Source organism: Gigantopelta aegis, chromosome 12 (assembly GCF_016097555.1).
Source record: "Gigantopelta aegis isolate Gae_Host chromosome 12, Gae_host_genome, whole genome shotgun sequence".
NCBI lineage: Eukaryota > Metazoa > Mollusca > Gastropoda > Neomphalida > Peltospiridae > Gigantopelta > Gigantopelta aegis.
In genome coordinates, this window is record NC_054710.1 from 37,308,946 (window position 1) to 37,448,489 (window position 139,544).

Here is a 139,544-nt window from a genome sequence, read left to right on the forward strand (position 1 = left end):
GGAGGGGGGACGAGCGCCCCTCCCCCCCCCCCCCTCCCACCCCAATTTTTTCAAGTGCCCTCAAAATGTTCAAGTGACCTTTTTGTTTGTATAAAAAAAAAATTGCACGTAAGTATTTTTAGCTGCATGAAGTTAAGTTGTGCTTGTATGCGCAAGCTTGCAGATGTTTGTTTGTGTTATTGATTCTCAGTGGAGTTCAGTGTTCACCACATTGTTTAACGCGAGTAACGAGTGCCTTAATTGTTCGTGATTAAAGTTGCATAATGATAGCCTAATAGTTTTTGCTTTGAAATTGTATAGATCTTCAAAATTACTAATGGACAATAGGCTCTGTAATTTTTATGTATATCTGCCCAACCTAGACCGAGCCGTCCCTATAATAGTGCCCTTTAAAGCTATAATTTACAAGTGCTCCTTTGTATTGTTTTATGTATATCTGCCCAACCTAGACCGAGCCGTCCCTATAATAGTGCCCTTTAAAGCTATAATTTACAAGTGCTCATTTGTATTGTTTTATGTATAACTGCTCTACCTAGACCGAGCCGTCCCTATAATAGTGCCCTTTAAAGCTATAATTTACAAGTGCTCATTTGTATTGTTTTATGTATATCTGCCCAACCTAGACCGAGCCGTCCCTATAATAGTGCCCTTTAAAGCTATAATTTACAAGTGCTCCTTTGTATTGTTTTATGTATAACTGTCCTACCTAGACAGAGCTGTCCCTAGAATAGTACTGTGTAACGTTTTAATTTACAAGTGCCCATTTGTATCGTTTTAATGTATATATGCCCTACCTAGACACAGCCGTCCCTAGAATAGTGTCCTTTAAAAAAAAAAAGTGATCAAAGTCAAATTACAATGAACTATATGATAGTCATACTTATATGCGAAGCAAAGTTGATTATATGGCTTTTTCTCGGTTCCCCCTCACCAGTTCTCCCGCCCCTGGTCATTTCGATGGCGGTCAACGCTAAAATTCACGATTTAGTGATTGAGATCTATGAGTAATGGGTTTGATCTCTTCTAAATAATAATTTTTGGGTTATAAAACTACAAAAGAGGAACTGATCACTGTCTGAAAATGGGTAATTTTGCTATCAAGATGCCAAGAAAACCGAAAACATTCTTGGGTTATAAAACTATGCAAACTACATTTTTAATATGAAGCTTTATAACTTCACCCATGTAATACCAGTAGTAATTAAAGTTGTTTTATTCTCTCCATGGTTTTATGTATACCCAAATGTGCAGCAACTTTAGCGTTATGACTGTTTATCAATATTTCTTGACACAGTATTTTTGGTACTAAAAGCTGTAGCTTCTTGGATGATCCATCAGAAGATCAGTACACAATTTTTATTGGTAATGTTAGACCAGTTTAATCAGAATGTTTTTTTCGCTGGACTCAACTTAGCTATTTCATCCCGATTAGGAAGAATACTATTCTCCATCCATTTAGGTAGCGGACAAATATCTTGATCTTCTTTCTGAAAGGTTTCGATTTCTTCCATAGTACACTGCATTAACCAATTACAGTCAGTGTTTGTCTTTTGTTTTATATTACTTCTGCTAACAACTCTAATCTCTGTGACTGAAGTACTAAGCTTACTTGCATCAGAAATTGATAGATAAATTCCTACTTCATCAATGTCTGTTTTGAATTTATACTTTCTCTCGTTACATTTTACAGATACCACAAATTTCATCCACAATGTCTTTTTTTTCTGATGTATGCATAGTTCATCACAGTCAAGTCGAGAAAGCGCATCAGCATTTTAATGTTTCTTTCCTTGTCGTTGCTGTATGTCAAAATTATATTGAGAAAGGATTTCCAGGCATCTAGCTACTTGCCCCTGTGGCTAAATGACCATCTGAGAGATCCATGGTCTGTTGTGACAAGAAAAAGTCAACCTAGCAAGTCATGTTCAAACTGATTTATGAATGTGATTACAGCATAAAGTCCTCTCCTTGTGACACTCTCTCTCTCTCTTTGTTGCATAGGATATCACCTTCTCTGTTCCATCTTGTACTTGAGAAAGCACTGCTGCAGACGTCTGTATCTAAGATATATGTACATGGATCTTCACATCTAGGATAAGCCAACACTGGTGCTTTACACAAAGTTTCTCACATTCATCTGTCCATTTGAATTTTAACATGTTTCTTGGTTCTGTGAGTGAGACATGCTGCAATATTGCTGAAATTATGAATAAACCTCTTATAGTAGTTGCTGAGTCCAAGAAATTGCTGAACTTCTTAAATTTGTTTTAGAATTTTCCAGTTTTGCACAGAGAAGCAGCGAAAAACCATTGTACTGAATCATCTTTCTTTCTGACTAGCACCACTGGCGATGCCCAGACAGATTTAGAAGGCCTAATAACTCCATAATCAATTTGATCTTGCAATTATTTTTCTTCTCCCCTTCAAAACCTTGTGGTGTTCTTCTTAATGGCTAATTGGCGGTTTGTCAGCTGTATTTATTTTATGTTTGATTAACGAACAAGTTCCTAAATCTTGAAACTCGAATTAATTTGGAAGAATCACAAAGAATTTACCTCTCAGTGTTGTCCAGGATTCCAACAAAATATTCTGTAAAACGTTATAATTATAAACTTAGGCCCAATCAGCTGATTACTGTAAAAATTTGGATCCAACTGTTGACAATTTGCGTAACAGTTTAATATACTAAACAGCAAGAGAAAATATGTTTTGGATTGACAGCTAGTGACAGTGTTTCTGACAGAAAGAAATTTTTGGGTATGCATGGTGCTATGGAATTGAATGCAACCATGCAACCATGCAACCACAGTCAACGGGGGGTATGTGGGGCCTCCCTCAGAAAGAAAATGAATTAAATTTAGGGTTAAAGTTAAGAAAATCATACAGTAATCATAATTTAAGAGTAATTAATTTTGTCAAAAATCTGCAAACAAAATAGGGTATGGCACCATACGTGTTTTACCATCTGACAGAAACCCTACTGAAGTACATTTTAGGCGATTCTTATCCAAATTGTCAACTGCTCAAGATGGATTTTCTCTGGTTAATACAGACAAACAATGGCAACGTGAATGGCAGTCCAGCCTAACAATTGGATGTTGCAATGGAAATCAGTGAGTCAGAGATTTTGTGTAATCTTGTGAGTATGTCAACAAATATGGAAGAACTGTGTGTGAAAAGACTTAATGTCTGTTAAAAGACTTAATGTGCATATGTCAGTACCTGGATTTGTTGAATGAGTTTACATTGCACACATACTAGACTGACAAGTGTACTTCAGTGGATGTGTGTCGGGTCATGTTAACTAACTCATTTAACATTAAGTTTTCTCTTTTTAACAGTGACTTCCTTCATTATGATGACGTCCGAACATGGCTCATGGACAGGCCATTTTAAATGGGGGGGGGGGGGGGGGGGGGGGGGGTTCTCATAAAAAAACCCAGACATATACTGTTGTCATTATGACTGACATGTAAAAATCGGTTGAAAAAGCTATCAATGCAAACAAATATACGGAATTATATATTGGTTTTTTTTATTTAAGTGAACTTTTAAACTCTCCTTTGCTGTCTGAATAGTGAACAATTTCCACATATTCCTATGCCGTGTTTATGGTGGAAGTTACAAAATGCAGAATCCATTACCAGGTGACTCTGCCAGATGACAAACAATATCTGAGTCAATTGCCAAACCTAATTACCAGTGCAGGAACAGCTTGCAAACATTGGCAAAAAACGGCTGGCTGAACTGCTTACTCAGGGTTTCTGCCAGAGGGTAAATATTTGTTTGAAGATTTTTCTTCTTCTTTTTTTTTAAGTTAACATTTTGACAAAATTAATTACTCTTTTATCATTACTATATGATTTTCTTAACCCTAACCCTAAACCCATTTTCTTTCTGTTGACTGTGGTTGCATTCAATTTGATAGTGCAGTCCTTGGCTTTTGAAAAACAAAGGCGAGTGAAAAATCGCACACCTCAAAACGCTTAGGCGAGTGAAAAATCGCACTCATCAAAATACTAAGGCGAGTGAAAAACCAAGCATTATTAATTTATGAAGTAATTGGTACATATAAATGCAGAGACAATAAACCAATATTTTGTTCTTCTAATTTTATGTTGTTTGGTTTATTAGTGTAGTCTGACTTCTATTCCCTTTCAGGAATGGAGTTATAATTTAATAAAACGTTTCAGGAGTTGTACCAGGGGCAGATTATGCTTTAGGTTTCCGAAACAATGTGTAAATATTTACATCTACGTGGTGGGGTTGCTTTTTTTAGCGGAGGATGAGGAGGGTGTTCCATGTAACTGGGAAACCTCCAATAATCCGCCCCTGAGTACCATAGAAATATAATTATGACGTGTATAGACTGATGCAGACAATTTGATTTTTTAATTACAGTATGTACTATTCAGATAATTTAATGCACACAATTATGTGTGTGTGTGTGTGTGTGTGTGTGTGTATATTTATATATATATATATATGTGTGTGTGGCTGCATGACATAAGGTGCCACATGGTCAAAAAAAAAAAAGAGGTGTTTTTGAAGGAATAAGATAAAGCACATTCTACAGAGCAAAATTCTGTTTTAATTATGAAAATCGGATGCAAACTTTCCGAAATATTGAACTTTTTGTACAGACAATTATGATTTTTTCCAAAGGACCATCTTTGCGAAAATGAAGTCCGAAGTTTTACACAAAAAACCTGATTCATTATTGCTTGAAATCTTCATTAATAATAATAATAATATATGCCAACCAAGTTATTCTGTACTCTGTAACCATGTAATATTTGTTTTAACAGTATATGCCATTGACAAGAATTTCATATTGAACCTCCATTATACATCCCCCCCCCCCCTTTTAAAAAAAAATAATAAAAAAAATAAAAAAAAAAAAAAAAAAAAAAAAAAAAAGCACTATCCACCATCAATAAAATGAGAAACTATCAGTACTCACACCAAATAAAAAAAAAAAGCACTATCCACCATCAATAAAATGAGAAACTATCAGTACTCACACCAAATATGAATGCTATGACTAGACAGGAATATTTAGTCAAACATAAGTCAATAGTTCTCCAGCTTTGAACATGTATACAGTATGAGCCCGATGACCACCTCGATTTCAGTAAATAGAAATGAGCACAATAATATCCACCATCACTATGAATACTATGACAAGACAGGGATATTTAGTCAAATATACATTTAAATTGATAGTTCTCCAGCTTTGAACATAAATAAGTTCTCATATTATGAGGTTGTACCACGGCCAGTGCCTCGAGCCTGACGACCACCTCGATTAAGAGCTCTGCTCCTGCCACGTCCACGTTTCGGGGGAGGGGGAACATCATCCTCACTGGAGTTACTTCCAATACCTTCAGCAGCTGTACCACGACCAGGTTTGGGAACTTGGGGAAGCGGGGCTATAGTATCCCGACTTTCCTCAGATGCAAACTGACGAATTTCATCATACAGATACCAGCGACGCTTGGCATCCAACCCTTTTGGCTTAATCTTGTTTGGCATGCTACCAGGAGGAATTTCACCTTTGAATAAGTCAATTTCCTTTGCCTCACTGTCTGCAAATTCCATAACTGTCACTTTATTATCATGGAATGTTAAGTGATGGTACTTCTTTATGCCAACAAGTTTCCTGAAGTAAGTACCAAGATAATGTGTCCAGTCAAATGTATCGACAATCACTTCACCACTTTCATGTCCACACAACTGTGCTATGTTAACATTTGATGAAGCATTAACGACTTCGGAAATTTCGGCCAGGCAGTTCACCTCTGTCTTCCTGAAGAGCCTTTTCACTAAACCAAAACACCAGTCACAGCTGAACTTTGTGTGGCCAGTCAGCAGGAAAGAGATTTTCACCGATCTGTGCCTACCAGTCAAGACTCGCCAAAGCAAATACCACATCATCACCGAATTTTTATTTTGTCCTGCACAGTTATCTGCATGCAGATGCACATCTGTTTCTCCAAGGCCATAGTGTTCGAAGAAGTGATGGAGTAGCGAGATCACGCAATTAGCACCTTTGCCGGTTTGTACACTTTCGTCAATAAGATAGTTAATTTGTTTTGGAAAAGCTTCACAGCAGACACCAAAGAGTGGCACATTTTCTTGGGGTCTTAAAGAAAAATAGGTCCAGGTTGCAACGGGTTACTGGGGTAGTGAACCTGCTGTGCAAAGTCAAAACTGTAGTGCATCAAGCCATTGTACGAACAAATGGGATGAGGGCCAAGTACACTGCCAGGTAGGAGATTGACTAATACTTGCTTGGTGATTCCAACATATAGGTTACGCTCCATGCTGGCTCTCTCAAGATGGTCTTCTGCCTCTCTTATTGCACTACTTTTCTCTTCATCAGGCAAGTTCACTGATCGCGTGATTTTATATAAGTTCTTTTGGCAGAACCAACATAGGTCAGTGGCAGGACGCATTGTTGAAACAAATGGAACAAGCTTTGCCCACAGATGTTGAAATGTACGTAATGCAACTTTTCGCATACCAGTCAGTTCGACTGCAGCACAGTACTTATCGTACACTGTACGCTTGCTGCAGTTGGAGGGCAGAAGCTTCAAATCGGTTCTCCAGTGCCTAGGGGCACGGCCAGGCAGTATTATACAGTTTATCTCTGCATAGTTCAAAATAAAATCCACCACAGCTCTTGATTCGTCCAACTTCAGTGCATGACGAGGTACTGACTTTGAATTTTTATGGGCTCGTGGCTGGATACCGTTTTCCTTGTAGTGCTTCATCAGGTTGTTTAGCTTTTTCTGCCCGATGTTGTGAAGGTATTTAAATGTATCTCTGCAAATACGGTGGCCATGAAAATAAAAATCTGTTCGGTGAGCCTTACGTTCAGTTTGCACCTTTTTCCGCGATCTTGAGGTTGATGCACTAAGATGCATTCCACATGAAAGTTTAGCTAGAATCGCAACATCTAGTTCCTCACGTGTCAACTCCATGAAGCTAAGCCGAACATTCTGCAGTTCATCAACTGTAAACTGAATGCTACATGGTTGGCCGTCGTAATACTTGCAACTGCATTGGAATTCTTTTTCCTCTTGTAGTTCCGGATTGAGCTGCAGACCCATCCCATCAACAAGATTTTCAATTGTACATTGCTGAAAAGCATCTTCACTTTCAGCTCCACCTGGAAAAAACAATAATACGCTAATAAATAAATAAATAAAAATTAAAACAAGCTTAACTCGCACGTTACTGGATTTACAAATATCGAACCAATGCATTTTGTTATGGAAGACAAGTGTTTAAAAAACAAAACAATAAAAAATGTGCATAGCTCCCGCGTAAAATGAATTTCTAAACAAATATTGCACCTACCTAATAACATCAATTAAAACAAGTGTAGTTACATCTTGCTCAATACTATCCTCCATAAATAATCCCAGGTGTTTAAAAATGGAAACAAAATGAGCATAGCTCCCACCTGGTGTTTAAAAATGATTTTAAAAAATGAGCATAGCTCCTGCGTAGTGTTTAAGAAGGGGAAAAAAAAGAGCATAGCTGCTCCATAGTGTTTAAACTTCTTTTTTTTAACGAGCAGTTCCTGCATAGTGTTTAAAAAAGAAAACAAATATTAGGATAGCTCCCGCGTAGTGTTTAAAAAGAAAAAAAAAAAGAATAGCTGCCTCGTAATGTTTAAATTTTTTTTTAAATGAGCAGTCTCCACATGGTGTTTAAAAAGGAAAAACAATTTGCATAGCTCCCGCGTAGTTTTAAAATCAGAAAAAAAATCAGCATAGCCCCCGCATAGTGTTTAAAAAAAAAAAAACGAGCATAACTCCCGCGAAGTGTTTAAAAATGAACAAAAATGAGCATAGCTCCCGCGTAGTGTTTAAAAAAGAAGAAAAATGAGCATAGCTCCCGCAGTGTTTAAACATGAACTTTTTTTTTAGCATAGCTCCCGCGTAGTGTTTAAAAATCAAAAACAAATTGGGCATAGTTCCAGCCAAAATTGGATTTCTAAACAAATATCACACCTACCTAATAACATTTTAAATATTGTTTTCTAGTTACATCTCTAGCCTGAATCATGCACATGCCATAAATAAAGCATATTAAAAATTGGGCAAAGCTTCTGCATAAATTTGATTTCAAAATGAATATTTCACATTATAAGTATTGCCCCTAAATGGAAAGTAAAACCTGCCATCTGGCCACCCCAACCCCAAAACAGGCACAGGAAATAGCCACTATATCAAACATTAAAAAAAATATTATAATAATTTATACATTGGGGGTATGGGTGGTGGGGGGTGTGGGGGTAGGGGTAAAAAAAAACTACCCAATCCTGCATCTACCTCTGTGACTGCATTTCTGAAATCAAATGACGAAATCTAATAGCATAATAATGAAAACAGATGTAATCAGATATCGAAATATTAAAAATACTCACTTTCATCTTGTGTAGTCTCCAATGATGGTGCCTCCATTTCGCCTTCACTGTCGTTTGATTCGAAATCCGGTTCTGACTCACTCAGATTTCTACTTACAAAGTAGTCCATAATAATGTCTTGTAACACATCGTCAGAAGCAATGTTTTCTCATACTGGCATTGATGTTTAACAGCGAATTCAACTGGCGAGCCACCTCAGATTCCTTTGTCATTACACATGCTGGTCTCACGGGGCGCCGCCATTTTTTTCAATTGATATCGTGAATCGAGCAGGCACTTGTTTTTTTTACATGTTCGTCTCAATTTAGCTCGATTTAAATACGTTTCACGTCTCGCATTACAACATACACAGTCTTAGTACTACTTCAAATGCATTTTTACTTCATAAATTGAACAGTCGATCGCACGTTTTTCTTGTTTTGTAGTTTGGGAAAAAGTAATTGTTGAATTTTGCCACGGAAATTGTCTCAATGCGCATTACTCCTACGTGACAAATATATCTGCGCACTTGCTATATTTAGAAAGTAGAGTTCACGACCTTTCCAGTGGTATGCAATACTTGGCGTTGAAAAGTCCAAGATTTATAATAAACTCAGCCAAATAAGTGATTAATTCTTGCGTAATTAAAGACAATTAGAATTTGACAGGTTGTACACAATCACCAAATAACATAAGTTGTAGAAGCATCACGAGGGGTATATGGCTTTTTATGTACCCTCTGTGTGTTCTTTTACCCCGAGCCGAAGGCGAGGGGGTAAAAGAACACACAGAGGGTACATAAAACGCCATATACCCCGAGAGATGCTTCTACAACGAATTTATCTTGCCGACATGTTAAACCATATAGCTAAATAATCAAAATAACGCCAGACAATAATTGTTAACAATTTATTAACGAAGCCGTACCACGCGGACGCGAACGAAACCACTTGCCAGTGACGAAATATAGTTCCATCGATAAACGAGTTTTTAACTTCAAATGTTTGTAATACGAAATTGTCTGAAACAGATATTAATAAAAAAAAAAATTTAAAAAACTTTTTTTTATCAGAAATGTATGTAGTAAAAAAATAAAAATATTAAAAAAAAAAAAAAAACTGTTGTTAATCGCGCATTAATACAATAACACCACGACCGTAATTAGGTGGCCGAGTTCAACATTGCAGCTTTTAAAAATATTGAAATAGTGTATTTTATAGTAAAAATAAAATTAATTATGTATACTTGATTGATTATCAATGTTATTTATAATCTAATTATTGCTTTAGAATTAACTGGGGCGGCTGGAAACTGTTGGAAATTACAGACGGGGTATAAGAGAATTTGGCTCCGCCCACAGGGGGATAAGGGATTTGTCCAACGGCAAACAACCAATGAGATTAAAGAATTTTACATGAAGGCGAGATAAGTTTTATTGTTTTATTTTTGGAAAAACTATGTATTAGTATGAAAGTTAAGTTGTTTTAAAAACTGTTTGTGCTAAAAACGAAAAAAATATTTGTTTCATGTATTTTATAATTGGCTGTTACGCGATATTACAATGCGCGACATCCGGCACCTTTTGTCGTGCAGCCACACATATATATATACCTTTTCAGTGTTAGATGGTTTGATGAACGTATATAGGAATCAACTTGTCTTGAATTTCATTATTATGTACATCGAACATGATTAGGATAGTTGGGATGAGAAAAACCTACTGGTTCCGAGGAGGGGGTTCGTGAACGACCGAGGCATCTCAGGTGTGCACTACTGACTCATATTATTAACAAATTCTTTTTAAAAATCACTCGTAAACGTAGGCCTACAATTACTTCAATTGATAGTGTTGGTTGGGACATTGACATTCACGTGGCATTTTTTTTTTTAAAGTATAAAATTACATGATTGCCATTTTCGGGAGCTCACGTAAGCTTTGTAGGCTAACAGATATGAACTAATTGAGACAATTTGACTGATTTCTCCGTAACGAGTTCATTTGTGTCGGTCACTTTTCTCTTTTTGTTATAACTATATGAACAGTATATAAATGAGTTATCCTTATCAGACATTGTGATCTATTACCTTACAAAAGTGTATTGTTTCTAATTAATAATAAATTAAATACGCAAAGAAGTTTTGATCGGATTTATACGTCGTTAAAGATGTCTATTAAACCTGTGTTTTTTATAGCAAAGATAAGTACCAGTAATATAGTAAATTCTTACATGGACGCTACCGTTCTCGTAACATTTTTTTATGGTATTATTAAACGGATCTTTCTATCAGCTACATAAGGTAAATAGTGGCAATCAGTATACAAAATTATTTTACGTGCACTGTTAAGTGTAACATGCGTTATTTTTCACACTCACCAGATTGAAATTACGTGCGCTGTACGAGCGCGATCGCACCCGCACACCTTAAAAGGCAAGGTCTGATAGTGCCATACTCAAATTTCTTTCTGGCAGAAACACTGTTACTGTCAATCCAAAACATATTTTCTCTTCCTGTTTAGTATATTAAATTCTGGTTGGTCTATAAATTTCAAAACAATTAAAAAAATAATAATAATTTATACACTTTAAAAATACGATTAACCATGAACGAACGTAATAAAGAGAACTCATATAAATCAGCTCGATACGAACCGCGGTACAGTTTTGCTTATCGCGATTTTTATACGCTATTGTTTTTTCCCTTGTATCTTAGTTGACTTGAAATAGACAAACAAACAAACAAAAACCACATCATTTTATTAATTGGTGATGAAATGTAACAATCACGTCAAGTGTAGTCAGCTTACTTGTTGGCATACGAAGTGATAGGTCCGGTCGGTTATACTTCTAAACAAAATGTTAAAAAGTCCAATGAAAATAACCAGTTAATAATAATTACAAATAAATGTTTTGTTACTTATACATTATCATTCATTGTTCATTTACGTTGGAATAAACCGTTGACACATAAGTTTGCAGATGATTTTTGGGGTTCCTACCCAGATGAACATAAAAGAAATAACACACAATCCTTATAATTAAGTTAAAACATACTTACTAATAATAAGAACATAAAAGAAATAAACACACAATCCTTATAATTAAGTTAAAACATACTTACTAATAATAAGTCTAAAAGTTCACATTTGAATTGTTTTTTTGGTTCTGAGACAATAATGCTGAATAAGACAGAATACGAAAATAAAGTGACATCACCAGATGCCTAATGACATAATTTTTACGTTCGAGATATGAACAAACTTGCATGGCTATGGCTGAACAAATTACTGTCGGTGTTCATGTTGCACGTGCAGACAACGCACGTGCAGTGGTGACATGGTTTGCACGTGGCTGCGTTTTTGCGAATATTCACATTTTGGAACTTTATTGTACAGTAGCTGCGTTTTATCGAATGTAACCGTGGGAATGTGTTTGGGACATGCAATGACCTTATATTCACAAAGCATGAACCGGTAGGAAACATAAAATCGGAGTTATAACCCATTTGTACCCTTTTGCGTTTCTTTTTTTGAAGAGTATATATACTTTTTTTTTCTTTTCTTTTTTCTTTTTTTTTTTTCGTTGAATAGTCGTAGTAGATAAAATAATCATGGGAAACAAAATTTCAGATCTGTGGCTTTTGATCATGGAATCCATCATAAACTGTTCTATTATACAGTAAAGTACTCTTATAACGAACCAGAAGGGACCATGATAGTTAATTCGTTATAGCAGTAGTTTGTTGTACACATTTACATAAGTTGGTTATTAATGTATAGGGAGATAAAACGGGACTTTACCATCAGTTCGTTCTGTGCAGTAATTCATTCAAAGCATGTTCGCTATAAGTGTACTTCACTGTATATATATTATTTTTGTTGAAAAGTCATACTCAATATAATAATCATGGGAAACAAAATTTCGGTTCCTGATTTTACCGACACACTACTGACAATGATCGTTACTGTAAAATCTGAAGGTCTGGGATTACATGTACCATAGCATACTGTAAAACGGGTATTATTCACAGCAGTAAATTTTAGCGATATCAAAAATGCAGGCAGTTCGCGGTTTTTAATTTCCGCGGTGTCATGGTTTTTCTTTTTTCTTTTATGTTTGTTTGTTTTTTAAATTGCTAACATGTACAAAACTATACTTTGGTACATAACCTTAAATCGACACTAGAGTGGTCAACAGAGGTATACGTAATATTATCCCTTTCTGAGCGACTCCGCAAAGTGCTGCAGCCACATGTCCAGCGGCGACCACACTGTGTATACAATTAATGAAATTAATCCAGGATGTGGTTCAATCAACTCTCCAGAAAGTGTGAAATAAAGACAAACACTTGTACTAGTAATCTTGTTTTAATGTTTAAACACCGGTTGTTAAAAACTTTCTCACCTCTTTTATTTTTGTCACTTGTCAATGACGTTTTTCCGGAAGTTTACAAAACCATTTGTGTCCCTTATTTTGATTGGCCAATTAAAAATGGCTCATTATACTAATTTCTAAATGTTTATTCACAGCTTAACAATACCAGTAAGAATGTCTGTTCCAAAAATCAATTACATTTATCATTCTTCACAAAAACAGTGTTATGGCAGGCTCAATTTTGCAGTGGTTAAAAAAAACGCGGACAAACCTGAAACTGTTGGTTTACCTGATCCTTCAACGTGTTTAACGATCGAAGAAGTTCAATTGACACAGGCCGCTAATGATGTCGTTGATAAATTAAACACTTCTACAAATCGTAAACAAAAACACGGTGATGCAGAACAGCATGCCTAAATTGTTTTGTTTTTGTTTTTTTGTTCTAATGGATTTTATTATTTGTGTAAGTGTAATTTTCGCGCCTAAATTAAAAACCCAGGTGTTTGCACAAAAATTTAAAAATGCAAATCATCCACCCATTCTTCTTTTTATTGAAGTGAAAAGCAATAGGTTTGAAAAAAACAACTATTATTTGCTTGACGGAACTAGAAACGTATTAGTTTTACTGAGGTGCCTGTCCATTGTACTGAAGGTGTTACCATAGTAGTACTATTGTTATCCCTGCTACATACAAATTATATTGCTATAGGTATTTATTGGATTCCATCTCATAATCTTATACGTCCGACCCAAAATCTTGCATTCGCTGAAGTACGGAATTGTGTTAAATTTGAATCCAGGTTGTACGTGTGTAAAATGCTCGGCCAAATACATTTATAGCAAAAAAAAAAAAATTTAATAGTTTGTTTGGTGGGTTTTTTTTAATTGTGGCAAATATTTGTTTGAAAATGTGAAACCAAATCATATTTTAAAGGTTTGTTGGACGTGTTAATTCACTTGGCAATTTGTAACTTCTTATAGTGAGTTGGTTGTTCTTTTGCCCATTGTCACGTTAAATGGTGTTTGAAAATAAAATCCCTCTGTTACATGAACTTTGAAACTATATTGAATGAAACTGTATTTCAAGGATCTGCTAAAACATTTGTTCATTGAACAATTTTAATATTTTTTATGTATTACATGTATTAATCTCATACATTTTTATAAAAAAAAAAAAGGCTTGTAAATTGTTTTATGCACGAAATGTATTGTATACATACATTTTAGTACATGTTTATCTGTCTCCAAGGCTCTATATTAACTTATACAATTAAGGCCACAGTCAGATTTATAAGGGATTTTTTTTCATCCGTACCTGCTTCAGCATAAGTTATTCGTCAGCCATCAAATTCATTGCATTGTGCAGTGTTTGAAATATTCACGTGTCTGTCTGTCTGTCCTGACAGGTGAAAATCTGTTTGGACAAACATAATGTACGTCAGTGGTTGTCCAGTGGACAAGTCGAAAATTATCAGTGCAGTTGAGCAATCAAAAATATCTTCCTCACACTTGAATTAAACAAACCACTTATTTGGACAAGTGAAAATATTAGCAGACAAGTAGATTTCTAAATGTACTTGTCCGATGGACTAGTGAAACTTTCTGCTCATTTCTATCACTGTTGTGGCTGGATGTGTGGAAGTTGTGGCAGACAAGTCTGTTCACACCAACTGATTTCAATGCAATTAAATTTGATGGACAAGAATAATATGTGCGGAAGCCAACAAACCCTGATAAATCTGACTGCGGTCTAACTTGTCCTACAGGACAAATGTCTCTCCATTTTCACATGTTTTGTCTGAAATGTGCTGATTGCACCCAAATGTTTCTGTTTTAAACAGATGCAATATCTGAGTGGTCTCTTGTTGGGCAATGCATTGTAATTTTTATTTGACTTGTATGCAATTGTTCAGTAGGACATGTTGAAACAATTTTCTTGTCCATCACACAAAATCTGGGGCCTAATTCATAAAGTTTTCTTAAGCTCTTTTAAACAAGATCATATACAGTAAAACCTCTCAAAATCAGACCCTTTGTAAACTGGAATTCCCTCAAAACTGGACATTTTTCATGCCCCCTTTTTAAATATCTATACAGAAGAGAACCTCTGTAAACCAGATATCTCTGTAAACCAGACTTTTTACTTGGTACCAAGGGTGTCCGGTTTAGAGGGGTTTCACTGTATTGCCACTCCAAGTCAGTTTGCACTGCACTGCTAAATCATAAAGTTACCAGAGTTAAGAGAATCGATTCCTAATTCACTAAACTTTCTCAACTTTGTGATCTCACTTGCAAGGATGAAGTGATGCTGCTTAAGAGAACTTTGTGAATTAGGTCCGTTGTTTAATTAAAAAGATCTGATGTTTATATATTTTGTGTGTATATATGCAATATGTGTCTTGTTATCCTGGATTATTGTAGTTGTTGATTTTTTTTTTTTTTTCTTGTTTACACAATCATGACAACTGCACCCTTTTGTGCAGGTTTATTTTGTTTACTGTTTGTTAATCATCACCTTGATAGACTTGTTTCGTGTTGTTTGTCTTAAGCCTAAACTCCAGCTGTACCATCAGCAAATCCTAAGTAATTTTTTTTTTTTTCATTATTTTTTTAATTATTAGTTTATTATTATTATTTTTTATTTATTTATTTTTTAATTTTTAATTTTTAATTTTTTTATTATTAATATTATTTACTTTAAAAATAAAAAGTTTATTTTTATTTTTATTATTATTATTTTTTTTTATTTATTATATAAATACTAATTATCTTTAGCACAGTGGTGTAACAGTGAAGAGAATTTTCTTGGCAACTTTACCCTATTCATTACAACAAGTTACACTCTTTTTTTTTCTTCCCACACATGTTCTTTGAAGGACTCATTTTGATTTGTTTTTGAGGCCTTACAGCATAAACAGATAATTTATTTCATTTGTCCAGTGGATATACAAATCATAACAAATGTGCAATAAAGTTTTTTAACACTTGAGAGATGTGATAAAATGTGTTGATATGAGTTAGATTTTAACAATTAATTATTATTTTTATTATTATTTGCATGTGTCTGTGCGTGTGTGTGTGTGTGTGTGTGTGTGTGTGTGTGTGTGTGTGTGTGAGTGTGAGTGTGTATATTGACTATTTATATAATACAACACTTAAGAACTATAAATTTTTTATGAGTTTATTTTTAACAAATATTGTTTTGTTTATCACATGATGATGGCATTCAACATGATTCATATTCTGTTCAGATACATGTTTGTTTTAAATAAAAAATATTTATTTAAATTTGTCTTTCTGTCTTTTATTCTTGGGCTTACCGAGAGAAACTTTCACTGGTTGTTTGTGGTATTCCAGGTTTTTGTGCTGAAACCTGTTGTGTTATTTTCTTTAATGAAAACTTCACGACCCCCTACTATTGAAAGGTTAAAGTTAGTTTTTGTTTAACGATACCATTATAGCACATTGAGTATTAATCATCAGCTATTTACCGCACACAGCCTTTGATATATCAGTTGTGGAGCACTGGTTTGGTAAAGAGAGAATGGATTCACTGATTCCCCTGACTGAGCTAGATCCCACCCATACTGCTGAAAGTTAGTTTTTGTTTAATGACATGGGAGCGGGATTTAGCTCAGTCGGTTGAGGGCTCGCCTGAGGTGCCTATGTTGCTGGATCTAACCACCTCATTGGATCCATTCAACTGATTGTTTTTTGTTCTCGTTCCAACCAGTGCAACACAACTGGTCAAAGGCTGTAGTATGTGCTTTGCTGCCTGTGGGCAAGTGCATATAAAAGATCCCTTGCTGCATTAGGAAAAATGTCGTGGGTTTCCTCTTTGACATCCAATAGCCGGACCAGCCTCGGTGGCATAGTGGTTAGGTCATCGGTCTACAGTCTGGTAGGTACTGGGTTCGGATCCCAGTCGAGGCATGGGATTTTTAATCCAGATACCGACACCAAACCCTGAGTGAGTGCTCCGCAAGGCTCAATGGGTAGGTGTACACTGCTTGCACTGACCAGTGATCCATAACTGGTTCAACAAAGGCCATGGTTTGTGCTATCCTGCCTGTGGGAAGCGCAAATAAAAGATCCCTTGCTGCTAATCGGAAAGAGTAGCCCATGTAGTGGTGACAGCGGGTTTCCTCTCAAAATCTGTGTGGTCCTTGACCATATGTCTGACACCATATAACCGTAAATAAAATGTGTTGAGTGAGTCGTTAAATAAAACATTTCTTTCTTTCTTTCCAATAGCCGATTAATTATTTAATCAGTGTGCTCCAGTGGTGTTCTTAAACAAAGCAAAACTTGTTGTTTAATGACATTGGCAGAGCACAATCATTTATTAATCAGGTGAGCAGTGTACCACTGGGCTGTTCTGCCCCTCCATCCCCCGAGATAGGGTGACAAGTGGACACTTAACCACTTGGCTATCCCATAGACAGAACAGTACATACCACAGTGTTTGTCATGGGGGCATTGGTTGGGAAAGAAAAAATGACAATAATCGTGTGACCCATCACACTTCTGTGGGCACTACAGGCCTGTATGAACGATCTCTGGATTTGGGGGGGGGGGGGGGTGCGCAATCTCTACACAGGAAGTCAGTGTAGTGGGGGAGGGTGCACAAGCATAGGACCACCCACCCATCCCCACCTCCTGTTTTCTATGAGCCTGCTCTACTATTGACAGAAGGGATGTACTTCAGTGGTATAGCACTTGCCTGAAGTGTGATGGTTCGCTGGATTCATTCCTCTATGGACTGGTACGTCAAAGACTTTCCTAGCTAGGGTCTCCACGAGTACTCTGGCACAGGCAGAGCTTAGCTGCAATACTCTAGTTCATTCACAGGACACGAATACCCATACAAGATGTAATACAATGGACAATGTAGGACAATAATTTCAGCTGTAAATAATCAACGATGTAAGTTACACAATAATTATATGATCTCATGCGCTAGTTTCTCTTTTAAAAACTGGCCGTTCATCTGTCACATCACTGAACATAACCGGTTTGTAAATGCAATACAGTGGCATGATTTGGCATCCATGTTCAGCGCTGGAATTAAGATGCATAATGCTATTTTACTTTATTCCTTAATCTCATCATCTAGTGTAAGTGTCGGGTACTCGGGTCTGGGTCGAGTACTCTAGTCCCAATATTTTGGACCCATGGAGGCCCTAATCCTAGTAAAGTAGATAAAAAAAATCTCTTGCTGCTTAACCATTAGGAGCAGCAACAGGTTTCCTCTTCTTCTTTTTCTCTCTCCATCATCCATGTTAAAATAAGAATGCTAGACACCAAATAGACAGTTTAAAATGTGCTGAGGTGTCGTTAAACAATGTGGCTCTTTGTGGTAGCAGGGGCAGGACGTAGCCCAGTGGTAAAGTGCTCGCTCGATGCACGGCTGGTGTGGGATCGATCCCTGTCGGTGGGCCCACTGGGCTATTTCTCACTCCAGCCAGTGCACCACAACTTGTACATTAAAGGCTGTGGTATGTGCTATCCTGTTTATTGGATGGTGCATATAAAAGATCCCTTGTTGCCAATCGAAAAGAGTAGCCCATGAAGTGGCGACAGCGGGTTTCCTCCCTCAATATATGTGTGGTCTTTAACCATATGTCAAACGCCATATAACTGTAAACACAATGTGTTGGTTGAGTGTGTTGTTAAATAAAACATTTCCTACCTTCCTTTATGGTAGCACTAAAGTCCGAACCAAAATGTTAACAACTACAAAAAATTGCTCTCCTACCTTTATTTTTCATTAGATTTTACCCACATTTTGTCCAGACAGAAATCTTGAAAAAACCATTACAGTGACACAGATTCCACATACTAGATGATAACCATGTCACCTATATTGACTTCGCTGAGATTGCATAGGGCAAAAAGCATTTAATTTTGTGCCGGCTGCCATTTTTACTTTTTATGGAATGTTCTCCAAGAGGGATGAAAGGATATGACTTAATCTAACAATGTTATAATATGTTAAAATATAAAAGCAAACGTGATGACGTCATATTAATTTTATTATTATTATTATTATTTATATTTTTTAATGATACCGCTAGAGATCATTGATTTTATATTAATTACGTCACATACTTTGGAGGCTTTCACCCCTCTTGAAGAGTATTCCATAAAAAAACAAAATGGCAGACAGCAGAAAACTACATGTATTTTGCCCTATGCTATCTCAGCGAAGTCAATACTGGCGACATTGTTATCATCTAGTATGAGGAATCTGTGTCATTGTAATGGTTTTTTCAAGATTTCTGTCTGGACAAAATGTGGGTAAAATCTAAAGAAAAATAAAGGTAGGAGAGAATTTTTTTGTAGTTGTTAACATTTTGGTTCGGACTTTAAACCAAATAACATCTGGCCGGGTCAAAGTTCTGGGTGCACTGAACTTTTGATAGAGCAGTTAATACCACAAGTTTGCCATTGGTAATAACTGTGACAATGTTTGTTGTCAATTTTTTTTTTTATCTGGGCAATAAATGTATGCAATTTTATTTCATCTGCTACCACCATGTACTACAAATTTGTACAAAACTAGGGTTGTTGTAATAAACATCTGGTTGTATTGGAAATAAGCCATGAAAGGTTCCAGTTTCTTCAGTTAATACTTTTGGGGAGGGGTTGGAGTATTTGTATGTATTGGTCCTTTATAGTGCATATAATATTTTTAACCACATGTTAACATGGTTTGCCTCTGGGGTTTTATTTGGTATAGTGCAACGTTATACAGAAAGAAAGAAGTGTTTTATTTAACGACGCAGTCAACACATTTTATTTACGGTTATATGGCGTCAGACATATAGTTAAGGACCACACAGATTTTGAGAGGAAACCCACTGTCGCCACTACATGGGCTACTAGCAGCAAGGGATCTTTTATTTGCGCTTCCCACAGGCAGGATAGCACAAACCATGGCCTTTGTTGAACCAGTTATGGATCACTGGTCGGTGCAAGTGGTTTACACCTACCCATTGAGCCTTGCGGAGCACTCACTCAGGGTTTGGAGTTGGTATCTGGATTAAAAATCCCATGCCTCGACTGGGATCCGAACCCAGTACCTACCAGCCTGTAGACCGATGGCCTGCCACGACGCCACCGAGGCCGGTCGTTATACAGGTGCCTGTTTATTAGAGGTGAATAATTATTCAGAATGGACTGTACACTTTACATTCTACTCATTCATTTCAATTTATTTCCGTGCTTATATCCAATTAAGGTTCAAGCACGCTGTCCTGGCCACACATCTCAGCTATCTGGGCTGTCTGTCCAGGACAGTGGATTAGTCAGGACAGTGGGTTAGTTGTTAGTTGGTTAGTGATTAGTGAGAGAGAAGAGAGTGTAGTGGCATTACCACCTACCCATTGAGCCATTAAGAACTCACCCTGGGTGGGAGCCGGTACCGGGATACAAACCCAGTACCTACCAGCCTGTAGTCCGATGGCTATACCACGACAGCACCCAGGCCAGTACACCATTATACACATTGTTTTGTTTTCATGAGAGCTGTGAACTGTGTCAGTTTATCATCACTGGTGTGGTACTATCAGATGATCACTACCACATGTGTAAATTAACTCACTGACCACCCCTCAGACTGGATGGTAAAACTAGCCTGGCTAAAATGCTTTGTAACCAAGGTGAATGCTTTTTAGTAATATTGCAACTGATGTTAGAATATCAGGCTAATAAATTGGAGAATCATAGATCTTTATTTTTAAAAAGGAGGATTTTTACGTCTTCTTGATTTGAAATTGAAGTAAATTGAAGTAAATGGTTACTTAAAATGTTCATATAAAACTTCAAGATAGTCCTTGTTCTGTTTGATTTGAAAACTATGTCATATGTGTTTGTATTCTGTTTTATTTTCCTTGGAAGTACATTCTCAAAACAGTCCAAGACAAACAGGTAAGGTTGCATCCCACCATTTATTTTTGCATGTATTTCAATGCATCTAAGTGACTTCTGTTTATAGGAAGTGTTTTACTTCACAACTACATGCAAACCAAATATAAAAAATTGAGTTATCCACCCTTATGCTGGGGCGGGATGTGGCCGAGTGGTAATGTGTTCGCTTGATGCGCAGTCGGTCTGGGATCGATCCCCCGCCGGTTGACCCATTGGCCTATTTCTCGTTCCAGCCAGTGCACCACAACTGGTATACCAAAGGCTGTGGTATGTGTTATCCTATCTGTGGAATGGTGCATATAAAAGATCCCTTGCTGCTAATCGAAAAGAGTAGCCCATGAAGTGACGATAGCAGGTTTCCTCTCTCAATATCTGTGTGGTCCTTAACCATATGTCCGACACCATATAACCGTACATAAAATGTGTTGAGTGCGTCGTTAAATAAAACATTTCCTTCCTTCCACCCTTATGCCAAAGAATCACCTCATTTTGTTGTTAAGTGGCATCATACTACTTTAACAGCTGTACACACTAGAATAATCTCATGCAGGGTACAGTGTATCATGCGAACCATTCTGTTCATAGTTAAAATCACACAAACTGCCAATTCATTACATGGTGAACCATTACATTGACATGTTTTGAAATTAAAAGCTGCAAACTTCAGAAAATAACTATTTTCAAAAAGTTTCTTTTGTTTAGTGACACCACTAGAGCACATTGACTTATTAATCGTTGGCCATAAATGTCAAACAATTGATAAATTTAACTTCAGAGGAAACCTGCTACATTTTTTAATAGCATCAAGGGATTTTTTATATGCACATACCACAGCCTTTGATATACCAGTTGTGGGGCACTAGTTGAGACAGAAAGAAAAAAAGCCTAATCAGAGAATGGGTCCACCACCAAGGAGATTCGATCACACGACCAAAGCACCTCAAACGAGCTCCCCTAACTAAGCTAGATCCTGCCCCATAACTATTTTCAATGCATCAAGGAAGGAAATATTTTATTTAATGATGCACTCAACACATTTTATTAATGGATATATGGCGTCGGACATATGGTTAAGGACCACACAGATTTTGAGGGAGGAAACCCACTATCGCCACTTTATGGGCTACTCTTTTCGATTAGCAGAAAGGGATCTTTTATATGCACCATCCCACAGACAGAATAACACATGCCATGGTCTTTGATATACCAGTCGTGGTGCACTAGCTGGAGCGAGAAATAGCCCAATGGGCCCGCCGACAGAGATCGATCCTAGGCGGACCGTGCATCAAGTGAACGCTTTACCCCTTATTTTCAATGCATCATTGAAATCATTGATTTGGTTATGCAAATAAAATGAACGTAACAGAACAGTTGATTACCTACATAAAAATCACATGAAGTAACTTTCGCTTACCTAAGATTTAAAAATAATGTCTCCTGTCATATTACATTTTATACATGGGTGAATCCAAGGGAGGAGACCAGGGGAACCTGACCTCTTTTTAACAGTTTATATTTTTCACAGAAGTGCCCTTTTCAAGGAGTTGGCCATGTGCCCTTTTATCCTTGGTCCCCTCCCTGAAATATTTTCTGTGTCCACCCTTGTATTTTGTATGTAACACAGGGCTTCTAGATTATGGTAGCCCCACTCCCATGGCTAATGATATTCAATGTTGGGCTAGTAAATAACTACTATTGCCATGCCCGATGGCTAGTGAAAGAAAAGTTGTCAAATACTGCATTTAAGTCTATTTTGTAAATAAATATCCTGAACCCACCCTGATCCCTCAATCTTAGTTTTTTAAAGCTCTATCTCCCTCTTTAGGTAGCATATCCGATTATTACTATTAGTAAACTTGTATTAATTAAAGAAGGGCTAATTAATTTTTAAGTGTGGCTAGTAAATTTTTAAAATCACAGATTCTTTGACTACTGGATTTTGTAAAAATTCTAGAAGCTCTATGTAATAATAACAACTGATTTTTAAACAGGGGTCTACATATATGTAGTGATAAAAATGACTGCTGCCCAGGCTGGAGGACGTTAGGTACCAGTGGAAAGTGTTTGTCTCGTAAGTATATGTATTTTGTTTCTTCTTTTCTTCTTTCCCTTTATCTTTGTGGAACTGTCCATTTTGTTCTCATTTAAGATTGTAAATATATAATTTTCTTACACACCCATTGGTGAGAACATTATTTGTTATTTTGTTAACACATACTAATATCACACATACATGTAATAACAATTTAAAGACATACTATTGGCTGCTCCTAGGTGATGACTAGGATGTCAATGCCATAAAAAGCATGATCAAATTGATTGATTAGTCATTCTAACGATCACAGGATAAAGCCGATATCTTAAGACAGTAACCAGTTATGTTCTATTTATCTTACAACTCTAATGGCCACTCATGTAATATTCTCTATTTGTTATTGCTGCCAATGTACTCTTCAAAAAAAAGTAGTGGAACCTGAAATATTAATGTTAATATCAATTATTAGACCGAACATACATTTTGACCACAGACATCCTAGTAAAGAACATTCATGTCTGTTTATCAACACACCGAAACACATTCCATAGTTTGCACATGCATCAGGCAGTTGTCCCAGTCTGTTGTCATTCTCGATTTTGAGGAAGGTCCATTAATCACTGTGGAACATTATTTCTGTCAATCTTTTTCATTTTGTTGATTCATACAGTTGTTATTGTTTTGTTTTGAGTTATTTTTATTGTCGTTACGATTTGTGACACCCAATAGACAATGTGTATTTTTGTGCTGGGATGTTGTTAAACTTCATTCATTCATTCAGTCATTCAGTCAGTTAGTCGGTCAGTCATTCATTTAGTCATTTATTCCATTATTCAATTTTATACCAAAATATCAATACAGAAGGATTTGACAGCTGGTTAAATACAGAACTTTTTTGGATAAATGAAATTTGTAGACTTTCAGCCTATATTTTACTGGGCCATTTATCGTAGATGAACAAACTGTCAAGCAACCCTGCCTTTATTTATTTCTTCCATCCATCCATCCATCCATCCATCCATCCATCCATCCATCCATCCATCCATCCATCCATCCATCCATCCATCCATCCATCCATCCATCCATTCATTCATTTTGCAGTTTATAGTGAATATTATTTTACTCAAGTAAAAACATTGCGATTTCTTCGTTGTGTTACAGCTATATGCAGTTTGGGTTGTGGATCTGGAAAATGTGTCGGACCCAACTCCTGCCTGTGTCCAGATGGACAGTTATCTCCCCTTTGTGAAAAGACCCAAACACACAACATTCCAGATCAATTTCTTCCACATAAAAAAGAAACTGATACCAAGTCATCTTCATCTTTTATTCAACAGAAGAATGAAGAAAAACCCCAACCGTTTTCATCTAGCTTCAAGAAGAATATTTTACAACTAAAAAACCTAAAAGATTTAAAAAGCTACCAAAACATGGATGATTTAAAAAGCTACCAGAACATGGATGATTTAAAAAGCTACCAAAACATGGATGATTTAAAAAGCTACCAGAACATGGATGATTTAAAAAGCTACCAAAACATGGATGATTTAAAAAGCTACCAGAACATGGATGATTTAAAAAGCTACCAAAACATGGATGATTTAAAAAGCTACCAGAACATGGATGATTTAAAAAGCTACCAAAACATGGATGATTTAAAAAGCTACCAGAACATGGATGATTTAAAAAGCTACCAGAACATGGATGATTTAAAAAGCTACCAGAACATTGAAGGCTTGAGGAAAACGTTTGATATTTCAGAGGAAAAGTCTTTGCAATATGAATACACTAATAAAGAGAAATTAGCTAAATCGTCTGGTGAGGTATTGGATGTGCAGAAAGATGGTGAATGGATATGTCGCGGTGACCTGTGCAACCAGCAGCTGGGTCAAGACTCTCCCACGACTCCATCATCGAAACCCATTGATGCTTCACAAGTGAAGTGTCCTTTTGGCTATCAGCGAGGTTTTATCGACGGGAAGATAATCTGCCAACAACTTCGGAAGAGCGTCCTGAAAAAGCTTCTTCGTAAAAAGAAATGTCCAAAGGGACAAAAAGCAGCCTTGACCTCTTATGGCATTGACTGTGTTGGCCCTGATGGAAAGAAAGTGTGTCCTAAAGGTCAAAGGTTAATTGAGAAGGTGGATGGTCAGTATTGTGAGTTGGTGACAACGGTGGCACCAGCTTGTGGTACAGGGTATGAACCAGTGAAGACATCAGATGGTATCAAATGTAAAAAATTGATTACCACAACTCCAATGATGATGACCTGTCTGGATGGACAGATTCTAATTGAAACAAAAGATGGACAAGCATGTGTTGATGTAACCATAGCAACAACACCCACAACACCAGCACCTACTACAGTCTTACCCACAACTACAACCACTGTTGCAACAACCACTACCACAGCAGCACCGACTACAACATCTACTACTACAGAACCCACTACAACAACCACCACCACTGCTGCAACAACCACAACCGAGGTCATTTGCCCTGCTGGTCTACGTCGTATACTAACTCCGGTAGGATTTGTTTGTCGCTACGTCGGACGTCCACCTACTACCACCACAGCACTCCCCACCTGTCCCCCAGGTAAGACTCTGACAAAGACCCGTGATGGACATGTTTGTGTGTCTGAACCACCAACAAGAGAACCCGACACCAGATGTCCATCAGGACAGATGCTGGTGAAAGAATCCCGAGGACTGCGCTGTAAGAGAATGCATGGTGATATTCCCAAGGAGTATCTCTGTCCTCCTGGATTGATACCCGTCAAGACAGACTCTGGAACTAAATGCAGGTACCACAAGAAGACAACTAGTGTGAAGAACATAGTTCATAGAGGATGTCCTTCAGGTCAGGTTCTGACTGTGTCTCAAGTGGGATTCCTCTGTAAGAAGGTTGTAGATGACTCTCACCCTGTTTGTCCTCGAGGACAGGTGGTTGTGCAGATCCATGGAGTCTTGCAGTGCATTAGAGAGTCTCAGTCGAAGCTGAAATGTGGGTCAGGACAAGTTCTGACTCGCACACAGAATGGCTTCTTCTGTCGACACAAGAAGTTCAATTTCAGAAGACACTGTTCAGATGGTGAAGTCTTAGTTGTGGAGAAGTCCGTCAGAGAATGTGTTAAGCTGGATAAAGGTACAAATCTCTGTGGACCACGTTACAAAGCTGTGATGACTGGAGATGGATTAGTGTGTAAATTGTTTCACTTAGAATTTGGCTGCCCCGTCGGGTATTATTTATCCCAAACAGGAGATTCTCCCGAGTGTTTGCCACTGAATCCACACCGAGAAAACTGTGATCCTGATCTAAGTGTGCCTTGTCCTACCAGTGATCCCATAATGCCTTGTGATAAAGGATACACATTAGTTAGTGTTGGGAGCACCCATGTTTGTGAGTTAAAGGAATATGTGAGTGTCGTCTGCCATGACAGTCCTAGTTCATCTGCAGCCAGGTGCTTCATCAAGTCTGTGAGACAGTGTAAGTCCACGGCGATTCAAGATGGCTGCCACCCTCAGTGTGCCAACGGTGGAACATGTATGGATGGTGTTTGTAGTTGTCCTCCAGGGGTCACTGGCAAAGCTTGTCAAAGTGGTAGGTAAATAAAAGTTTTTTTTTGTTTTGTTAATGATTAAAATGGAGATAAGACACACTATTAATCTTTAAGAACAGATTATTATTATCATTTGATATTGACTAAATCTTTATGCCATTCTTTTATACATATTAGGAGGGCAGGATTTATCTCAGTCGGTTGAGTGGTCACCTGAGATGCTTGCGTTTTTTCATGTTCTAACCAGTGCACCACAACTGGTCAAAGGCCGTGGTATGTGCTTTCCTTTCTGTGAGAAAGTGCATATAAAAGATGTCTTGCTGCTCATCACTGGCATAGCCAGAATTTTATGGGGGGAGCAGAGGGGCAACACACACTGTGTATGTATGATTTTATAAAATGTAATACAGTAAAACAAAAACAAAGAAGAAAAAAGGTCTGATTGGGGGAGGGGGCATTGCCCCTGTGGCTCCCTTGCCATGCCACTGCCGCTCACGATGTTGTGAAACAACATAAACTTTTAACTTTTGTACATATTAGGTGGGCCCATTGATTTTGTGTTTCTTACATTAACATACTGAAGTGTGTTAGTTAACAAATATTGAGTTATTAATGAATCTTCTCTTGCAGATATAAAGGAATGTGCTTGGTTGGCATCTATCAGTTTGTAATAAATTCTTTGTACATAATATAGTACCAGTGTGTGTACTCATGTTTTTCTGTTTCCTACACACACGTATAACATACGGAGGTGTGTTGGTTAACAAATATTGAATTATTAATGAATCTTCTGTTTCAGATATACACGACTGGTACATCAAAGGCTGTGGTATGTGCTATCCTGGGATGGTGCATATAAAAAAGCCCTTGCTGCTAATCGAAAAGCGTAGCCCATGAAGTGGCGACAGTGGGTTTCCTCCCTCAATATCTATGTGGTCCTTAACCATATTTCTGACACCATATAACCGTAAATAAAATGTGTTGAGTGTGTCATCAAAGGCTGTTGTATGTGCTATCCTGGGATGGTGCATATAAAAGATCCCTTGCTGCTAATCGAAAAGCTTAGCCCATGAAGTGGCGACAGTGGGTTTCCTCCTTCAATATCTATGTGGTCCTTAACTATATGTCTGACACCATATAACTGTAATAAAATGTGTTGAGTGCATCGTTAAATAAAACATTTCCTTCCTTGCAGATATAAATGAATGTGAGTGGTTGGTGTCTACATACTGTCAGTTTGATTGTCGGAACACGTTTGGTAGTTTTGAGTGCACTTGTCCTCACAGATCAACACTCAACTCAGATGGGCGAACTTGTAAAGGTGAAATATTACAGGATACGATATTTGACACAAACTGTCTGTCTGTCTGTCTGTCTGTCTCTTTCTCTCTCTCTCTCTCTCTCTCTCTCTCTCTCTCTCTCTCTCTCTCTCTCTCTCTCTCTCTCTCTCTCTCTCTCTTTTTCTCTCTCTCTTTCTCTCTTTGTCTCTCTCTCTGGGGGTGGGTCGTAGCCCAGTGGTACTGCGTTTGCTCGATGCACGGTCGGTGTGGAATCGATCCCCGTCAGTGGACCCATTGGGCTATTTCTCATTCCAGCCAGTGCACCACGACTGGTATATCAAAGGCCGTGGTATGTACTATCCTGTCTGTGGGATGGTGCATATAAAAGATCCCTTGCTGTTAATTGGAAAGAGTAGCTCATGAAGTGGCGACAGCGGGGTTTCCTCTGCATGGTCCTTAACCATATGTCTGACGCCATATAACCATAAATAAAATGTGTTGAGTGCATCATTAAATAAAACATTGCTTTCTTTTTTTTCCCATATACCAGCCCTATTTCTATCTGGACATATAAAGATATTCAATATTTGGCAATTTAACCTGCTTTGTTGGGTTATTTTGGAATTGTTAACAAAAAGAAAAAAAATTTCAAAATTTTCTTCAGATATCGAGTGTGTTGAGTGCATTGTTAAATAAAACATGTCTTTCTTCTCTCTCTCTCTCTCTCTCTCTCTCTCTCTCTCTCTCTCTCTCTCTCTCTCTCTCTCTCTCTCTCTCTCTCTCTCTATCTCTCTCTCTCTCTCTAACAATCTATACATTACTGTTAATTTAAAGAAATATTGTAGCTAATTACGGTACACATTAAATATGAATCAATCATCACAATTAAGACAAACAGAAATGCAAAGTCCTTGAATTAATTTCAACTTGACTGCCTCTATTTCAGTAATCCAGTGTATCCCAGAATGCATGAATGGTGGAGAATGTCACGATGGAACCTGCCTATGTCCGCCAGGATTCACAGGCTCAGTCTGTCAGGACGGTAAGCTATGATAAACATAAAGTAAGAAAGGAAAGGAATGTTAAAATTAAGTTTAAAATTACTCAAATAGCTCCTTAAGTTAACTTTCGATGAACCTTTCCAAATCGTGTGCCAAATTACCTGACAAAAACTGCACAATTTTTAATATTTTGGACTTAATCCTACAGGACATTCAAAATTCAATAGCATCACAAATGCCTCAGTCGGGCTGCTGGTGATCTCTTGCACTTGCCAGTGTGGGCAGTCCCTTCTCCCACCCACCCCAACCTCTTTCCTGTCCTAGGAGGACCACCACTCCCCTAGGAGATACAATGTATGTAGCAGGATGTTTCATCCCTCCTGCACCATCTGTAGGAGGACCACCACTCCCCTAGGAGATACAAAGTATGTAGCAGGATGTTTCATCCCTCCTGCACCATCTGTAGGAGGACAGCCACTCCCCTAGGAGATACAATGTATGTAGCAGGATGTTTCATCCCTCCTGCACCATCTGTAGGAGGACAATGTATGTAGCCACTCCCCTAGGAGATACAATGTATGTAGCAGGATGTTTCATCCCTCCTGCACCATCTGTAGGAGGACCACCACTCCCCTAGGAGATACATTGTATGTAGCAGGATGTTTCATCCCTCCTGCACCATCTGTAGGAGGACCACCACTCCCCTAGGAGATACAATGTATGTAGCAGGATGTTTCATCCCTCCTGCACCATCTGTAGGAGGACAGCCACTCCCTAGGAGATACAAAGTATGTAGCAGGATGTTGCATCCCTCCTGCACCATCTGTAGGAGGACAGCCACTCCCCTAGGAGATACAAAGTATGTAGCAGGATGTTGCATCCCTCCTGCACCATCTGTAGGAGGACAGCCACTCCCCTAGGAGATACAAAGTATGTAGCAGGATGCTTCATCCCTCCTGCACCATCTGTAGGACCACCACTCCCTTAGGAGATACAATGTATGTAGCAGGATGTTTCATCCCTCCTACACCATCTGTAGGAGGACAGCCACTCCCTAGGAGATACAAAGTATGTAGCAGGATGTTGCATCCCTCCTGCACCATCTGTAGGAGGACAGCCACTCCCCTAGGAGATACAAAGTATGTAGCAGGATGTTTCATCCCTCCTGCACCATCTGTAGGACCACCACTCCCTTAGGAGATACAAAGTATGTAGCAGGATGTTTCATCCCTCCTGCACCATCTGTAGGAGGACAGCCACTCCCCTAGGAGATACAAAGTATGTAGCAGGATGTTTCATCCCTCCTGCACCATCTGTAGGAGGACAGCCACTCCCCTAGGAGATACAAAGTATGTAGCAGGATGTTGCATCCCTCCTGCACCATCTGTAGGACCACCACTCCCTTAGGAGATACAATGTATGTAGCAGGATGTTTCATCCCTCCTGCACCATCTGTAGGAGGACAGCCACTCCCCTAGGAAATACAAAGTATGTAGCAGGATGTTTCATCCCTCCTGCACCATCTGTAGGAGGACAGCCACTCCCTTAGGAGATACAAAGTATGTAGCAGGATGTTTCATCCCTCCTGCACCATCTGTAGGACCACCACTCCCTTAGGAGATACAATGTATGTAGCAGGATGTTTCATCCCTCCTGCACCATCTGTAGGAGGACAGCCACTCCCCTAGGAGATACAAAGTATGTAGCAGGATGTTTCATCCCTCCTGCACCATCTGTAGGAGGACAGCCACTCCCTTAGGAGATACAAAGTATGTAGCAGGATGTTTCATCCCTCCTGCACCATCTGTAGGACCACCACTCCCTTAGGAGATACAATGTATGTAGCAGGATGTTGTCCCACCACATCCCTCCTGCACCATCTGTAGGAGGACCGCCACTCCCCTAGGAGATACAATGTATGTAGCAGGATGTTGCATCCCTCCTGCACCATCTGTAGGAGGACTGCCACTCCCTAGGAGATACAATGTATGTAGCAGGATGTTTCATCCCTCCTGCACCATCTGTAGGAGGACTGCCACTCCCCTAGGAGATACAATGTATGTAGCAGGATGTTGCATCCCTCCTGCACCATCTGTAGGAGGACCGCCACTCCCCTAGGAGATACAATGTATGTAGCAGGATGTTTCATCCCTCCTGCACCATCTGTAGGAGGACCATCCACTCCCCCCTAGGAGATAGTGTATGTAGCAGGATGTTTCATCCCTCCTGCACCATCTGTAGGAGGACCGCCACTCCCCTAGGAGATACAATGTATGTAGCAGGATGCTTCATCCCTCCTGCACCATCTGTAGGAGGACCACCACTCCCCTAGGAGATACAATGTATGTAGCAGGATGCTTCATCCCTCCTGCACCATCTGTAGGAGGACCACCACTCCCCTAGGAGATACAAAGTATGTAGCAGGATGTTGCATCCCTCCTGCACCATCTGTAGGAGAACCGCCACTCCCCTAGGAGATACAATGTATGTAGCAGGATGTTGCATCCCTCCTGCACCATCTGTAGGAGAACCGCTACTCCCCTAGGAGATGCAATGTATGTAGCAGGATGTTGCATCCCTCCTGCACCATCTGTAGGAGGATTGCCACTCCCAAGATACATACTGAAGTGTGTTAGTTAACAAATATTGAGTAATTAATTAATCTTCTCTTGCAGATATAAATCCATCCCTAAAAGAGTTGTATTGCTTGTAATTATAAAAAAAAAAAAATCATTATTGTTTATGATGACAACAAAAATTAGTATAACACTGCTTTTCTATGTTATGCAATTTTATAGACTTTGTGACTGTTGTACACAAATAAATTCATAATAAATGCCAAACATTGTTTGTAAACCCAAGACAGATTTAAAGAGTACACCTGAAACAGATTTAAAGATGAGTATAGCAACATTCCTTCCTTTCTTCCCATTACATTTTATAATACGTGTCTTATAATAAATAAATGTTCACAGATCCATGTAGATGAGTATAGCAACATTCCTTCCTTTCTTCCCATTACAGTTTATAATACGTGTCTTATAATAAATAAATGTTTACAGATGTGAATGAGTACAGCATCATTCCTTCCTTCGTTCCCATTACATTTTATAATACGTGTCTTATAATAAATAAATGTTCACAGATCCATGTAGATGAGTATAGCAACATTCCTTCCTTTCTTCCCATTACAGTTTATAATACGTGTCTTATAATAAATATACTACTCAAAAGAATTTAATGGTCAAAAATTTATAACCAAATAAGTTTCAGAGTGTATTAGATTGATGATGTAAACTACACCAAATTTTTTATTTATTGTTCCATATTTACAAAAAAACACAAATAAACGTCACTGTATACAAGAAAGTCACATGACATGCTGTCAAAGTTGAAGGTTGTCAAACATGGATTTTACACATTAGAACATTCGTTTAATAGTGTGTGAATCCACCCCTGGCGCAAATACACTCGACACATCGTTGGCTCATGCTGTTGATCAGACGTCTGAAGAACTCTTGGGGAATGGCCTGCCACTCTGCCATAAGAATTTGACCCAGATCATGAAGGTTGGCTGGAGGGGCATGGTTATCCCGAACTATCCTGCCTAATTCGTCCCAGGCGTTCTCTATTGGGGCCAAGTCAGGCGAATATGCTGGCCAATCCATCCTGGCGATACCTTGTTGTCTGAGAAAGTCCGTTACCACCCTGGTGCGGTGGGGTCTGGCATTGTCATCCTGCAGAACTGCCCCGCCGCCAATCTGCTGAAGGCCTGGGAGAACCAACGGCCGGATAATCTCATTCAGATAGCGGATTCCATTCAGATTGCCATCCACCACATAGAGGGGGGTCCTGTGGTGGATAGAGATGCCGCCCCACACCATGACGCTGCCACCACCGAACCGGTGACGTTGTCTAATGTTAACGTCAGCGAAGCGCTCCCCAGGACGTCTGTAGACACGAACCCGACCGTCGTTGAACTGGAGACTAAACCTGGACTCATCAGTGAACATCACTCGACCCCACTGAACACGTTGCCACCGCAGATGAAGCGTGCACCAGTGACGTCTGGCCGTTCAGTGACGTGGTAGGAGTGGTAGTCGAACAGCCTGGCGACGGCAGCGTAGATTATTGGCTCTCAGACGATTGCGTATGGTTTGATCAGACACTCGAGTTCCAGTCGCAGTCCGCAGATTGTCACGTAATCGGCATGCAGTGGTTGTGCGTTGACGTAGAGCCATATTGGTGATGTAGCGGTCCTCTCTATTTGTAGTGCTTCGGGGTCTTCCCGAACGTGGACGATTTCTAACAGAATTCGTTGCTTGGTACCGTTGCCACAGTTGGCCAATGACACTCTGACTGACACCAAGTCTCAGAGCAACATTTCTTTGCGTATTGCCATCCTGAAGCCAAGCAATAGCCCTTCCTCGATCTTCGATAGTCAGTTGACGTCGTACCATTGTCGAATTTGGAGTGTGCACCGTACACGAACTCAAGCTCCAATTATATGGAAATTCAGCATTGGGAACATGGAATACATGTGCAAAGCGTGCAAATGAAGCGCTTTGTGAAAAAGCAAGTTATGGGCACTTAGCAGACCTTTCTCTTTCGCCCTAATTTACGTGCAAATGTAAGCATGTTTTCGCCATTAGAACTAGTCGACAGTGTCAATGACAGTGGATTTTAATTCATTTATGGGTTGCTTAGACCCACTTTCGTCAACATGGAACAATACCATGTGTGACATTATGGTCTAGCTAATATAATTGACATTCAGAAAATAATGTCGAAAATATCGTCTGACCCTTAAATTCTTTTGCATGTTCACAGATCCATGTAGATGAGTATAGCAACATTCCTTCCTTTCTTCCCATTACATTTTATAATACGTGTCTTATAATAAATAAATGTTCACAGATCCATGTAGATGAGTATAGCAACATTCCTTCCTTTCTTCCCATTACAGTTTATAATACGTGTCTTATAATAAATAAATGTTCACAGATCCATGTAGATGAGTATAGCAACATTCCTTCCTTTCTTCCCATTACATTTTATAATACATGTCTTATAATAAATAAATGTTCACAGATCCATGTAGATGAGTATAGCAACATTCCTTCCTTCGTTCCCATTACATTTTATAATACATGTCTTATAATAAATAAATGTTCACAGATCCATGGAGATGAGTATAGCAACATTCCTTCCTTTCTTCCCATTACATTTTATAATACATGTCTTATAATAAATAAATGTTCACAGATCCATGTAGATGAGTATAGCAACATTCCTTCCTTTCTTCCCATTACAGTTTATAATACATGTCTTATAATAAATAAATGTTCACAGATCCATGGAGATGAGTATAGCAACATTCCTTTCTTTCTTCCCATTACATTTTATAATACGTGTCTTATAATAAATAAATGTTCACAGATCCATGTAGATGAGTATAGCAACATTCCTTTCTTTCTTCCCATTACATTTTATAATACGTGTCTTATAATAAATAAATGTTTACAGATCCATGGAGATGAGTATAGCAACATTCCTTTCTTTCTTCCCATTACATTTTATAATACATGCCGTATAATAAATAAATGTTTACAGATCCATGGAGATGAGTATAGCAACATTCCTTTCTTTCTTCCCATTACATTTTATAATACGTGTCTTATAATAAATAAATGTTCACAGATCCATGTAGATGAGTATAGCAACATTCCTTTCTTTCTTCCCATTACATTTTATAATACGTGTCTTATAATAAATAAATGTTTACAGATCCATGGAGATGAGTATAGCAACATTCCTTTCTTTCTTCCCATTACATTTTATAATACGTGTCTTATAATAAATACATGTTTACAGATCCATGGAGATGAGTATAGCAACATTCCTTCCTTTCTTCCCATTACATTTTATAATACGTGTCTTATAATAAATAAATGTTCACAGATCCATGGAGATGAGTATAGCAACATTCCTTTCTTTCTTCCCATTACATTTTATAATACGTGTCTTATAATAAATAAATGTTCACAGATCCATGTAGATGAGTATAGCAACATTCCTTCCTTTCTTCCCATTACATTTTATAATACGTGTCTTATAATAAATAAATGTTCACAGATCCATGTAGATGAGTATAGCAACATTCCTTCCTTTCTTCCCATTACATTTTATAATACGTGTCTTATAATAAATAAATGTTCACAGATCCATGTAGATGAGTATAGCAACATTCCTTCCTTTCTTCCCATTACAGTTTATAATACATGTCTTATAATAAATAAATGTTCACAGATCCATGTAGATGAGTATAGCAACATTCCTTCCTTTCTTCCCATTACATTTTATAATACGTGTCTTATAATAAATAAATGTTCACAGATCCATGTAGATGAGTATAGCAACATTCCTTCCTTTCTTCCCATTACATTTTATAATACGTGTCTTATAATAAATAAATGTTTACAGATGTGAATGAGTACAGCATCATTCCTTCCTTCGTTCCCATTACATTTTATAATACATGTCTTTGAGAATTTTTTTTTTTTACAGATGTGGATGAGTGCAGTGTGTCGAACATGTGTGAACATTACTGTCGGAACACGTACGGAAGTTTCGCGTGTCTCTGTCCTCCAGGGTCCAGATTAGCTGCTGACCACCGTTCCTGTCAAAGTAAGTCTTAAAGGGACAGATCCTAGTTTTTAAATACTAAGCCATATTTTTCACCTAGACCCTAGTTTCAACCCGTAAAAATGCATAATAAGTTTAGTTAATGTACAAACCTGTAACAAATTTGGATACAACAGAGTGAAACAAGAATCTGTGACGTTGAAATACCCTTAAAAGTAGACTAAAATGCAACTCCATAATCATGACTTCTCAGACGCATGTGTGTTTTTAAAAATATGAAAAATACATTTTGTGGTATTAGAAACACCAGGATGACCAGATGCACATCGGTTGTACGAAAATGGATAATCTAAACAATAAAATAGAAGTAATGTATGATTTCAGTGATCATAAATGGCTCTAATAGTGAAAAATATGCTGTAGTGTTTAAAAACTAGAGTCTGTCCCTTTGTCCCTGTCTTGGACGGAGGAGCTGGCTTAGGCAGACACCTGCACCCATGACAGGCATGCGCTACAACAGCTTGTTCTGAATGTGCACATAAAACCCTACGACCTATGACCTATGTAAATATATGTAATGCTTATCTATACACAACCTCATCACATCCCCAGTCATTACAATGTTATTTGTCTTCATAGTTTGGCAATAAATATAAGACAAAAAATTATCTGTTAAAGCACAAAATAACAAAATAATAATTAAAAATATTAAATAAATATTGAAAAAAAAAACCCAACCAAAAACCAATTAAATACAAAATAAATAAATACATACAAAATGTTTGCCACCAAATAACAGGCAAGTAGTATTGCCTAAGCCAGAGGTGGATCCAATGTGGTGGTGGTGGTGGGGGGTGGGTTCCAGGAGATCCATCAAGTGCCCCATTTTTCTCCATTTTGGTGGAGATGGAGGGTGGGGTGAGGCATGCCCTTTTAACAAGTTTGTTCATGTGCCCTTTTGCTGTTAGTTACCCCCTCTATAATATATTTCCTGGATTCACCCCTGGCTTTAATGCTAAGCGTTTATTAACTAACAAGGATGTTTATTTTTCAGATACGACATGCCAGCCTTCGTGTAGATATGGTGGTCGATGTCTCAACAGGAGATGTATTTGTCCAAGACAGTTCACCGGCATCATCTGTCAACTTGGTAATTATACAGACAAACTGTATCTATCTGTTATGATGTCATTGTTTAATGACATCATTAACCCCTGAGTCACCTCATATTGTTTAACATCAGGTCCAAAGGTAGACACATGACAGTATGAAAATATACTGACGTGCAAAAGAAATTTTACAAGGCTTGAAATTGTATTATAGAAAAACAGCAAACGGTATGGTAGGATATGAAAGTATCATGAAGTTCAACATCTAAACGTCACAATGCACTTTGTGATATATGCAAAGTGTTTGTAAAGTGGGAAGTGCTCGCCTGATATAAAATCTATCTAGGATCAATTCCTGTTGGTGTGCCCATTGGGCTATTTCTCGATCCAACCAGTGCTCCACAACTGGTGTACCAAAGGCCATGGAATGTACTATCCTATCTGTGGGATGGTGCATATAAAAGATCTCTTGCTGCTAATCAAAAAAGAGTAGCCTATGAAGTGGCACCAGTGGGATTCCTCTCTCAATATCTGTGTGGTCCTTAACCATATATCCTACGCCATATAACTGGAAATAAAATGTGTTGAGTCCGTCATTAAATGAAAATGTCCTTTCTTCCTTCCTTCTAAATTGGTTATTCTTGGTAGCAACAATATTGATCAAATTATTCAAATTCTATGCATGTAAAGTTTGTTTTGGATGTCAGTATACCTCTAAAGGCACCACACCACTATTTGTCATGTCATTACACGCTGTAACAGTGCAATATACTGAAGTCTGGTTAATGAAATACTAGTAGTTCTTCATTAAACAAAATTATATAAAATACTGAAATGCCTTTTCCAATCTTTCTTTGCCGATTACCTACAAGAAGGGTAACCTGTAGTATTTAAATAACCCACTGGTTTGAAACTACATGTTTATTACTAAATGATAACCTTGCAAGTTGTATACTGCCACTTATATAACAGCAAACTGAGGCAATACTTTGGAATAAGGATGAATAATTCAAAATTTCGTCGTCAACCTTTGTTGATTTTTTGTGGAAGTTACAAAGCAAATACACTTCCTAAAAATAGCAGTAACATAGCCCTTATAACAGTCCTCTTGTTCAAGGAATATATACACAACAAAAGTTTAGCAAATATCTTTTATGACGTCAAAATTTACGATGGTTGAATAAACTTAAAAGAAAACCAGGTCCTCCTATTGGCTAAGACAGAGAGAAACAGAGAAAGGTAGAGAGCGGGAGGGTGAGAGAGAGAGAGAGAGATGAAGAGAGACAGACAGACGGTTTGTGTCAAATACTGTATCCTGTAATATTTCACCTTTACAAGTTTGCCTATCTGAGTTGGCTAAGGTTGATGAGTTTATCTTGTTTGTAAATGGTAAACATTTCAGATATGAATACCAATTAATAAAAATAGGTTATTTTATAAATGTTATGCCATTTCTTTTAACATTAGCTCAACTTTCGTTGTTGAGTATATATTCTGACAGAAATTTGATTGCTATGCATGCTGAAGTAAATGGTGGTGTGTAACCTTAACTACAACCATGAACAAGTATCTGACATTGTCTCAGTAAGAAGTGAAGAGAAAAGCATCATCACCGATAGTGTTACTTTCATTTCAGATGTGAATGAATGTTACCAAGGCAACCATGAATGCAGCCATTCGTGTCAAAATGTGATTGGCTCATACCGATGTTCCTGTCCAAGTAGGATGGTTCTTGGAACAGACAAAAAGACTTGTCATGCATTCAGAAGAAACTTATAAAATATTCCCTTTAACAATAAATTTAATACTAAAGTTTCTGTTGTTTAATATTACCACCGATTAATTAGTGATCAATTACTGAATGTTAACATTTGGTAATTCCATCATATTGTTTTTAAGAAAACCGTCTACATTTTCCCCCATTAGCAGCTGGGATCTTTTATATGCACTTCCCCACAGGCAGGAGCTTCTACTCATGTTTTAAATACTTTCTTACTGACAGGACAGTACAGTGAAAGCGGTCTAAATCAGACCCAGAACAAACCGAAATCTTGTTAAAACCGGCCATTTTTTTCTCATGATCCCAAATGTTATAAATTGTAAAACGCAACCCCTCTAAACACCAGATCCTGTCTAAATCAGATAAATATTAGGTCCCTGACATGATGCAGTTCAGAATGGTTTCACTGTACATCAAGTTATACTAGTATCACACTCTATCTATAGTCCATCCCACAGGGAACACTTTTTTTTCATGCTATGGAATTTGTAAATTGCAAAAACAATTAGTACTTTTTTTGTTATTTCCAAAACACTTTTACTTTTCTCCTGAGATCAAACCAAACTGAAATTATTTACGAAAAAGATTTTTATAGAATGATGGGACGGACTATAGTAACTTCATTACCTTTAAAGACCGAGTCTTGACATGCCTTGTTCCCTCTCCAAACCCAGACTAACACCGACACATATTCTCTAAAAGAAAACTAAAGTCATGGTTCTTTATGAATTCTTTATTAGATATTTAGTTGTACCAATGATTGCACCTTACAAAAGTGTAAATATACAAAAGTCTGGATTTACATACAAAAATGAAATACACTTCATTACTCCAATTCTTATATTAAAAGATAGCATGAATCATCAAGGTTTGATCATATCAGACTGGTGCTCTTGTCTATAGAAAATAATCATATCAGACTGGTGCTCTTGTCTATAGAAATGATCATAACAGGATCATATCAGACTGGTGCTCTTGTCTATAGAAATAATCATAACAGGATCATATCAGACTGGTGCTCTTGTCTATAGAAATAATCATATCGGGATCATATCAGACTGGTGCTCTTGGCTATAGAAATTATCACATCAGGCTGTGGTTGTTGTTTGTACAATTATCACTTCAGACTGGGGCTTCTCCTGTTTGTAGAAATGATCATTTCAGATAGGAGCTCTTGTTTGTAGACATCACTTCAGACTGGGGCTCTTGTTTGTAGACAATATCACTTCAGACTGGGGCTCTTGTTTGTAGACATTATCACTTCAGATTGGGGCTCTTGTTTGTGGAAACAAATCACTTCAGACTGGGGCTCTTGTTTGTAAACATTATCACTTCAGACTGGGGCTCTTGTTTGTAGACAATATCACTTCAGACTGGGGCTCTTGTTTGTAGACATTATCACTTCAGACTGGGGCTCTTGTTTGTGGAAACAAATCACTTCAGATTGGGGCTCTTGTTTGTAGAAAAAGGACCACTGGTCAGTAATGACCGTAAACTTGTAGAAGGTTCCAAATGAGTTGACAACGATTTCACTGCTGAAACAAAAACAGATTTTAAATGTAACTATCATCTAAAATGGATTGGTGAAAATCCTTAATTATGTAAGAAAAATTAAATTAACATTAGAAATGATTTTCCTTTACAGGCCAACCTGGAATTGAAAATTTGAATAACTTTTTAAAAACCACTACTACCACACACACACACACACACACACACACAGACACTCACACACACACAGAGACAGACAGAGAGAGAGACACACACACACACACCTGCAGTACTCGCTAAACTTTTCAAAGCGGTGAAGCTGACAGTTGGGTCACCGTGGCCGTGATTGATGGACTCAATGTTGAGATTCTTGTTGACCTCGAACTTCATCCACTTGTACCCAGAACACTTGCGCGCCCCCGGGCAGCTCTGTATAAGATTCTGGATTACCGGGTTCGTCAGGCCAAAGAAGTCACACCCACGTCCAGTTGTCGGAAGAATGTCCATGCCCCTAAAACAAATAATTTACAAAGTTTGTTTTGTTTAACGACACCACTAGAGCACATTGATTTATTAATCATCGGATACTGGATGTCAAACATATGGTAATTTTGACATATAGTGTTAAGAGAGGAAACCTGCTACATTTTTCCATTAGTAGCAAGGGATCTTTTATATACACCATCCTACAGACAAGGTAGCACATATCACAGTCTTTGATATGCTAGTTGTGGTGTACTGGCTGGAATGAAAAATAGCCCAATGGGCCCATCGACGGGGATCAATCCCAGACTGACTGTGCATCGAGCGTGCACTTTACCACTGGGTTACGTCCCACCCCAAATAATTTACGAAGACATGTATAAAAGTTTCCAGGGCATGTCAGACCTCTCCATTTAAGAAGAGGTATCACTATCACTCCCCCGAGACTAGTGCAAGGAGTCATAGTTAGCTCCCCTTAGTATGTAAATATATATATATGTAAATATATATCGTATCAATATAGTTTTCCTTAAATGGCTCATCAGAATTTAAGTTAACAACACAAACTCAATCTCTAATAAAACTGACAATTAAAAATTGGCAACTGTGAAAAACATAGGTAATCATTAGATTAAAACTATCGACATTAAAAAAACAAAAACAATGTTTTTAAATATGATGAGTTCAGATGTAAAAACTGATAAATCAATTTTAGTCATTTTCTGCAAAAGAGGGTTTTTTTATGCTTTCTTTGTAAAACATATCAAGTCTACAATGGGCAATTTTAAGTTGAAATAAGTATGAGTATGAAATAAAAATGAGTATGAAAATCAGAACATAATCCATAACTGAGTAATGATAGTAGGCGTGCGCTACAACAGCTTGTTCTGAATGTGCATGTAAAACCCTATGACATGACATAATGATAGTAGAAGTCAGTTTTTGGATAAAATGGTGTTTATCGGTATTTGCTCTTGAACTCTTCATATGTAAACGGTTCCGCTCCAGTACTCACTTTGCCTTGTTAATTGCTTTGAGTAGAAGACTGTGACATTCAGATGGACTTTGACCTCGAAGACGTTTCTCTGGCCAGTCTTCGGGGGCAATCTCAAACTAGGAATAAATAACACATATAGCTACAGAGACACAATAACGTAATACGATTACAAACTTTTGGCTTTTATACGATTTACTTGATTCTGATGTCACTAAAAATTGAATGTTATCCTTTAATAAAATGTAAAAATTGATGTGATTACAAAACATGGGACATCATTATGTAAAATGGTTCATGGAAAGACGTTAAATATATTATTTGTGTACGGCTGTCCTTGTTGGCATAAAAAGTTTGTATTGTTTAATGACCCACTAGAGCACATTGATTAATTAATCATCGGCTATTGGATGTTAAACATATGGTAATTCTGACTCATAGTCATCAGAGGAAACCCGCTACATTTTTCCTAATGCAGAAAGGGATCTTTTATATGCATTTTCCCACAGACAGGAAAGCACATACCACAGCCTTTGACCAGTTGTGGTGCACTGGTTGGAATGATTAAAAAAAACCCAATCAGTTGAATGGATCCACCGAAGTGGCTTGATCCTGCGACGCATGCACCAAAAGCGAGAACTCAACCGACTGAGCTAAATTACACCTCCTTGTTGGCATGCCCATTTGGCAATTCTAGATAACAGAATAATCAGAATCCCACATGAGTGATGCAAAATTGTTTTGTTTTTTAAATAAAGTTTATAAACCCCAGAAAACAAATATAGTTGTGCCAGGGTTGATGCAAAATTTAGTTCCGACTGGATTCTGACAATAAATGACCTGCAAATAGGGTGATAAGAATCAAAGGTGGAAGATATTAGTATATGCACGTGTAACCAGTGCTGTGTATATACATTTTATGCAGTGCTCTAAAAACAATGTTGGAGATATTTTCACCAACATAGGGCTTCTGTTCCAATTTTAAGAATAGTTCTCATTGAATTCCGACCACCCACGCAAACACTCCTACTGTTGTCACTTACAATGGGCCCTGATCCATCGTCTGAAATCTTGCAGGTGTACAGACATGTCTGGTCGAGTTTCATGCTGGCGTACAGGCGAGTACTGCAGTAACCCTCGGGATAGATACTCTCCGTAGAGTGGAAACCCAGACGATCCGAAACAATCTACAAACACAAGAGTAAAAAATAAATAATAATAATAGTACAGTAAAATCTCGTTGGGTCGAACTCGAAAGGGTCGAATACACTGCAACGCTCGAACCAGGAATGAAGTCCCGAGTTACGCTTACACGATTTTGAGCAAACAGTTGGGTCAAACTACTTGATGAGTTGAACACTTTCTCAAGCACTGAGCCAGCAGGATTCAACTGTAATTTAAATGTTTTAAACAAACTTGACATTTAACTGGGATTCGAAACGTATAACTTGAGTACATAGCTGCTCCTATTTTATAACACACTAGCAAATATATGTACTCTATCAGCACCCCCCCCCCACCCCATTTTTTGGTTGTGGTAAAGTCTAACGCATACCATTATTCACCTGTGTTTTCTGACAAAAAAGTGTGCATGAGGGAGATACAATACACTGACTTACCTCCCAATTACTGTAGATAGTGAGATCAACAAACTGACTTTCCTCCCAATTACTGTAGATAGTGAGATCAACAAACTGACTTACCTCCCCATTACTGTAGATAGTGAGATCAACAAACTGACTTACCTCCCCTATACTGTAGATAGTGAGATCAACAAACTGACTTACCTCTCCCTATACTGTAGATAGTGAGATCAACAAACTGACTTACCTCTCCCTATACTGTAGATAGTGAGATCAACAAACTGACTTACCTCCCCATTACTGTAGATAGTGAGATCAACAAACTGACTTACCTCCCATTACTGTAGATAGTGAGATCAACAAACTGACTTACCTCCCCATTACTGTAGATAATGAGATCAACAAACTGACTTACCTCCCAATTACTGTAGATAGTGAGATCAACAAACTGACTTACCTCTCCCTATACTGTAGATAGTGAGATCAACAAACTGACTTACCTCCTCATTACTGTAGATAGTGAGATCAGCAAACTGACTTACCTCCCCATTACTGTAGATAGTGAGATCAACAAATTGACTTACCTCCCCATTACTGTAGATAGTGAGATCAACAAACTGACTTACCCCCCCCCCATTACTGTAGATAGTGAGATCAACAAACTGACTTACCTCCCAATTACTGTAGATAGTGATATCAACAAACTTACTTACCTCCCCATTACTGTAGATAGTGAGATCAACAAACTGACTTACCTCCCCTTTACTGTAGATAGTGAGATCAACTGACTTACCTCCCCTATACTGTAGATAGTGAGATCATTGAGAACAATTGGAAAGAGTGGTCTGCCCATGAGGTCAAGCGTCAGAGGTGGGATTGTTACTCGTTTGTTTGCACTGTGCTTCAGGCGTTTAGGCTTCGGCTGAGCTGGATCTAAATATAAACCAACCTAACATTAAAAGACAACTCATAAAATATAACATATCAGGCTATTTTTAAAATAAAAAACCCAACAACAGCATTTCTATGCCAAATTACATTATCTTACATGTCCACAGCATTTAATATTAAAAATGTCAATCAGCAATGTATTTCAGTGATGTGTTAGGTAGTACAAATTTAATTTCAGTATTTTATGAAAATAATCGCCAAAGTTTACAGTCACTATATTCCAAAGGTTTGTTACTCTGAAGATCAGCTTCTCCAAATGCCCTAACCATTACTTTGTATGTAAGCCACACACAAAAGAAATAACAATTAATCAATTGCCATGAAATGACATAACATTTTTAACATACATTACTGATGACGTTTTGGAGTGACAGAGCTACAAATAGTAGGACATCCCCTTATTTACTCCACTCCACCATCAAGTTTCTTTCCTTACCTGTGCTATCCTTAGACACTACACTTTTCTTCTTGTCGCCACTAGTAACAGGAGTGGTGGGTGTGACTTTCTTCTTGGGTTTTGGCTTGACGACACTCTCGGGCGTACTGTCAGGCAGAATGGGAAGACTAACCGGCAGTTTGGACGTTGTTGGTGTCGATATCACTTCCTGTTTTATGGGAGTTGATGCTGTTTCATTTACTGAATGGTACTGCAGAAGTTTCCGTAAGAGAAACCTATAAGGGAAGGAAAAAGACAGGAACTATTTTACATTATCAGTTAAGCAAAACAATAAACTGAATGATTTTGGAGAATAAAAAGTGGCCTCTAAACATAGGTAGCTGCTTAAAGGGACAGAACCTAGTTTCAGCCCATGAAAATACACACTAAGTTTAGTTAATCTACAAACCTGTAACACATTTGGATAAAGTTACAACTGAGTGAAACATGAGTCTTAGACTTTAAAATTGTGAAACACCCTCTAAAAATAGACTAAAACTTGACTCCATAACTGTTATTTCACAGATGCACATAACATTTTTAAAAATATGAGAAATACATTTTGTGATATTAAAAACACCAGGATGACCAAAAACACTTCGAATGTATGGAAATGAATAATCTAAACAATAAAATGTAAGTAAAGTATGATTTCAGTTTTCAAAAAACGGCTATAATAGTAAAAAAATATGCCTTAGTGTTTAAAAACTAGGGTATGTCCCTTTAATACTAGTCAGTTTATTATACTGTATTAGATGATTTGGGAGAATAAAAATGTGGCCTCTTAACACAGATGGAGAAGGTTTTAGAAAAAAACTGCAGCAAACGTCACCAGGCATACATAATTACAGAACCTTGCACCTTCCCCTCCCCCTACTCCATGTGAATAAATCTGGAATAGCCCTAAGAAAAAAGTACAAAATAAAACATTAGTACTGTAACAAGCTAAGACAAACTCGCCTTCTTTCTTCCTTGGCTTTTGCAAGTTTTTCCTCCACTCGTATCACCTCATCACACATCGAGGCATTCACCTGTAACACAAATCTGTCAATCAGGGGCCTAATTCACTAAACTCTCGCAACTTTGCAATCTCGCAGTGCAATGCTAAAAGACTTGCAAAGAGGATGCTTTGTTGTCTAGCAGAGCCTAAGAGACCTTTGTGAATTAGGCCCCAGGTCTTCTTAACACACACAACTATTATTACATTACTACAATATTATTGTAACATTACATTACATTATTATTACATTGATATAGTAGTATTATAACATCACAATACATTGTAACATTACATTACATAATTATAACATTACATTACATAATTATAACATTACGTTACATTATTATTACATTAATATAACATCATTATAACATCACAATACATTGTAATATTACATTACATTATTATGGCATTACATTATTATAACATCATATTGCATTTTTATAACATCAGATTACACTGTAACATTACATTACATTATTATTACATTATTATAACATTACATTGTTATAACATTACATTGTTATATAACATTACATTACATTATTACAACATAATCAGCAAGACAGCTACAGGGCTTGAAATAGAGGCCTGCAAAAAGCAGTCCATTTTGTACACTTAACAGGTTAAACAAAAATTATTAACTGTAACAGGATTAGTGAACATGTTTGGGAATTCCATACAGTACATTTCATAAAAGGTTTCACAATGTACTCACAAAAACAATATCTTTAACAACTTTCTTGAGGCGCCTCCACTTCCTGTAGTATTCCTCCTGAGTGTGGGTTTTTCCGGCAGAAAGTCGCACTATGTTACCATGATGACCAGTATGTGCAACTGAACCACTGGAAATTGATTGTACATGTTCAGTGTTTGGCTAGTAAACAACTACTATAACTAGTCCGACGGCTATTGGAAAAAAAACATTGTCAAATGCTGTACTTACATATTTTGTAAATATGAATATCCTGGCCCCCTTTCCGTCCCCAATCTAAGAATTTTTAAGCTTTATCTCCCTCTTTAGGTGACATATCGGATTATTACTATTAGTAAAATTGTATTTATTTTAAGTAGGGCTAGTGAATTTTTATTCATGGCTAGTACATCTTTAAATCACTGATCCCATGGCTAGTGGATTTTTATAAAATTCTAGAAGCCCTAAGTCTAGTCTTCTAGAATATAGCCCTGCGGTAGTAAAAACTGAAACCAGCTGTAATACCCTGATGTTTGCAGTGACTGGTGTAACTGACGTGCTGCAATCTGACTTGCTGAAATGCCAGTTGGCTGAGGTCCTTTAATTGATGTCAGCTGGGATAACAGTGGTAGCGTGTTGGGCACAACCTACAAATAAACAATGGCATAACGTAAATGTAGATAAAGCCTCTACAGAGATGAAAATGAAATTGCACAAACAAGAAGGAAACCTATGAATGGTTTCGAAAAGTAGAAAGTTTTTGAGAGCTTTTCAATAATTCATCAGACTTGTAATAATGACAGAAATAATTTTCCGATTTGGGTGGCACTAAAATGTGGAATTCTGAAACAATCAGGAGTGTCATGTTTTTGTAAATAATTTCAGTTTTGTTTGATGTTAGAAGAAAAGTAAAAGTCTTTTTGAAATAACAAAAAACCCACCTATTTTTTGTCTGCAAGTTAGAAAACAATCTACTCAGAAATAGAAGAAAGTTGATCCCTTTGGCAAGGACTATAAGTGCAAGTAAAATAATTAAGTTTTACTTAGAAAAGCATTTTAAATTCGTTTTAAATCTAGTTTTTGAGGACATGTAACAAATAGAATACTGCATTTGTGTCTGTTAGATAAATTCACATGGGTATCTAAAGGCCACTTATGTAATATTGTTTATTTACATACTGGAATAGGTTTCTTTATTGTGATGGCTGTGGGAGTCTCGTCAGACGTCTTGGGAGAAGAGGTCAACATTTCTTTGTGGACTGGCACTGACGAATTGGGGACCGGTACAGACTGCATTTTAACAACAGCTCAGACAATCTTCTGTGAAAAAAAATCCATGTGAATCTGTCATTATAGAATATGTCCAAACCTAAGTACAATAATTAAATTACTGTGCACTAAATCATGGCGAATCTGTAAATTTCTATAATTATAATTAACCTGCTGATTACTAAGGTCAACGACAGTCACTTTTCGCACCCTTGATTTGGCTTCGTACCTAATAAATGTAGCACATCTTACCGTAATTTCACTTGAAATCATATTTCGTAAAAGACAATTTTTAAATCACAATAGCAATTTTACATTGGAATTTTTACAGCATTTTTAAAAAGAAAACATCATGGTTATTATAAGAAGATGCAAAGTGACGTCATTGGAATTCTGATGTCATTCAAATTCAAAATTAGCTTCATTATTAAAATGCTTTGCCACATTGAAATAAAAACTGATTTACTAACCTTGACCTGTCAAATTTCTATAGCAAGCAGACAACACTGTTTACAGGTTGATATATTTTTTTTCTCATTATTCTGGACAAAATATTAAGTTTAAGTTTTGAAAGATGAAAGAAATAAAAAGTACCTTTTTTGGTTAAATATATCATATCAAAAAATTAGTTGGATATGTTTTACACTGGTGGTACTTAAGTCTGTGTACCTAAGCATTTGTATTATATCTCAAAGATAAAATCTTTCTTTAAAAATATTTGTTTCACCACCACAGTACAATGGAACAATAAACGTGTTACTACCGAAAGTTATTTTAATAATATTTTTTAAACTCAAGTAATGAGTGCATTTCAAGTAGGACCCCCCCAGTATTTACTGGCCTGCATGATGGCACATAAATCTGCGCAGCAAACATTTAATACAACCACTTCTGTCCCTAATCTTTACAGAAACAACAACAAATAATGGATCTGACTTTTTGTAAGTTCTAAACAACAAACACTTCCTGTTTCAGGAAATGTTTATTATGCAAATGAGATAAATATAAATAGTGTTCCATGCTCCTTAATTTGAATAACACAAAATGATAATATAAAAAAGTAAATGTCAAAATTTATGATCATTATTCAACAAAAGTTGTCTGTTATTAACTGTGCAAATGAGCACAAATAGTGTTCGTTAGATATATAGGACAATCTGTGATAATTTTGAAACAGACTATAGTTAAAAATGGGCCATGCTGTAACTTGTAAGCTTTATATATCGTCTGGGCAGCCATATTTGTTATGTTTTGTCACTCGGAGGGAAATTCAAAGTATGCTTAGATGTTTATGTTAAGAGATAAAAGAAAAGATTGATTTCATTTATGGATTCATAAATTACAATAAGGTATGTATTGAAGCTTCTATGTAAACTTGTGTAAGTTGATATATAAGGATAATCATTAAAGAGGTGACAGACACGTATTGACAGGTAATACAAAAACACGTTGATCGAGGCTGGCAAAAGTATACTTTTAGTGCATTAATTCAGAGGGGTTTTTTTCAATCAAATTGTTATCTATCACTCAGTTTTATATATATATATATATTCACAATCAAGATTTTAACCATTGTTTTATGAATTAAATTAACGTTGTTTGATTGATTACAAACATACCCCAATACTTGTTTCAATACATAATGTAATGTAATTAACATGCACAGACGTTTGTGCCATGCAGACTAAGGTGGCATGGGTGTATTTATTGTGTACGAATCGAAGCCAAAACAAGCCTGAAGGGTCCAAAAAGTGACGGTCGTTGACCTTAGAATAACACTTTTACAGAAGAATAAATGGTAGACATATTATATAACCACTCCAAACATGTAAAACATATTAGCATAACTGATCAACATTATATTAAAAAAAATTATAAGATAAATCATTATCATATTAAATGCATCAACGGCATGAGTTCCTTATTTTCCCCATAACGATTTTAAAGAAATATTTGTTAGAATTAGTTTAAGGTTAGGGTTAGGGTTAGCGATAGTTATATCTTTTAAAACAATTTGTTCTATAAGGTACTCTTTCCCAAAATCAATAAACGTTACAAAGTACCAAAATTAGGAAGTCCTTGAAAGCCAAAGAGTAACCTCCCCTTTATAAATATATAAATTGTAAAATGGATACCGGTATGCAAAAATAAATATATAATTAATGGAAACCTTTTTTTACAAAATAAATAAATATTCGAGAGATACTATAGTAAAATAAGGCATCGATGGTATCTGTGATTTTTACCAGTTTCTTTATATTGAGATAAAATATACTACATTTCGCAGACGTTCCACATTTTTTATAAACTTTGTTTAAATATGGCGGCTTGCACGAAAAGAACAGGGTGGAACCCTGTGAAAACTGTTCTGAAGCCCGTAATAAGTTCTGACATCATGGGAAACAGGAACGTAGAAGTGAGGCCAGTGGGTGCTTGGGTTCAGCCCGACTTTGAAGTGGAATCGAGCGACGTTCCAGATGCGATAGTAGGTTTTTGAATACAGAATCACTGTGAAATGTCATGTCTGGGCTTGTTTTGACTTTTTTAATGTTATGAAAGTAACCATGTACCTTGATCAGATAGATGATTTTGACATTATTGATGACAGTTTGGTGCTTGATTAGTATGGTGCTGAATCAAATAACATAAAATAATAATAATGAAATACCGTATATCTTCGCCTATAAGTCAAATTTTTTTCACCCAAAAATTATTTTATAACTTGGGGAGTCGACTTATAAGAGGGTAAAAAAAGTTCACCAAAAAATATTACTGTTTTGGGGATTATTTTACAAGTTTTATTGTTGAAGTATGCCATGTATTTATACTCAAATATGTTAATTTGACACATTTATTTTTTATAACCTATTTTTTTTGGCATTAGAATGGTTTTGGTTATGCGAAAAGGCGTACGATCTCACTCACATGCCAAGACAACAGTCCACTTAGTTAAATTAAGTCATAACTAATAGTAAAAATGTAAACAATACTAACTACCTGTTGCCTGAGTTTATTTTGAAATCTGGTCACTGGCATTAACGGTTCTTCAAACAATGTTTTGGCGGTGATTAACTTCATGAATATTACTAAGCTTTCCCTTAAAATAGACTGATCTCTGCAGTTCACTTATCTAGAGCAATAGGGACACACATCATTTGGTACAAAAACCAGTGTACTTTCCAGAGTTATCCTCCTTACATGTATTAATATGGCGGCAAAACGTGATACTTTCAGTTTTATCGTAGTGATCTGTTGGCAGTGTTTATAAATAAAGTTGTTGTCTGTGCACAAAACCATCTGTACAGTACCATACAGTAACAGTCAAACAGCTTTCACTCTCTACTAAGGGAATATTTCGTTTTGATGCTATGTAATAATGATAGTTTGATTGGAATAGTCTGATCATATTGCGATGTACAAAACGTGAAAACCGAAGTTTGTAAAATAATTTTCTTTTGTTCAAATATTATTGTTCTCATGTGCTGAAAATAAGAAATATTTCAATATTTATAAGTAGTTTTTCATGGGTCGACTTATAAACGGGTCAATAAAAAAATATGTTTTCAGGGCTTGAAATTAGGGACTCGACTTATAGCCGAGATCGACTTACAGGCGAAGATATACGGTAGTCTTTTTTTTAACTTGGTAGTCATAGTAACATTGTGTTCTCAAGCCAACATTGCGCTTTTAAAATACCAGTTGTTCGTTCTAATTATATAAATGAACCTGGTAAAACAAAATAAAAATTGCAGCTGCATGTTCAATTAAATTTTCTTATCAACAACTTAAGTACCGATATATATCATTTACATCTAAAGTCTGAACCAAATTGTTAATAACCATGATAAATCACTCTCGTACAGTTAGATTTTCTCCACTTTTTGTTCAAACATAAATCATGAACAAAATCATTACAGTGACACAGATTCCACATACGAGACTATAACGATGTCACCTATATCAGGGTGCAAAGCAGTGCATTATATTTACTAGCCAACTGGCTAGTGAATGAAAAAAACACTAGCCAACTCAAGATTGTTACTCACCAGGCAATATATCAAGTACATGTATTAGTATGGATAATGTATATATATATATATATATATATATATATATATATATATATATATACTCTTCAAAAAAAGAAACGCAAAAGGGTACAAATGGGTTATAACTCCGATTTTATGTTTCCTACCGGTTCATGCTTTGTGAATATAAGGTCATTGCATGTCCCAAACACATTCCCACGGTTACATTCGATAAAACGCAGCTACTGTACAATAAAGTTCCAAAATGTGAATATTCGCAAAAACGCAGCCACGTGCAAACCATGTCACCACTGCACGTGCGTTGTCTGCACGTGCAACATGAACACCGACAGTGTAAAAGTGCAGGGTGTTCGCTTGCCTGGCCTCTGTATCTGGCCGACAGTTGACAATCCAGGACATGCCACGTCTCAGTGAACCGCAGAGAAACAATGCCATCGGCCGACTAGACGCAGGCGAATCCAGAACGGCCGTTGCCAGGGCATTCCATGTGTCCCCAAGCACCATCTCCAGACTGTGGGACCGTTACCAGCAACATGGATCAACACGTGACCTCCCTAGATCCGGTCGACCACGGGTCACTACCCCCGGGCAGGACCGCTACATCCGGGTACGCCACCTTCGGGAACGATTGACTACTGCCACCTCCACAGCCGCAGCAATACCAGGTTTGCGCAGGATATCCGACCAGACCGTACGGAACCGCCTACGTGAGGTAGGAATTCGTGCCAGACGTCCAGTTCGAGGTGTCATCTTAACACCACAACACCGTCGACTCCGACTGCAGTGGTGCCAGATTCATCGACAATGGCCTCAACTGCGATGGAGACAGGTGTGGTTCAGTGACGAGTCCCGATTTCTGCTCCGACGTCATGATGGTAGATGTCGCGTGTATAGGCGTCGTGGTGAACGTTATGCGGCAAACTGCGTGCAGGAAGTGGACAGATTCGGCGGGGGTAGTGTCATGGTGTGGGCAGCCATCTCACACACTGGCAGAACTGACCTGGTCCACGTGCAGGGCAACCTGAATGCACAGGGCTACATTGACCAGATCCTCCGGCCACACATCGTTCCAGTTATGGCCAACGCCAACGCAGTGTTCCAACATGACAACGCCAGGCCTCACACAGCACGTCTCACAACGGCTTTCCTACAGAACAACAACATTAATGTCCTTCCTTGGCCATCGATATCACCGGATTTGAACCCAATTGAGCATCTATGGGACGAGTTGGACCGACGCCTCCGACAGCGACAACCACAGCCCCAGACCCTGCCCGAGCTGGCAGCAGCCTTGCAGGCCGAGTGGGCCACCATCCCCCGGGACGTCATCCGTACTCTGGTTGCTTCAATGGGCAGGCGGTGCCAGGCAGTTGTCAACACACGCGGAGGCCACACCCGGTATTGACTCCAGATGACCGTGACCTTGGTGGTGTGTCCTATCACTTACTCACAATGGACTAGAGTGAATTGTGAACAATCCTGCAACATTTGGTAATTATCGGACTCACCATTCAATAATTAAATCAATTCTCCAAATGTTACGACAATGTGGTTTTGCGTTTCTTCTTTTGAAGAGTATATATATATATGTAATTCTTATTACCAGTATCCCGGCCTCGGTGACGTGGTTAGGCCATCGGTCTACAGGCTAGTAGCTACTGGGTTCGGATCCCAGTCGAGGCATGGGATTTTTAATCCAGATACCGACTCCAAACCCTGAGTGAGTGCTCTGCAAGGCTCAGTGGGTAGGTGTTAACCACTTGCACCGACCAGTGATCCATAACTGGTTCAACAAAGGCCATGGTTTGTGCTATCCTGCTTGTGGGAAGAGCAAATAAAAGATCCCTTGCTGCCTGTCGTAAAAGAGTAGCCTATGTGGCGGTGGGTACCAGACGTTTCGCCCCCCCAGTCAGTTCGCCCCCAGTTTGACCTGTTCGCCCCATGTACCAGTTCGCCCCCAAGACGATTCGCCCCCAACTGTTTGCCTGTTCGCCCCCAAATATTTGTCAGTTCGCCCCCAATGATTTGTTACTTTTAAACAATTATTGTACCATTTCTTTAGAGGGATGTTAAAGTGTGTGTGTGTGTTTATTTTAGGTTTATGCCAGCAGGAAATTGTTATAAACTAAAAAAGAATAAACTGCCTTCCAAAAGCAAAACATAATTACTTGATTTGTATTATCATCCCATGGTAGTGATTTCTAACTATTCAACACAGGGTGGAAGTGAGAAAAAAGAAAGAAAAACACTTTTTGTCACACGAAAAAATTAAATACCGGTACTCCATTTCACATAGTCACATCAGCGCATACGCGACATAAAGTAACAGTCCCACACTCACGTTACAGCGTAATAAACTAGTTGATTAATATTTTATGAAGGCGTGTTTTGTAGTAATCCTTTTATTGTTTTGAATCTATACATGAACGGATTTAGACAGAAACATTAATTGCCACTAAAACAACACATGTTGTCTGTTGATAGAAAACATGGCTCGGGCCGAAACGAAGTACTTGGGAGTAAAATTTGTTACATAATTTTCACGTTGAATCCAACCATCTTTAAACTTTCCTGGCATTGTAACAAAATATGTTTTATTACCATCACTTTGAAAACTTTCGCTAGTACTGATTAAATATTTTAACAGTAAACTCTTGATATTTCCACAGCGGGTATAACTGCCTGTTACAGAGAGATCTAATAGATATACAGTTAGGAGAGATATTTGGACAATCGTGTTTCATTCAGTTACAGGTATTGTAGAATCCCCATGACAGTTAGTATCGCGATATGTATCATATCGTGACCCAAGTATCGGGATATGTATTGTATCGCGACCTCCCGTATCGTTACAGCTCTAATATATATACCCGATGAAAATTTGTATTACCACCATCATTTCAGTTCCTTGTTCTTGGTCTTGTTCTTTCTTGTTTCTCATTTAACAACAAATTTAATTATGATATTTTGTCAGGCTGCCGCATTTGAAGAAGAATTGAGGATTCAGGCAATCCTACAACAAAAGAAAGAAAAAATCCTCAAATTTCAGGAAGATGTGAAGAAGCGGGTTAGAAGATTGAACAAAATGAAGCGGAAGAATGAAATGCAACAGAACATGATGGCGGTATGTAGTGTGGGGAATCTCAGGGCTCACCCTGGATCAAAAATACCTGTAGCCAAAATATTAGCCAAATGGAATTTTTATTAGCCATATTGAAAATGATTTAGCCAAATTTGTTTTACGCAGTACTGTATAGAGTATTTATATATGAATATGAAAATGTATCTTTTTCAGCTAATTGTGTACAGACTGGAATAAATAGGAATAACAAACCCTCAATTGGGGTAAGGGCAGTTAATATATTACTTCGATTTTTCAGCGGGAGTGGGGTGCGGTGGGGATGGGGTTATGCATTATCTTCAGAGTTTGAAGCCAGTACCCCATACACCCACCCCCACTTCTAAGGCCTATGACATTAAATTAACAAACATACAGAAATATGGGGGTGGGTGGATGTTTATTGAGGGTATTTTTTTTTTTCTTTCTTCCTTTTTTCCAAAATAAAAATTTGAGAACTTTTTTTTATATAGAGCTCATTATTTCTTTAAACAGCAATCTTTATGTTAATTTGAATAGTTTTGTTTTTGTTTTTCTTTTTTTTAAGTGACCCATCAATTCCCCACCCCAAACAATTTCATAATTTGTGCCATGTTGTTGCTGTTGATTTCAGCGTCGTGTTAAATGCTTGTTGTGATTTCTGCTTGCAAAATACCTTGGCTAAGAATACTGACTTCACAGTATACTCCATTTATTTAATTAAAAACCCCCACAACAACAAAAAACCCACAAAAAAAAACGTTAATAAAATTAAAATGTACGGTCTTTTTTAAATCCAGCTAACTTATTAAATGTCACCTCACAGTCTTACAAATTTATAGCTAAAATTATTTAACAAATATGATTATTGTAAACTACTTTTATTCAGTGTACATTTAACTGCAATTTGTATAAATACTGCATGTTCATTTTCCCGCGATAGCGATCTGCATGCCTGCTCTTGACCATGGGTATGAAATTAACAAAGACAAAGGAATAAACAAAAACTGCTGTTAGGTATTCATTGATGCGAACAACTATTGTTTTTCTACAAATTTACATCAAGATTTACTTTTGTGTAATTGTATTGTTTAATGTCCGCAACGATATCTCTTGACACGCGGGTGTCGATTGACTCTGAAGTGTGACGTATATTCGTGCCGAGAACTGTCCTCGGTTCAGCCAACGAACGTTCTTCCTAACGTTCGCGAACTATTTGATTGGTGTTCGTCATGTCCATTTGGTTTAACGTGAAGCGCACACATATTTAATCGATCATTATAACATCACCATGGTTTGAACCTAACGATGGCACCGATGGCATTTGCCATTGAGATATAAATTGCTCTATGTCGGGAGCATCACTGATGGCACTTTTCTGCCACTGGTTAAAATTTCGACCATTGGTAAAGCTCCTAAACAGTAGCAAACTGTATATACATGTACCTGATGTATTTTATTTGCTTGTATTTAACTTTTGTGTAAGGGGCCACTACGCCTTAGGTGTGTAAGTAAGCGCTTTGGCATCATGTAAGGGCCTTAAATCAATTGCCACTACACTTTACTTGGCTGTATGTGACAACTTTTAACAACTTTTAAAACTGGTTGTAACAACTTTTAAAACTTTACAGTACACAGGTATTCACACTTCTAATAGGTGAAACATATCTTTCATACCTCTGCACCCTTGTGTTTTTAAAAATATGATAAATGCATTTTGTGATATTACAAACAACAGGATGACCAGAAACACTTCAGTTTTATGGAAATGGATAATCTAAACAATAAAATATAAGTAATATTTCATTTCAGTGGTCATAAATGGCTCTAATAGAGAAAAATATGCTGTAGTGTTTAAAAACTAGGGTCTGTCCCTTTAAGTTAGTAAAATATCTTATTTTATTAGGTTGAACAGGAACGTGATATTGTGCGACAGAGTTCAAAATCTGCTGAAGTATCGACACCCAGGAAAAATAACTGTCTGCTGCGAAAAGATCAAGAACATTCTATCAAACCAAAGTCTACACCCATCCTACAAGGTAAATGGAACAACACAAAATCACCCCGATCTCGACTAAGTTAGGTGCAGTACCATAGCTCCTGACTTCAAAGATGTTTTGAATTGAAATGGAGGAATGTATAACTAACCAACCAAAACATGAATACGTAATAGACTTAATATGATTATTATTCTAACTGCTGTTTTTGTTTTTGTTTGATGTGTATTCAAAATGTTTATGTTACAAAATAGTCATATGAGTGTACACCTATCCCAACACAGTAATATATTTCAGCTGGAGAAATATTGAATTGGTTCAGGTTTGAATAATCTTTAAAGTTACAGCAATCATTGAAAAAAAATTGATCAAATAATAAATAATTCAAAATATACATGGTTTTTAGTTACTGTTACTGACTACTTGTGTAAATATCAAGTATTGTTGAATTCCAAGATAATTTCTCTTAATAACATTTTAATTTATTCTATATATATAACTTAATAATGTTTTATCATTTCAGGAGGACGTGTTCAAAATGAAGAGACACACTTAGTTTTTCGTGATAAAAGCAGTCATGTTAGTAAATATGATATATTTTAAATCCCTGTTAACCTTGAAATGGGTGTGGGTTAATAGGAGATTATCAGAAGTAGATTCCATAACATAAAATATATTGCCAAAAAGATGGAATACACATATGGTACATGGTCATAAAGCAAAAACTTCACAATAAATTAATATGTAAGACAGAAGAATATTAACTAACAGTTATGGCTATTGCTCTGTCAAATACATGCAGTTATTATTGAGATGGGATTTTCTGACTTCAAGAGCTAAATAGGCCAGAGCTATTGGAATTTCATCTTCACCTGTCTTTTCATATGACTACATGTAGATGTGAATTTAGTATTTCAAGCAATAAACTAAAAAAAATGTTTGTTTTTGTTTAACAACATTTAGAGCACATTGATTAACATTCGGTAATTCTGACTCATAGTCAACAGAGGAAACCCACTACATTTTGCTAATGGTATGGTATAGGGATTAATGTGCACATTCAGAGCAAGCTGTTTTAGCGTAAGCCTGTCATGGGCACAGGTGTTGGCCTCAGCCGTCTCCTCCTTCCAGGACAGGAAAGGGTTGGGTGGGTAGGAGAAGGAACTGACTGCACTGGCAGGTGCAAGAGAGCACCAGCAACCTGTCCAGAGTCTGTAGCAGGATGGAGAGTTGGTTTGGGTACTATGAAATTTGGAATGTCCCGTAGGATTAATGCCAAAGAGAAAAAATGCGCAATTTGGACGAAGGAAATTTGGTGCATTTTTTATCAGTCCGCTAAATGGAAAAAGGGGAATTTTCCTAATGTAGCAAGAGATCTTTTATATGCACTTTCCCACAGACAGGAAAGCACATACACGAGAAAAACCCAATCAGCTGAATGGATCCACTGAGGTGGTGCGATCCTGCGATGCAAGCACCTCAGACGAGGTCTCAACCGACTGAGCTAGATCTGGCTCCAAGCAATAAATTAAGTCTGAGAAATACCAGACACTGTGTGGTGGCAGTGTGTTTCCTCTCAATATATGTGTGGTCCTTAACCGTATGTCTGACGCCATATAACCGTAAATAAAATGTGTTGAGTGCGTCATAAATAAAACATTTCCTTCCTTTCTGTTGCAAGAGGACTAAGTGTTCGCAACAAAATTAATTAAGAGCCAGTTATATGTTTGGTGTTTCTTTGCTAGTTTCATATTATTTAGCAAGTTTTAACAGATGACTTCTAAACATCGTTTCAGTAAAACCTGACCCATGATAAACATCTTGCACACTGTTTTTTTTATAGTATTTATGAAAACTGCCCAAATGCACATTCATCTAGACTTCGTTAAACCTTGATTCATAACGATCCTTGTAATTTTATATGCTCTAATTTGTTGCTTAAAGATCATTAAGTTTAAGAACATGCCACAACGTCAACACCTTGCAAAGGAAGATTTTTTTCTTCTTTTTTACCATATTTAAAGGAAAATGCCGGAAGTATTTCCTTGCCCGTAATGAATTTTATTGAGTATAGCTTTAATAATGAAAATGCTGATGATGAGATGATGATGATAATGGTATTATGAATATGATTATGATCTATATGGTGGTGGTGATGGTTGTAGGTTCACCAGATGACAAGTCAGGCGAGACAGAAGCTGGTGTCTCACAGAATTGTCACACATGACTTCACAACAGATGACCTGCCTGGTGGGATCTGGAGATCTTCAGCCACTCGAGATGTGAGATAGTGTTAAATGTTTACAGTAAATACTCGAAATGTGAGATAGTGTTAAATATTTACAGTGAATACCGTACTTGAGATGTGAGATAGTGTTAAATGTTTACAGTAAATACTCGAGATGTGAGATAGTGTTAAATGTTTACAGTAACTATTCGAGATGTGAGATGGTCTTACATGTTTAAAGTAAATACTCATGATGTAAGATAGTGTTAAATATTTAGGTAAATTTTTGAACTGTGAGATAGTATAGTGTAACTACTTGAAGTGTAAGATACTGTTGTTTACAATAACTACTCAGGACGTGAGATAGTGTTAATAAATGTTTACAGTAAATATCATGATATGAGATAGTGTTAAATGTTTACAGTAAATGATTGTGATGTGAGATAGTGTTAAATGTTTATATAATAAATACTCATGATGTGAGAATGTTAAATGTCTGCAATAAATACTTGAGATGTGAGATGGTGTTAAATGTGAAAAATATTATTTAAGATGTTAAATCCATTGGTATAAACCCATATGAAACGTCAGGTTAATTGTGCACAATTTAGGGTGTGTCTGCAAAATTAAATTGCCAGAACAAAGAATATTTTGTTTTCAAACTCTTGATTAGCGATATTTCTTGTCAATTAAAAACAGATTAGCAACTACTGTTTAAATGTTTTCAAATTGTGTAGTGATTTCTGAAATGTGCATGACGAATTGTGACGCAATGCTGAATAAAATTACACTAATTTTGTAGCTGCTCATAATATATTTTAAAAGTGTTTAAAAAATTATTTTTTAATTACAGAAACCAAGATATTTAACTGAACAGCATGTTGAGCAAAACGTTGAGGAGGAGGAACTCTCCTCAAAAGACACGGATCAGAATGATGGAGGTATCAGTGGCTTCTTTCTTGGTCAATACGAACTGTTGGTTTTAGTTTATTAGTTCTTAAATGTGGGTAGGGCTAGCTCTGGGTGAGCAAAATATTTTGCCAAATTGTCTATTAAACGTAAAAAAATTGCAGAAATCAACAGTTATTTTCAAAAAAATTTCAATTATTAAGAAATTATTTCGCCAAATTAAAATAAAATTCACCAACTGCTTTCAAAATTCGCAATTGCCGAATTTGGTGAGTGCCAGAGCTAGCCCTGGTGTGGAATTGAATTGTTAGCCACTGGCCTCTGGGAATTGAACATTTGTGCAGATTATTATTATTATTATTATTATTATTATTAAGTGGTTTAACGTGTCCTTATACCTCTAGGGTTTCAAACATGCCTATCCAGAGTCCGGCCTCTGATAGGATCGGGGGTCTGACTCGGGACAGGGACATTCTCCAGAGACTAGTTCAAGGAAAGAAATTTTTCGCTCCCCTTAATGTGAATTTAAAAAAAAAAAAAAACCTAAAAAAGCAGAAGGAAAAAAACAACGTGAATTTATATGGTATCAATATACTAACATGTTAAATGGCTCCCAATAATCTAAGTATGGCAAGCAGTTAATCACTCCCCTCAGTTCTGTTTTATGGTGATCTCTAATAAATGTAAAAATAAATGTTAACTGGTAATATTTTAACCATAGATGAAGAGGAAGAAAAGGAAGAAGATGAGAATGAAAATCATGAAAAGATGGTTCACTTTAAACTACCAAGTGAAGAAGTAAAACGTAAATACAGACATCGAGTGAAAAGTGGTAAGTATAGAAAAAAAAACCCTGTCTAGTAAGTCGCATTTAGGGCTTTGAAATCTAGCTTACCTTTATAACAATTAAAAAATATTGAAAGTAACTACAAAACAGTATATCTAAAAAAAGAAGAAAAAGACCAATGCATCTGACATCTTAAACCTAAAGTGCTACTTAAATATTATGTATATGAAAATTGAGGAATATATTTAAAAGTGTAAAGTAAATTGCTAGTTGTTATTCCTAATATTTTTAGTTAAATCTATCAGTGACAATCTAATTATAACTCGACAATGAACCTCCAACTTAAACATTATGTTAACTCAGTATGAAGGAAATGTTTTATTTAATGACGCACTCCACGCATTTTTTATTTTATGGTTATATGGCGTCAGACATACAGTTACGGACCACACAGATATTTATCTTTGAAATACTTTGAAAAAAGATCTGTGACACGTTATTAAATTATAAAAATAAGTCGAAAGTCTTAAGAAAATTCAGATAAGTGTCACCCCCATTGGTGGGGTTGGTGTGTCTTTCCCTTCATCCCTCTTGCAACATACTTTTTTCATGTCCTGTGAACAGTCACACACATTTTAGCAGGGTTCTGTTCTTGATATTCTCATCCCTGTAAATTTAGACCTCAATATTTATACCTTTATATCTCAAGTGAAATCTACAGCTTCACATCATGAGTTGTTCTGACAACTCTTGGGCTCAAGACACACTGAAGTTGGGTCTTGTAAGTCTAGCACTCTCAAAATACAATAGTAGTGCATGTTCTTTGTCATCTGTTGCCAGATCTGTAGTTTGCAGCTGCATAGATGTGGTGTGTTTAGTCACAGTTGATCCAGTGTGTTCATTTTCCCACGACTTGTACCATACATACCAGACCCAGATCCTGACCCAATGTTATGACATAAGTTGATATATGGTCAGGACTTCTAGATTATGATAGCTCCACTCCCATGGCTAGTGATATTCAATGTTGGGCCAGTAAATAACTAATATTGCCATGCCAGACAGGGCTTCTAGATTATGGTAGCTCCACTCCCATGGCTAGTGATATTCAATGTTGGGCCAGTAAATAACTAATATTGCCATGCCTGACGGCTAGTGAAATGTTTTTGGTCAGATGTTGCAGTTACGTCTATTTTGTAAATATGAATATCCTGCCCCCCACCCCTACCCCCCAATGTTAGTGTTTTTAAGCTAAATATCGCTCTCCCTTAGGTGACATATCCGATTTTTACTATGATATAAAGTAAAGTAGGGCTAGTGAATTTTTAATCATGACTAGTAAATTTTTAAAATCACTGATCCCATGGCTAGTGGATTTTATAAAAATCCTAGAAGCCCTGATGGTTGATACAAGTCAGAGGTATATGCATAAAGTTATAACTCATGGATATAATAAGTTTTATTAAAACATTTCAGTTGTGAATTATAATTTGTTTTTTGTTTTTTTTAAATTTCACTTTCCATGCAGCTGGAAATGTCCGACCACATTCATCAGTACCAGACATATATATTGGAGTTGAGCAAGAAGTGGAGCGACGGCGACAGCAGAATCAGCACGCTCTCTACCGGCGTCTGTTCATGGACATCGAGCGAGAACAGGTGAAGGAGAATCTGAGAAGACAGGAACACCGGAGAAGAATACAGAGGTGTGGTAATAAAAAATTAACAGATAACTGAGGTCAACACAGGCCTCATTTTCATTTGTTGATTATAACTATTTGGTTGGGTATTGGTATGTTTAGACCAAATCCATTACATTAATGATGTGCAAAATGCCCCAGTTGTAGTATATTTCTTAAAAAAGAAAACCATATTTATTTTTAATTAGGTTAAAATTCATATTTGATAAAAAAATATTTGTGGTTTTTTTTTTTCATTTATATTGTAGCAAGATAGTATTTGTGATTAACAGTTTTTAAAATTATTTTTAAAACCCCCAGCCGGGAATAACTTCACTTAAAATGTAGAAATTTAGTGTTTTTCCTGGATTCAAATGAATAAGTACTTCTTCAAGAGATTTTTGAAGCGATCTTATCGCTAAGAAATCGTAAAACCATTGTAGGCTATAAGATCACTATGACACACACCATAGTGATGTCATAGCCTATGATGGTTTTAGGATATTGTAGTGCTAAGATTGCTCTGAAAACAGGGGCCCTGGTTTTGTAAACATTTGTTAATCACATTTAACTGAAGTTCCTAATATAATATTAGCTATTTTTTTATTTATATCTGTTGTATAAATCAACAAAGTTGTGAAATAATTTGTTTTTTTGAAGGCTGAAGAAGGAAAAGGAAGAAGAACGAAAGCAGGAGGAAGAGAATTCACTGAGACTGGTGCGACCAAGACATCCGGCCACAGGGGAGACAACTGAGGAGGTGTTACTGCGAGAACAGCTGGCAGAGATTCGTCTGGAGGAAACGCTCGACAAATTCAACGAGGAGAGAAGAAAGGCCACAGAGATGACTCGGTAATGACGGTCTTTGATTATTTCTTTTAAAGGAAAGGAATGTTACCATTATGATTTATGTGATTAAAAACATATTTTATTGTACAAAGAACAAAAGAATGGGACACAAGTTTACTAACTGTAATTTGTTTTGTTGCTGGGGAGTGTTTTTTTAATTTTCATTCCTTTTTGAAATACGATGTGGCTCCGTGGCAAACAAGTGTTTTTCTGAGGTGTAGATGGACAGACCCATTTGTTTTTCTTCATCCAGTGCCATGGCTATGACGTCATTTGAGAGTCTAGACTCTAAAAGTAGTATTCATCCTTTCACTCCATATGCCAGCCATTTCTCGCTCCAGCCAGTGCACCACGACTGGTGTATCAAAGGCCATGGTATGTACTATCCCGTCTGTGGGATGGTGCATATAAAAGATCCCTTGCTGCTAACTGAAAAGAGTAACCCATGAAGTGGCAACAGCGGGTTTCTCTCTCAATATCTGTGTGGTTCTTAACCATATGTCCGATGCCATATAACCATAAATAAATGTGTTGAGTGCATTTCTTTCTCTTTTTTTCCATATGCCAGCCCTATTTCTGTCTGTACATATAAAGATGTTCAATATTTGGCAATTTAACCTGCTTGATCACATTATTTTGGAATTACTAACAAAAAGAAAAAATAAATTCAAAATTTTCTTCAGATAATTTCAGGAATAGGAGCAGCTTGGTTGAAATTTGTGACCATTAAAAAAGTGTCACCGTTATTAAAATGATAAATTTAGCTTTCTGGAAATATTAAAATTGAGTTTTAATTTTGTTCAGGTATGTAGAAGCCTTACGACACAGTCTACAAGAGAAGGTTAAGAAACGTGGAATTCAGATCCCACCGTTATGTTGTTGTGGAAACTCCGTGTGGGACACTAGTCCAGATACTTGTGCTAACAACTGCTACTTTTACAGAAATCCTAGAGGTAAGACTGATTAATTAGAAAATAGTTGACTGTCATGTTTATTTTTTTGTAAACAATCTGACGCACTTTACTTTGGCAGCCTATCTAAATTGCTCAAATCATCTTAAAATCTTTTTGGACGATCACTCTAATTTTATTTTTGGACTTAAATTTTTGTCCAGACTTTTGAGTTGAATTATCAGCTCTTTTGGCCTTAGGTCTTTGACCTAATACTAAATTCTTATTGCAAATTCCGCCCACCCCAAACTTACCCCCCCCTCCCCCCCCCCGATCCGGACTTAGTCACTGGCGATGTCAGAGGTTAAGCCCGTGACAGGCGTGTGTGAAACCTTCGTGGTATATGCACATGTTAAAACTGTTACCTGACCTGACTGTCGGGGCTCACCCTGTCCATTGCCAATTGCTAATTTTTATACAAAGTGGCTACAACTTTAATGTTTGGCTAATAAAATATTCCTTAAATTAACCACATTTTAATAATTTTCAAGGAACTCCTCTATATATCTGAAAGTTGACTAAACCAAAATTTGTTCCTGTTTGAACCCTGACTGTCAAGTACATTGTTCTATTTTTTATAATTAAATCCACGATATCAATATTTTTATTATTAAAAAATTCATTGCAAGGTGCATTTTACTTTATCCATTATCCTAATATGTATTTTTTCATGTTTGAAATTATTGGAAGGTAAAACCAGTGTGAGTTATGTCAAGCATTGGGACAACTAGAACAACGTTGGGTATACAGTGATAATCTAGACAAGATAATGTCATTAATATGTTTTATACTACAACCACTATTTCTATTGACAGAATATGATGAGGATAAAGCAAACGTATCTTGCTACTAGCAGGATATGACGTTTGACGTCACTCTAGTGACGTCACACACCTAGCTACATTACAAAATTGCTCATTTGACCTCTAGGTCATCATACAATGTGGCTAAAATAACAGAAATAATAGCTTTTAACCTTAATTTTTATGGTCTGCAGGATAAAGATAATAACTAGTTAATGATGTCAGATATCTGCTTTATTCTGTTCAGGTTGAATGAGCCTCGCAGAATTTCCCATTCTTACTTTCACAAGATAAAGCAGATATCCAACGTCATTAACTAGTTGTTCTTTATCTGTTAGCAACGAACATGTCACAGTGGCAGAAAAGTCGAGATGGTCTCTTTAACATTTTACTGATGCATAAATGATGTTTGATTGAACCTTTCATAAGTACACAAATTGTTGTTTTTGTGGGCTATTTCTTGTTCCAGCCAATAGTGAATTTTGAAAGCAGTTAGCAAATTTTAATTTAGTTTGGCGAAATAATTTCATGTAATTAATTTTTTTTAGAAAATAACTGGCAATTTTTGAAGTTTAATAGGCAATTTGGCGAATTGTTTTCTTCACCTAGCCCTGGTATATCAAAGGTTGTGGTATATGCTATCCTGACTGTGGGATGGTGCACATAAAAAATCTCTTGCTATTACTGGAAAAATGTAGCGGGTTTCCTCTCAAAGACTATATATCAAAATTACCAAATGTTTGACATCCAATAAATCAATGTGCTGTAGTGGTGTCGTTAAACAAAACAAACTTTAACTTTTGTTGGGGGTTGTGGTACTCCCCACTAAAGTGTACATCAAAAATGTTGATTTAGTAAGGGAGTACATTTATAAACATCTATTGTCATTAATCCCCCTCCCCTAATGTCATCATTGTGATCAGCTAAATTTGAGTCAGGTTTTATACAATTTTACTGTAATACTGTAATAATCTTGTTTTTGTTTTTTTATTTCAGCATATGCCAAGGCTCTGCAATCATTGTTGGTGTCTTGTGAAGTTGTCTGATAAATACTTCACGGTCACACAATACTACAGATGAAATGAATTGTCATGACTGCGATCTCACCACGAATGTTGGAATCGGCTGATAAACAACTTAGTACATATGTTTTTATTTAAGTTTTTATCTTCTTGACACCCAAAAACATACGATACAGCTTAACACTCAAAGACTTGAGAAACAAAGAACAATGCAAGCAAAATCAGACATTGGGGCAAATATTTTAGTGAAAACTGGGCAAAAGTGGTAACAAAGCTTTGATCTGCCAACATGTTTCAGATCTCTCCATATGGAAATAGCAGGAGAACAATCCATTTATTACTTATTACAATAATTCCAGGCAAGAAATGTCAAGTAAGGACAGCAGTTCTGCATATTTTAAAAAGAAACTGTTTTAACATCATAAACACAATAAATTAAAATGCTGAAAAGCAGACATCAGGATTTCAGATTTTCTGGCATTAAACACTTTTTTTTCGATTCCGTGCTCAGTGATCATCAGAACCCACCGAAAACTGTTTTTCATTCATCGTGTTTGATTATGTTATATGATAATAGGTAACTGACTTTCAGTTCTGTGATTGTGCTGATACAATGCTTGAAATGATAGTGTCCATGAGATCTGGAGGCCTAGAAAAATTGGTGCAAAAACATTCACCATTTTCTGCCTTTCAAAGAGAACGAGGGCATGTATTCGCACAAAATCTTGTTGTTTTTGTCTACGTCATAAAATTACATCTGTACACTTATAACATAATTCTACTATCTGAATTGTCAGGACTCGAACATAAAAATTTGTAGTCTATGTCAATATTTTAAAAAACATTGCCATGAGTGAAACTCTCACCGACTGCAATTTTGAGGCTGCCTGCTGCATTTTGTTTTCAGTGACTTTTGCTACAAATTAACATGACTGAAAAGTTATTTTGCTGTATGTAGTAGACCTCTTTCAAAAGCACAAATGTTAAATACTAGTTAATAAAATACATCAGGTATATACAATTTACCATCATCGAGGAGCATTACCGATGACAGAAATGTTTAACAAGCGGCAGAAAAGTGCCATTGGTGATGCTCCCTACCTACTGCACAGGGGCGTAGGCCGGTGCGAAACACACACACACACACACACACACCCCGCTGAAGCAAATGGTCTGCTTTTAGAACTAAAACATACAAGTTTATACATATGGAGTTTCTGCTGGTGCAAAACAAAATAGAAAAAGGGTCCAATTGGTTCATATTCGAACACACACACACACACACCCCCCCCCCCCCCCCCCCCAGTTCCAGATCACGCTACGCCCCTGCTGCAGTTTATAATTTAACAACAGCAATTGCCATCGGTGCCATTGTTAAGTTTGAGCCCTGAATTGTGGTATGCTCAGGATCTCTGTCGAATGTTTGAACGTGACATTTGAAAAGGATACATCGCATACTTAGTAGGTATGCATTAAAAAACCACAAGTACTTGTGTTCAGGCCAGAAACAAAGTGTGCTAAATTGAAATTGTATTTGCCATGGTTATAGCTATGTACATACATGTATACAGAAGTATGATATAACTGAACAAGTTACTCTATATTGTATATATCTATAAACAACTCAAACCCTCCAATAATAATACTAGATGCCTTACATGTATAATTTTAATAAAGTAGTATTTTTTTATTTCAGTGAGTTGTTGAAAGTGTTATAAATAGTCATACGCTAGTTTTCCTTAAAAAGAAGAAAATGTAAAATTTTCTAAATGCTAGAAATGGATACCTTAGTGAAAGAATGAGTTATTTAAAGACAATAACATACCTTACCATGTTGTAACATTGTTTGATACAAAACTACTTATAGTAATCTTGTTGTCATTTTTAAAAATACCAGAGTTAAAAGGTCAATGTTTATGAATGTGTTACAGTTAAGTCTGCTCAGATGAAAGACATTTAAAACTGATCACGCCTGGTGCATCAAGGGATAATAAATGTATTTATCCTATAACTTACGTATGATATCCATGTCATAAACAATTGTGATAATTTAGTGTATTATTAATACTATTAACCCGGTTAATAATGGTATGCAAATTTGCAAAGTTTCTAGGTAATGTGTTGCTGTGGATGGGTCATTTGTTTACAAGCCAACAAGACATGTAAGCGTAACATTTTCAAAGATTTAGTTAAAATGTGTGATGTCAAATTAATTTGTGCTAGTTGTGATGATGTCATATTACCGATGGTGGCAACTTTAGTACTGTTATTTACTAAAAATTAAATTGAAATGTTATTTTAGAAGTATTATAGGATAAATAGAATTCACTACTCGTGTTTTTTAATATGTAAAATATCAATATCGTCTAGTTAATTGGTATTTGTATAGGCAGTCTTGACAAATACCGATTAGCATACTCTATTGATGTTTTACATATTAAAAAATACTCGTGACTAATCTTCTATTTGTACCATTTTTGGACATATATAAAATTTCAGGTTTCCACATATTTTACCAGACCGCGCTGTGAAAAACAAGGAGATGAGCGATTAATTTCATCCCTAACTTAAGATTATGGGAAACCATTTAAAATATTACCATATTGATTCCATATAAATTCACATGCTAAGACAACCCCTGTAATTAATTAATATGCCCAAGGCAAAAAAACATACCATTGATAAACACCCTAAATATATTTACGGCAAAAAACGGTGAGGACTGCTGTACCACAATTACTAGTAAAGTAAAACATTTGAAAACCCAGAATGGAAACATGAGAAATCTACCGGAAGGAACGTTTTATTTAAGGAGTGTCTGTTATTCTCACATAAGTTTGCAGATTTAAAAAAAAAAATTGGTTCATACCCAGATGAACGTAAAATAAATAACAGACAATACTTATAATTAAATTTAAATCATAATTACTAATAACACTAAACCTTCATACTTTATTTTGAATAACGCTCAATAAGACAAATTGCCCATATAAAATGACGTCCTCAGATACGACGTTCCCCCGACGACATAATTTTTACATTCATCGAGAAATGAACAAACTCCCCGTTGCTACATCTGGACCAATGGGATGAAGTTATGTTGTAATGAGTGTAATGGAAATTTAATTATTTAATGATGCAGTCAGTACATTTTAATCATGGTTATATTGCAGTGGACACATGGAGGACCACACAGATGAAAGAGGAAACCCGCTGCTGTCACGCAATGGGCTATGTTTTCTGATTAGCAGTAAAGGATCTTTTATATTCAGTATCCAACAGAAAAAATAGTACATACCATGGCCTTTGTTACACCAGTTGTGGTACACTGGCTGGACCACGATTGACAGGGATTAGGCGAACATGAAATCTGACTGGATACATTGCTGTTCTTTTGTACATGGGTAGTACAAAAATTACAGAAAAACACAAACAAAACAACACAATGTAACCGTCAACTTTATTAAAATAGGTCTTTATGTTTTTTCTTTTTTTAAAATGCAAATTTAGGTGACACATTTCAGATGGTAGTTGAGGTACACAACAAATCATTTGGGTTACAGCAAAATAGATATCGTTAAAATCTGACCTAAATATACCTTCAGACCTCAGATTTTCAAAAGGTCATCACATTTTTTCTTAACATGGCAAAATAATTTTATCTGAAATAAACATGTATGTAATAGCTTTAAACAACTATTTATTTTTAAAAGAGAAATATGTGTAATGTGTGATTCAACTGAAAATATACTAAACAACAAAAGAAACCTTAACAACATTTTAATACATATATAGAAAGAAATGTTTTATTTAACGACGCACTCAACACATTTTATTTAGAAATACATATATATACAGCATAGTACACTTACAACGAACATGCTTAGAACAAACTGATCGTAAAGTCCCGTTTTATCTCCCTATACATTAATAACCAACTTAGTTTGTTTCATTTAACAAAACCACTAGAACACATTGATTTATTAATCATCGGCTACTGGATCTCAAACATTTTGTCGTTTTGACATATAGTCTTAGAGAGGAAACCCGCTACATTTTTCCGTTAGAAGCAAGGGATCTTTTTTATGCACCATTCCACAAACAGGATAGCATATACCACGGCCTTTGATATACCAGTTGTGGTGCTCAGGCTGGGATGAGAAATAGCCCAATGGGACCACCAACGGGGATCAATTCCAAACTGACCGCTCATAAAGTGAGCGCTTTACCACTGGGCTACGTCTTGCAACCCCCCCCCCAATAACCAACTTATGCAAATGTGTACAATGAACTACTGCTATAACGAACTAACTATCATGGTCCCTTCCAGTTTGTTATAAGAGTACTTTACTGTATATATTTTTTTTTATTTTTTATTATGCAATTAATTCGGTTTACAAACACCATCAAAATTGGTGTAAAATGTTTATAAAACAATAAAAAACATTAGAGGCACAAACACTACTGGGATTCAATCTAGATAATTTTAAACAAAATTAAGGAAAACTGAATTAATATTTAAGTTTCTTTTCTTGTTCAGTATATATTCACGGTGTGCAGCTTTGAAGACCGAGGTCCATAAATAATAACTAAACAGCAATGAGGCATTTAATTTTTAAGATAATGGTGCCAGTATCATCAATAAACTTGTGCTTATTAGGTGTGAATGTCATTGTGAACAATTGAACCATTTGCATATTAGTTTTTTGTTTAATTTTTCATTGGAGATGAACAAAGTTAAGTGGGTTTTTGTTTTTAATTTAATGACCTCACTAAAGCGCATTGATTTATTAATCAACTGCTATTGAATGTCAAACATTTGATAATTCTGACATAGTCTCGGAGAGGAAACCACCCATTTCTCCATTAGCAAGGGATCTTTTATATGCACTGTCAAGTAGATGGGACAGCACATACCATGGCTTTGGACATACCTGTCGTGGGGCAATGTTTGGGATAGGAAAAACATAAAAGAATGGGTCTCTGTAACTCATATAATGAGAGACAACCATACAAAATCAGCTTCTTAGCATAACTGAGAAGAATGGAAAACAAATAAAATTATATAACAGAAATGTTTAAATGAATTCTTTAAAGATTATTTGAACAAGATCAAAATTTATTCTTCTTCTTCTTGTTAAAATAATTTTTTAAAATTCATTTGCTTGTAAAAATAATTTTCCATTGTTAATAATTTATAAAAAGCTGTACAAATTAGTAAGATAATTATGCTAGTAAATGGTTGATGTCGTACATGTACCTGTAGTCTTAAACATGATCAAGTGAAGAAAATGTTTGTGAAACGATTTTTTACTGATAAAAATAGTTTTGAACCACAGTTTACATGGTACAACTTTCACTGCTTATCATCAAGTTTCTTTTCCATCCAAGAACTCAATAAAACAAATCTTTTAAATCCTTGTTCTTAATGATCCCAGTGACTGAAATGATCAAAGAATGAATGAATGACACTTTTAACAACACCCCATCGAAGTGATCAAATCTGCTATCTCACCAATTTGAACCAGAGTCCTTTCCACAGATGAAAAAGACATTAACTTGGTCCAGGTTTAAGCAATCGCTTGTCAAATGTAAATTTAAAGTTGAATTTGGCGAATATATTTCATTACTAATTCACCAAAAAGCTAATTTAAAAATTGTCTGTTGTTCATGGATGTACTGTCGTTTTTGTTGTTTGGCTAAATGAAACTTGAATATGCCAAAGTGCTAATATTTTATGGGCTCTATATAAAAAAATCTGCAAAGCTTTTCCTCAGAGATCAAAAACAGGAACCATTCTTGAGGAAGAAGTTTGTTTTGTTTAACGACACCACTGGACCACACTGATCAATTAATAATCGGCTATTGGATGTCAAACATATGATTATTGTGACTCATAGACATGAGGGGAAACTCGCTACATAGCACTGGTTGGAACAAGAAAAAACAATCAGTTGAATGGGTCCACCGAGGTGGTTCGATCCTGTAATGCAAGCACCTCAAGAGAGCACTCAACCGACAGCTAAATCCCGCCCCCCATTCTTGAGGAGTGCTAAAATGAAATGTTGGAAAATCTGCATGATGTTCACCTCTGCATGTGTCCACACAAAACTTAATGCTATCTAATACCTCCTCCTCTGGCCGTGGGTTGGATTCCGCGGCTGCATGCCTCTATCATGTCTGTCATAGTTGTGCTGTTTGTGTGCACTAAGTGAATGTCCCTGTCGACTTAAAATCCTCTGTCTGCGTACTTCAATCGAGACCGGGTCCATTCTTTCAGCCTGGAACTGGGGGCCACCGGAATAACCTGCACTCAACATTATCTGACCACAATCCTGGCCCATAGGCGACAGATTGGGAGAATGTTCCTGCGATCCTGACCTTCCTGACCTATCGGCAACTGACAGGTCGTTGCCGTGCCACGTCTGTGATTTCTGGAGAGGTGTGTAGTTGTCCTTTCCTCTGGAAGTATCGTGCTGGTCAAAACGATCGAATCTGGATGGTCGGCCGGATGATCGGGTGTGATCTGTCTCGGAGTGGTCTCTTGAATCGGACCTGTCCCTGTCCCGTGACCGATCCCGGTAGTCCGACTGGCCCTGTCTGTATGCTGTTTGGTTCTGGGGACTTCTGAATGGAGCACCACCGTCAACATGTCTGGGTTGTGGTTCTTGCCAGGAGTATGACCTGTAGAAGGATTTAAATATTTATTTTTCATACATGATGTTGTATGTGTGTGCCAATCCAAGACACTGTTCTGATTTTATCAGATGTTACTAACAGAGGGCTTTTTAACCACTAAAATTAAATGTAATTTATTATCAAATGTTTTTCTTAAATAAAACTGTACATTCAGGCTCTAATAGTCTAAAATGTTATAAATAATGACATCAAATTCAGGACTTGAGTGTACACAATAAAAACAAAACAGATTACAAGTGCTGCTACTATACTAAAAAAAAACCCAATAGAGGTATTTCGCATTCCTATTGCGCATGCGCGCGAAGAGTAACGTCCCTTGACAAAATAGACTGAAACTAGTCTATTTACAAATTGGGGGGCGTGACAGACAGGTTGTTATGGGTGACTTGAGTAGCTTCGTAGGAGACTTTTAAACTTTGGCAACTAACATGTACATATTTTGAATTAGATGGTATAATGGCCGTAGAAAACGGTCCGCTGAAATTTACAGCGGAATGGTTCAAATTAAAGGGACATTCCTGAGTTTGCTGCATTGTAAGATGTTTCCGACTAATAAAATATTTCTACGATTAAATTTACATATTAAATATATTTTCTTGTTTAGAATACCAGTGTGTATATTCAATGTGTTTCTGATCGTCTTAATATTTGTAAGAAGCCCAGACTGGATTTTGTCTTCAAATAACTTCGTACATAAGAAAAAACAATATTTTAGGAAATAAGATGAAATTTAACATAGTACAAATATTAGAACGATCAGAAACACGTTTAATATACAGCCACTGATATTTTATGCAGAAAAATATATTTGATATGTAATTACAATCGTTAAAAAGTCTCTGTTAGTCGATAACATCTTAAAAATTGCAGCAAACTCGGGAATGTCCCTTTAAAAAGCAGTGCAACAACTTGGACAAAGTCTCTGCGACTCGTACCCGAGGGTTTTGATAACGCCAGATTAAAAGACTATCTCGTAAAAAGTATAAACAAAACAGTTGACAGATTCCATAGGTTATGGCATCGACAGGTTATGGCATTCGATATATATATTCGATCGATATATATATTTGAGAGAGAGAGAGAGAGAGAGAGAGAGAGAGAGAGAGAGAGTATATACACACACACACATATATATATATATATATATATATATATATATATATATACACAGTCAAACCTGTCTTAAGCGGCCACACAAGGGAGTAGATAAACGTGGCCGATTAAGACAGGTGGCCGCTGAGTACAGGTTGCCACATATATAGTCTTTAAAACATTTTTTGTTGTTTCTTGTTTTACCATCTGTACTGCTAATTAACGGATTTGTGCTTCATAGTTGACTATAAATCAACTTTTGACATGTTGTCTCCTTCAGAAATAATGTAAATAGAATATATTAAATTAACCGTTCTCCACAATTTTGTTTTCTTTTTCCATTTAATTATTTAATTCCGACTTCATGCGATGTATTGTTATAGTAAGTGAATCTACAAATGTCAAGCGTAGCCTGCCCAGAGGCAATTAGATGCATGTCAGATTCATACTTCCTTAATTGATACACAGTGGAGATGTCGGGACTGAATGGGTACTAGTATTCCTGAAGGTGTGAAGATCAGTTATTTGCTGCACCTTATCGCTGTTGTTAAAATATCCCTTTTATATAAGAGTAAAACTTTACTGTGGCCGCTTAATGCAGGTATTTTAGCGATTTGGGATCCGATTTAGGTGGCCACTGGCCGCTTAAGGCAGGTGACCGCTGAGTACAGGTGGCCGCTAGGACAGGTTTGACTGTATATATATATATATATATATATATATATATATATATATTTCCTTTTACACATGTATATATATATATATATATATACATGTATATATATATATATATATATATATATATATATATATATGTCTGTATATCAGGTGTTTTGTTGCATTTTTTTATATATACCATATCTAAGTAGAGAAGTGTTTATCTAATTGGGAAAAGTTAAAAAAAGGAATTGATTTTATTCTGTTACTCTGCAACGGGCACATGTGCAGTGGATTGAGAAAGAGGTCTATTGTAAATAATTTCAGTTTTGTTTGACTAGGAAGAAAAGTAAAAGTGTTTTGGAAATAACAAAACAATACTATTCTTGTGCCCAATTTAAAAAACAATCGGCTGGTTATGGGTTTGAAATGTTTTCAAATGGACACTGCATTTCATGAACTTTGAAATTTTAAATAAAAAAATATATATATATATACTGAACAAAAAAAGAAACTTCCAATTTGTACATATAGTATTTGTTGTGTTAAAGAATTCATTGTGTAATGAAATTATATAGGTAGTATTAGCCGTGAGCTGTATTATCAGGATTCGTGAATTTTATCGATTATTTTTGCACTGTTAATCGTCGACAACATGAAATTCAGTTTGCACGTGCGTGCATGGTTTGACATGTCCCGTGTAGTATTCGGTCAATTTGTTTTACTTGTCTTACTGACACTGTTGTCAAGTGAACGAAAACACTTCAAAATAATAAAAAAAATTAAAGTTTTTTACATTGTAGCATTTTTAGTATGCCAAGAATACCCAATAATTTACGCTAACGGGCTATTGCCATGCTTGATGCTGGCATGTCGACAGAAGACGTTGCAAGGCATGTTGGGAGTTCTAGTCGAGAGATATGAAATCTTCGCGTAAGATTTCGAACGACAGGACGCACCGACGACTCTCCACGTCGTTGATGTTCACGTGTTACAACGCGCAGTCAAGACCGCTATATCATGAACACGCATTTGTGCAATCGATTCTAAACTGCCACTGCTACTGTTGCTAACACACCTGGGCTTCATAATAACCGAATCAGTGGGCAAACTGTTTGTAATCGTCTGCGGGAGAATGGGTTACATGCACGACGTCCTTACGTCGGATACGTTTTAACGCAACGTCATCGTCTAAATCGGGCACATGTACACACTCGTTGGATACGGCGACGCTGGAATACCGTTCTTTTTTCGGATGAATCCAGATTTTCTTTACAACGTGGTGATGGCAGGGTGCGCGTCTACCGTAGGAGAAATGAACGCTATGCTGACTGTTGTGTTCTTGAACGAGATTGTTTCGGGGGTGGGGGTTGTGTCATGGTCTGGGCAGCCATTGCCCATGGTTATCGTTCACCACTAGTCGTCATTGATGGCAATTTAAATGCTCAACGTTACCGCGATGACATTCTCGCTCATCACGTCATTCCTCTGTTCCATAACAACGCCAACATCTCGATTTTTTAGCATGATAATGCCACCTCTCATACAGCTAGAGACGGTGTAAATTTTCTGAGGACAAATAACATTGATTTCATTGATGACTGGCCCGCTAAAAGTCCTGATCTCAACCCTATCAAGCATGTCTGGGATAGTCTGGACAGATGATTGAGGCCGTCCCACCCACCCGTTAACGTCAACGAACTTCGTCAAGCGCTCATTCAGGAATGGAACAATATTCCACAGGCAGAAATTAACACTTTAGTCAATTCTATGCGCCTGTGATGCACTGCAGTGGTCAATTCAAGAGGTGGTCATACCCGTTATTAAGTGGGTTTTTTTTTTTTTAACCCCTACCACACTTGGTCAAAATTTCTCCCAGTTTCTGTTAACCTATGGCCAAGATTTTTGCACCAAACGATGCATCATGGAACACTCTTTAAACGCATATATAACAATTATTCCCTCGGTTTGTTTTCATCAAGTTATGTTCAAGCAAAGTTAGCGGAAGTTTCTTATTTTGTTCAGTATATATATATATATACATATATCCACTAATTTCCAAAATTTTAGGGTACATAGTTGTACCCTTCATACCCTCTGGCAGAAACCGTGCTAATTGTCAAGAGTTACCGGTGGTATGGAGGCGTGGGATTGCTGACATGCGGCACATCCTGGGCTTCGTTGTACATGGGGCTGGAATAGGGCGAGCTGTGGGAGGAGCCGGTCCGGGGCTGAATGCGGAGGTTCTGTCCATGCAGCTGAATCCCCTCCATCGCCTTGACGCTGTATGGAACGGAGTCCTCGTGGCGGAATGTAATGAACGCAAATTTCTTCTTCCGGCCATCTTTCTCCTTTGGTATTGTAACTTTTTCCAGTGGACCAGCCTGCACAATAACAGATTGAATTTTTAATTAATTCCGGGACCCATGCTTACATACATGTATAAAACTTTAATGTCTAAAATAAAACATTTTCTAGTTCAGACTACTGTAAAAAACACCCACATTAAGCTTGCAGCAGCAATCAGCAAATTCATCGCAATTTAAGCTACTGTAAAATTGATTTGCGATGCATAACAATGAGAAAAACAAAATCTCCACTACTATCTCTTCGTCAGATTCGAAATATCGTAGAAACAATAACTGGCTGAATTTTTCAAATGTTGCCATTCAGAAAAATTTGGCTTGTGAACCCTATTATTGGTCAACTTATCCCAAACTGTTTAGTCAACTACTTTACTGTCCGTAACATGTTAACATGCAGCGTAACTGTTATGATTCATTGTACTGTACACAAAAAAATACTATCATTTGTTAAAAAAGTGCACCCAAAACAAATGTTGACACGACAATGATCTACAATGCGCTGTTTTGTTTTTAAATAACCTATTCTAAAATAGGACGGTTTTCGAGAACTAGCAATTATCATAATCTTAATGGATACCAGATGTTTCGCCCCCTGTTTGACCTCAACGAATTGTCAGTTCACCCCAACTCTTTCTTGGTTTACTCCTTCCCCAATATTATGTTAGATAATAAAGATGATTTTGGCATAGGTTTTTTTCTTTTTGTCACTGAAGTCGACGTCACGCATGTGCTGGAGTACTGAAGATGGCAATCCAATAGACCTCACTATTTCCTGTGTTTTCATTATGGGAGGAAATGACGTAGGCCTAAAGTATTATTTTTAGCTGTCAAAATCACAACAGCATCTGTATAATGGAGAGGGCGTGTCGAAAATAAACTTTATTTTAAGTTTCAAAATGTGTTTCTTTGCACAGATTTGTTTAATAATATATTTAAATCAATATATATATGTGTATGTATCTGCCAGTATTTAACATGGATGTTTGGGTCCTGGTTGGAGTTAATGGGCATTTAGTTCTAATCACGTGATGGAACTATATTTAGTCATGTGTGTACCATATGTTGTTGTATAATATATGTTCTAACTGCATTATGCCTCCTTGCTTTCATGTTATGCTGCCCGTTTTGATGTTTGGCAGCCCCATTTGTTGTTTCTGCGCACCTCTTTATTTTTTGGTATCCTGTTATAATTTACAGCACCTGGCTCCGATGCACTTTTTTTTTCACACTGAAAAACATCAATCAGTCTGCACACTGGACATCAAAGGAAACAAGCTGTGTTGTGTACATAAGCGCAACTGATGAAAAACTTCAGTAGCTTACGGAAGTTACCGTAACATAATTTAATACTATTTCTTAACAGCCTCTGTTGTGTCCCATTCCAGTATCCATTTGTATGTTTGATACACAAATAAAACTTATATTTTATTTTAACAATGAAAACATTTTATTTTTATTTGTTTCGGCAATCTCAGACTGAAACACCACCCCCCCCCCCCCTTTTTGGCACCAACTTTGTCACGTGATCAGAACAGTAATTCTGTCTTTTGTGTCCACTAACTCGTGTCTGATATTTTAACCTCAGTTGCAGATTTTATGGGTCGTAACTGATGATTTTTACTTACTGTCATTTGTTTATTCAGCAATTCCTTATAAAATATTAGAAACGTTTATTATTATTATTTTTCTCTTTTTTTTTGGGGGGGGAGGGGGGGGGGGATATCACCGCTTATAAAAACTAAAGTGGTAGTTTTCATTATTAAAATAATTTATCTTGGGTGCCAAATAATATATACACTGCCTTTACAAAAATGAAAAGTTTTACCAGCTGGCAATGCGATCGATTCACTCGATGAAGATGGAAATAAAAAAATAAAAAAAATGTTATCCCAAGGTAGGGTATCGCTTAAAAATAAATCTTTATTATTTTTCAGATATCTTAAAATCTTTATTAAAATAATATTAAAACTTTGATCAGTTTAGCAAAACGAATACCCGTGAATGTCAGACCAACACTCCCGTTTTAACTGAATTACGTTTTAACTAACAGTGCACAAAAGATAAGGCAGCTTGTACATCATACTAACTTTTCAGTACCAGATAACAAGGGGCAAAATAAGGGATAGGTATTTCCTCAAAGTCAACCAACACACAACGAAATGTTCCTTTTTTTTCTTTTTAGGTTTGGTTTGTTTTTGTTTTTTAATGGTGGGGTGGGGTGGGGGCTGCGTGCCCATCCTCCTTTAATTTTCACCCAGCAAGAACACTATATACATGTAAGTACAATTTAATATCATCCATAGAACAATTTTCATGTCATATACACCGAAAACTTAAGCAACTTCATCTCAGAAACACAAGCCTGTGCAAATTAAAAATTTGCATAACTTGAAAAGGGGTTATGCCAAAAGATTTTACATAACTTATTTTGGTTTGCATAACCTGGTTTTTTTCTTTATAATTTAAAAAACAACAACTTAATTTTGAGAAACGAGAGTGGCAATGGTAAGTGAAAAGAATATATACACAAATGTTTAAGAGATTTAAAAATAATAATAATGATTAGGACTATTGTAATAAATTACCAAAATATAGTGAATGTCAGGCTTGGCCTATAAAACACATCATCATGTGTGCATAACTACGTGTGAATAAATAAGAATTCACTGCAAGGCGATCTCTTCAATCAATGTGTATATAATATGTCATGACATTCAGTCCTGAGTGGGAGACTCAGTGCCATCTTCCTTATCTGAGGAACAGTGGATACTGATACTGTCACTGTCATTATCATTGACACTGTGGTCGTCGTCACTGTCACTATCCGATTTGGAATTACAGTTAATAATAGGGTCACTGTGATTCTGGTTTACCCTGGTTGCTAATCCAGTTCGAGATTGTAATGACCATCACAATATCGCCATTTTTGATTGGTTAAATTCGGCTATAACACCTTCTAATAACCAATGGGAATGCACCTATTTCGCAAGATATTTATACAAACTTGACTGATTATGTTACGCGAAACGAAAAAACACTGTGTTGGGAACAAGTCTAATGTTTGTACTCACGATAAAAATATGTTAGTACGTTGCCGGGACTAATCATTTAGTAAATTTTACACAAACGGTAAATCGGTTATGCCAAATAAAATGGCATAACCAATGCACGAAAGAAACGGCTGTTCATGCAATTTGTGCAGGCCTGAAACACCAGGTTCCATTAAATGTTAGCTTATACTAGTAGTCCATGATTCCATTTATAATAAATTCTTGTTTATTGCAGTTTATTGCTATTTGACTACATGCACATACATAAAAATAACTTTTCTGATAAGTTTGTTTGCTACAAAAGTCAGTTTAAAAAAACTGCCGTCGGCAATTAATTTTTTTAATTGCTGTGGGTGATAAAGTCTTAATTTCAAGCCCTGCGAACTGACTGGAGGCAAACTGCCTTGGGGGAGAAACGTCATGGTTTCATCATCGCAATGGGGCATGAGTTCGATCCGTACGCTTTTAAATTTTTAGAGTTAGTCTTTAGAGGGGTACGAGTCGAACTCTTTCAAAATACGGAACTCTTTCCTACATTTTTTCTTATTAATATTTAAAAATGGACACACCAAACCCAAAGTGAAAGTAGGGGCGAACTGACATGGGTACCGAACGTGAAGCATTCATCCTGATCCTAACCCTAATACTAGTATATAAACCTATTGTATAGAACTGGGGGAAATTCTAAACTTTTGATGATACAATCGGGTTTTGCAAACCTGAAGAAACAATTCGTATAAAAGTTCTTCAGTTGTTTTATCAGTAAGACCACCAACAAATAACGTTCGCTCCGCGTCCGACATTTTAGATCTTAATACTTATTTATTTCCGCCTCTTTCAGTTTGGGTCCCCCCACCTTTCAACCTGAGACCAAATTCATCAAATAACTCGAGGCATGTAACTCAATCTTATTCATAAAACCAGTGATAGCAAGCTTGTACATTTCATTTTAACTTTAGAGTATTTCTAAGTCATTGGCAAGATAGTTATATCATTTTATGATTTTTTCCTGACGGTAAGAGAGCTAGACGGACATTCCAAAGACAGTTGTACTCTTGTACTAGGGCTACTCCGCATAATACTGAGTCGAGTATTAATTTGGCAAAATAGTGGTTGATTTAATGAATATCTATCTAATGCCTTGTCTAAAGAAGGACAGCCACTCCCGAAGAGATCCTTTAAGGAACACATAAGCGACCGATACTGGGGGGGGGGGGGGGCGCAATAATGATACAGATATTCGGGCAAAATGTGCTAACCTGAGACCTTTTTATACGTCTGTCAATGATGAGTCGTATTCATGGTATGGGGGATCGAAACGACCTGTGGATAGCGGTGTGTTGCGTACTATTACTAGGTCAATGTGACCTACTTTTCACGGTCTACTGCACCTAACAGTAAATCCTTGTCCGGACCATATCTTGCATATCACGTGAGAAGCACAGCGCCTGCGCAAATCACGTAAAGTCCCAGTTCTACTGGCGTCCCGCTAAATGAAGAAAAACAAAACTGGCCATTGCGTATGTAGTTGACCTAGATAATGTAGATAAGCGAGCATTGCCAAACTATAGCGATGTGGTGGACCTTATATGTACCAAACAGAACTGGATCATACATTCTAAATGCTTAAATAATAAAAATATTCCAGGGACTGCAGCTTTAAAAAAACCCAAAAACATTCAAATCACATTTAAACTACATTTTCACTTTAAAAATAATGTTTTATTATAATATTTCAACTTTTAAATACATCAAATGCTGAAAAATGTTAAAGTGAATAAAACAAGAACAAGAGCAGTTATGAACTGGTTATGAATGAATCCTTCTTGGATGGAATATCTAAAATGGTAATCTTTGTTTTAGATAAGACAACAATGTTTTGCAGATATTCTGACTAACCTTCAAAAACATAATTCTTAAGGGTATCTTGTTTTAGCAAAGAAACGTTTGTTTTGTTTAATGACACCACTAGAGCATATTAATTTATTAACATTTGATAATTTTAACAGGTACACGCAGTCTTAGAAGAACAACGCTACATGTTTCCATTAGCAGCAAGGGACCAGGACAACACATACCATGGCCTTGGATATGACAGTTGTGCGATACTGGTTAGAACGATATCTAGAGTTGGGGTAGGGGCACAATCTCGGGGGGGGGGGACCACAAGCCACATTTTAACCGTATTTATATAGAGTAGTTAACCCCCCCCCCAACATTTTCGTCAAGTGTGTGTGTGTGTTTGGGGGGGGGGGGGTGTGTTACATTCCCCCAGTCTCTCGGTTGCTATCTGCCTGAAAATGTGAACGGACTCGACTCTTGCTAGACTCAACCCGTACCCGAGTACTCGAATACTCGTAGAGACCCTAACTGGAAGTCCTTCCCACACGTCTCGTGGAGCCAGGGGACAAGGAAGTAAAACTACTGGCCAGACAAAAACTACAAAAATCACCCCAATCATCATAATGCATTGGAATGCAGAAGGAGTTGCAGACAAAAATACAGAGCTTCAACACTTTATGCATAAAACCAGATCAGCATCTGTTGTATCCAAGAATCTCATCTGAAAGAATCCATGAGCTTCACGGTCAGATGGTACCATACCTTCACAAGTGATCGCAGTGGAAGAACCTAAGGTGGGGTAGTCACTCTGGTTAGGAACAATATCAGTGCCATTGAAACCAATAGATATATGGAGAAAGCTGAATTCATTGGGGTCATGATCAAAACAAAAGCATCTGAGCTTCACATTGTAAACGTGTATTGCCCAAACGACAAAGAACTCTTCCTTGATAATATCCAGACCTCAGATAATGACTGTCTTCTAGTTGGGACTTCAACAGCCAGTCCCAGAGCTGGAGATACAAAAATATCGACGAAAGAGGAAAGGAGATAGAAAGTTGGCAGGATGAAAAGAACCTCAATCTCTATCTAAGCTGTTGGGAATTTTCAACCTGTTCTGGTTTGATGGTAAGGTGCCATGAATCTGGAAAGAGGCAGTCATGATACCTATTCTGAAGAAAGGGAAGAACAAGCAAAAGGCAAGTAGCTACAGACCCATCAACCTCACTAACTGCGTTTGCAAGGCCCTGGAGCGCATCATCAACCATCGGTTTCAACAGTCCCTTGAGACTGAGAACATCATTCTTCAAGAACAGGCTGGGTTTAGATGATTCCACAGCACCGAAGACCAACAAGCTACCTGTCACAAGTAATTGAAGACGCTTTCCAAGCAAAGAAGCTTGTTCTTGCCACTTTTATTGATCTGCAAAAGGCCTTTGTTATGGTTTATAAAGATGGCCTGCTAGCTAAGCTGCAGACAAATGGCATCTCTAGTAACATGTACAAGTGAACCAAGTTCTATCTACACAACCGAAGGGCGAGATAGTAGATGGCCAACACTGCAAGAAAGTACTTATGCGTCATGGAGTACCTCAAGGAGGAGTACTGTCACCTACACTCATCATCTTCATCACTGACCTAGTCATGGAACTACCTAAAGGAATACATGCAATACATGTTTTGTGGTGCTCATAGGAGTATGCAACGACAGCAACATATCACATGCAGATTGCCTTTGACAGTGTCACTACTTGGATACGAATCTGGTGCATGACAATCAACAAAGACAAGTCCACACTGTCACTCTTTTGACTCTCTCCGGGAAGCAGGAAGAAAGCAAGCTCTAACTTGATGACGCTCCTCTCCAGTATGAAGACCAACAGACATACTTGGGGGTCAGCTTTGACAAGAGACAGACCTGGAAACCACACGTGGAGAAAGCCAAGACAAAAACTCTATAAAAACTTGGCATAATGAGGAATCTAGCTGACACCAGGTGGGGTACAGATCATAACATTCTGAAAAGTTTCTACCAAGGAGAATCTTGAGTATGGATGCAGTAGGCCTACATGGTCAACAGCAGCAAAGCCACACCGACAAAAATTTACTAAACATGGTTCAGAACAAAGCACTCAGTTTAATAATTGGAGCAATGAGATCAACCAACGTTGAGAAAACGGAACAACTCGCTGGTATCTTACCCCTTTGCTTGGGGCTATTTTGGCACGGTGCCGTTTTCGCTATAACCACTTCCCACAGGGAACGCCTTTTTTCATACTATGGAATTTACTACAAGTTGTTTATTTCTGAGCCGATTGTTTTGTAAATTGCACACAAAATATATATATATATATTTTTTTTAATTTCCAAAACACTCTTACTTTTCTTCTTATGTCAAATCAAAGTGAAATTATTTCTACCCCCCCCCCCCCCCCAAAACATTTTTGTAGGACTACAGATCATTGGACCACACTGTCCACAGTGCACGACGCTTGAAAAATAGATCCCAATTATGTTTTCTTTTTATTAAATTTTGATCAGTATTGGTGCATTTTGTACGAATTACTTGAAGGAAAGATGAGTGATAAACGTTTTAACTATCATTTAAACTACATCCGTTTTTATTATTTCTTTAAAGAAAGCGGTATATAATCCAAGCGTAAGAATACAAATGTTGTTGGCAGACGATGTATTTCGTAGCAGCGTTAACTCAGAAGTTTTATTTGCTGAAAATAGGTGTGACGGTGAAACAGACATAGGTAATACTAAAAACAAAGATTATTATTTATGCTATCAGTTAGTATTATGTTAAAACAGAAAACATTTGAGCAAAAGCGAAGGCTGGTTTAGTTTTTACGTAAAACATTCCGAGTCAACCGTCAACCGCCCCTATCAGAGTCTATGAAATGAGGACCATGGGCACCTTTAAAATATAAAATTTTTTATATCGATAGAATACCACTAAAAATAACTATTTACAAAAATAAAAATAAATACAAGTAAAATAAGAATAAACTGAAACTCCCTAACGTGAGTTTTCTATTAAAGGGAAATAACTCCCGTTTCTTACCCGTTGATGAGAACACCATTTGTTATTTTTGGTAACACATAGCAGGTTGCATAGTACCAAAGAAGAGAGTACCGTGTCAAAGTTCGACGTGCACCGTCAAATATTTACGGAGTAAAAGCAGCTGTGGGTGTGATTGGTAGTAATATGTGACATTGACTATTTGTGCAAATACTATTATCTCGCCTTCATGTAAAATTCTTTAATCTCATTGGTTGTTTGCCGTTGGACAAATCCCTTATCCCCCTGTGGGCGGAGCCAAATTCTCTTATACCCCGTCTGTAATTTCCAACAGTTTCCAGCCGCCCCAGTTAATGCTAAAGCAATAATTAGATTATAAATAACATTGATAATCAATCAAGTATACATAATTAATTTAATTTTTACTATAAAATACACTATTTCAATACTTTTAAAAGCTGCAATGTTGAACTCGGCCACCTAATTACGGTCGTGGTGTTATTGTATTAATGCGCGATTAGCAACAGTTGTTTTTTATTTTTAATATTTTAAATTTTTTTACTACATACGTTTCTGATAAAAAAAAGTTTTTTTTTTTTTTTTTAATTATTAATATCTGTTTCAGACAATTTCGTATTACAAACATTTGAAGTTAAAAACTCGTTTATCGATGGAACTATTTTTCGTCACTGGCAAGTGATTTCGTTCGCGTCCGCGTGGTACGGCTCCGTTAATAAATTGTTAACAATTATTGTCTGGCGTTAATTTGATTATTTGGCTATATGGTTTAACATGTCGGCAAGATAAATTCGTTGTAGAAGCATCTCTCGGGGTATATGGCTTTTTATGTACCCTCTGTGTGCTCTTTTACCCCCTCGCCTTCGGCTCGGGGTAAAAGAACACACAGAGGGTACATAAAAAGCCATATACCCCTCGTGATGCTTCTACAACTTATATTATCCATTGACAATAAATAAATTTGTTATACAGTTGTTATGCAGTATATACCAGAGGTTGAAACTAATGCGGGGTACCCCCAAAAATGGAACTGCAATTTTCAGCAAAAATGACGGTTGCTATTAAAAACCTAAATCAGATCTCTTAAATGATACGTGACCCCCCATTTTCTTGCAGCTAGATTAGATGTGAGGTGCCACACTTTCTATTGCTGTACTTCCTGGGTGTGTTGAAACGCTGCTTATATCAGTTTTATTAGTAAACGTTAACATTATCGGCAATACGAATTGATTTGGTCTAATGGAACCTAGCAGTAGCGGATCCAGGCATCCGGACCCCCCCCCCCGCCCCCTCCTTTTGAAAACCGACCATAACCTTTAAGGGGAAACGTGATTATATTAACTGTTCTGTGTAAAAGGAGAGATCAGTCATCATATTTGGCCCCCACCATTCAGAAATCCTACATCAGCGCCTGCACAGTTGTTTACACCAGACCTGTCAACCCTCCCATATTCCGCGTGAGTCTCCCTGTATTTGATCAAATCTCCAGAAACCTGTGCGGGAGACAAATATTTCTGTTAAATGACATTTTTGTAAGCATAATTTTTTTTTTATCCAGTTTTGCCAAAATAACATAAAGGGAAGTAACTCCACCTTTTTTTTCATTTGGAAAACTTCGGCTAATTTTGGTTTCCGACAATGTAACAGGCTGAATTGTCCTGACTGTTTAACTTTTTCGGAAGTGAGACTTGTGGGCTATATTGTTGTAAAAGCACATGAAGTTTATAAAATTGCGTTTTATTATAATGTTAAGTTTGTTGTAATCATAATGGCTACGAAGCGTATTGCCGCTGATTCAACAAACGGAAACCCATCTAAAAAGAAGAAATAGGGATGTAAATATTTGGATTCCTGGAAAAAAAGACTACCCTTTCTTAACATGTGGGAAACAGAATAATGTTGCATTCTGCATGCTGTGCAATATTTCGATAAATGTAAATTCAGGTGGCATCAGTGATGGAAACCGACATATCAAGATGGACAGACATGCCAAGTTATCTGGTTTTACACTTAACATTAGAATATTTAGAGTTGGGAATTTGGTTATGCAGTTAAAAATAATATCTTGACTTGGCTCCCAAGCATGCCAGCAGGAACTGGAGGTTAACTTTTGCAAAGAGCATACATGGTCAGGAATTAATGGTACAGGTATCTACTGGTACTGGCCACTTACATTTACCCTTTTGTAATTGACACATCAACTAACATGAGAGCAAACACCTGTTCATTGCCAAATTAGCCAGTTGCTAATTTTCAGCAAAGTAGCTACAACATTTAGTCTTTGTGTGATGGTACATGCTCTTAATCTCTTTTCGCCTGTGGCGATATTAATTGTTTTAGAAGGCCGTGTGCAGTTCCAAATGCACTTAACCAGGTGGGCAACTGTTACGTGATACCTTTGCGTGACGGTTGTCTAATACACACCCAGCCCAGATGGAGGCCATGTGGCCAGTAGTTACGTAATACCTCCACGCGACCATGGAATCTCTAGCGAACTGGCGACATTAAGTCTGACGATCTTAGAAAAAAAATACTGCTTGGTCGCGGTGGAAATAGCACTTGTAGGGATTCGGTGCCGCGATGTACCCCCAGGCGATATTCGCTGTCTCTGAGAGTTTTGAATAAATAGCTAGGATTTTAGAGATATCGAGGAGAAATGATTGGAAGTATCCAGGGGAAACGGACGTCGTCCACTGAACGATCCATATAAATTCAGTCCGGACGTGGTAAATATATTTTTCTGCTTTGTTGTATAACCTTGATGTGATTGATGTGACCTTACATATTTTAATACTGTATGATACCAATATTATTTAGACGGTGCTGCCGGTCATCTGACGCAGTAATCTGTAGGCTCACTGTCCTAAATAATTATAAAAAGCTTAACCAGTCATCCTAGAGGACCTAGGTAAACTGTAGGTTATTGTCTTTATTGTGATAGGTACCAGTATTAATTCTGTGTTACAAGGTTACTGAATGAGTAGTTAAGGGTTAATTAAAAATTAACCAGTTAGGAATAGAGTGGTAATTCCTTTATTAATTAAGTTCCCCTGGAAGCGTTTCTCCATTATCACACGTGTGTGTGTTAGCGTTTCTCAATTATCACACGTGTGGGTGTTGTGTCACGGTGAAGTGATTAGCATATTGTGTAAACTAGACACCTAGATATTAACTAATTAAGTGATCAGTTCTGGGTTGTTATTATTTATTTGTTGTTGTTAATTACCGTATTTGACCGGAAATAAGCCCAGGGGGCCAAGACAACTCATTGTGAGCTTAGCATGGGGTGGGCTTATTCCCAGACAAGGGGCCAGTTTTGTTGAAATTTTTTTTAATAATAATAATTAAAATAAATAACAATACTTAAATGAACTAGGAAGAAAACAAAAAACTTTCAGTAGCACATCTATTAATTAGTGTTCCATTTGTTATTAATAAATAATAATTGTTTATTAAATTGTGTTTTTTTTACTAGTATCTAAACACACCTTCTATGTCACAATTACTTACCAGTGCTGTTTATTTACATCCAAAATTAATGCTGAGAAGACTTAAAACAACAGCAATTAACAACAAACTCAATAGCGTATACACACGTTTCTGACACAGGCAGCCAGCTTACACTACAAAGAATTGTCAATCTACGGTCATTGTTCTTAGCCAATCAGAATAAGGTATTTGCTTAATTAGCATTAACTGCGGACCCAGTGTGGTGGTAAAAATAGACATTGGTTTTAATTTTAGTTCATACTTGGGCACTTCAGAGAAATACTGCAGGCATGAAATTGAAAACAATGTTACACACTTATTGTTAGACTGCTAAATCTCACTGGTGGTAAAATATTGTGTTACATTTGTGTTTAATTATCTGTAGGAGGTATGAACTTTTAAATTAACTTTGAGCAAACTTGCAATTTCATGTTATTTATAAGGTGACGAAGTTGGGGATGGGCTTATTTACGAATGAGGGCCTAATTTCTTAAATGCTATCAAAACGGAGGGGGGCTTATTCAAAGACATGGGCTTATTTCCGGTCAAATACGGTAACTACTGCGGCAGTACATTTGTCAGTGTAGGTTAATACAGATTCCAAAGTGTATTGTGTTTTTGTTGTGTTTTCTAGTGAACTAAACGTGCTATAATAATATATACTTTATATAAGATCTTATCTCTGATCATACCTAGACGAGCCACATTAGGGTATAACTGCCTGTTACAGAGAGATCTAATAGATATACAGTTAGGAGAGATATTTGGACAATCGTGTTTCATTCAGTTACAGGTATTATAGGATCCCCGTGACACTTTGCCAAATAAAATGTTCTTTAAATTAGTCACTTCAAAATAATTTTCGAGGAAACTACATATATATCTATCTAAAAATTGGCTAAAACTAAATTTCTTCTGCAATATCTGTATGTAATTACCAATCACTACAGTGAAATTGTGTTTTATCATAAAGGACACAGATCAAGATATTCTATAATGTGGCAGTTCAACATCCATATGATATATTGATCTCTTCCTTTAAATTCTTACAAGTGGCTTTGCCGAATCCCCCCCCGATACCCTTCAGGGTTTCTGCCAGAGGGTAAAACGGGTATGGCACCATAACCAAATGTTTTTGCAGATTTTATTATTTTAAGTTAACTTTTTGACAAAATTAATTACTCTTATCATTACTGTATGCTTTTCTTAGCCCTAACCCTAAACCTAACCCATTTTGTTTCTGGGGGATGCCCCCCCATACCCCCTGTTGACTGGTTGTATTCAACTCCATAGCACCATACCCAAAAACTAAATTTCTGGCAGAAACACTGCCCCTATCCTACCAGCAACTAATTTTTCAATATAGGTAGCAGCTCTATAAATGTATCTTCTTTAGTGTCTTTGTAAACAATGTAATTCATCTTTAATATAATGATCAAATTACTATTAAAAATGTAAAACATAACATTTTGTGCAAAGGCTGCAGTAGCCAATGAAATTTACCAATTAATTGCCTTCTTATTTTGACAAGTCTGATGTAAGATTTTGTAAAAGGAGGTTCAGGATGCACTGACTGGAATATTAGTACTACAAGTATGAGTGAGCGTAAACAGGCAATATTATTTGAGTGATATTTGCCACTGAAAAAAGGTGGGTGGTGCTAACCCCCTCTAGATCCACCCCTGGAACAGAATACTTAACCTTTCTGCTAAAAACATCAACAGTACATGTACTTTGATTTAACAACAAATAGTGACACATTGTTACAGTATCGCTTTCTATGATGTTGGTTGGTTGTTCAAGTCATTACAATTAAAATATGTACCAGAACAATCATGAGTAAATAACATATTCTCCTTTAATTTGTCACAACTTGTTAATTGCATATTGTATTCTGAAATGGAAATAAAATGGAATTTACAAAAACATGAAATGGAAAATAACTTTTGTTGAAAAGGAAAACAACTGAGTCTACATAATTCAATGGGCCATATACTGTACTATGCCTTTTAGTTGCCTTTTCTTTCCTGTTTTGATACCAAATGTTTTTGTTTTTAAACTTTTTTTTTTTTCAGTTCCTGATGTATTTGCTTTCTTGAAGGATTAGCATTGTTAAGCCAGTAAAATGTCAAAGTGGGCTCCAGTGAAAAAACTAGTGAAAAATACAAATGTTAGTCTCAGTGAAAGGAGAGAGAGTGCTGTAGCAGTATTGCGTAACCGCAGAAGAGTCACTAGTGGACAAGTTACAATATTGGAAAGTGAAGTAAGTTTACAAACACTAGTACTACATTTACTAAAATCTGTGTAACCAGGTGTTTATCTAGCAGTTTAACTAATTGTATATTTTCAGTTTAATTATTCAGGATAAAAGTTATTATTGAACTAAACATATAAATTGTGTTCAGTATATCATATTATTAACTTAACAATTGTTTACATAAACCCCTTAATTTATTAACTTAATTAGTCTTATTGATAATCCAAAGTAGTCATATTATTATAGTTTGGTTAACTCTAAGTTGACATAGAAGTATGACATGACATGACCTGACAGTAACCACCTGACTGACCGGGGTCATGCATGCTTTTCCTGCTCCTTGCACTTCCCAAGATCTTAAAGAGAGGAAGACATCTTTTGTATATAGTCAACTTAGCTACAGGCTGTGTTTTCGAGGTTGGTGAAAACCACTTTGAGATGTTGCTGGTTTGATGGAACGGAACGAATAAACAACTTGTAACAATGTGAATCCACCAGGCATTGTTTTATTTTTGGACAACCATCCCGAGGTTACATCTGTATATATTATTATTTTATACTTGTGTACATCTAGCATTTAAGTATGCTATCCTGGAAACAGACAGTTTGATACTTTGAATTTAAAAGTTAAAATTGATAGCAGGAGCTTGAGTCACTATATAGTAGATAAGTTACAATATGTAACAAAAGTAAAGTAGGTGTATACAAAGACTACTACATGTACATTTAGTACAATCTGTGTATAATATTATTTTCATGTTAATATACATCTAATGTTGAAGTATGCCCAAACAACAATGTATGCTTGCGGCTAGGTTGTCGCAAGGTAGTTACAAGTTAATACAAGCAATACAAGCTGTTTGCAAGCTAACATTTAGCTCACCTAAGGTAGTCAGTAATTCTACAATCTTGCCACATGCATGTTTTCATTTGTGCCATGCTATCCTGGGAACAGATGGTTTAAATTAAGTCATGTGATAGCCAACACCCAGGGTTGAAAATTATATGTATAGTTCAAAATTTGATAAGAAAACGCCTAGTTTTGAAATATTTTAAAGTCAAGTAAATTCCTATTATAATTTAGAAAAAGCAGCATATTGCAGTAAGAATAAATATGAGAAATTTATTAAGAAATGGAAACTTTGGAATCATATTTTTCAGCAGACCAAAACCAAATGGGCTTTCAAAATAGATCAGGCCCCGTGCTTATAAACCTTAAAGCTGCCATCTCTGGTTTCAGTCTTATAAAATCAAGTTCTAAGTTCAAATACAAGCATAACTGCACTTTTAATTTACTTGCGAGTTGTCGCCATTAACGCATATCATCAAATACTTACTACGCACTTCGAACAATTCTTGCCATTTTGTAATGCAACAGTAGCTAAACCGTGCTATTTTTAGCCGTATTTGACGTCGGTAGGAGCCCGTCAAAAGTGTCCCACTTTCAAAATACTGGGTTTATTTTTAACTTGAAAAAGCCAGCTTAGCGAATCCAATGCGGAGTGCGGCGTCTTATATGCACCAAATGTGATTGGATTAACTGTTCTAAATGCTTAAATAATAAAAATATTCCAGGGACTGCCGCTTTAAAGTCTAGACTTTAATAAGTCCAGACTTTAACGTCATGACAAAGCCATTCAAATAGCTTTAGGTTAACCGTAATCCTACCAACTGAGGTCTGATCGGACCCCGGGTGGTATATTTTGTATGTCAAATTTTTATTATCTGCACTTTGGTGTCTAGATTTTAGGAGTTTGTTGGTCTACCCTGGCAGGGTATTAGGTTGTAAGATTGATTTTTATTCTGGGGTCCAAACCGACCACAGCAAAAATTGGCAATTCCATATTGTGTTGTAGATGTGTAATTGTTGGCGTAGTAGCTCAAGGTCAGCCACAGCAGGCTCAACAGGCAGTGGGTGTTGCCAAGAGGAGAAGATGTTGCCTGTGTCCTCGTCAAGTTGACAAGAAAGTTAGGCTGGAATATGGGGCATGCAGGAAGCCTGTATGTTCCGATCACAGCACCCAACAAGTTGTGTGCGAACACTGCCTATAAATCCAAAAATGGCAGACTATTCAAGTTGAAAGAGTCAAAACCTATGTTCCTGCAGGACATGATGATAGATAATCAATTTATTTTGTTGACGATATTTCACGTTATAGTTTGGTACAGGATTATGCCATTGTTTAGTTCAGAACACGTCAAATGCCAATATTAGCTGGAAAAGAGCAAAATTTGAGTGACTCATCAAGGAATGCATTGACTACTATTCTGTTATTTTTGTGCTATTGTCATGTGTATGTAGCCAGTAGAGCATTTAAACAAGCAAAGGTCTTTTGTGATACATTTGTTTTTGTTCTAAAAATGAAAAATATCAGTGGGGTCCGAACGGACCCCAGTTGGTAGGATTTGTATGTAAAATGTGTTGGTAGGATGAAGGTTAAAGTCTGGACTTTATTAAAGTCTAGACTTTAAGTTTTATAAGCATGGGCCCTAGACTAGGTAAAAACAGAAAAGGAAAAATGATAACATTAAAAACTGAAAAGAAAATATTTTATATATAGTAACCTCAGTGAATGTTCATGTTTCACTGTCATTTATAATTATACTAACCATCCTTACTTTTCATTTTAGTCCTATTAACAAGTTTACCACTAATAATCATCAAACAAATATTAATTTAATAACTGTCATTTTGAAGTTTTAACTTCTCATTAATAATTAATTACTAACCATTTTCACTGATTAACTTTATGACTATCACTATATAACCAACACTGTCAAATACAATGTAGTTAATTATTAACCTTTAGACTACTGGATTAATTTTTAACAAAAAACATGTTGAGTAGGTACAAGTTTATATTTTTTTCTGACATATACTACTCAAAAGAATTTAAGGGTCAAACATTTATAACCAAATAAGTTTCAGAGTGTATTAGATTGATGATGTAAACTACACCAAAAATTTAATTTATTGTTCCATATTTACAAAAAAACACAAATAAACGTCACTGTATACAAGAAAGTCACAAGACATGCTGTCAAAGTTGAAGGTTGTCAAACATGGATTTTACACATTAGAACATTCGTTTAATAGTGTGTGAATCCACCCCTGGCGCGAATACACTCGACACATCGTTGCCTCATGCTGTTGATCAGACGTCTGAAGAACTCTTGGGGAATGGCCTGCCACTCTGCCATAAGAAGTTGACCCAGATCATGAAGGTTGGCCGGAGGGGCATGGTTATCCCGAACTCTCCTGCCTAATTCGTCCCAGGCGTTCTCTATTGGGGGCCAAGTCAGGCGAATATGCTGGCCAATCCATCCTGGCGATACCTTGTTGTCTGAGAAAGTCCGTTACCACCCTGGCGCGGTGGGGTCTGGCATTGTCATCCTGCAGAACTGCCCCCGCCGCCAATCTGCTGAAGGCCTGGGAGAACCAACGGCCGGATAATCTCATTCAGATAGTGGATTCCATTCAGATTGCCATCCACCACATAGAGGGGGGTCCTGTGGTCGATAGAGATGCCGCCCCACACCATGACGCTGCCACCACCGAACCGGTGACGTTGTCTAACGTTAACGTCAGCGAAGCGCTCCCCAGGATGTCTGTAGACACGAACCCGACCGTCGTTGAACTGGAGACTAAACCTAGACTCATCATTGAACATCAGTCGACCCCACTGAACACGTTGCCACCGCAGATGAAGCGTGCACCAGTGACGTCTGGCCGTTCTGTGACGTGGTAGGAGTGGTGGTCGAACAGCCTGGCGACGGCAGCGTAGATTATTGGCTCTCAGACGATTGCGTATGGTTTGATCAGACACTCGAGTTCCAGTCGCAGTCCGCAGATTGTCACGTAATCGGCGTGCAGTGGTTGTGCGTTGACGTAGAGCCATATTGGTGATGTAGCGGTCCTCTCTATTTGTAGTGCTTCGGGGTCTTCCCAAACGTGGACGATTGCGAACAGAATTCGTTGCTTGATACCGTTGCCACAGTCGGCCAACGACACTCTGACTGACACCAAGTCTCAGAGCAACATTTCTTTGCGTATTGCCATCCTGAAGCCAAGCAATAGCCCTTCCTCGATCTTCGATAGTCAGTTGACGTCGTACCATTGTCGAATTTGGAGTGTGCACCGTACACGAACGCAAGCTCCAATTATACGGAAATTCAGCATTGGGAACATGGAATACACACGCAAAGCGTGCAAATGAAGCGCTTTGTGAAAAAGCAAGTTATGGGCACTTAGCAGACCTTTCTCTTTCGCCCTAATTTACGTGCAAATGTAAGCATGTTTTCACCATTAGAACTAGTCGACAATGTCAATGACAGGGGATTTTAATTCATTTATGGGTTGCTTAGACCCACTTTCGTCAAAATGGAACAATACCATGCATGACATGGTCTAGCTAATATAATTGACATTCAGAAAATAATGTCGAAAATATCGTCTGACCCTTAAATTCTTTTGAGTAGTATATATTCACTTAAATGTTTTATAAATACATGAAATAAAGTTAATATATGAATTGGTAAGTATTATTTTCATGGCTTTTTGTAATTTTTATGATTTTGAGGTCAGTTTATGGTGATTCAAATTAGGCCAAAAAAATAAAAAGTCGTGTTTACTTGCGGGCATTTGTGGCCAGCTGTCCAGTATTTATGTCCATTATTCCCTATAACAGTGGTTTTGTGACCAGAATTTAAAAAAACCCCAGAACTATGATTCATATTTGGTGATTTTCGTTGTTGGTAAAACAATCAAATTTATTATTAAATTAGCTGTCACAATCAGCTATCGATCCCAGAAAATGACCGTGACGTGCCGCCATTGTTGTCAAGCGAAAATACTTGCCAAAAACCACTTTTTGAACTAAAAATTTCTAGGTATTTTCAATTGAAAAAATCAAAATAAAAGTCACCATTTTGAAAAGAAATCCTTATTTCTTTTAATAAAATTGTCATATTTCCATTTCCAGTGAGTGCTGTGTGCAAAATGGCAGGAAATATGAATTGGGGAATGCACTGTATTCAGTATACAGTATGTCGACTGACTGAGATATCTCACCTTCAGTAGTCAGAAGGTTAATCACTGTTCTTTTGATGTTTTCACTGTCCTTAAATTTAATTACTAACTTTTCTAACTTCATGTCTACGGTCAGGTGTAAGTGTACGCGACAAATTCGACAAACCCTAATTTCCGCCCCCTAACAACACGCGGACATTTTGAAAGTAAAACCAATAATTAAATATAACAGGGAGTTACTAGTAAGTAAACAAGTAAATAAACATAGCAATATCATTTTATTTTGACATTGGTTACAAATAATTTGCCAGATTGCTTACAAAAACAACGCACCTCGATCACCTGTCCGTTCTGCAAATTTGTGATAATTCGGAATGCCTCGGCTGATTAGGAATAGAAATAGGCTAAAGTGTTCCGAATGATCAAAATATTCTGATAGACAGTACGACTTCCGCTTACATACATCCAATGAAAACAGTTGATATGTTATAGTTTTCTTTTTTTGAACAAAAATTTTTGGTTTCAGTTTCAATTTCTCAAACATTTTATAAGTTAACAGTATACAAAATCCACCTTGCAAATTTGTTAAGTGGAGCATTTTTTCGCGCCATAAGATGTTTTATTGGCGCTAAATGGGTGTGGGCACGATCCCGCCCGTCAAACGGCAGCCACTGGTAACCTTTTGTATAACAATTTTAGTTTATTGTGAAAAATTGTCAAGTGTTTGTAGGTAGTGGTTTTTATTGGCTTATATACTTCCTTTTGTGCAATATGTAAATATATAAGTATGTACACTGTAATACATGTTAGTATATTGTGAAAATGGTGGGGGAAAAAAAGAAGAAGAAAAAAAGTATTTGGTGTTCATGATTATTTTTATAATTGTAGAATAAAGCCAAACTTCAGCGTGAAACAAGAAAAAATCGACTTGATAATGGACATAGATTGCTTATTCATAATACAGCTAACCATCTTGAATTGGATGAAGCAGCTGTGGAAGAATTCATTCTTGATTCAGAAGAGGTCTGATTTTCAAACAATTCAATTTAGATAATGTTAAACTATTACTATAAGTTGACCTGTTTTATTAGTCACCTTCCGTTCCAATGTGAAAGGACTATAGGTTTCATCTCCTTCCTTCTGTTTGTCTGTCCATCTGTCGTCCATGATCGCTTCATGAATATTAATCGTTTTGCCCTGAAATAGTTTAGCCCCTATCTTCCTTACTAATTCATGTAGTACATTCAAAGATTACATACAAGTTCAACTTGCAAGGGCAGATCCGGAATTCTGTAAAGAGGGAGGGGTCACAAAATTCTAAAAGGGCAATTGAGTTTGTCGAAAGCAAATGAGCCGAGCTCCCAAAGTGAGCGAAATCTGTAGGATGTCCAGAAAATTTTAAAATAAAGTTGATCAAAGATGCATTAACAGGGCAATTTAGTTTTGTTTATTGTTGATGATGAATTTACTGAAAATTGTGAGAAAGAACACCAGATGGGATGGGGTGTCACAAGACCCCATGATCCCACACCTCTGGATCTTCCAATGACTTGAGATGATGGTGTGTTTAATACCAAATGTTCCTAGAAGAAAATCTTTTCTGCACCATATTTTCCATACTAATTAATTCATGCATGACCATTAAACCAAGTGCATGCAACAGCTTGGCAGTTGAACATCATAGAAAAGTCTTGTTCAGCCTTTGAAGAAGCTAAGATGGTTGACTTTCCCTGAAGTTAACCATACATACATAAGGTCTCACTACACAATTCACTTCCGGGTGAGAGTTCATTCATCACGGTCCACTATAGTTCCTCTTTGTGACACAAGTTATGGTTCACATATGGGCAATTCCACGCTAAAGTGGACATGGAGTGAAAAAATCAAATGATGTTATTCCTTATATGTTAAGATTGTTTTTAATGTAAAAATGTCTGGAGAATCCAAATCTGATAAGTAAAATATTGTAAAATAAATGGATGTGTTTGACTTCAGCTATTTTATGAGGATACCGTCACACTAAAAATATGACACTTCCGTAATACACACTATGAATTTATGTACAGCAGCCATGTAATTGAAGGTAATATTCTTTTTATTAGTGTTTTTGTTTTACCACTAACAAAGTACTATACTTCATAGTCCACTTTAATGAAAACTAAATTTTTTTTAGATTTAGGGGAAATTAGAAAACATAGAATCAGTTTGTAATTCCGTTACCGAAAACAAACAAAAAGTTAGATTGTATTATTCATATATATGTAATCAAGGAATCAACTTATATTCTCTGAGTATATGTTAATGAATATAATCAGACACATTTACTTTCAAATTCATACATTATTAGTACAATTATATAGCTGTAAACATATGTAATTCCGTTACCATAGGTTTGTAATTCCGTTACCGTCTTTGGTATATAGTGTCAAGAAACACTTTAATATAAACCTACATAGTACTAAAATGCTACACTCTTATCCATATACACCAATACATCAAGTGATGTAACAATAAGAAGATATACAAAATCTTTAAAAAAAAATCATATGGTAATAGTACTAGTAGTGGCTCCAAATGCATTTGCGGAACACCCATAGCAAATATAAATGTCATCCATTAACAATATAGAAATTACGGAAATCTGATACACTTTAACCAAACAGTACTACTTAAAAGTTTCATTATGATGACTAAACTTCTGCAAATCCATGACAAAATTCAAGTTATAATCGAAACCTACTAGAATTATATCGGGGCTCAAAATATGAAGCAAAATATGGCCTGCCATTATTTATTTTTTAAATAGCAGACCAAAAGAAATATGGCCTGCTGTGAAACAAAAATGGCCTGCTGGAAATAAGACGGCACAACGTGAATGTAGGGTTTGGGACAATGTGTGGAAAATTAGGACCTCTGATATGTAGTTTAGAGCATTATAAAATTAAAATGTAACAGAATTATGAGCTCGGCCTAAGCTAAATAGAAGATGAGATGATCTTACGTACATCTGGGTTTTTTTTTACAAATGATGCGATTTTAAGTTAATTTTAGCAGGTGAATGTTTATTTCACTTGCAAGATTTAAAAATAGACTTCTTTTCACTTTTTACAGGCCACTATTTCAAGCTCTGTATAGATCTTTAAACATATATAGCGTCCAGAAAGTGGAAATGTAACATAACATATTTACTTGAAGGAAACTTTAATTTTACTTTATTGACTGTACATGTATTTAATAATTTATATTTAAATGACAGGATATCCAGAAAATGGAAAGTATCATTCTAATTACCAACATTATGCTTTTAAATGTATATAATGGACAAAAAAAAGCAACCGTTTTATAGTGTTAATGCTGTCTTTACAAGGAAATCTAATCGGAGTAAAATTCTTAAAATGGAAACATGGCATGTTTGGTTGGCCAAAGAGAAAATACTGGTGTTTTGAATGTTGTCATGTATGTTATCATAACCTCAGATAGATGAGGAATTTTATTATATTAGGCATAATATCTTTCACTTACCGTAATACAATCTAGATGTTTGACAGTCAGTTTATATAATTTTAATTGGCCTGTGTTCCTCTGACCTGGTGTAATTCTCTTTGTTATTAACAATGTCACTGTTCAAGAATTTGTTTTCAATTGCTATCAAACATTTTAAACATTTACTATGTAATATGTACACAGTTTAGTGCTAGTTTAAAAATCCACTCATATACATGTACGTGTACATTTTACCGATATTGAAACTAGTTATCATTTGAAATATTAGTATGAATGCTTAAAACAAGTATACTGAATTATTATTTAACTTATAAAATTATGCAACATATTTGCAAATCAAATTTAAAGTAAATAAATATTGTTTTTCAAAAGTAAATTCAGAGCGGTAATTCTGTTAACGAACTGTGTAATTCCGTTACCGGCATTCAATGTTGTACAACAAAATTATGAAAAGATAATTTGTAATATAATTTCTATTTTGTCAATCACAAGTCATTAGGAGATCATTCCGTCATGAAGATAAATAATTATTTCATCATACTTCACAGAGTTTGTAGATGTTTTGCGGTGCCCGTAAAAATGGTGTCCGTTTTTACGTAATTCCGTTACCAAACTTTAATTAAGTACTCATGCACTACACCTTGCAGTAGGGAGTCTCACTTTTGCCCATGATAAGCACTAGTGCAGTACTAGTGTATTACATAGTTACATCATTATGATAATTTTTCTTATGTGGACTAGCTGAGTTTAATGCCTGAAATATCTCTCCAACTCGTAATTCCGTTACCGTGGAATTGCCCATATTCACTTCTAGGAAATGGTGAAGAATTAAAATAATATGTATATTTAATGGTAAGCCTTCTGGCTGTATTTTGCCTATGTTAATTTGTAATATTGTGCATTGACCTGTTGGGACATGGTTGTATAGCACAAGAGACAGACGGAGTGAATCGGTTAATGAACCACCTGTTTGGACAGGGTTGAAAATAAGCAGGCGCCCGGTCGCCACGTTGGCAAAGGGCAACTAAGAATTTTACAAAGGTAGTCCGTTGGGCGACCATCGATTTTAAGGTCTGGTGAATACGGTGCCAATTAAAAAAAGAAGCACAAAACTGAATCGAATGTGACAAAACACGGCGTCTGTGTTGGCGCGAACAATAGATCTGGCAGCTGAAGACATATATTTTGTAGAACATGAAATAACAGATCAGATCTAACATCCAAATATTACTATAATAAACAATAAGTAGGCTTTTATGGTTATATAGAAAAGTACATCGTATATTTGGTTAAAATGGTTTTGATTTTTTCACATTTATTTTGCTTTCGATATTTATTTTATTAGTAGCCTACTACTTTAGCATTTAAAATATCCATTTTTACATGATGCAATAGCCGTCCAAATATTACTATAATAAATAATAAGTATGCTTTTATGCTTTGTAATATGTTAGAAAAGTATATCATATATTTGGTTAAAATGGTTGTTTTTATTTTTTTCATATACTTACTTTGCTTTTGATATTTATTTTATTGGTAGCCTACTAAGGGGCAAGATATAACCCAGTGGTAAAGTGCTTGCTTGATGCGCGGTCGGTTTGGGATCGATCCCCGTTGGTCGGCCCATTGGGCTTATTCTTGCTCCAGCCAGTGCACTACAACTGGTACACCAAAGGCCGTGTTATTCGCTCTATAGGATGGTGCATATAAAAGATCCTTGCTGCTAATTGACAAAAGTAGCCCATGAAGTGGCGACAGCGGGTTTCCTCCCTCAATATCTGTGTGGTCCATAACCATATGTCCGACGCCATATAACTGTAAATAAAAATGTGTTGAGTGCGTCGTTAAATAAAACATTTCCTTAGTAGCCTACTACTGTAGCGTTTAAACTATCCAAATTAACACGCACACACACACACATACACACACTATTACATTTGACTAAGGTAGCAAATATTACTTTTGAGACTATTGTCTGTTTGCATCAAAAGGAAACCGATGAATTGGCATGTAACTTCATAATGAAAAAAGATCAAATTCATATAAAAACATTAATTTATTAAGTTTCAAACCCATACCATCTCAAACTATACATTTTGAGGAAAAAATATCAGTCCAAATTAAAAAGAAAATTCCTTACAAATTACCATCAAACTGCATAGGTTAAATCTTCTTTTCTGATGTGATTTAAGGCAACTGATGGAAGATCGAAAGTAAGCTGAACGACAAATCTGTAATACATGGCCATTGCCTATATCTGTACAATTCAGAGATGAAAATAGTGTATGATTCCATGGATCTCTATCTAATGCCTCGTCTATAGTAGGACAGCCACTCCGAAGGAAATCCTTTACTGGACATTTCATCCCTCATGCATCACCATAAAGTTTATACCTTCCCTGTTGCATTGCCACAAAGAGGACTGCCACTCCCAGACTAGTTTACTGAAGCACGCACAGTTCAACCTTTAGTTCTTTCTGCATTATATTTTACTTCATAGACAATGCAAGTCAAGCTGCATGCCTTGGCTGTTGTAGCATTTTGTTTTCACCTCTGTATTAAAAATGATGTTTAATTTGTATATGATTTTAAAAGTTGAAGTTTGTTTTGGTTAATGACACCACTGGAGTACATTGATTTATTTATCATTGGCTATTGGATATCAAACATATGGTCATTTTTGACAGTCATAGAGAAGAAACCCGCTACATGTTTTCATTAGTAAAACTTAATGACATGTTTTATATGAATTTTAACTCTATTCATTTATTTATTATCGGTTTCCTTTTGACGCAAACGGACTATATATACGGTACATGGTTATTATTTAACAAAGAACATTCTGATGTTCAATTTCAGTGTGATAATTGGAGGGCTAGTTGAATTTGAGAAGGGTCAGTAACATTTTTCTGCAACTTGCCCTGCTGGCGACCATGGTTTTCATGTTAATTTTCAACCCTGTTCAGACCGGTACTACAGCCAGATGCGGTCATATAGCAAAAAACTGAGACAGAAATGTTCTCAATTTTGGAGTGAAAATAAATGCTTACATAATGTATGTTCGGAATGCTGTATGTTGTTAGTCACCGTAAGTTAGTGCCAACGAGAACCCATTCTGTTGGCAATCTTCATTTGAAGTTGGGCAATTTAACATGGGCTTCAGTGGCAGATGACATCTGTGTAGTGAGACCTAAACTGTTTATTTGCCAATATTAACCCTTATCCTGCCACATTCTTTTTGCCAAATTTAAAGAATTTTCACCTGTTCTACATTTCTAGTAATATTAAAATATGTGGACATTTTAACATAAAATTACATCCATATATACCACAATGATCCACCTACGCAATGGCATAATTTTGTAGTCAGTTATATTATTTATGTTACCATGGCAACAGCTGCAAATGTCAATATACACTTTTTTCATCAATAATTATGAAAACTTTTAATTCAGAACTAATATTTTTATTTTTATTTAAGTCTATGCTGTGATTTATTAACTCTTATCCACCCAGCTTTATAACCAGAAAACGCCATGACTGACCCAAGTTTCCAAAGTGAAAGATGTAATTTCAACCTCAAATTGTAAAAGAAAACGCTATTTGTAATATAATGTAACACTATTTTGATGTGTGTCAGTTTAAAGAACATATTAGTGAGTCTAATTACCAAAATAAAATGTACAGAAGAACTTATTAATATTTTTACAAATATTTTTTTTAAATCCTACAATCACAATCCATGAAGTCATTGGTTATGACAGTTTATTTTCACTTTCAATCGATGATGAGTGATCCATCCATCATCTACTTCAAAGTCTATTATCAGTTATTTTCGGCAAAATCTTCTGTTTTCATTAAGTAATAATGTCCAACATGTTTTAAAAGAAATAATTATACAAATAGTGAGTTACGTCGTAACGTTTATACAAATTTAGACCGTTTTTTTGTTTTCTTTTCGATATTGCAATTACAACTTAAATACAAATACCAGTCAACAAAATACACTCAACATGTTCGATTATCATTCTATGTTATAGTGTTCACAGAATCAACGCCATTTAATGGGTCATTTCTATTTTTAAAAAAAACATAAGATGTACAAATTTAGCAAATATTTGGATATGTCATTCTAACACTATTCTTTGACATTTCGTTTGTTTGTTTTTGACAAAAATGTCAACACTTATTTTAGAAAACAATTTTTAAATGAAAACAATGCTAAGTGACGACATTGTGATAACGTGTGATGTGACGTCAATGGCAGGAAACGGGTTAATGTGTCACCATGGTACCACCTATGCTTTAAAATGGTTATACGTTCATTAATCGGACATCACCTTGATTGAAGGCTTCTCCATTGGGTGTAATATCTATGTGCTGAGGTGTCCTCAAACAATTATTTCTTTCTTTTCATTTATACTATATTTACTTTAAAATATAATATTGTAGGAGTCTACCACTAGTAGACTGCAGGTGATAATGAAAACTGTTGACATGATTCAATAAAATAATTGTTATTGTTGCTTATCTGAAATGTTTCTTCATATGAAATAATCAATTTGTTTTTTTTCAGCATTTAGCTTTGCTTGAAAAGTTCTTTTCACCAAATGGAGATCGAGCACTCAAGTTTTATTACCAAGAAGCAAAGATTCCTGCAATATGTGGTAATATATTTGTTTGCCCAGTATTTGTTTTTGTCTCCATTTTTTTTTTGTGTTGCTTTCTGTGTTAGAAAGTTAAATTGGTTTGTGTTCTTTTAGGTTTTGTATTCCAGGACCCTGTTTTACTAAACAATCTTAGTGCATAATTGCATACGGTAGTTTTGCACTTAACTCTCATTCATCCAGCTTTACAACCAGAAAACGTCATCACTGACCCAGGTTTCCAACAATATGTAATTTTGAACCTACATTTTGGAACCTCATATTGTAAGAAAAAACACACTCTTTTAATGTGTGTAATATTTTAGGGGACATCTTAGTGAGTCTAATTACACAAATAAAATTTACAGAAGAACTTAATATTTTTTAAATATATTTTTTAAAACCCTACCATCATGATCCATGACGTCATTGTTTATGACGCTTTTACAAAGTTTATTTTCACATTCAATTGATGATGAGTAATCCCATCCATCATCTACTTCAAAGTGTATTATCAGTTATTTTTGGCCAATACATGCTTTACAAATATTCAGTGTTCATAAAATAATAATGTCCTGTAATGTGCATTTAAATATTTCAGAATGTGGACGTTTGTATCCTGGTTCTCGAAGGGAAGCAAACACAATGCGTGTACTATTAACAACTGGATCCACGATTCCTTTGACTGGCATTTGTATTTATTATCTGAGATTGAAACCAAATGTTGCTCTGAATGCAGACAATATCTTTGATGTAAGTACATAAAATGTTTACGAAATGAATTTTTTCTTTTTATAAATACTAAAACACTTTAAATAATTTTGAACATATAATTGGTACTGTAATTAACTATTCACAATACATAATATATAATATATATATATATATATATATATATATATATATATATATATATATATATATATATATATATATATATATATATATTTAGTGTAGAATTGCTATGCAGAATACACAAGAGGTTGAGACCAGTTTAGAGTACAATTAATGCATGCAAATTGGTACTAATTTTTAAGTTTCTACAAATTGAGGGTTGCTTTTAATAAACACATTCTTTACATTTCATAAATGGCATGTGGTATTTGCATATAGATTCAGTGTAAAATACCACACCTATTTCACATGTACTGACAACATTGTTTAGACTAATTTTATTACTAAATGTTAACATTAGCAATAGGAACTGATTGTTGAAATGTGACTGGTTTACCGTTTGCATTACGCCTACGGTGTCTTATTTAGAGTACTTCAGAAATCTTTAAGTTTCACCGTCTACAAATGGTGGGATTTATTACAGATTAGTTTCAGTTTTGTCTGTTTAACCTTTAGACTACTGAATTGTCATCAGTTATTTCTCCTCAGTACTGTATTAATTTTGGGGAAGATCAGTTATAGCCGGTACCTAACTTTGATCATATATAACAGGGTTCATACGGTCTTTGAAAGTTTGGGAAAAATGACCTTCCATTTTCAAGGCCTTGAAAGTCTGTGAAAAATGAATAAATCAAATGAGGTCTTTGAAAATTTTTAAGTTTCTACAAATTGAGGGTTTTTGAAAGTTTGTGAATTTTGCCATTCGGGGGTGAGCTGGTGATGGGAATTTAAAAAATAATAATAGTATGAAAAATAAAGGTAAAATATTCGTGTGCTTCGTAATTGTGATCGCTACGATATCTGTTTATAGCCAGATATGTTATACAGCAGACCTTGCCTTTTAAGGTGCGTAGGTGCAATCGCGCTCCTACAGCATGCGTAATTTCAATCTGGTGAGTGTGAAAAATAACGCACGTTACACTTAACAAACAGCGTGCGTAAAATAATTTTGTATATTGATTGCCACTATTTATCTTATCTAACTGATAGAAAGATCCGTTTAATAATACCAGAATTTTTTTTTTACGAGAACGGTAGCGTCCATGCAAGATTATAATAGGGCAGTTCCATGGAAAATTTCATTGCATACAATCTCAATTCATAGATTTTTTAACATCTTGATTATTATTATTTTTTTAAAGTATTCATTAAAATTCTTAACCTTCTGACTACTGCAGGCGAGATATCTCGCCCGACGTCACGTCAGTCGATATACTGTACACTGTATACAGTGCATTCCCCAATTCATATTTCCCGCCGTTTTGCACACGACACTCACCGGAAACGGAAATATAATTAAAGAAAAAAGATTTTTTTCAAAATGGTGGTTTTTGTTTTGATTTTTTAATTGAAAATACCTTGAAATTTTGAGTTCAAAAAGTGGTTTTCGGCAAGTATTTTCGCTTGACAACAATGGCGGCACGTCGCGGTAATTTTCAGGGATCGATAGCTGATTGTAACAGCTAATTTGATAATAAATTTGATCGTTTTACCAACAACGAAAATTACCAAATATTGCAATATGAATCATAGTTCGGGTTTTAAAAAAAATTCTGGTCGGAAAACCACTGTTATCGGGAATAATGGACATAAATACTGGACAGCTGGCCACAAATGCCCGTAAGTAAACGCAACTTTTTCGATTTTTTGCCTAATTTTTAATCACCATTAGCCAAGTTTAAAATAATAAAAATTAAAAAAAAGACACGAAAATAATACTTACCGATTCATATATGAACTTTATTTCATGTATTTATGAAACATTTAAGTGAATATATGTGAGTAAAAATTATAATCTTGTACCCACTCAACGTGGTTTTTGTTAAAAATTAATCCAGTAGTCCAAAGGTTAAGAGTGTTTTTGATTGAAACAAATACGTTGTAACAAAGTCATGTCAAAAGAAAATTTCATTGCATACAATCTCAGCGCAACTACAATCACAAATAAAGTGTGGGTAACTAATTCAACCCCCCTATTTCCCAACCATATCCCTAAATTATTATTATTATTTTAATATGCATATACATGCATTTGTCATGATGAATTTTACAAGAAATTGCATTTTAGGACATCAGGTTCTCACAATTCCCCCCCCCCCCCCCACTAACTTGGGCAGTTGCACCATCGATGCCAACCAGTCTAAACCCCCACTCTCTTCAAAATTTTCTGCACACATACCTCAACAATGAGACAACAGCTTATGTTTACATGTACATGTACATCTTGATTGGAAGTAATGATTTTTTTGTTTGTTGCAATTTCCAAGTATATATACTGCATTCACTTTCTTATGCCATTACCAAATGACTGAACTGAACCAAATATTTTATAAGAAATCGACGGGAATAAGGCAGATATTGTAAATAACCCATATTCTTTCTTTAAATTTTTTTTTAAATTTTATTCTCAACATGCTGTCCTGTCTCATTTTTTTTGTTCTTGTTTGATTTCACTTTATCTTGCTCCATTTTTCACTATTCTCTCTTCTTTTCCCTCTCCAACCTCTTTCTGTTTTCGTTCAAATGTGCTTGATTCTCGTTCATTGTCTTGGTTGCTGTCTTGGTAGGTATTCTACTAAAAACATCAGCAACTTGGGATATTTTCAGGAGTAGTAACCAATTTATCAAATGAAAGGACATTTGCTGTTTAGAACTATTAAAGGGGCAATCTCATAGTTGCATAATACATTTCTAAAAATTATTATTATTATTTTATTTATCTTTTGAAATGTAAAGATTATTCTTGAATTAAATTACATGCCCATAGAATATTACAACCAAATAACTTCATTTACAGGTAAAAAAGAATTATATCTTTACAAAATTCATTTCAGGTGACCAATAGTTAATTGCGTGAAATCACATTTTGAATTTGATTTGCAATTCCACAATGACAAAGGATTGGCTGTTTTGTTGAATAACTGATGCAAACTGTTTATGTATTTTATAATTTTAGCCAAGAACTCGTGGGAAACCACTGTGGCAGTATGGTGTAATGTTGATTTATTTTTCTGAGTTAATTATGAAAGATTATGCATCATCTAATATGTAGTTCTTTATCAAAATAAATGTAAAAATAGCAAAATAAGTGACTTGCTACTACATGTATAAAACTGCAATTCTAAATTTGTGTTACCGGTAATTATTATTGAACATTATAGATACTGTTTACAATAAATGGTGCTGTACATATATTAATCTAAGCTAATGAAACAATGTCTACCTCTGACATCACAAGCAATACAATATATCTAATGAAACAAATTCTATGTGCATCTGACGTCAAAAGCTATACTATATATCTGAAGTATAAGGGTATATGCATTGATGCTTGTGAAACTGTCATCTACATACATGTATCTATTTAAAAACAGTGTTAACTGAGTCATGATTATTTTATTTTAGTGAGACATCTTTAGATTAACTTCTAAGGATTGACAGTATTTGCAGCTCTTGAAAACTATTTTTTGCTGTAGTTTTACACAGATGTGATAATAAAGAAATTATAAAACTAACAAGTACAAAGGTCAAGAAAATTCTGAAACTTATTGTTAAATTTTTATAGCACTCACTCTGGTTTGGGAATTAACACATTTCACAATCTTACATTATGCTTCCAAGAAATATAACAATGGAAAATAATGCAATGTGTTGCGTCAGTTACTGACTGGGGAGTTACATTGTATGTCAGTTACCAATAAATTTTAATTCTTGGTGTGCCCACTTAGATTATTATGTTGTCATGTTGTGAAACCATGGCACAACTAAGAGAATATAAAAAAATATAATATATGGTAGCACTGTAGGGTGTATACTACCAAATCAAATCCCATAGACGACAATAGTAACATATGTGGCTAAAACTCCTACCTGCAACGTATCAACCGACATAAATGCCACGGATATAAATACTACCACCCCTTACACTTAAAATGAATCCAAAAAAAATGGGGGTCAAGCTGCTCGTTTCTGAGATAACGGGTAGCGTCTATGAATACCCTAGTTTCGCACAAAATTCGAGTACTTTTTTTTACAGGTACCCCATACATGTTTCAAGCACAAGGCTACTTGACACATTGGTACTAGATGAAATAAAATTGCACATTTTTTTTACCCAGATGAAACTATTATTTTTTACAACCAACACACTCACATTTATAACCAATCACAGGACTTGTGGTGTTCACTTCTCTATCAAAAGTTGGGTGCACCTCGAACTTTGACCCAGCTGGAAGTTATTTGGTTTAGTAATACCTATACTGATAACATACATTTTTCAAAAAGTGTCCAGCTATGTGTCTTTATGACAACCAGGATCTGGTGTATTCTGACATAAACTGACAACCTCACTGAAACTTGTTTCTACAGTGGAACCTAATATAATGTACACCTAAAAAAGCATATATATTGCATATAGTTTTATATTTAAACAACAAAATGTTTTAAAATAAAACTCCTGAAGATATTTACTTTCAGTTGGGTGTGTGTACTCAGGTATATATGTAGAGACAACAAAGATAGTCAGAGTACCTCTACCCCTTTAAAGAATTCCATTAAAACACATGCACTTGATTGACCCCTAGATTATGAAGACGTTAACAGGCACATCAAAGAAATATCAGTATTAAAAAAATACACTGTCTGAGGAAGGAAACACAAACATGACTGTACCTGTATGAAGTAATGACTTAATGTCCTGAACATTAGTGTTGAGAGGAAATCCTGTATGCTGGGTGTGGGTGTCTTCAAGTTACCAGGTGTGGAAATTTCAAATCCATCGGCCATGCTGATTTTCATAATGAACCATCAAAACTATTGGCAGCCACCAATATTCCTGACTATATTTTATTTATAGCCTACTGTAGTTGGAGGTTTTTATAGTTGTGATATCTGGAATAATCATGCAGCTTTAAACACATTTATTTTTGATTAATTACTGAAAAAAAACTATTTTTAAATGACAAAATTACCCGAACATCTATTTTCTTGCATTATTTTCTAATCCGGATGAATACAATATGTACATTAGATGTATTCCTACAATCTGTAATCCAGCATTTTATTTAGTTAGTAACATTAGGTAATACAGCTTTAACAATAAAATAAATTATCAACTTAATCCAAGGCAGATAATCAAATCTGAAAAAATTGGTTCTGAATCTAGTATAAACTCAAAATGCTTTTCATGAGAGCTAACTAAGTGATTATTAAGAAAAAAAAATTTATCTGGAGATCTAAGTATATGTTTTAACAACCTTATTGTTATGTACAAATAAGAACAGAAGGCACAATAGTGACAACAAATTTAATTATGTTTTTGGTAAAGTTTTTCTTAAAATTTACTTTAAATTTTGCATAAAACTACAAATTTGTCTAAAATATAACTTAGCACCCTATAAATATGTCAAAATGACAATAAAAATCAACTTCTTTACAAATTTGAGTTTTCAGAATTTCATACATAAAAAATTAACAATGTTAATGGAAACATTAACCCACTATTGGCACATGCTATTTTTAATATAAAAATAAATTGCTATTAAAATCTTAGTTCAGATTGCCTATATATAATACCATATTTAAGAGCAGTTGTATATGGCAAGTCAAATACCATGTAAAAAGAAATTATTGAAGTCTTTACAGTATGAATTATAGGCCAAAACCAACTTTTCTTCAGTGCTAACTTTGATTCAAACTCCATTCAGAGCCATGTACAGAGATTATTGTCACAGTCAAGGTCATTGTGAACTTGCATGATCGAGTGATGGCTAATTAATCAACACAGTATAGTTTAATTAAATAAAATAACAAAATCATAATATTTTTTATTATGCACTGAATATGTGCTATAGGGTGTATACTACCAAATCAAATCCCATAGACGACAATAGTAACATGTGGCTAAAACTCCTACCTGCAACGTATCAACCGACATAAACGCCACGAATATAAATACTACCACCCCTTACACTTAAAGTGAATCAGAAAAAAATGGGGGTCAAGCTGCTCATTTCTGAGATAACGGGTAGTGTCTAGGACTACCCAAGTTTCGCACAAAATTCGAGTACTTTTTTTTACAGGTACCCCATACATGTTTCAAGCACAAGGCTACTTGACACATTGGTACTAGATGAAATAAAATTGCAATTTTTTTTTACCCAGATGAAACTATTATTTTTTACAACCAACACACTCACATTTATAACCAATCTCTATCAAAAGTTGGGTGCACCTCGAACTTTGACCCAGCCGGAAGTTATTTGGTTTAGTACTACCTGTAGGAGGACAATATTAAAATTAAGCTTCAAAAGGTAACTGACGCAACGAGGTCATGCAATAAGTTCAAGTTTTTATTCATAAAAATCTATTCCAAATTTATTAATTTGTGTTGTTTGGGAATTACCATTAAGATGTTACAAACAAAAGGCAATACTTACCTTTATCACATTCATCCAATTTTAATGACATTTTTGAAAAAAGATTTCATTGCAATTTGGGTTCTATTATTAGGAGGAAATAGCACAAATTAAAGATGGTCGCCAGGTCACATGACACAGTTTTGAATTAAAACCTGAGTATTTTATGGTTTATTGATTATTAACAAATAATTCTATATGAAAAATAAAGGCATAACAGGGGAACAAAAATTTCACTCCAGAGGTATCATTTTTCGTGGAATGGGCCCAATATATTACTGGTACTTATCTTTGCTATACAAATCGGAAAACACAGGTTTAATAGACAACTTTGAAGACGTACCAATCCGATGAAAACTTTGCCTATTTAATTTATTATTAATTAGAAACAGTCCGCTTTTGTAAGGTAATAGACCACAATTTCTGATAAGGATAACTCATTTATACTGTTCATATGGTTATGACAAAAAGAGAAAAGGGATTGAATTAAATAGTGGCTTTTGTAGCCTACACAAATGAACTAGTTACGGAAATCAGAGATGTCGGTAAAATTGTCTTGATTAGTTCGTAACTGTTAGCCTACTAAGCTTACGTGAGGTCACGGAAATGGGAAAAAAAAAATTTTTTTAGATGGAATAGTAAGAAGGAAAAGAAATGATAATAGGTATGTAGGAATAAGCCTATAAGTATTTTTTTTTTACATCTATTATTTTTCTTTTTTATCTTTAAAACTCCATTTAAATATTTGTAGTTCAACCAGAGTTTAATGAATGTGCATATGTTATTTAGATATGTATATATGTACACACTATAGTAACAGTAATCAATGATCATTGCCGACTATTTAATGTTTGTTTCGTTTGTTAGAAAGTCACAGACCAAGATGATGTGATTTGATGTGCAGTACTCTGGCATATTCGCCAATCAGAGCTATCGGGGTCAGATTATTTTTACTCTTGGAATTCTGCATGCATACACTGGTCTAAAATTATGGGTTTTTTATTATCTTTATTATGGCATCCCACGTTTGGAATAAAATCCTTTGTAATGACAGATTTCGTCAGAGTTTGTATATATTTTTTTTATCAACAAGATCAATGAAATAACGCTGTCAGAGCCGTTCGTAACTTGTAGCGGTAGGTCAAATGACGTGTTACAAAATGTTGAGGGAGGAAGACTGGTTGCATAATTGTTGAATTGAAAATGCCACGTGAATGTCTATGTCCCAGCCAACACTATCAATTGAAGTAATTGTAGACCTATGTATTACGAGTTATTTAAAAAATTTTTTTTAATAATATGAGTCGGTAGTGCACACCTGAGATGTTTGGATTGTAGTTCATGAACCACCTCCTCGGAACCAGTGTTTTTTTCCCCATCCCAACTATCCTAATCATGTTTGTTGTATATATATAGTGGCGGATCCAGAAAATTCATTAGGGGTGGGGTGAAATAATACTGGTATGATGCCGATATAAAACATTTTTCAAGTGTGGGGTGGTGTCTAATAAGCGGAAACATTGTGTTTCATTAGGCTTAAAAAATATAAACAGAGATCACCGTTTTACTGCAGCCAATAAGATGTTGTCTTACTGTTGACTGCCATGATCACTGAGCCGAAGATCCACTCTGGCAGTGTTATCAAAGGCGCGAAATAAAGGGGTGGAACGATTTCTGAACCTATCCACCCCTCAGCTTCTATTTACCTTAATAACTTAACCTAACCCGGGGGAAGTGGGGTAAGAATGCCTTGTTGTACGGGATTAGCTACACGTAATCTAGACATTGGCATAACATGCAAACTGGTCAAGCATCGCTCGGTTATTGATGTTTCATTTTAGATATTCAACAAAATATTAAGTTTTGCTTCCAGTATAATGTGTAATAACAACAATCTGTCGTATTTCTATCAGAAATTTTGATTTGTATTTATTGTGTCTCGACCGGAATTTGTAGTTTTCGTCGACGAAAGTTTACGATTAACAGATTTGGAACATTTACAGAAAACACAGAAATTTACCAATTATAAACACTGAAAACCGGTCCGATGAACAAAATTATGTTTCACTTTGGCTGTCATAGTAAAATCACAGAACCAAAATTTTGTTTCCCATGATTATTATTATATTATTATTTTTAAATTATATTTCTGATACAGGCCTCATGTGAGAACAAAATCATAGAGCGAAGTCACTTCTCTCTCAAACTTTAGAGAGGGCGAAGTTTTTGACAGCAGGGAGACTTGAATTTTTAATCCAAAAAACGCAAAAAGAAGTTATCTTAATACAGGTGCAACTTTTACAATCTGTATTTTAATTTTTAGTATTTTTTCCCGTCTGTACTGCTAATTAATGGATATGTTCTCTATAAAAAAATTTAACATCCACCTTTCCACGTTGCCTCCTTTAGAAATAATGAAATGTAATTGAACAGCACTAATTTAACCGTTTAGAATTCATTCTCTCACAAGTTTGTCTTCTCATTTCATTTAATAACTACTCCCTGCAGAGTATTGTCCTACAGGCCTCGAAATCCGTTGTTAAAAGGGCAGGCTATAATAGCCTTTAAACATCTAGGAAATGAAGGGCACCAAGGCTAACCTAAAAGGCACAAAGGCTACGTTCATACATTTTCAAAGGGCACCAAGGCAGTCTTTTTTTAGGAAGTCAATTTAACCAGAAAAAATACATTTATCTGTAATTCTGTTAAATTGGTCATTCATCAATAAATCAAAGTATTGTAGTGGAGTCATTAAATAAAACAGTATTTTAATTTTTTTGTGGTGTCCTTAAAGACAACTTTGGTGGAGAGAGATTATGATATATCTGGTCTCCTTGAACAAACACTGCTGCTGTTCCATCTCATTACAGCAGGTAATGGATCAAAGTCCACTGGTTTCGGACCATCTGAGCAGATGGAGTATGACTGAAAGAAAATTATATTTGAATGGCTGGACAGTTAACATTAAAGAAATAAAATAAAATAATCTATAATAAAAGTAGATCTGTTAATTGTATCTATTAGTTTGTGAAGGTATCTCCAGAGAATCACTGTAGAATACAGGTAAGCCTACTAAGTTTCAGATTTAACCAATCAAGATTTCTATTTCAATTTTACAATCTCATTAATTAAAAACCCCACAAAAAAACTCAACAACAACAACGTTTTTACAAGTTTAGACATCTTTACTATTTTGTGGAGACTACCAAGAGAATATGTGTATTACGTTTCAGAACAATACAATCAAAGCTTTAGGAAAAGGGATGAAATGTTCAGTGTTAAATTATTTGAAATACAAATAATTAAATAAATAAATGTTCAAACCAAATCATTTAGGTTTTAAAAAATTTAATCTTTATATTATTTTTGTTGTAAATTCTATATTTAACAATAATAAAAAAAATCCACTCTAATTTCAAATTTTTCTCCAACAAACATAATTGTAATAAGATTAACCAAATAACCCATTTAATTATAGAATAAAAAATGTGGAGAGAAATCCCATTCTGTCATGTGACCGTATCCACAAAAACGTAAACATTGTCGGAGGACACCATGGCCTATTTTCTTAAGTATGTTTTCAGCATTTATGGATTAATATGTGTGTGCGTGTGTGTGTGTGTTAAATGGAGGTTGAGGGGTGTGTGCATGGGGGGGGGGGCAGCAGCGATGGTTTTTATACACCCCCCCCACCCCACTTTTTGGCACCTTCTTACGCCGTGCCCTGGACCCAATCACTGGCGTTGTTAGAGACTGGACCCAGACTAGACATGCCTGGACGTTGAATGGATATGAGCATAACTAATTTGTTTGAAATTGGAATCATTAAAATGTGCTCTTATTAGGTACCACGGTAATTGGTGACACATGAGATCACATGACAGTACGGTAACGTGTGTGGTGATTAAACAGCTTTAATTACAAACTGCTAAATACTGTAGGCCTATAGAGGAAAATATATCGTATTATCGTAACTCCAGTCATCTCATACATTGTAAGTTTATTTTCCAAAAACAACATGTGATCACAAAACAATCCAGGATTTCTCGATACCACATGCACAGACTACAAGTCATCGCGTTTTTTTCCGCATGCAAAGGTGAAGGTCATTTGAAGAAGACGTGGTACGATTTTCGTTGTTGGCTACTGCTTAGGCCTAGTACCCAGAATTTGTTAATATACATGGGTGTAGCCTGTAGGAAGATACCAAAAAGTGGGGTGGGTGGGCACACAGACACACGTATAAAATTAATATATAAACCATTGATGCTGCTACAAAGTACTCCCTTCCTCGCTTCCTACGCCAGTGATGTATAGGCCTATCAACTGCTGAGCATGGGTAATAATTAAATAAACGGAATATTCAAGAATAACCACAAACATTAAACAGTTCACATTTATTTCAGTGTTTCAGTTAATTGGGAATAAATTAATTTGAGTCAGTTTAGCATGGGTCCGTTAAATAGGCTAATAAACATTAAAACTATAAGTCCGTCCCACAGGGAACGCCTTTTTTATTACTATGAAATTTACTACAAGTTATTAATTTCTAATTGATTTGTAAATTGCACACAAAATTAGTATTGTTTTGTTATTTCCAATACACTTTTACTTTTCTTGTTACGTCAAACAAAACTGAAATTAATAGCAAAAACCTTTTTTTATAGAATGACGGGACAGACTTTTTTAAAAATATAATTTCAAAATTTGTCATGAAGAATATCGATAACAACAGCCCCAAGTTCAGCCATCAAACGTTTGTCTAACGTTCGTGAACTATTTGACTGGTGCTCAACGTGGCCATTTGGTTTATTATGAAGTGCATAAACCAGTCTAGCGGATGTTTTTCCACTCAGTCTGGTTGAATGCAGCTGACATTTAAATAGCTAATAATAATAATAATAATTTTTACCTGAAATATTGAAAAAGTTTTGGCAATTTTTGTCATCTTTAGTCTTCTTTTTCTTCTAGGCATGGTTTAGCCTATTTAAAAAAAAAAATTGCCCCGGGATTCTTTTTCGGCTATTTACGTTTTTTTCCATAAATGTACGACGTTAAAACTTTCGGCAATTTACTGTGGGTTTTTTCCCCGTAATGCTGTACGTTTCAACCGTAATTTATCATTTGTTACGTTCGATGTGCAATTATAATACATGACCAAAAAACTGTATATAAACACTACCGAGTTACATCGAATTCTTGCATGTTTAATGTTTTAAAATAAAAGTTAGGGTTATACAAGTTTTGAAGAAAAAAAAACATACACAAAAGGGGCACCACGGCAGGTAATTAAAAGGGCATGGTTATTCATAGCCGTAAAGTAACTGGTATTTTTGAGGCATCACGGCAAAGGCACAAGGCAGTACGGCAAATGCTGTGGAGCTGTCGTGAATTTCGAAGCCTGGTCCTAGTAGATTAATGTACCGTGGTCAAGCTTAGATTACCCAGAGGCAATAAATGGATACCACAGTTTCTTAACTGTGAAGTTGTCAAACTGAATGGGTATTAGTATCCGTGAAGGTGTGAAAATTGCTTATCTGCTGCACCTTATCAATTGTTTAAAAAATATATATGTATTTATAGAATTTACAGTGGTTGCTTACCACGGGCACTTCAACGCCTGACAATATGCTTCTACAGTCAGTAGCATGTTTAGACCAACTATTAGTGCCAGACAAGGGTGTTGTCTGAGCTAGACAGTCTACCGGTATCTATGAGCCTGACACACGATTTTTTGGCGCCAGTCAATTCAAACTCTCAGAAACTTCACACTTAACTATTATATATGAATAGGTGTTCGTCAAGTTCTTCACCATTTATCCGTGATGTGTACATTGCAAGTGATGACTAGTTTTAAAAAGGCGACACACAGCCCTGTGATATCACACTATGATTATTATATTATTATTTTAAAATTATGTTTCTGATATCACACTGATTATTATATATATATTTTTTAATTATGTTTCTGATATCACACTATGATTATTATATTATTATTTTTAAATTATGTTTCTGATATCACACATGGAGAATGTTTTCGACACAATCGGATTGTTGTGATAACCAAAATTCTCAGTATTCCGGTTCAGGTATACCTGAATCTGTTCCAACATGAGCTCAAATCAAACGTGTTACACATTTAAACAAAAATCACTAACACTGATTATTCGTTGTGTATCTCTTAAATATAGTGGTTAAAAAATAGTATTTTTGTATAAAATATTTAACCTTCTGACTACTGTCACTGTCTTAACCTGTAGACTACTGGATTAATTTTGGACAAAAAACACAGTGAGTGGATACAAGTTTATAATTTTTACTTGCACAGGGCTCAAAGTTTGAAAAATGCTATAGGAGCACTGTGCTCCTAACATTCTAATTTTAGGCGCACAGTTATATATTTTAGGAGCACTGGGGAATAAGTTTGGAGCACTGATGAATATTCATAGGGGCATCCATAAAGTACATAATTTTTACGTTCCTGGAAGGGGGATGGTGGTCATCGTGTACAAAATGCAGACAGGGGCACTGGCGTAAGAAGCAGGGGAGGGGGTGGGGAGGAAGGGGGCATGTGCCCCTCACTTTTCAGATATTTTGCTTTATGTTTGCTTTATAATAGTGTAAAAGTGTGTAAATATAAAAGTGTGTCGTCCCCCCCCCCCCCCCCCCCCCCCCCGACACACACTTTTTGGCATCTTCCTACGCCACTGAGGGAGGAGCGTTTCCGAATGAGAGATTTTTGAAACTGGTAAAGAGAGCAGTTTGAGTAAAAATTAAACATATAATCCGTAATAAAGATGAAAAAAACAACCTATTTGTAAACAAATTATGGGGGGACCAAAACATGTCCCCACCACCCCAACAGGCTCCCAACTCCGACTCCCCAGATCATCAATGAATACTATAGTAGTAAGCTATAGAAGAATGTAATGATTATAGTTCTACCAGTACTTCTTAATAGCTAATTTATTTTTTGATATTAATGATATAAAACATCACAATTGAAACAATAGAGTAAATACAAGTTTATTAACAGCAAAGCTTCCACGACCATCAGAATGACGGTAACTGTAACAGTTCTCTCCTTCACCTGATGGGTCACATGATGCCGAATTATAAATATTGGCCAATCATCAGACGCCAATTGATGAAACGTATACGTATCTGGGTCAGAACTTTGCAGACATTGACGTGATGATCAGATCGTATGTAGACATTACAATTCAGGTTTTGCGTTAAAATTAAAGTAAATCTAACAGTGCCACGTGCATTGTGTTACACTTGCTTTTAAACTAAAGGTCTTTAAAATCGTGAACGTGTCGACTTGCAAATGGAGCCACACAGAAAATACGGCCTATTTGTAAGAAACGTCTTGAACCGCGTTACCGTGATTTTGTAGTCATTTGGCGTTATTTCATTTCCAGTTATTATTAACCGTCATCAAGATCCTAATAAAACCGATTAAATCGGTATACATAATTAGAACTTTGTTCAAACTGAGTTGATATCCTATTTAAGGTACATCTCAAATTTTAAACTTACTGCTTAAAAAATATGTTCAGCGAAAGCTGTTTCTTTTCAGCCTTAGCGCAGTAGGCCAAAGGGTGGTATTTTTTATGACGTCGCCAAACCAAGCATTATGATTCTGTTGTGAATCATGTGCAGATTAACAAAACGTTGGGTCACTTGACTATAACTTAAAGACTATGAATTTCATAGTATGCGTCAATAGAGTGGCCACTTTCAAACCAGCAAAACTAGTTATTTTGTTTGGTCGCACTCGTGTGACTTGGTAGTAAATTTTGGTTGCACTCGTGAAAAATCCAGTCGCATATGCGACCAGTTGGTCGAGAACTTTGAGCGCTGTTGCATATATTCACTTGTGTTTTATAAATGCATAAAATAAAGTTCATAGTTGAATCAGTACGGTAAGTATTATTTTCATGTATTTTTCTAATTTTTATGATATTAGGCAAAAAATCGACATTTACTTACATGCATTTGTGGCCAGCTGTCCAGTATTTATGTCCATTATTCCCAATAGCAGTGGTTTTCTGCCCAGATTCTTTTTTAAAAACAAACTTCGATTCATATCCCAATATTTGGTGATTTTCGTTGTTGGTAAAGTGATCAAATTTATTATCAAAATAGCTGTCACAATCAGCTATCGATCCTTGAAAATGACCTCGACATGCCGCCATTGTTGTCAAGTGAAAATACTTGCCGAAAAAAATCTAAAGACACCGGAAGCTGAGTTGTCTTCAGTTTCCTGTTAATAAATGTTTTTCGATGAGTGTTGTGTGCAAAACGGCAAGAAATATGAATTGGGGAATGCACTGTATACAGTGTACAGTAGGTTGACTGGCGTGTCGTCGGGCAAGATATTTTGCCTGCAGTAGTCAGAAGGTTACGTTTGTCGATGTCATGCATATGTTTGAGTACTGAAGGTGGCAGTCGAATATATAGGCCCCACTATTCCCTATGTTTTTATATGAGAGGAAGTGACGTATAGATCTAAAACATTATTTTTATTTAGCTATCAAAATCACAACAGCATGTGTATAATGGAGAGGGTGTGTCAAAAATCAACTTCATATTGAGTTTGAGAATGTCTCTTTGCACGGATTTTTCTGATAATTTGAATCAGTGATATTAAAAATCGATTCCCATCACTTGTTTTCATAGAACCTAAAAACAGTATCCAATGGTTTCCCGTGATCACAAGGCACGGAACCGAAAACATGTTTCACATGGAATTTGAAAGCCTATGAGTTGCTATTATGACTACTCTTCTTTTCTTTTTCTTTTTTATTTATTTAATCTAGGTTATTAGGATTATGTTTTCACCCTGCATAAATGGACCACCATTCTCGTCATTTTCGATCACCTAAATAACCTGAATGATTGAGAATTTGTTTCTATCTAATTTCTAATATTTACAAATTGCAATTTACAGGAAGTGTATTTTGGAATACTAACTAAGCATCCAGAAAGAGGCTTACTTGGAAGCTTTGAATTTGCACTAAAATCTATCTATGAACCAGCATTGAATAAGGTACAATCTCAGTGGGGCGAACTGAATTCAACACACGGCAAACAAATCAGGAAGGACTTTCTTTTAAACTATGAAAGTTTCATTCAGTACCTTCGAAGTAAGTTTTAAAGGGACATCCCGAGTTTGCTGCATTGTAAGATGTTTCCAACTAATAAAATATTTCTACGATTAAACTTGCATAGTAAATATATTTTCTTGTTTAGAATAGCAGTGTCTGTATATTCAATGTGTTTCTGGTCGTCTTAATATTTGTAAGAAACCCAACCTAGATTTTGTCTTCAAATAATTTCGTACGTACGAAAAAGCAATATTTTAGGAAATAAAGATGAAATTTAACCTAGTACAAATATTAGAAACGATCAGAAACATGTTTAATATACAGCCACTAATATTTTATGCAGAAAAATATATTTGATATGTAATTACAGTCGTTAAAAAGTGTCTGTTAGTGGATAACATCTTTAAAATTGCAGCAAAGTCGGGAATGTCCCTTTAACTTTGTACCAACGTGAAAAATTTTTTTTTTGAAATTTTGTAGCCACTATAATAGACTGCAGCTTTAATTTTCTGAAGTTGTCTGGAGAGAGGTTACCTAATGATGTTAAAAAATGTACTAGTTTAAATATATTTAAGAAAACATGTTTCAAACACTTCTTAGAAACATGCATAGTTATGTTTTAAACTGCTGTGCCAGACCATACACTAAAATTTCAAATTCCATAATTAAATGCTTTCTTAATTCATTGCAATAATATTTTACACCGATATGTAAATCAATAATTACGAAAATGCCCCATAAAAGTATTAAAACATCACTCCCGTAGAACACTGCCGGAAACGACCGAGTAAAATTCTTGGTAAAAATATTTGCCTGTAAATAGCAATGATGTCACGAAGGGAACGCGCTTCACTGAAACCTACCACGAGATGACTTCAAGCGCAAGCGAAAGTGGGACCGACAGCGACTGCCAAGCTCATTGATCATGCGATTCTTCTTTCGATGATGAATAGTGTAGTAATGACGACTGGACTAATATTTGTGCAACACAACAAATAATGCCTTTTCAGTTTGAACCTGGAACATCTTCCGACGAACCTCCGGCCTGACAGATGACGATGAAAATGGTCGTGGAGACAGCTTACCACTAATTTACAACTTTTATTCTTGTTTTGTTCTTTAGCTTTTCGTGCGAATTATTTTGCTACACTGTATATTCTAATACTTGTGATGTAGTAGAAAAGACGATAAATAACTCTTGAATTTTACGAGTCAAGTGGACCCGATATCGGTAATTTCAAGAAATAAACAAAAATTACTTTTAATCCGTCCCATCCCTGTATGAAGATGGGTTTTTTTGTGAATAATTTCAGTTTAGTTTGACGTAAAAAAAAAAAAAGTGTTTTGGAAATAACAAAACAATACTATTTTTTGTGTGCAGTTGTGCAGTTTTAGTCCATGTTTAAACAAAACAATACTATTTTTTGTCTGCTCAGAAATAAATAACTTATAGCACATTCCATAGTATGAAAAAAGGTTTTCTCTGTGGGAAGGTATAGTAAAATTAATTTAATGTATTTTCTTTTTTTTTTACAAAAAAACCCCTACATTTTTGTAGGATGGGACGGACTAGGCTATAGATACTTACTTGTCTGTACTTTATTGTTTTAATGTTCACAAACTGTAAAGAAAAATCTCACAAATGAACGAGATGCAAACGACAACAAATCGGATCTCGATGATTGCACGAACCGTGCATGAGAAAACAAACTGACCGGTGTGGATGGCGTCGGCTTGTTGTCATTTGTTTTGTGTCGCATAAAAATTGTTGGTACGGTATCTTTTTTTTAAAAGCCATAACACATGGTATTCCCATATCTCGCTTAAGCCGACAAGCCAGTTCGGATGAATCGCAACTAAAGTGTCTGCTGTTGCAATGGTCTCCGGCATTTTCTTCCTGTCCAGTATTTCCACGTTGTTTTAATCAAATTCACACACAGCTTTCTCACAGCAACATTACTAGGAAATGCGTGAAGACTAAATTTATCGGTTTTTGTATTGCTACAGCCGCCACCAACACGCCGTTTAACCATAATAAACACAAAAGAAGCAATGAACAATGGCGCTGACTATCGAAAGGAGTTCCCTTCATGACGTCACAGATCAAATCTTACGGAAATTCCCGAAACGAATTCAGCTGGTTCTGTTTTTCAGGGGAATATTTTTAAATGGAAAATATACCGGTATATAATTTTTTTACATTTTTTTTTATAATTTTCTAATCATATTAAATAATATCTTGATTGATATAGCTCAATACATCATACATCTGGAACAGCACTTTAAACATTTTTTATGGTTGTATATATTGTACACACATGTACATTGTAAATAATACTATTAATGTTATAATTAGTAAGAATAGACTAGAACTAAGTTACTTTCCATAAATAAATATTTTATTATTATTATTACTATAACGGTTCATAAAATGTACTAATTTTGCATATTAGCTTTTTGGTAAAAATATTATAAAACATATTTGTCACATTCGTCTTTCAGTTTGTGTTTAGAGATAAAACCCTGAGTACATGTCCATACTCGCCCCTGTCAAACTAATTCCTAGTTACATCTGAATAACTTGGCAAAATCAGCCAGAAGAGCTATATAAAATACTCACTGCATGACCAAGAATTCTTGTATTTAAGCCTATCAGGTTTTTTTTGCCATTGGACATATAAACTAATTCTAAGTTCATTTTTAATTTTTAAAGTCCATAGGCTTACAGTTAGATAAAATGTTTGGAGTGGCTCCTATGTAATCTCTGATACTTAACTTGCGGAACATTGCAAATGTACAGATTTTTGTTAAACTTACATAATTAGCGTTAAATTTATGTGGGGTGGTGGTGGGAAAATTTTTTTGTAAGTGTAATAAATATGATTATGAAATGAAAGAATGAATGAATGAATGAATGAATGTTTAACAACACCCCAGCATGAAAAATACATCGGCTATTGGGTGTCAAACTATGGTAAATGCAAAAACAATATGATGATCAACATCAATATAAAAATTCAACAGTGAAATTAAAACAGTGTAAAGAACTGTGCAAAAAATACAAATATCACAGATAGATACAATTAAGATTTTGAATAAAAGTGAGTATCACGTAAAAATTGTAAAACTAATTCTGGGTGCAATTGAAATGATTCCATCACGTTTCTCTGACCAAAGATATCCTTTCTAGTTTCTTGCAGATGTTTACACTCCATCAAAATGTGTTGCACCGTCAGAAGACACTGACAGTGCTCACACTGAGGTGGAGGATCTTTCTTTAAAATAAATGAATGGGTCAAATATCTATGACCGATGCGAGCACGACACAAGATTATTTCATCCTTCCTGCACTGCCTATAGGAGGACTGCCACTCTCCCAAGACTGGCTTGATAGCATGAAGCTTGTTCGCAACCGCACCGTCCCAATCATGTTGCCAAGTCGAAAAGATAAATTGGTTAATACTATATTTAAAATCAGTATACAGTAACCAACCCTGGTATGAGGCAAATCCAAAGCAGACTTGGCAGCAGAATCTGCCTTTTTATTACCCCTGATACCAACTTGGCTGGGAACCCAACAAAATACAACATCTTTATTGGCAGTAGATAAAAACACACACTTTTGTATCACCATCCCAATTAAGGAATGGTCCAGCTTCATATTGCGCAAAGCTTGGAGACACGAAAGTGAGTCAGTAAAAATAATAAATTTGGATGCACTAGAATCCTTTATTTCTTCTAAGGCTTTAATGTCTGCCCAAACTTTAGCACTAAAAATCAATGCCAAGTCAGGCAGTCTCGTGGAAATGATAGTGTCTGATGGAAAAACTGTAGCACATGCCACAGAATTCCCATCCCATGATCCATCTGTATACACAGGATATTAATCACGGTATCTGTGTTGAATTTCCAAGAAAAACTGTTTATATATACAACAGCATCTGTACGATTTTTCTTCAGATGCGAAAGATCAAACACAAGTTTAGGTGGTGTAATACACCAAGGTGGTAAAACAAAATATGAAGGAGTTTCCAAAGTGTTGGTTAAATCAATGTTGGAAAGCGACAAAAAACGCTGAATACGAAGACCAAATGTTTGAATAGCATTTGGCCTTGCATCAAACAACTTCATATACTTGTTATCAAACACCGCATCATGTGTAGAATGTTTCGGTAATGATTGAATCTTGGTGGCATACTGCAGAGAAAGCTTTGCACGTCTAGCACCCAAACAAGGTTCGTGTGCATCAACGTACAAGCTCTCTACAGGAGATGTTCTAATTGCACCAAGACAAAGCCTAAGTCCCTGGTTGTGTATAGGATCTAGCATGTGCAAGTAAGACTTGCGTGCCGACCCATACACAATGCATCCATAATCTAGTTTTGACCTCACAAGAGATCTATACAGACGGAGCATAACCTTGCGGTCTGCTCCTCATTCCATATTACCAATAACCTTTAAAATATTGAGAGCTTTTAAGCCCTTCTTTTTAACATATTTAAGATGGGGCACAAAAGATAGTTTCCTTTCAAATATAACCCCCAGAAATTTAGTCTCCTCCACAACTGGAATTGGATTTTTGTCCAAAAACAACAGTGGATCTAAGTGGAGACCTCTTCTGGCAGATATGCATACAAACTGTTTTTGCCTTTGAGAATCGAAAGCCATTGTCAGTTGCCCATTCATGAAGTTTATTCAAACAAAGCTACAACTTACGTACAATGATACTCATATTGGACGATCTATAACAAATCTGAAAATCATCTACATATAACGAGCAATCCACACCAGGTGTTAAACACTGGGTGATGGTGTTAATTTTCACAGAAAATAAAGTTACAGACAGGATACTACCTTGAGGCACACCCATTTCCTGTGGGTGAATGTCAAATAAAGTCGACCCCACCCGGACTTTAAAAGATTGTCTCTTAAGCTTTCTCCAAATAAAAAAACACTGAAACCAAGTGTTGATTGTGGATGAAAGCTTCCCTACAAAATGTTTCAACTCTTAACAAGATGATCAACCATGCTACGTCTAGATCTGAACCCACATTGCCCGTTAGTAAGCAATTTGTGGGATTCAAGATACCAGACGAGTCTACAATTGATCATGCAAATGCAACTTGTCAAAGCGATAGGGTGATAACTAATAGGATTGGTTGGATCCTTACCAGGCTTGGGAATAGGAATGATAATTGTTTTCCTCCAATCAGAAGGAAAGTCTCCAGAAAGCCAGATGTTATTAAAAATATTCAAAAGAACACAAAGATGATTCAGGTCAATGTTTCAATAACTGATAATGAATTTCATCTGGTCCTACTGAAGTATCATGGGCTCTACGAAGAGCATCCTGCAATTTTTCCATAGAGAAATGCTTGTTGTATACTTCAGCATTTTCAGATGAAAAATTAATGGACTGCTTTTCAGCTTTAGTTCTAACAGATACAAAAGCATCTGTACTGAAAGCAGCAGATGAATTGTGAGAAAAGTTGTCTGCCATTGCATTGGCAATGTCACGATACGTGACATCCGTATCATTGACAGACAAATGATGAACTGTATTACTGGATTCTTTACCTTTGATTTTATGGATCCTATTCCAGACAGATTTCACAAATGTTTGTGAATTCAAAAGTTCTCCAAGATGTCTTCTTATTCTGTCTAATCTCTCTGCGAGCCTTAGCCTTAGCAATACGATAAGCATCCAGGTTATCCCAAGTAGGTTCACGTTTGAACCTCTCAAGGAACCTGTTTCGCTCTTTAAGTGCATCCTTGCATGTATCAGTAAACCATGGTTTATTGAAACGCTTTGGCGCTGCCGAAGTCTTAGGAATAGTTTCATCTGCAATGTCCTTCAAGATGGAAGTGAACAAAGACATGGGATCATCAGCATCAGTAATGGCAAATTGTTGTAGACAAGTGCTGTATAGATGCTGAAACTGACCCCAATTTGCCTTCGCCAACTTCCACATTTGAACCCTTTCAGGTGCTCAGGTCCATGCATTTATTATTTTTATGTTTTTTACCGTTCAGGTGCTCCGATCCATGCATTTATTATTTTTATATTTTTTATTATTCAGGTGCTCAGGTCCATGCATTTATTATTTTTATGTTTTTTTATTATTCAGGTGCTCAGGTCCATGCATTTATTATTTTTATATTTTTTACTATTACTATTCAGGTGTTTTAGGTCCATGCATTTATTATTTTTATGTTTTTTATTAGTCAGGTGCTCGGGTCCATGCATTTATTATTTTATGTTTTTTATTATTCAGGTGCTCAGGTCCATGCATTTGAAATCGTACAACTTGAGGAACTGAATAATGAAAAGGTTTGCTTGAAGAAAATGAAGACAATTGGCGATTGTGTGCTGATGGCTGCCAACCCAGAAATTGTGTCAATCTTGGAAGATATTGCCACAGTTTGGTGCAAACAGATTGAGCAGGTACAATGTTCACATAGGTGGTAAGATTCTACAAATGCTACCTGCACAGTGTTCATACTCTAGAAGGTCTGAAAATTGAAAGTTTGCATAACCTATTTATGGTTTACCATATTTTCCCATGTATTATGCGCACCCCCGACTTTGAATGTTTATTTCAAGAAAAAAAAATGAACCACAATTTAATACGCACTGTTTTTTTAAACCACAAAATCGACGGTGAATGCAAGATATACCGTTTTCCACCTGTCACCAAAATTAACTAAAAGCGAAAGCAGCGGTATATTCAAGAAACAAAACTTAAGTTAGGTACTTGTGTACACAGACCTACATATCACACAAAACGTAGGCTAGTACTTGCGTACTTACATGTAACACATGCATAAATCAAGACAAAAGTATATACCCATACATTGTAAATGATTAATAAATAAATGAAAACAAAAATATAGCATATTACATTTGATTCTCGTGTCTAACGTGAATGCGTGATATTTCTAATTTTATAGTATAGTGTCGTATATTTCTGGTTTCACGGAAATGGCCGAATTAAATCTAATTGAAATTAAAAATAGTTAGGGTCTATTTTTGTGAACTTTTTGGCAAGGTATGCATGGTTTTGTACATTTATTTTACATTTATTACAACCATAACAAGTGAAAAGCGATTTTTATGGGTGTTTTGGCATTTTGTTTTAATTAACACTGTCAATAACCTGTAAACTGCCGATCGACGATTTTTTATGGGTAATTGCTGGACATTTTTTAAATAAAAAAATTTCTATCGTTATGTATAATGTGCACCCCCATTTTTTAACCTGTATTTTTTTGGAAAAAAGTGCACATAATACATGGAAAAATATGGTACTCAGAATTAAATTCAGGTAAACCATTTCCTTTTTGCATATAATTTAATGTATGAAAAAAACAAAAACAATAGGTTATGCAAAATTAGTTTTGTGTGAGCGACATGCGGACAAAACTCATTCTCAAATTTTTTTCACTCATTGTCATTTTCATCTCTGATTGAAATTTATTTCATTGCTTTTAAATTACTTAAATTATCATGCAAATAAATTACTTGCTATAGAAACATGTTGCTAATATTACAGAGGTAGAATTTATTGCATACTACATCTTGTTGAGGCCAGTTGTATTATAAATACTTGAAATATAAAAACAAACATAAATGATCCTGGCAATGCTTATAAAACTAAACTATTTAATGACATCACGAGCTTGCAATTCCTATGGCTTTGCCATAACTTAAAGTCTGAGTATGTTATTAAAGGCTGATGTCTAGATTCTAAACGTTTCTGAAGCACAGGCCAGATATTAAAAATATATAATCAATCTATGACATACTTTAATACAAACTGTTAGTATGTTACATTACTTTTGAACCAAGTGTTTGACAGCGCACACATTTTCAACTACGGTTACTTGTGCATCCATTTTTGTGGAAGATCTGGTGGCCGAGCCATTATGGTTGCGTGCTGTCAGATGTCATGCACATCAATGTAGTTGGTCGAATCCTGCCAACTGACAAGTTGTGTTTTGAAATATTAATTTCAGCACTGTGTGATCAATTGTCATATATTTTCAATGCATTTGAAGGAAATGAAGGAAATAAATCAAAACATGGCAATAAAAGCCTGTAAAAATAATGTTGTAGTAATTTGTGGTTATAATTCCAACAGTAGGCCTATTTTAAAACCTTAAATTTGTTTATTTGTTTTTATATTGTCAGATTTTGGTTGAAAGTGATCAAGTGAGGAGGGAAGCTGATGACACAGGACCACTGGCCGAACTGGAACACTGGCGGCAGCTGACGGCACGCTTCAGTTCTCTGCTGGAACAGATCAAGAGTCACAAGTGTCGTATGGTGATCAACACTATCCACATTGCTAATTGCAAGATACTCAAGAAATGGAAGGAGCTTGACAAGCGGGTTACAGATAATGCAAATGAAGCTAAAGATAATGTGAAATATCTGTACACATTGGAGAAGTACTGTACTCCTCTATACAGATGTGATCCAGTAAGCTTTGTTTGTCATTAAATAACCGGCCTCAGTGGCATCGTGGTTAGGCCATCGGTCTACAGGCTGGTAGGTACTGGGTTCGGATCCCAGTCGAGGCATGGGATTTTTAATCCAGATACCGACTCCAAACCCTGAGTGAGTGCTCCGCAAGGCTCAATGGGTAGGTGCAAACCACTTGCACCGACCAGTGATCCATAACTGGTTCAACAAAGGCCATGGTTTGTGCTGTCCTGCCTGTGAGAAGCGCAAATAAAAGATTCCTTGCTGCCTGTCGTAAAAGAGTAGCCTATGTGGTTTCCTCTAAAAAACAGTGTCAAAATGACCATATGTTTGACGTCCAATAGCCGATGATAAGATATACAAATCAATGTGCTCTATAGTGGCGTTGTTAAATAAAACAAACTTTACTTTTTGTCATTAAATATGTAATGTTTTACTATAGAAAGCAGCATTTGATACAATTTGTTTTTAAATTTTGGTCGAAACACCCCCAATCCTTAAAATGTTATATAAAAAAATATAAAAAATATATATAGGTTACTCAGCCTTAGACAAAGGCGAAGATACAAGAAATAAATTCCGACATGGACAAGTAGAAATTAAACAGTGATAATCCAGATGTACAAGGCAGTATCATAATTTTAATCCCTATCATAGTGGATTTCTCTTTACCATTTGTTGGGGTTACTGTGACCCAAGTTTTAACATCTTATATACAGTCTGACGTGAATTGAAGAAGTGATTTTGTTTGAAAAAGAAAAGCCCAGGGCTTGCACTTTTCTTCTTATTGGTCCACCTCCACCTCCTGCCCAACAACTTTACACTTATTTAGACAAGAGAAAATATTGGCAAACAAGGAGAAGTGAAAAATGCTGTTTATCACTGAATAGAATTCTGTCTCTCTTGCTTTTTGTAACAGGTGTCAATGTTGGATGCATTGCCAGGTTTGATGAATGCCGTGCGAATGATTCACAGCATCTCTCACTACTACAACACCTCTGAGAGAATGACCTCATTGTTTATAAAGGTAATACCTTAGTGTTAAGATTTGTTATTTTATGCAGAGATTGACTTTACGGTTGTAGAGCTCAATGTGAATTGGTTGAATGTATGGGTTTGGATAAATTTTGGCAATCTTCCATCAGTTATGTTCAAGCATGCCTGTCGTGAACATAACAACTGACTTCTTCAGAGTTCTGTACAATTCAGGTCAGTAGACTGATAATCTATCTTATTACCACCTGCCTATGATTAAAATCCCAGAGTCAGGTTGACATTTTATCCTTGCACCATTCAAAAGTGTGGCATCTTAAGTGATGCAGTGAGTTTGTATAATTTTGATTTGCTATAGATGTTTACAATTAAAATCACACACATGCATGCACGCACACACACATGCATGTACTTGCACAAACACAAAACATAAAGCCAACAACACCCACACATTTCTGCTTATAAGAATATCATGCACTAGACACGGTAATTCTATGCTAACAAGTATAGATGTGCGGTATAACTGGTGTACCGCAATATAAATTAAGAACAATACATATGATATTTTTTTAGTGTACTGGTATGTTTGTCACATGCATTATATTTTGAAACAAAAACTACCAGTTTAAGTCGAAAAACAATAGCTTCACTTTTTTGGAACAAATCTTGATTGACTAGTGTATTATTTTATTAAGTTATACAAAATGTATATGAAATTAGAGCACTTTATAAATTCTAATAATTGAGAGTTGGTCTTCACAATATTAATAGAATCTATCACCGTTGTGAGATACCGGTATAGATAAGACAATTCCAACCTGAGGGACAAAAACATATTGTCCAGAGGGTTGGAATTGCCTTATCTATACCTCACAATGGTGACTGATTCTTTTTCTTGCCTATTTAATTACAGTAACAAAACATTACTTTTGCAAGCCATTTCACCAACAAACTCATTTAATCATACGCGAAAAAAATATAGTCCACCTTATGCAATGACATAAAAATGTAACAACTTAACCATAAATATAAAGTTGAAAATATCAATTTTTAAAAATATTTTTAAAACAATGATACAACGTGAAATTTCAAACATAATTTTGAAAACCATGACATCAATCATTGTAAACATGAGTTATGACGTCACCCATATGTAGATATCTAGTCCTTGGGTCAGACAGATTTATCTAGCCCTAGGGTCAGACAGATTTTTCTAGCACCATCCAAAAGGTGAATAACCCTGTCCAGTGGGCAAGAAATCATGGTACGTATCGCAATTCTGGTTCCTGTATCGCAATATATCGCAATACAAAAGTTTTAGCAATACCCATCACTACTACCAAGCAGTCATATTTTATATGGTAGAGTCTTCTCTTTTGAGGTCACAAACCAAATGGTGAAGGCATGCAAGTTGTATATTGTGGAAGATGGATTGTATCCTATCTGGGAACAGCCATACAATGAACTAGTTGAAAAATTGAACCATTGTTTGAAACTCTACAAAACATACCAGCATCTTTTTCACAAAACAAGGAAAAGGATTGAACAGACCCCAGGAGAAAGGCCATTTGAATTCTCAGAGATGAATATCTTTGGCAAGTTTGACTCGTTTTGCAGAAGGCTTGAGAAGGTACTTTTGACTTTAGATATTTGACCTTCAAGGGTGGGGAGATAGGGAGTAGGAGGAGGAGTGTATTTGTGAGTATATGTTAAAATGTGTAATATCTGTGGTCATATTTTTGGTACAAAAAAACCCCTGATATTAGGTATGATATGTGAAGTGGGAGTGGGAGGAGGCACAAGCACATTTTTGGTTATGTATATTGTAAGACAACAAAAATATTTTTGGCTGTCATGTTGGGATGGCCTTCCCTTCCCTCAGTTCATAAGATCTCTGCAGTGATAGATCTCATTAAAATAGTCGTCGTTTATTCCTCTGTAACTGTCATAGTTAATTTTAGGTTGGTTATTAGCAGTGTTATGATCAGTTTCAGAAAACCAATTTTGCCAGTTATCATTTGTAACCACACTGGCACATATATTTATAATTGAAAGTTTAGTATATTAATGAAATATCACGGCAACTGGATTATATCTAACACTCTTTTTGCTTTTTACTTTATTTTGAAGATCACTGTTTTTTGCTTTCTTTATTTTAAAGATCATAAAATTGCTGGAGTATATTGATGCCTACTCCACTATTGGTGTGTCAAAGATTGAAGGCCTTGAACCATATGCATCTCGTTTCCAACACTTGTTTGGCATCATAAAAAAAAAGACATACGACATTCTAGATCAGAGGAAAGTTGACTTTGATAATGACTTTGAGGATTTCTGCAGACAAGTTAGTGAACTTGAGGTGCGTAAATAATGGGTAGTTTCTTTCATTTTGGTTGTTTGATGTTGGCATGCATCACTGGGTCTTTCTCATAGGTGTAATTCTTCATAGCTGTTTACACTGTTTTGTTAATCATTTTATACTTTTGATCATGATCATCCTTTTTTTTTATCTTATTTATGAAAGAACTGAAAAAGAAACAAATAAACATAATTTTGGCTCTTGGTAGTATCTGAGCAGTTATTAGAAAGTGCAAAGAAGTGTAGTTTATTCAGTTAAACCTACAGACAATGTAGAAATGGCACACCTTAATGACATAATAGATTGATTGTTACTTTTATTACAGTTTTGAAACTCATAACAAACATGACAATTAAATGCCATTAAATGTACATACATTATTTTGATAGGTGCGGTATAACTTGTATACTGGTATACCACAGCATAAATTTGGAACAATATGTATTGCAATATTTTTCTAGCGTACTGGTTTCAGGAATTTATCCAGGCATTTTGTGGGTCTGAACATAGGATGATGCTTCCCAAAAGACAGTGACTCTGAAAATTTCCAATTTCTGTATTAAAAATTCTCAATATATATGTTTAGTTATGTCTATTGTTATAAATAACCTGCCATCCCTAAAATGGTAATGGACATTATTAGCTGTCATGCTTTATTACTGTAAATAATTCTATAAAACTTTTGATTAAGTAGACTTTCCCAAAGAAAAGAAAATTATCACTTGGGTATTGTGGGTGGTCATTTTTGCTCCCATGTAGCCTATCAATAGGCCTAGTAGTATACATTTTTTCTTTGGATTTTTTAAGAGAAAAATACTATAACCCCATTTCGTTCTGTTAATTCAAATTGAAATGTATGTAGTTAAATAGTTTATTATATTATCAAGTTATTTATGTTGTTTTACAAGTTGGGTTGATCAAAGTGATGCGCCTTGTCGTAAATTACTGCCTTTGTTTACACTGCATACAGGAGTTGGCAGGAGCTGACGTCACTTCCTCCCAAGCCAGAGTACTGTACGCGATGAAAAAGAAACAAAATGGCTGCCCCAGTTAGAAGGGATAATCATGGGGTTGTTTTTATTGATTCTAAAATTAAGCTTTTTTCATTTCTTAAAGTGTCAGTATGTGTTGGTGGTCCAGGTATGCATCTTTCCAACACATAAGGCTCATAGTTGACTAGAGTTCTCCTTTAACAATATTTGTTACATCCAGATCAATTTTATGCAAAATTTGAAGACATGTATTTCATAAATTTCAGCATGGAATCCAGTTATTCATGGATTCAAATTTTCATAAAGTGAAGTCAACTACCAAGGCACTGGAGCTCATAGAAAGGTATATATTTTGCACAGACTGTTGAATAAAAAATGTTTTTGCTAGTGATTGTCCTATCAAGTAATGAAGGTATGAAAGGTGCGTATCCCTTTGTCATGTATGACTTCCCTAAACAGCATAAACATCTAGGTGTTTAGCCATAATCATATATTTTGTCCATGATTCAGACTTACATACATCTAAAATAAATGTGCAGTAATCAACTTTCATAACTTCAGCAAATCATCTATAAAGTATTTTTAAAATGCAGTGAATATTGTCTATAAATTAAAAACCTTTGGAGATCACATAATGCAATATTCTGTTACAGATTTGAGAAGCTGAATATTTCAAAGCTGAACATCAGAGAAAAATACCATGTGATTTTGGTCAGATATGGGGAAGAAGTGGATCACATAAGAGAGGTAATGCAGCCTTCTATGTTAATTTTTTCCATCCAAGAGCCAGATGTGCCTACTTGTATTTTTTATATGAAATGAAATGTTTTAGTCGTCAAATGAAATAAATGGTTGCATATGCGACCAAATCAGTCACAATGTAGAGGGCTGTAATGGTGAATGAATACTGTCAATTACGACTTTTACACTGGGTACAGTATGCACTTTTTTTGCGCAAGTTTATAGTTTAATTAATTAATGGCAAATATATTTTGTGCATCTGCATAAGAGAAGATGCCCCCAAAACACTTCTGAAAGTCAAATTATTAAGTATTGATATTCAATACTTCCGACAATAAACACTGGGTTAGATGTTAGTTAACCTATCTTTATAGCCAAATATAACAACTTAATGAGCATGAAGGCAAAATGGAAAAATGTTTCCGTGTCATAGATGATACCGGTCCATGTCCTTCTGATTACGCACAACCAACTGCACGTGCATATCATCGGCCTCTTATTCTTTTGGCTCGCCATTGAGAGGACATGGTTTACTTTATTCATTGAACTCTCTTGAATTTTTTGCTCATTCCTTATTATTTTTATTGTCTTTTATATTTGACAACCCTCGCGATACACTAAAGTATTTAGTGTTCAGTAAATTATCATAATTAACACCACAATTTTATGTTTTATTTTTCAGTAAAATGTACAACAGACACTCCTACAAGTCACTTAAAGTGTTATGAGATATTTGTAGATATACATATACCGTATTTGACCGGAAATAAGCCCATGTCTTTGAATAAGCCCCCCTCCGTTTTTATGGCATTTAAGAAATTAGGCCCTCGTTCGTAAATAAGCCCACCCCCAACTTCGTCACCTTATAAATAACATGAAATTGCAAGTTTGCTCAAAGTTCATTTAAAAGGTCATACCTCCTGCAGATAATTAAACACAAATGTAACACAATATTTTACCACCAGTGAGATTTAGCAGTCTAACAATAACAGTGTGTAACATTGTTTTAAATTTCATGCCTGCAGTATTTCTCTGAAGTATCCAAGCCCAAGTATGAACTAAAAACCAATGTCTATTTTTACCACCACACTGGGTCCGCAGTTAATGCTAATTAATCAAATACCGTATTCTGATTGGCTAAGAACAATGACCGTAGATTGACAATTCTTTGTAGTGTAAGCTGGCTGCCTGTGTCAGAAACGTGTGTATACGCTATTGAGTTGTTGTTAATTGCTGTTGTTTTAAGTCTTCTCGGCATTAAATTTTGGATGTAAATAAACAGCACTTGTAAGTAATTGTAACATAGAAGGTGTGTTTCTGATAATTAGATACTAGTAAAAAAAACCACAATTTAATTAATAAACAATTATTATTTATTAATAACAAATGGAACACTAATTAATAGATGTGCTACTGAACGTTTTTTGTTTTCTTCCTAGTTCATTTAAGTATTGTTATTTATTTTAATTATTATTATTAAAAAAATTTTCAACAAAACTGGCCCCTTGTCTGGGAATAAGCCCACCCCATGCTAAGCTCACAATGAGTTGTCTTGGCCCCCTGGGCTTATTTCCGGTCAAATACGGTAGAGAGATATACATATTTGCCGATAGTTTAATAAAATTTTCTCTGTCATTTATAATGACAAAATATACTAGCCTTAATTTAGTAAACTAATTTTCTGTCATTTATAATGACAAAATATACTAGCCTTATTTTTGTGCCGAGTGGCCTAATAAAAAACACCCAAAACTTTACCGATTACTTGGCTTTGGGAGTGCGAGGGAAGTAGGGGGCATTCAGTATTGGGGACAGTTTTTCTAATAAAAATTATGCAGTTATTAAAGAAAACTATTTTAATTCTATATCACATTAAATATTCTGACACTGATGAAATATAATTAAAAGGTAAACATTGCACTGGCAGGTCACTGCTGACTGATTATGCTGTACATGATAAATTGTCATCCCTTTACAACCCAATTGTTCTTGATCGTGCACGTGTCATTCGCATGTTAACTGTTATGTCAATTTGGTAAACAAGACAAATAATAAACTCCTCATCAGATTTACTTAAATCCAGATTTGGAAACATGTTAACGGTGCAAAAATAGTGTCCTCAGCATTTTCCACGGCATTTGTTTTTGCCGAGGTCATTCTTTAATTGCAAGGCAGGGAACATTTTGTTTAGTATCGCATTGCGATTCACTAAACAAGTTTCAGATATTGCTACAAAATATTAAACCATTAAACAGTAGTTTCTAATAAATTTTCAATTCACTAGTTACATCGCTAATAAAGATTTTGAAAACAAAATGGTCCCTGCAGGGGTTGAAATGGTCTCTCATGGGAACTCGTTTTAACTTGGTATTCTCTGTTTCACATATTTTAATACCAAGTTTCAAGTTTTAATTTGAAATTTTATTCCATCATAGCTGTATGAAAAGAACAAAGATAACCCTCCTGTTGCTCGCAACATGCCACCAATAAGTGGTAAAATCAACTGGGTTAGACAGCTGTTGTATCGTCTTTTTGGACCAATGGAAATATTCAAGGTAAGAATCATTTGTATTAGATGTCTCGGTCTACTGGGGAAGCTTGTTTACATCATTTTTATTAAATCAATCCCTATTAGGCGGGTCAATATAACGCCAAAATACCCTAACATAAAAAAAATTGCAACAAAAAGTTTTATTGTCAATTCTTGTACTTTCAGACATATTGAACAACATATTAAAAGTTGGACAGAAATGGAGCGCGGGAAAGTAAAAAAATCTGACGTTTAAAAAAGACCCGCCAATGCCTTATTTTGCTATATTTCACTGTTTCCAACACGTTACCTTGAGGTTTTAAATGTAACATTATGTATTATGTACTTAAGGTGATCTTAACGCTAAGATCGCTTCATGGAACGAGGCCCTGAATCAGTTAGAGTACGGGGCGGGATGTAGTCCAGTGGTAAAGCGCTCGCTTGATGCGTAGTCGGTCTGTGATCGATCCCCGTTGGTGGACCCATTAGGCTATTTCTCGTTCCAGCCAGTGCACCACGACTGGTATATCAAAGGGCGTGGTATGTACTACCCTGTGGGATGATGTATATAAAAGATCCCTAGCTGCTAATCGAAAAGAGTAGCCCATGAAGTAGCGACAGTGGGTTTCCTCTCTCAATATCTGTGTGGTCCTTAACCATATGTCTGATGCCATAATTATAACCGTAGATAAAATGTGTTGAGTGCGTCGTTAAATAAAACATTTCCTTCCATTTAGCGTACTTGCCATGTGTACTTGACCTCATTTTCAACAGTTAAAGGGACAGACCCTAGTTTCAACCCTTGAAAAGTAACACTAAGTTTAGTTAATCTACAAACCTGTAACACATTTGGATAAAATTACAATTGAATTGATCATGTGACTTTGAAAAAGTGGTTTCAAATATCCCGGTCTAAAAAAATAGCCTTTGTGTTAAAAAACTACCCTCCACGCAACTGTAAGGTGTCCTTTGCTCCAGACGCACGTTAAATTTTTAAAGATCTTGCCCAAATCAGTCAGGGGCCAACAATTTAGAGGTTGTTTTTTAACTGACTGTTATGTTGGTAAAAAAAAAAAAAAAAAATACTTCGAATGCAGGACATTGTCAGGGGCTAAACCTATACTGTGCGAAGTAAATGTATGATTTCAGTTCTCAAGACAACATTTTATTTTTAATAGTCAAACAGGGGTATTCAATGCCCCTAGTTGGGATTATATGTCCCTTCTTGACCACGCAACATGGGACCAAATTTAAAAACTATTTTCTACAAATTTGTAATGTTCTTTGCTGTCTGCTAAATTACCAGGAATTCATTTTCACTCGACCTTTAACCTTAGATTACTGGATTAAAAAAAAACACGTTGTGGGTACAAGTTTATAATTTTTACCCAATATTCAGTTAAATGGGCCATAAATTTATGAGGTAAAGTTCATAGTCGGTAAGTATTATTTTCTGACTGTTAATTTGACTAATGTTGGTTAAAAAAAAAAATCTAAAGTGCGTTTACTTACGGGCATTTGTGGCCAGTCTGTCCAGTATTTATGTCCATTAGGCCCGAGAACTGTGCTTTTCTGCAGAATGTTTTTTAGAACCCTAGTTCATCCAGACAATATTTGGTAATTTTCGTTGTTGCTTAAACGATCAGGGGTATTATCAAATTAGCTGTTACTCTATCGATCCCTGAAAATTACCCTTACGACACACAAAAACACTTCTTGACCAAGCTGCAACATTAAGGACAAAACAAAAACCACCATTTTGAAAAAATTTTTTCTACAATATGTAATGTTCCGGTTAGTGTATTGGCTGCTAAATTACCAAAGAATGCACTGTATACAGTTACAGTCGACTGATGTGATGTCGGGCGAGATATCTCGCCTGCAGTAGTCAGAAGGTTAACATATGATTACAGTAATTGCCTTTGTGAAACTGGCCTCGGATCATCAATAGATTAGGTGTATCAACGTTTTAATAAACCTTGTATATTATACCTTAAACGTTACATGGTAGGTTTCTGATAGGGTGGCTGTCTGCCACTTTTTAGGGTGTATAACAATATAATGTGTATATGAATTGTTCATTGTCCATTTAAGTTAACTAACAAGAATGTTCATCAATGGTTTAGAAAATGTGTCTTTTAAAAGATTATCCACAAATATTTTCAAAGTAATACATTTCGTTTTAGCTGAACATATTTGTCTCACGTTTTTAGGAAAAAACTAAAATGTTAAAATCTGGGACATGATTCATAGGTTCAGGAACATTTAATTCATCCCAAGATTACTGGGATTCATGTGAAATGAAGCCCATAGGTTTAAAAGCAGGAATATTTGCCGCATTTAAGACTATTGACATGAATTCGGATAATATCTTAATAGAAATATTCCCTGGACTAACAAATGACATCTGATTTACTGTGTAACCGGAGGAAATTTTATAATGAGAGATTTTTATAGAAATTTAAGTAAAGATGCATGTGAGTAGTATAATTTGTACGTAGCGGGGACAACAATGGCAATACAATGGATACACCTCCAATACAATGGATATGCACCTCCGGTACAATGGGTCCCCACTCCAGTACAATGGAGACGTCCCCTATTGTTCTCTCTTAGTACAATGGAGACATCCCCTATTGTTCTTTCTTAGTATAATGGTGACGTCTCTGATTGTTGACATTATTACAATAGATATGCACCTATTGTTCGGTGGTACAGTAGGTGACACGCGTCTATTGTAACGTTGACCGAATTCTGAGTATTGTTCGGAGGTACAATAGGTGACACGCGTCTATTGTAACGTTGACCGAGTTCTGAGGCTTATTATAGATGCTACGAAATACGTAGGAAACCGGGTTACTTTTGTTGAAGCGTGTAACGAGCACAATGGGTACAATGACCCCCTTTAAAAAGCGGGTGTTTTTGAAAGGTGTTATTTTAGAGATATATGTTGAAATACTCTTTTGACTAGCAAACCAGTTGAAACCAGTTTTCATTTGTTAGCATTATCCAATAACAACTTGTCTTTTAACGAATGCATTTGAATGTGTTATAAGATAAAGAAAAGTGTATTTTAATAATTATCTGTAACAATTGCGTTAGAAGATGAACACTAACGACAAGAAACAAGATGTCTACTTCAGTTGGAAATATGTTTTAAGATGCGAATACAGTTTTGATGAAACAATAGTAAGAAAATCTAACCACTGGTTTGAGAGTCGTACGGAATGCGTTATGGATGCTAAAAGTTCCTTCTGTGATTTGACTAACAGTACCAAGCGAATAATTACCAGGAAAATACGCCCATCTCGTGTTCTCGTGGATGAAGTGGATGTAGATGAGAACAGAATATGTTTAAAGAATTGGTTATCACTGAGTTATGCGATTGAGATATGGAAACTAATTCAGCGACTTTCTAAGGAAATGTGTATGGGATGCATGTTTGATGAGGAAAGAACTCATACTTGTAAAACATTGTCCCACGATGATATGATTAAACACTACTATCCGATAGCATTAACTGAACTGAACGAAATCGACGTCAGTGCCAGGTGGATACGCCTTGTTTTTGATGATCCTGATGTTTCAGAAACCCCAGGTTTTATTTTGTGTCAGTACCAATGCAAAGACTATTTGAATATTAATATTAAAACTGTTGAATGGATGGAAATACTAAAAGAACAAGTATTGAACATGCTGCGATTGGAAGTTCGATTTGAAAAGTGAACATGTGCGTAGATATAAATTAACGTCACAGAATACATTAGGTCAGTTCAGTGATGTCGTTCAGAGTGAAACCTAACACTGAAAAGAATGAACGTGACAAAAACGAACTTGAAAAATATTATACAAAAACCGAGAGACGCTGGAGCTTTCTATGGTCCGAAGAAGTTTCACGGTGCTTTGAAAAAGACGTGGTTTAGAAAACTATAAAG

At 36.0% G+C, this 139,544-nt stretch overlaps 6 protein-coding genes across 9 annotated transcripts in view; 3 read left to right on the forward strand and 3 right to left on the reverse strand.

The window, feature by feature from the left end:
• Window positions 1-4,106: 4,106 nt before the first annotated feature.
• LOC121386766 lies at window positions 4,107-7,231 on the reverse strand. Its single transcript, XM_041517776.1, is given in 3 exon segments — window positions 4,107-6,129; window positions 6,131-6,154; window positions 6,156-7,231. Coding segments are annotated over 3 exon segments (1,854 nt in total). The 5' UTR covers window positions 7,116-7,231; the 3' UTR covers window positions 4,107-5,259.
• Window positions 7,232-24,178: 16,947 nt separating this feature from the next.
• LOC121386795 (neurogenic locus Notch protein-like) lies at window positions 24,179-38,162 on the forward strand. Its single transcript, XM_041517810.1, has 6 exons — window positions 24,179-26,362; window positions 27,517-27,642; window positions 28,548-28,643; window positions 35,170-35,289; window positions 36,302-36,397; window positions 37,993-38,162. Exons 1-6 carry the CDS (start codon window positions 24,190-24,192, stop codon window positions 38,133-38,135), a joined length of 2,754 nt encoding a protein of 917 aa, XP_041373744.1. The 5' UTR covers window positions 24,179-24,189; the 3' UTR covers window positions 38,136-38,162.
• A 692-nt stretch (window positions 38,163-38,854) lies between these two features.
• On the reverse strand, window positions 38,855-49,146 carry LOC121386303 (transforming growth factor beta regulator 1-like). Of its 4 annotated transcripts, none has more exons than XM_041517160.1 (12): window positions 49,101-49,146; window positions 46,948-47,088; window positions 46,294-46,415; window positions 45,793-45,919; window positions 45,035-45,105; window positions 44,075-44,310; window positions 43,481-43,620; window positions 42,148-42,291; window positions 41,126-41,223; window positions 39,912-40,138; window positions 39,603-39,668; window positions 38,855-39,566 (listed from the first exon to the last, which is right to left on the reverse strand). In XM_041517160.1, exons 2-12 carry the CDS (start codon window positions 47,062-47,064, stop codon window positions 39,535-39,537), a joined length of 1,380 nt encoding a protein of 459 aa, XP_041373094.1. In that variant the 5' UTR covers window positions 47,065-47,088; window positions 49,101-49,146; the 3' UTR covers window positions 38,855-39,534. The 4 variants fall into 4 exon arrangements, with proteins under 4 accessions (XP_041373094.1, XP_041373092.1, XP_041373093.1 ...); XM_041517158.1 differs by having other exon boundaries at window positions 39,603-39,671; XM_041517159.1 differs by having other exon boundaries at window positions 38,855-39,668.
• A 220-nt stretch (window positions 49,147-49,366) lies between these two features.
• On the forward strand, window positions 49,367-66,659 carry LOC121386574 (coiled-coil domain-containing protein 15-like). The gene is made up of 11 exons (XM_041517524.1): window positions 49,367-49,522; window positions 54,061-54,210; window positions 56,090-56,222; window positions 56,704-56,759; window positions 58,346-58,462; window positions 59,261-59,348; window positions 60,038-60,148; window positions 61,632-61,809; window positions 62,443-62,634; window positions 63,436-63,584; window positions 65,381-66,659. Exons 1-11 carry the CDS (start codon window positions 49,433-49,435, stop codon window positions 65,428-65,430), a joined length of 1,314 nt encoding a protein of 437 aa, XP_041373458.1. The 5' UTR covers window positions 49,367-49,432; the 3' UTR covers window positions 65,431-66,659.
• Window positions 66,660-69,667: 3,008 nt separating this feature from the next.
• Window positions 69,668-80,079, reverse strand: LOC121386269 (RNA-binding protein 7-like). Its single transcript, XM_041517113.1, has 3 exons — window positions 79,990-80,079; window positions 75,985-76,238; window positions 69,668-72,090 (listed from the first exon to the last, which is right to left on the reverse strand). The coding sequence occupies exons 1-3, from the start codon at window positions 80,071-80,073 to the stop codon at window positions 71,529-71,531; spliced, it is 900 nt and encodes a 299-aa protein (XP_041373047.1). The 5' UTR covers window positions 80,074-80,079; the 3' UTR covers window positions 69,668-71,528.
• A 3,695-nt stretch (window positions 80,080-83,774) lies between these two features.
• Window positions 83,775-139,544, forward strand: part of LOC121386244 (dynein heavy chain 8, axonemal-like) — a 240,158-nt gene continuing 184,388 nt past the window's right edge. Inside the window, exons 1-14 of the mRNA XM_041517077.1 lie at window positions 83,775-83,871; window positions 89,723-89,910; window positions 95,822-95,956; window positions 103,014-103,104; window positions 103,685-103,836; window positions 119,353-119,548; window positions 125,785-125,954; window positions 127,701-127,991; window positions 128,914-129,021; window positions 130,369-130,617; window positions 131,149-131,346; window positions 132,605-132,681; window positions 132,992-133,085; window positions 135,515-135,634. Of these exons, the coding sequence (XP_041373011.1) occupies window positions 89,773-89,910; window positions 95,822-95,956; window positions 103,014-103,104; window positions 103,685-103,836; window positions 119,353-119,548; window positions 125,785-125,954; window positions 127,701-127,991; window positions 128,914-129,021; window positions 130,369-130,617; window positions 131,149-131,346; window positions 132,605-132,681; window positions 132,992-133,085; window positions 135,515-135,634 (2,019 nt within the window). The 5' untranslated portion in view covers window positions 83,775-83,871; window positions 89,723-89,772. The remainder of the gene's footprint in view (window positions 83,872-89,722; window positions 89,911-95,821; window positions 95,957-103,013; window positions 103,105-103,684; window positions 103,837-119,352; window positions 119,549-125,784; window positions 125,955-127,700; window positions 127,992-128,913; window positions 129,022-130,368; window positions 130,618-131,148; window positions 131,347-132,604; window positions 132,682-132,991; window positions 133,086-135,514; window positions 135,635-139,544) is intronic.

Bases quoted from the DNA above. Each gene is read 5' to 3' on its own strand.
- LOC121386574 (XM_041517524.1), top strand. From the start codon at position 49,433: ATGGGAAACAGGAACGTAGAAGTGAGGCCAGTGGGTGCTTGGGTTCAG. The intron at 49,523-54,060 runs GTAGGTTTTTGA...ATATTTTGTCAG, and splicing joins GCGACGTTCCAGATGCGATA to GCTGCCGCATTTGAAGAAGA. The intron at 54,211-56,089 runs GTATGTAGTGTG...TTATTTTATTAG, and splicing joins TGCAACAGAACATGATGGCG to GTTGAACAGGAACGTGATAT.
- LOC121386269 (XM_041517113.1), bottom strand. From the start codon at position 80,073: ATGTCGGACGCGGAGCGAACGTTATTTGTTGGTGGTCTTACTGATAAA. The intron at 76,239-79,989 runs GTTTGCAAAACC...GTTATTGTGCAG, and splicing joins TATACGAATTGTTTCTTCAG to GCTGGTCCACTGGAAAAAGT. The intron at 72,091-75,984 runs GTAACTCTTGAC...ATCCTTCTACAG, and splicing joins CCCACGCCTCCATACCACCG to GTCATACTCCTGGCAAGAAC.
- LOC121386303 (XM_041517158.1), bottom strand. From the start codon at position 47,064: ATGCAGTCTGTACCGGTCCCCAATTCGTCAGTGCCAGTCCACAAAGAA. The intron at 40,139-41,125 runs GTGAGTACTGGA...TATTTGTTTTAG, and splicing joins AAAGCAATTAACAAGGCAAA to GGGCATGGACATTCTTCCGA. The intron at 39,567-39,602 runs TTTCTACAAACA...TGAAGTGATTTG, and splicing joins ATTACTGACCAGTGGTCCTT to TTTCCACAAACAAGAGCCCC.
- LOC121386795 (XM_041517810.1), top strand. From the start codon at position 24,190: ATGGATGATTTAAAAAGCTACCAGAACATGGATGATTTAAAAAGCTAC. The intron at 28,644-35,169 runs GTAAGCTATGAT...TTTTTTTTACAG, and splicing joins AGGCTCAGTCTGTCAGGACG to ATGTGGATGAGTGCAGTGTG. The intron at 35,290-36,301 runs GTAAGTCTTAAA...TTTATTTTTCAG, and splicing joins TGACCACCGTTCCTGTCAAA to ATACGACATGCCAGCCTTCG.